Source organism: Anser brachyrhynchus (genome assembly GCF_964034855.1).
Source record: "Anser brachyrhynchus genome assembly, chromosome: 9".
Taxonomy (NCBI): domain Eukaryota; kingdom Metazoa; phylum Chordata; class Aves; order Anseriformes; family Anatidae; genus Anser; species Anser brachyrhynchus.
Genome location: NC_137703.1, coordinates 113,700 through 232,411, shown reverse-complemented (window position 1 = coordinate 232,411; position 118,712 = coordinate 113,700). Strand labels below are relative to the sequence as shown.

General features: G+C 39.5%; 6 protein-coding genes and 1 long non-coding RNA gene across 17 annotated transcripts; 3 read left to right on the top strand and 4 right to left on the bottom strand.

The window, feature by feature from the left end:
- Nucleotides 1-425: 425 nt before the first annotated feature.
- TM4SF1 (transmembrane 4 L six family member 1) lies at nt 426-25,654 on the top strand. 4 transcript variants are annotated; one of them, XM_080604280.1, is made up of 5 exons: nt 426-467; nt 22,215-22,304; nt 22,394-22,542; nt 23,708-23,888; nt 25,206-25,654. In XM_080604280.1, the coding sequence occupies exons 1-5, from the start codon at nt 441-443 to the stop codon at nt 25,251-25,253; spliced, it is 495 nt and encodes a 164-aa protein (XP_080460406.1). In that variant the 5' UTR covers nt 426-440; the 3' UTR covers nt 25,254-25,654. The 4 variants fall into 4 exon arrangements, with proteins under 4 accessions (XP_080460406.1, XP_080460405.1, XP_080460403.1 ...); XM_080604279.1 differs by lacking the exon at nt 426-467 and adding an exon at nt 10,031-10,366 and having other exon boundaries at nt 25,206-25,652; XM_080604277.1 differs by lacking the exon at nt 426-467 and adding an exon at nt 19,980-20,381 and having other exon boundaries at nt 25,206-25,585.
- A 3,440-nt stretch (nt 25,655-29,094) lies between these two features.
- On the top strand, nt 29,095-35,980 carry TM4SF18 (transmembrane 4 L six family member 18). The gene is made up of 5 exons (XM_080604282.1): nt 29,095-29,514; nt 31,336-31,425; nt 32,090-32,232; nt 34,160-34,340; nt 35,597-35,980. Exons 1-5 carry the CDS (start codon nt 29,338-29,340, stop codon nt 35,609-35,611), a joined length of 606 nt encoding a protein of 201 aa, XP_080460408.1. The 5' UTR covers nt 29,095-29,337; the 3' UTR covers nt 35,612-35,980.
- A 4,020-nt stretch (nt 35,981-40,000) lies between these two features.
- On the bottom strand, nt 40,001-41,797 carry LOC308199875. The gene is made up of 2 exons (XR_013955065.1): nt 40,904-41,797; nt 40,001-40,818 (listed from the first exon to the last, which is right to left on the bottom strand). It is a non-coding gene; the product is annotated as an uncharacterized lncRNA (long non-coding RNA).
- A 1,366-nt stretch (nt 41,798-43,163) lies between these two features.
- Nucleotides 43,164-62,896, top strand: CP (ceruloplasmin). Its single transcript, XM_080604636.1, has 19 exons — nt 43,164-43,430; nt 45,003-45,247; nt 46,726-46,938; nt 47,439-47,612; nt 48,182-48,436; nt 49,701-49,866; nt 50,823-50,962; nt 51,540-51,680; nt 51,806-52,017; nt 52,598-52,748; nt 53,703-53,915; nt 54,921-55,128; nt 56,426-56,565; nt 57,087-57,215; nt 57,830-57,936; nt 59,277-59,493; nt 60,098-60,237; nt 60,985-61,144; nt 61,718-62,896. The coding sequence occupies exons 1-19, from the start codon at nt 43,276-43,278 to the stop codon at nt 61,786-61,788; spliced, it is 3,237 nt and encodes a 1,078-aa protein (XP_080460762.1). The 5' UTR covers nt 43,164-43,275; the 3' UTR covers nt 61,789-62,896.
- A 7-nt stretch (nt 62,897-62,903) lies between these two features.
- HPS3 (HPS3 biogenesis of lysosomal organelles complex 2 subunit 1) lies at nt 62,904-81,712 on the bottom strand. 4 transcript variants are annotated; one of them, XM_080604637.1, is made up of 17 exons: nt 81,326-81,709; nt 80,039-80,530; nt 78,930-79,116; nt 77,501-77,586; nt 76,129-76,321; nt 75,816-75,897; nt 74,485-74,639; nt 73,223-73,331; nt 72,849-73,030; nt 72,331-72,508; nt 71,522-71,752; nt 69,504-69,689; nt 67,960-68,148; nt 67,260-67,367; nt 66,696-66,902; nt 65,375-65,465; nt 62,904-64,154 (listed from the first exon to the last, which is right to left on the bottom strand). In XM_080604637.1, the coding sequence occupies exons 1-17, from the start codon at nt 81,546-81,548 to the stop codon at nt 64,027-64,029; spliced, it is 3,027 nt and encodes a 1,008-aa protein (XP_080460763.1). In that variant the 5' UTR covers nt 81,549-81,709; the 3' UTR covers nt 62,904-64,026. The 4 variants fall into 4 exon arrangements, with proteins under 4 accessions (XP_080460763.1, XP_080460764.1, XP_080460765.1 ...); XM_080604638.1 differs by lacking the exon at nt 71,522-71,752 and having other exon boundaries at nt 81,326-81,712; XM_080604639.1 differs by lacking the exon at nt 80,039-80,530 and having other exon boundaries at nt 81,326-81,710.
- Nucleotides 81,713-82,750: 1,038 nt separating this feature from the next.
- LOC308199872 (tubulin alpha-3 chain) lies at nt 82,751-88,275 on the bottom strand. Of its 2 annotated transcripts, none has more exons than XM_080604641.1 (5): nt 87,876-88,275; nt 86,243-86,465; nt 85,572-85,720; nt 84,041-84,721; nt 82,751-83,147 (listed from the first exon to the last, which is right to left on the bottom strand). In XM_080604641.1, exons 1-5 carry the CDS (start codon nt 87,876-87,878, stop codon nt 82,842-82,844), a joined length of 1,362 nt encoding a protein of 453 aa, XP_080460767.1. In that variant the 5' UTR covers nt 87,879-88,275; the 3' UTR covers nt 82,751-82,841. The 2 variants fall into 2 exon arrangements, with proteins under 2 accessions (XP_080460767.1, XP_080460768.1); XM_080604642.1 differs by lacking the exon at nt 87,876-88,275 and adding an exon at nt 86,563-86,583.
- Nucleotides 88,276-94,470: 6,195 nt separating this feature from the next.
- On the bottom strand, nt 94,471-109,244 carry GYG1 (glycogenin 1). 4 transcript variants are annotated; one of them, XM_080604646.1, is made up of 8 exons: nt 108,817-109,244; nt 105,947-106,082; nt 103,962-104,136; nt 103,448-103,610; nt 99,527-99,653; nt 96,176-96,395; nt 95,471-95,521; nt 94,471-95,269 (listed from the first exon to the last, which is right to left on the bottom strand). In XM_080604646.1, the coding sequence occupies exons 1-8, from the start codon at nt 108,821-108,823 to the stop codon at nt 95,099-95,101; spliced, it is 1,050 nt and encodes a 349-aa protein (XP_080460772.1). In that variant the 5' UTR covers nt 108,824-109,244; the 3' UTR covers nt 94,471-95,098. The 4 variants fall into 4 exon arrangements, with proteins under 4 accessions (XP_080460772.1, XP_080460769.1, XP_080460770.1 ...); XM_080604643.1 differs by lacking the exon at nt 95,471-95,521 and adding an exon at nt 100,079-100,159 and having other exon boundaries at nt 108,817-109,238; XM_080604645.1 differs by lacking the exons at nt 94,471-95,269; nt 95,471-95,521 and adding exons at nt 95,270-95,409; nt 100,079-100,159 and having other exon boundaries at nt 108,817-109,242.
- Between the last annotated feature and the right edge of the window lie 9,468 nt (nt 109,245-118,712).

The following is a 118,712-nucleotide window of genomic DNA, read 5'->3' as shown; positions in this document are numbered from 1 at the left end:
TGCTCCTGTTTCTGCTTCAAATTTGATGTTAGCTACTATGTAATTAGAAGGCCCAGAGAGACACTGTTTATTTCAGAGGTATATCATGTGTGGGCTGAAGGTTTTTCTTGCGTTGTTTTGTTTTGTTTTCCAAAGGCATGGAAGTAACCCAGTTTGAATGCAAATGACTTGATTGCTTCAAATAACTGGAAGAATTGAAAGCTTAGATTTGGATACAAAACATTTTGTTTCAAACCATAAAATATAAATTCTGATTTTTTTCACATATGCCTTTCTTTTCTCTCCTTTTTTTTTTTTTTTCTTCCCCAAATGGTTAAAATTATTTCAGGAAAGAGTTGACTCACTTTAAGTAAATCAGTTATCGCTTGTGTTAATATTTAACGATATGGTACCAGGCTGTGCCCGGTTACCTTCAGAATACTCCCACATTGTTCTGAGAGATGATGCACCTCCTGCTGCAATACCAGGTATCTAGGATAGACTGTGCTGTGTGGTCCTTAAAGGCATGGTGCTTCTGTTGCATTCACCTTTGTGTAAAGTCTGTGATGAATCCTAATGTTGAAAACATTAAGATTCAGAGAGCCCAATTCTGGTCTTGCTGGTAATGATTAGGGAAAAAAAAAAAAAAAAGTGATAGATCAGGAAAAAAAATAAAAGAAATAAATTAGAAATAATTCTAGTTAATTATCTGTATCTCATTGTGAAAAATATCCTGACCCTTTTGAAGCCAGACAGAGGTGAAGAGACTGTAGCAGTCCTTAGATCTCATACTTTGCTTTTTTCCTGTCTCTCACACCATCTTTTGCCTGCATTTCCTTCTATCACCAGTGCCTGAGATCTGCTGCATCCTGCACTCCCTTTGCTGCTGCTTTCCCATCCCCAGGCATTGGTTTGTTCCACAAGCTGTTCCCCTGGCTGTCACCATTGCCCATGCTTGTCCTGTCTCCACTGGTGGTGATGCAGACCTGTCCAGGTTGGACTTCACCTGTCACTGGCTTCCTCCTCAAATCCTCTGCTGGCTGCTCTTTGGTTAAAGAAGGAGAATTGGGAACAGTGGGCTTGGAGTTCCTGCTCATACTGGTTTGCTGCGGACCTGACCACTTAGCCTGTCAGACAGAGGCTGCAGCAGGTCTTGCCACTTTTAATCTGCTAAAATGGCTCCAGAACAGGCAAGTCCAAACAGTTGGGAGGAACAAAGTTTGTAGAGCTGCTCACCCCCTTTTCTGCACTTTTCTGAACAGGGACAAAGCTGTGGGATGATGGTCTTGATGTAAACCTACTAGGATTTGATTCCTGATGAACTGATCTGCTCACTCATCTGTTTTTGCAATTAAAGAAACAGCTTGCTTCTGTGTAGTCCCTGCCCTTGGTGTCTCGAAGTAGAAGGACCTAGATTCTGTACAAGGTAAGGGAGGGCAATCCTCCATAATCTTTGTGTGAGCAAAAGAACTTGATGAGAGAAATGTTTCTGAAGGCAACTTTGCATTGTGGAAACAGGAAAAAACAAGAACAAAAACAAAACAAACAAACAAAAAACTCACAGTGACTTGTAGACAATTATTCTCCTTCCAGTTAATTAAACTTTATTTCCCTTTCTGCCTTTGCTATGTTTTTAATACTTTAAGCATGAAAACATATTCACTGTAAAGGGGAGAGCAATGGAGTCTTTACTTTTTAGTGACTAACAACAGTTCTGAAAATATCTGCCTGCACGTCATTACAGATACCACCAAAATGTAACGCCACCAAAGACGAATCATTTCCAGAGTCTATCAGCAGCATTAAAAAGATCCGTTGTTTCCAAGCTGAACAGGGGTGACAACCACTGAGTACAGACCATCAAGGCCTCCATCAGAGGAGGGCCACGAAGATGATCAAGGGGCTGGAGCACCCCTCCTATGAAGAAAGGCTGAGAGAGCTGGGGCTGTTCATCCTAAAAATAAGACTCTGGGGTGACCTTATGGCAACTTTTCAGTACTTAAAGGGGGCTTATAAAAAAAGATGGAGAGCAACTCTTTGCTCAATCAGGTAGTGACAGGACAAGGGGAAATGTTTTTAAACTAAAAGAGAGGAGATTTAGATTAGAGGTTAGGAGGAAATTCTTCACTCAGAGGGTGGCGAGGCACTGGAACAGGTTGCCCAGAGAGGTTGTGGATGCCCTATCCCTGGAGGTGTCCAAGACCAGGTTAGATGAGGCCCTGGGCAACCTGATCTAGTGGGTGGCATCCCTGTCTATGGCAGGCGGGTTAGAACTAGATGATCTTTAAAGTCCATTCCAACCCAAGCTGTTCTGTGATTCTTTGATCACTTAAGTCAACTGTTAGATTACACCTTGACACTGTGAAGCTAGCTGTTGTATTATTGGGCCTCTCCATGACATAACATTAGTCAGTAATCAGTAATTTGTCAGTAATCAGTAATATTAAAATTTTATAGATGGATGCATTCATTAATACAATATACAAAGGCTTTTTTGATTGTATTTACTTTGTGTGACTACAGTCTCTGAGTTTAAGATAAAACAAGACAATATTGGCTGCAGCTTGTTCTGCACAAAAGGTGTGAACCTGGTCTAGTTAACAAGAAGCATAGTCAGGAGGATGTTGCTGACTTTGGTGGAACTCAGTTCCTTTAAAATCATAGAACCATACACTGGTTTGGGTTGGAAGGGACTTTAAAGGTCATTTAATTCTAAAAGTTGCCATAAGGTCACCCCAGAGTCTTATTTTTAGGATGAACAGCCCCAGCTCTCTCAGCCTTTCTTCATAGGAGGGGTGCTCCAGCCCCTTGATCATCTTCGTGGCCCTCCTCTGATGGAGGCCTTGATGGTCTGTACTCAGTGGTTGTCACCCCTGTTCAGCTTGGAAACAACGGATCTTTTTAATGCTGCTGATAGACCCTGGAAATGATTCTTCTTTGGTGGCGTTACATTTTGGTGGTATCTGTAATGACGTGCAGGCAGATGTTTTCAGAACTGTTGTTAATCATTAAAAAGTAAAAAAAAAACATGGAAAATTTAAGACAAGGCCTTTTTTTGTGATCTCTATTTTCTTGATTGTCCCATTAATTATCCCTGACAGCATGCCTCTGTCACATGTACAGCAATTGTTACAATATAGTAACGCTAACTGGGGGAAAAAAAGTTGTTTGTTTAGTTCTGCATAATGTTCTAGAATTTATTAGACAAAAGGGTTGCTTCTAAAGTATTTCTCAGTTGGAGTGCTTTTACTCAAAAAGTATAGATAAGAAAATGTGTATAGATGTACCTTATAAGTAGTATGCATAGAAAAAAAGTTACAGTTACAGTTTTAATTTCTTGCTGGTCAGATGGTTAAGGTTTTTCGAGTTATACTTTCTAATATAGTTCACACTTCCTAAAACTTGTGTAGTTCCATTTTATACTGGGGCTATCTAATAAAATGGTAGTTGGGTTGTAAAACTGGGGGGGAAGAGAGAAGGAGGTTTTTATTCTTACCATAGAAGAAGTTACCACTTGCATTATCTCAACAGATAGGTCAGCATAATCTGCACACCCACTTATTAGACATGGTATACTGTAGTTTCATAATGCTTCTCCCTGCCAAGAGTAAGCATTCCTTTTAATCCAGGGCTTGCAGCAAAAACTTATTAGTCATTCAGTATCACGCCCATTGCCTATTGAGAAATGTTTTTAGAAAGGAGCAGATGTCTACAGCATGGCTCACAGAGACTAACAGAGACTAATTTGAAATACGTGGCTAAGTGCACACCCATTCCTGTAGCCTTTACTCAAGAAAACTTTTTAATGACATCAATGGGAGTTGCATCCAACACAAAGGAACTTAGGATAGACTCCTCAGACTAATCAGCTACCTGTTGGACTAGTGAATTTCCTGTTTTGAAAGTGGGAAAATCTGTGTACAGAGTAATATTGAAACCAAAACATCCAGATGCGTAGCAGCTTTGGAAGCAGACATTAAAACTTTACAAGATTTTTTGTAGGTTTAGCAAGGTAATTTGGGTCAGTTCAATGTTCGAAGGAGGTGTTTGCTTTAATGCTCGTCAGGTATGTGTGTGGCATCTGATACACTAGATATATGTGTACGCATGTTCTGCTGAGCCAGATGACGGGTGCTGGAAGAGCCATGGAAAGTGCTTGATCTGTCTTGACATGGTTTACTGCAAAGGGGCTTCAAAACTAACACTATCTTACTGATAGGTTTTGCAACACCTGCTTTGGACACTGGTTGGGTGATAGAAGTTGGGGGAGAAGGAGTGGGTGATAGAGGTTGGGGGAGAAGGAGTGCTTTCCACAGGGAGTATGCTGTTGGCCAGGATGAGGAGTGAATCATGCACTGATACCATCAAAGAGAAGAAAGAGAATTTAGGAGGTTGTAGCAAAGCAGTGTTCAGAGCTTCATTTTAAAAAAGGAGCAAAGATCACTCCTTTTGGAGCCCAGCTGCAAAAGAATGTGGGATGTTCAATACTAATTTACTTTTGAAAAGTAGATTACTAGAATGCCTCCCCAGCATGACAAAAGTTACAGGCATTCCTCAGCCTGAGGACATTTTAAACCACATCTCTTACTCCATGTGAAGATCCTTATCAGTAGGTAGTGGAACGATCTTTCTGAGAGAGCCTTCCTGTTGTCTTGCATGCAGCCTCAAGGAGCAAAAGGATTCAAGACATGGTAGACTGCAGAGGAGGAGCAGTTGCTCCAGGCAGCTGCATCCTGGTGTTCGGGACTCTGCTAATGGTTGTCCAACAAAGCAGAAGTTTGGAAGCATACATATTTGACAGGATTTACAGGGCATCTTTCTTCTTCTGATGTCCCCTTACGGGCAAGTAGTCTTGTGGCTTAGGCTTTTATTCTTAGACAGCTACAGATCCCACTGAAGACAAAGGAGTGCTTTTAAAGTTTTTATATGCTTCTCAGAAACCTTTTTGACAGGCACATTTCTGCTGCGGGCAGGTTCTGAGCTTACTTGGCCCTTGGAAATACTAGGGAAAAACAAAGGCCACAATGTGGTCATAAATGTGCAAAGAATTAAGTACCCTTCAAGTGCATGATGTAAAATTTGTATCTAATTAATCTGCAGTTGAAATCTAGTTTGTGTGAAAGCTGAAAATGTCACTTCATGTAGTGATAATAATAGTATTGGCAGTTTTCTACATTGGCCTGATGACTGTGCATTTGGGTTACTGTTGCAGAATAGTGTCTTAATTTATAATGGTTTTATCTTCTGGAAGATGGAGTTGGAGAAGTGGGGGAAGGTGTTACCTTATTGTTTGGAGGGGTTTGGAGGGGTTGTTGTGTATGATGAAGAAATACCTTGCTTCTCTGTTGTTTTTAATATAGACTTATAATAATGAACTTTTTCCTGATGCTTAGGTCAGAGGAGAAAAGAGTTTTTTCTTCATGAAGTGTGTGAATGTTTGGGAAACACCTCCAGATAGAGAAGGAATTACAGCTTCGATGACCCTAAACATTATGGAGAATTGTAATGTTAAAGATATGGATTTTATATCTAGTAAGAATTCTGATAGGCATGTGTTTGGTTTTTCAAATCTGGCCAACTTTAAAAGTACAATTCAGGAACAGAGAAATTAATCTGAAAAAGTTTTCAGCTCTTTGCAGTTCAAAGAAAATCTTTACTGATGCCCTGTCAGAAGTCATGACTTTAACTGCACAGCGAATAGTTTTCTACTAGTAAATATAATACAGAGTAAAATGGAATTTTATTGCAGAGAGTTTTTTAGTATGAAATACTTCTCAATTTTATGTTGAAAATATTGTTTTGCAAGTTACAGTGTACTTCAAAGAAAATCTCCAGTATGATTTAACTGATTTTTGTCAAGAGATTTATACCATTTCAAAATTCCTAGTTGCTAACTACAGTGCAATGCTATGAACAATATGATTAAATTAATACCTTAACTTAAATAAGTCATGTGAATAATGCCTGGGTACACAGTGCTTTATAATGCAGTAACACTGGAGGTTTTAAAATGTGTGGTAAATCTAATGCAACTGTATGTTTGTTGTTGTTGTCAGGCATGGGTTATAATAATACAACTGAGTTATAATAATACAACTGACTACTACTACACATGCAGACTGGAACCATGAAAATCAGCTTCAGTGATGCATTCTCAATCTTTGCTGACCCTGACCAAGTTCTTGTACCTACCAGAAAAATAGTCTGTCCAAAACCTAAGCTAAGGAGTAAGTTCTCAAGTAATTAAACTACAAAGATATTTTCTCTTCCTTTGCTTGCATGGAAGTACACTCTGTAGCACAAGGAAGAACTCTGTTACTAGAAATCTTCAACTGTCTCTTTACATCTGATGATCATGTGACTTCTTTCAGAATTATTTAGTTTGAAGTATCTGTCTGTTAAATAACTTGGCTCAAAAAATATTATTTGTCGTTATATCATTAGTCCATATATATCATTGTATTATATAAAAGATGAAAAGCAGTAGAAAAAGAGCAAATAGCAATTGATAAACTGTGGTAAAGTTTTGTTATAAATAATTATAATTGTTTAAGCTCAGAAATGTAGAAATGGAAGAGGTGCACTTATGTTTTAATCTAGCTTTAAATGAAATGCTTTAATATATTCAATTTCAAAAATAATGAACTACATCATATTTCCTTCTTGCCTAAGAATAAAACTAAAAATTTTGCTTGGACAATCATGAAAAAGAAAAAAAAAAAAAAAGAGATAGAGAAAAATGCCTCCAACTTCATATCTCAATCAGTGTGATCAAAAAACTCTATGGAGGCTACAGCACAACCCCAAAATTATTAAATCTTTGTATACCTGTAGGTGTTTGTGCTGCTTTCAACAGTAGATTTTTTAGAGTACTGGTTTATATCACACAGAGGCAGATAAATGCTATATTAGAAGTATCTTCCCCTAGACAAAGGGGAGAGGAGGGGATATACCTTCTGTCAGAGACTACAGCACTCTTAAGAGCTCTATAGCTCTCCACAACAAACTTTAAGGCCTTGAATTTCTGCCTCCAACCGAGAGTTCAGTGTGGCAGGAAATAATACTCATCTGTTTACATGTGAAGGGTGAATCTGGGAACAGATGAACACTGCAGTAAAGCCCTCCTGAGATGCTCTGTGTGGATCTGCCTCCCTTCCAGTCAGCCTCCAACACTATTCCTTATATTTAATGATTCTGCTTCATTAGTGTGTTTGAAGGGCAAAAATGAATTATTGTAGGCTGATGGGGTTTGCAGTCTCATTAAACACAGTTAGGTCCAAACTTAGCAAGATTTTGTAGTTAAAAGTCATTTTAATGTGTTGTGCAATGCTGGTTTTACTGAAGGAAAATTAAGAAAGTCCTCCGAGCACAGTGATTACTCATACACATGCAGGAATTCCCATGTGTGTAAGTACCAGCCTGTGTTAGTCTGGTTTTATGTACTCTAGATAGGTGTGTTTACTTTAATTTATTGGCAGGATTGTGCTTGAACTTAACCAAATATTAGTTATAAAGTTGAAATGCCTTATTGATATAGGCATTACGTGGCTATAAGTGGACTTTGGATCCATCTATTATTTTATCTTTCATATGATAACATCTGTCATTTCAAAGTATCTATCTGAAGCTTGTTGCATCATGTTTATTTCAGGTTATGCTTTATATTACCACTTTGGAGTTAGTTACTCTTCTTAAATTTTCTCTAGTTTTGTGCTAGTGTAAGGAGTCTTGGCTAATTCGGCCCCTAGATTTCATAAAAACAAATATGGATTAGGATTAGGATGATATTTTTGTCATTTTCCTGTATGAATATCTCCTCTGGTTTCAGTAGGATGGTTCACAAGAGGGCGTGAGTTATGTCTTGCAGGTGTACAATGGTTTATTTTTAACTGAACCAGAATTTTGATGTTTGCTAATCTTGATTATTTTTTGCTTTTCAGAGGAGTAAAAAAATCTAGTTCTGAAAATGTCTTGCCTTTGAAGTAACACAGCATACTTCACTGTGGTGGATCCTCAAGACAATGCCTGCTCTTTCATGCATAGTAACTACACGGAATTTGTCACAGGAGTTTTTACAGATGGCTATGGATTTACTCTATGAGTGAGAAGATATTTCCCAGTATAACAAGTTCTGATATGTATGAAGAATATTTGGCAAGATGATCAGTATGATGATCAAACTGTACTATTATTTCAGGATAGGATAGCGAGTTTTTTCTTTGCTTTGCTTTTCTTTGCTTTTCTTTGCTTTTCTTTGCTTAGCTTTGCTTTGCTTTTCTTTGCTTTTCTTTGCTTTGCTTTTCTTTGCTTTTCTTTGCTTCGCTTCTCTTCGCTTCTCTTCTCTTTTTTACTGTTCATTTTAAGTTCTATCTGACTAAGTGATCTCATTTTTGTTTCACACAAAGCCTTCGTTGTGCAACAAGAGAATAGGGGTGGTGTTGCAGCCCCTTCTGCCTGTTTTCTCACTCTTCATAGCAGATGTGAGGTTCTGGGAGAGAGGACTAACTGACATCATGTGTTGGCTGAGTCCAGTAAGCAAGCTTGTCATACCCCTTCATTAGCCTCAGGAGGTCAGCCTGGTGTCTATGCAGGTGCAGAACTATGCAAATGAAGTGCTGGTGAAATTATGTTTGAGGTGCAATGTCCAAAGTTGAGTCTTTTTACTTTGAGGCAAGTAAAGATAGAAATGTTTCCCACAGCTTTGAAGATATCTAAAAATGATTTCTTCAGCAATGCAAGATTATATAACCATGAGCACTGTGCACCTTGTAACCCTTATATGTAGAACTTTCTTATACGTAACCAGTGGTGATAACTCTTTGCTCTTCATAAACATAATTTAAAATGTTAAAGGGGTTCTTTCTAAATTCTTTGCAAGATGTGTTTGCAAATTCTAGTTCTTCATTTTATTTTGAGGGGGAAAAATGGAAATATCTTATTTTTCCTGGATTACTTTTTATAGTCTTTGCACCCGTTAACCACCCATATGGGAATAGAATTTGCTCTGTTGCTTGTTGTTCAGAGTGGGCATTATGTTGATATTTATATATATTTTCCCTCCTTTTCTTTCCTTGTTTTCTACCCTTCTGCACAGCTAAAAGGGTGGTCTGAAAACTTTAGGCATAGTAGGTTGTATGGTTCTTTTTTCATCAATTATAATTAAATGTGAGATTTAATTTTAAATCTGAAATGCAGAAGAAATTGCATCCAACCACTCATTGTCCAAGATCAATAGCAATATAGGTTTGGCATAGACAGCAAGTTCTCAAACTTTGTACTTGAGAGGAAAAAATAATCTAAATTATCAGATTGCCTTGGCAACATTCATTCATTCACTCACGATCCTGAAATATCAAGACTGAGTTACTAATGATAACATTTCATAGCATTTTATTGTCTATGTTATTTAGCAGTGTACTATCCAGATGCTTTTGTTTGCATCAATGTAATTTTTATAACTGAATTGATCGGTCAATCTGTGAAGGAATTCGGCCTTTTTTGTAGAGAAAATGACTTTGTGTCAAGAGGAAAATGACTATCTGCATTTCTCTATATTTGTCTATTAGCTAGTTAATTTCTGCTGCTACTTGTAAAAGCCATCGTGGCTTGTGGACAATACAGTTATACTTATTTCACAAAGAATTTCTGTACAGTTTTAATGAAAATGCATAAGTAATATACAAACTTCACAGTCATCCGTATTTGGGAGACAATACTGTTTTAAGCAGGTCAACAACTTTTTAAAACTATTTGTAGAGTTAAACGGTATAAATAATACTAAATAATTTTCAATTTAAAAAAATCTCTTTCACCACTCAATAAATCAGTTGATAATACAACTGACATCATTATGTAAGAGAGAGCATAAAGGAGAGCAATCCACAAGAATGTTTGTATGAAAACCTACTATCCAGTTGCATTATATTTCATTATAGTGTCATGTTGAGTGTAACATTCATGTTGTGTAACTTTGAGAAGGACTAAAAAGTGTCAGCATTTAAGTCTCTGTAAAAAATTTATCTTGTTTTAGCCAAAGAGATCAGAGGTGCTACATACTTGAACGTTATAATATATTGAATGATGAAGAAAAACTGATGCAGTTCAAATTTCATTTGGCAGTTTGAAAGCCAGTTTCTACGAAGGTGTTTATGCTGATAGCCTATGGCAGGCCAAAAAAAAAAAAAAGATAGGAAGACTAAAAGTAACAACTGGAAAGAATTCCTCTGTGCTTATTGGATTGCTAGAGTTATAGCTTCCTCATCAGACCAAAATAAATATTTAAGAAATGCCCTGACTACTGCAGTAAAGCTGAGCAACATAGACACTAGTGTGCACAGTGTTGTTTGGCATAGATCTGGTTATGTGCATGCAGCGACCATACTTGCTGGTAAGTTATTTTTCTGTCTGTATGTCTGAGCTCTGGTGGCAACTGGGAGAAATAAACTCGTGAATACACATTTCAGTAATGGCAGGTTTAGCTGCAAGCAGCAGACTTTGAAGAGCAGCATGCAGATACACTGATGGGATGGTGCTTTCTTGGATATGCGCTGTGCTGAGCAGATAGGATGGCCGAACATCCTGTAGGTGTTAAAATGCAATATATATCTCACAGAAATCCCTTGGTGGGGCTACCACGTGCTTTTCTTTTTTTCCTCTTCCATTTTCAGTTGCACATGCATGTTACTGTTATAAGGACAAAAATGACAACATATTAAATGAAGTTTAGATGCTTTAACATCAGTTACTTTGTGTGTTTGCTATATCTGTATTTTACATTGGTGTGTGCTCCCTGTGTAGCTTTGCAGAAAGCATCTAATTCCAAAAATATTGCAAGTGCGATTTTATTTACTGGGATTTTTTCCCCTCCTGCTTTTAAACGAGGCACACAGCTAAAAATGTACTCTTTAAGGGGCACAAGTGGCCACAATTAGTCATGGGCCTGTCTGTATTCATAGCTCCCTTATAACCGTTGGTATCTACCTGTGTGTATGCTGAGCTTTGCATCCTCCTGTGAACATTTCACAGGCTTCCTTCAATCCTGCCCAGTTCTCAGCACAGTCAGGGATGAACCATCTCAGTTGTTATTATCACCAATTAGCTGATCAGATCAGTTTTGGTGGCTGTCATGCACAATTACCGTAAACTACTTGTTCTTTCAACCAGATGGATTGTATCTAACCATCTCACCACTTTAATTATATATGGTATATTATGTTTTTTTCAGAGATGAAGAATTAAATTCTCCCTCTCTAGTAGTCACTAAGAATACCTTGCACCAAGGAAACATCCATACCACACTATCCTTCCTGCCCTAGTGACTGCTGCAGACAGTGAGAAACCTCTGTGCTCCTTTAACATGGTGGGAGGATTCAGGCAGCCCCAAGGTAACACTTGTGTTTTCGGTAATCTGATAGATGGATAGTTTTACTTCTTTAGCTACAGAGAGTTGTTTGCCTTTCCAGGCAGCCAGTAGAAACCTGCAGTCACACTGAGTCCTCCTACTTTGATCCTTGTGTATTTTCACTTAGCCAACTGACCTCTGTTTTCTGGTGTATTTACTTATTTTCTGGAGTTAAAAATGAGCCTCCAAATCTCCTAATTGTCAAACACTACATAGAGGGTGCAGACTACTTGTGAAAATAAATTTTACATTCATAGCTTTAAGATTTATGCTTTTCCAAAGGGAAACTTGAGGAGGAAAGTAATTTCTAGTGATCTGTAGGTATTTTTATTCTGTTTAGTTACTGCTGTGTAATCTGCTAGTGATGCACAGAAAGTGTAAATGCGAGGATGATGAGCTGGAGCTGTCAGAAGTGTATTCCTTCATCAGTTAGATTGTTGGATGGAGTCTGTAACCACTTTTGTCACTGTTTTTGTGCTCTTCTCAGATGTAGAACATCTTTATTTTTAGTTTAGTATGCCTACTGATAATTTTTGGTTGATGAAAGATGGGAGGTAACACAGGCCTGCGAATAGTTTTTAAAAATATGTAGCCAAAGCAGATATGGTGAAGAGTTGGATTAAGCTTAGTCTGCTTTTTATACATCTGTTTTATTCAACAACAGTTATCCTGTTCCTGTTTCCTTACCTTTGCAATGCTCTGAGGGGCTGCAGGAAAACCCTTTTTCTCCTACATCTCCTGTTATACATGAATGAGCACATGCCTTGCCTATAGACTCTAGAGATGTGTTTCATTAGAGCATAGCAACTCAAGGATAGGATAATGTATGTATAATGTAGGACATGCAAGCAAAATTCTGTTGCTTCAGCCTCCGTTTCTAGATGTTGATAAGTCCTTGACCTTGCTAACATCCAGGTTTCTGCATTAAACTTCCACAAGGAAAAATAGCCAGGCCTCTAATGATGAATTTAAAATAATTTTCACAAAAACAGCTTACATGCAAATCAGGGGTCTTCCCATGAAGTGTGAGAATATTTTTCATTAGATTTGCTGCATTATATACATTCTGTCTCATTGTACATCTTTGCTTTTTTTTTCTTTTTCTTTTTTTTTCTTTTTTTTTTTTATAATACTATTAAATATGCTGGAGTTTGTGATGAATCTTCAGCAAGCCTTAGATGTATTTGGGCTTTGCTTGAACTTGTTGAAGAGATGTCTGTTCTTAAAATAATGCTTGAAAAGTAAGTGGTTAGGCCAAGAGTTTCCTATCATAGCACAGGTACAATAGCAAAAGTGACTGTGACCACTGTACAACCAGAAGTCCTCAGTGTAAGTGTAGGTAGTAGGGAGCTAGGGGTGTTGTACTGTAGTACTTACCAACAGGCCTTCAAAGAACAGGTAAAGGTGTATTTTGCTTCCTTAGACCATAATCTGAAATAATAATCTGAAATTTTGGCATAGAATCTCATTCCTGTTGCCTTCTTATATTCATTGTCCATTAAATATATGCTGGATTAATCAGCAACCCACTTCCAAAGTCTGTATGTGAAAAACTGCGTGATGACTTTATAATTGTAATGGTTCTAAAGACATATTTTAATTTTCCTTCAGCCTTTTGTATGACACTGAGTAGCTCTCAGTTAGGACAGTAGTAAGCCCTATGACTTCACCTGGGTGGAGTGTAATTGATTAAAACCTTGGGAGTTAGTGGAAAGTCTTTTTATGGATGTCCTTCGTTGGATGTCTGTTTTATGTGCATTGTTAAACATGGTTGGGGATGGCATCACAAAATCGGCATACTTCAAGCCTGAAAATAGTCTGTTCTTCGTGTTGTGCTATGCAGAGATATGTATACTAATCTGAACCCAGTTTTTCTTGGAGAATAGAAGGCTCCAGGGAGACCTCATTGCAGCCTTCCACTACTTGAAGGGAGCATATAAACAGGAGGGGGAACACCTGTTTACATGTGTTGATAGTGATAGGGCAAGGTGGAATGGTTTTAAACTAAGGCAGGGGAGATTTAGGTTAGATATTAGGAGGAAGTTTTTCACTCAGAGGGTGGTGAGGCACTGGAACAGGTTGCCCAGAGAGGTTGTGGATGCCCTATCCCTGGAGGCATTCAAGGCCAGGCTGGATGCGGCTCTGGGCAGCCTGCTCTAGTGGTTGGCAACCCTGCCCAGAGCAGGGGGGTTGAAACTAGATGATCCTTAAGGTCCTTTTCAACCCAGGCCATTCTATGATTCTAATCTGTACAGCTATTATATACACGCAGTACGGAACAGTGTATAATTACAATACAGTGATGATAATGCTTCATGGTTGTGTACCTTTTGAAAAACAGAACAAATTTAGGGATAGAATAGGAAGAAAGACAGCAAGCCTGTATAAATACCACAGTGCAAGGGAAACAAACTTCTGTTGGTCATGTTGCATAGCCAAGGTTTCACCCCCAGGCTGTGACAGAAATAGGAATATAACTTGTTTGTCTTATATCCTAATTTTATCATAATAACATGGTTGCAAGTAGTAATGAATGATGGATACATTATGGTTTTTATACGCCAACAGAAAACATTTTTTGAAGTGGTTTATTTGATTGCAAAGTGAGGTTGCAATAACATCACAAGTCTTGGGTTAATAATAGTTATTGTTAAGTAAGGATTGTGAGCTCTTCTCTAGACAGAGGAACTTCTATAGACTCATTTAGTGGTAGCTGCACTCTGTGAAGTTTCAATTCTCTGAGCTTGTTCATTAAGTGTCAAAGCTACTTCTGTTGCATCACTGCTGACTGTTTCTTAGGTCAGCATTATTACTAACAAATCTCTGTGTCAATGTGGTAGTTCTAGGTGTTGTTGCATTAAATGTAAGCATTTGTTTCAAGCTGACTTCTACAGTTCAGAGCAGCTTTCTGTCTCAAACTGATGGCAGAGACAGCAAGCAAGAATGTGCATATATTACAGCTGTGTGAGGATTGCTTTTATGTTCAGTGACTTGTTTCATGGCAGCAGGTGGTTGCATCCTTCTCAGAAGTAGCTCATTAGTTCATCCAAGTTGATGTTGTGTAATTAATAAAGGTAATCTGGCAACTTTCTTCAGGCTGTGGCCAGGAGACCACAGGCACAAAGGACTTAAGGGGAGCAGTTTCCTATTGTGACTCTCTAGGTGGAGTGTGCTGATTGACATGCACCTCTGAGGTGGCATGCCTGGGGACAATTGCAGCTACAGAATAGTGCTTTTGCAGATAATGGCTGGAAAGCATGAGCAATGAATCATTTGGACATTGAGAAATAGATGGTAGTGTAGATGGGTGTTTCTCCATTTAATTAAAGGGAAGCTGTGGGTGTTCCTAGGGTCACTGTGAGCTCTGTCTGAACAGCTGGCCAAGAGGCTTCACTTGGAGCTTAGCTAACAGGTGACTGCATATTCATTATACATTCCTAGCAGTTGTCTGAGCTAGTATTTGTCCCTGTGAGCAATAAGCTACAAAACAGTAAGGGAGGAATGAATAGAATAGCTTCCAAGGAAATACAAGCGCGAATTCTTAACCTGCATTGGTACACATGCGTTGTGTTGCCCAGTCTTTCCAAATGCATCTGTGCAGTCCATGTTATTGTATCCCAGGCCATGTCTCATCCACTGGTGTCATACAATTTCTGCACCCTGCCCATACCTACACAAGAGGTACTGCACTCCCTGATGGTGGGTGGGACCAGAAGTTGAGCAAGAAAAATTATAATGAGAAGCTCTCTGGTAGAAGTTATAGAATAGGGTGTCCAAATGGCAATGATATTTGCAAAGCCAGTTGATTCACATCTGAGTGATTTTTAAATGTAAGAGATTTTTATTTGCTTCAAGATTTTTTTTAAAATTTTTTATTATTATTTATTTTATTTTATTTTATTTTATTTTATTTTATTTTATTTTATTTTATTTTATTTTATTTTATTTTATTTTATTTTATTTTATTTTGTTTTAATTTGAACGGTTTTCAAGGTAATTGGAAGTGATTTGTCATATGTCTGTTTCAGATGTGTCTCTTGACCTCTATTGTGTCGTTTAGAAAATCCAGTGTAGGGGTGGCTAGATGGCTATGTAGGTATGTAAGGTATGTAAGACAGACAATTTGCAGTGTCTGAAGAAACTGTTGTGAAGAAGCAAATCATATTTTTCCGTAAAGAGTGTAATCTTCTTTTCCCATTGTACTGGAATCTTTAATTTAATCTAGGAGATTGCTTATATTGGCTCAGAAAACACGGATGGCAGAAGCAACTATTACCTGTTTTTTAACCTTTGTCTAGTTATAAGGAACAAGAACCTCTTTGGGAGGGATGGTGCTAACATTATTTAAATAAATAAATAAATAGATAAATAAATAAATAAATAAAAGAGCAACATTCAGTTTAGGGAAGATTAGCAGAATTAACACTGAGTAACTGGGCCATAAAAATCTCCGTTCCATGAAGGGAATAGCAGCCAGACTGTATCCTGACCACATGCCAGAGAGCTAGGGAAAGAAGTTTATGAGACATCCTGAGAGCACAGAAGCCTTACAGCATACACATGCAACAAGTTCCAACATGGTAGCATGTGGTAGCACACCTCGTGTCCAGTCAGGGAAACTGAGCCCAGACTGTGTGCCCTGTTCTTGATGGCATACTCGCTCTGACATGATGTTTATTTATCTGTTAGATTTCCTCTTCCCAATCCACACACACATACACACATACTTGATTTCCCTTCTAGTAGGGTATATGAGTGTTTCCAGTATTACGGTGGGTATAAATATATATTAGTGAAGTCCAGAGATCTTTTTTGTGAAGTACTTTTCTTTACTGTCACAACTCTGTTTCTTCTGTTGGTTATGATGGATCACCCTGGGAATCTGGTTTAAGGCAAAGGTGTGAGATGTAATTGCAGTTGACGTAATTTTCTTTCGTAGGACAAATGTGGTACTTCATGGTTTTCTTTTTCTTTTTCTTGAAATTCTAATTCTGTGGCATTTTTTTAAATGTTTTTTAACTTTCTCTGCAAGTATTTTTTGTTGTGGTAGCTTTGACAATCATCAATACACTGCTTCTCTTTGCATTAGCTAAACTTAGGACTTGTCTGAATATATAGCAAGGATTTCCAATACATAACGGAGCTGGAGAAAGTAATTTCTTTTACTCCTGTCATCCTGGTTGAGGAACAGCTACAGAAAGATGGAGAATGGTCAGGTTTTCAAAGCTGGAATGTAAAAAGAACTATTCTAATAGTTATGAGATATCCCACTTTTTGGCATTAAGAAAACTAGTCGCTTTCTAACATCTTTATTTTGTGAAAGATGCATGCTTCTGTCCTCTTCTTGCAATAGAAAAGCTATTGAGGTTAATTTTTTTTGTTTTGGTTTTATATAGCAGCTGCTGGATCCTTTGATCCCAGGTGGGATTAGGCTTCTTTTTAGATATCACAGAAACTGGACAAGGCACCTGTGATGCTACTTTTAGCTACTTCTCTGTATCCTGCCCTGTGTAGCACTGGTTTGCTGACAGGCTTTATCCTGCAGAAGTGATGATTCAGGGATACAATCTAAGTGCTGTAACTTTTTACAAACCAGTCCCATTCTCCCAGGAGAGGTTATGGACATCTTTCACAATAGTCCTACCTACTGGACCTTAGGATGTGCTATCAGGATTGCATTGCTGTCAAACAGACCAGGATTTGGAAGCCAGAGGGTGCTTTACTGCCCTCTTTGACTGTCCTGGTTCTTCTCAGACATAGCTGAGGATGAGACCTATAGTCTAAAGCTAAGTTTTAGCCTAGAACTAAACTTTTATTGTCTTTAATAATATTGGGGGATCAATTTCCTTTTCATATGTGTTCTTCGTCCAGGGCGGACATTCGAGCTACAGAAATATTCTTGTGAGAGAGAAATAGTGGAGCTTCCCATGGACTGTTGGGAAGCATCTGTGAGTGTGTGAGCAACTATCTTACCTCTGTAAGTGCAAACACGATGGTTCTTGAACAAAAGACTCAAAATCCAATTCTGAGTTTGTTTAAACTAGTGTAAACTCTGCTCATGGTGCTGGAGCAAGTCATGAGCTGCAGATAAGGCCCTGCTGTTCCTCAGGTTGATGAGAAGCTTGTGTTTGGCTCCTGCTCATGCACAAGTCAGTTTTATCTGGACACGCCCATGATAAATGCTAAAAATCCACTGTTGCTCACTTTGCAAGCAGTAGCAATAGGATTTATGGAGCAAACAGGCATGAGAAGTGAACAACCTCAAGATTTTATAACCTATACAATTACACAGGACAGATACTTGAACTACTACTATTTTTTTAATAATTATTTTTTAGTAACTGCAATGACTCACATGCTTGATAGTATATAGAATAAGGGAATATTTCTGTGTGCCACATCCACTAACAAAATTAACACAGGGAACACTTAGCTGTCCATCTAATCAAATACTTGACTTGATTGTTCCTGCAAAGAAAGAGTAGGGTTCTTTGTTTTTGACTAGCCTTTAAATGGTTTTACAGAATAGTATTTAAACTCCAGAACTCTTCATTTCATTGGGGCTTTTCAGGGGGATTAAATAAAATTAATCTTATTTACATTGTCTGGAAAAAAAAAATCAATCGATAAAATCAATTTTAAATATACGAATTCTCAATTATGTGAAATTTTATGTCAAATCAAGTGTGCTGGGTAGGGAAGGTTGTCGTGTTTTATTTGGGGGTGTGTGGGTTTTTTTTAGCATAACACAATGAAGGGAGTTTTCAGTTGAGAAATCATCTCCTTCTGCAGAGGAAACATGCAGGATGATGTTTGTGCTCATTTTAGTCATCAAAGCTGAAGTGCACAATAATGGTAAGCCTATGTTTCTACAATAAGAGGATATTTCTCATAATGAAGGAAGTCTCCAAGGTCAACAGCTACAATACCCGGAGAGGTTACATCACGGAACCACATCTGTGCAAGACTTCTCTCTCCTTTTTTTTTTTCCCTTCCTTTCTTTCTCTTTAAGCTTCAGTTTTGATCACAATACTTGCCAGAATAGTATGGATTTAAATTGGACTTTATTTACAGTGTGATTTAGGTATTAAATATATATATATATGTATCAAAAAATAAAAGAAAGATAACACAAATGAGTATTCTCCTCCCTGAGTAGCTGAAAGCCTTTTAATATCCTGTACATTCCCAAATTCAGTTTGTCTAGACTGTTTTTTGAAATGTGATTTATATTGTATTATGGTGATCTCAGCAGCGACGTCTCCTGAATCTAGTCTGGACCTCTTAGATATCATAGAATCATAGAATCATTAAGGTTGGAAAAGACCTCCAAGATCATCTGGCCCAACTATCCCCCTACCACTATCCAACCTTTCCTTAAACAACAGCTCTCTCAGTCTACCTTCATAGGAGAGGTGCTCCAGCCCTCTGGCTGCACTTCTGCAACCTGCTGGCTGCACTTCTGATGCAGCCAAACATACAGTTGGCTTTCTGGGTTGCAAGCACGCATTGCTGGCTCATGTTCATTTTTTTTGTCCACTAACTTTCCCAAGTGCTTCTCCTCAGAGTTGCTGCTCTCAATCCACTCATTTCCCAGCCTGTATTCACGTTTGGGATGGTCCCAACTCAGGTGCAGGACCTTGTGCTTGGCTTTGTTGAGCTTCATGAGATTTGCAGGGGCATATCTCTCAAGCCTGTCCAGGTCCCTCTGGTCGGCATCCCTTCCGTCCAGCGTGTCAACAGTACCACACAGCTTGATGTTATCAGTAGACTTGCTGAGGTTCTTGCTGAAATATCTTCTATCATGTGATAGTACAAGGCCTGGCAACACACACCTCTGTGTTGAGCTGTATATATGTGAACAAGGAAACTTTTGGCTATTTTGGCAACATTTGCAAGAGGGCAAAGAGAGTTAGATATATCTTATTTTTTCCAGATCACTTTGTATCTTGATTTACTATGCAAATTAATGTTACCAGTACACGTACCACAGTTTGGAACACTTGATGTAATATATTGCCCTCTGTTAGGGGCTTTTCTTTTTGTGTGTGTGTGTTTCTGTACTTGAATTTTCATTGCAAGAACTGCATTTTATGATCTGCTTTTTGATGCATTTTTTTTCAGCAATGTTCCTTGATTTGGCTTTAGGAAATCATTGTTAATCTAAATTCAGCTTGTCTTATAATGGCAAGAACAGGTACACACCTGCCTGCCCATTTTGTTTGTTTTTCAACAGGCAAGCAGAACTGATGAGGTCCACTCTTATTCCATTAACAGAATATCAAGGAAAGAGGCTGCTTTACATACTTGTCATTGATGTAGACTTTATTCTATTTGTACCCAAGACTCTGACTCAGTATTGTTGAAGTCAGCCAAATCTTTCCATGGCTTCAGGTTGTTCTGAAATAGTCTATAAACCTAAAAGCCAAAGCTGCTTCTCACAAAGAAAACAAAACCTTTTTCTTTCAATTTCTAAAAGAACTTATGTTGTGGTGGAGCCTGTTGTTCGTGTCTAATCATGTTCAATGGTGATCATTCCATGCATCATATATTAAAGTGAAGTTACCTAGCATACAGTATTTCCTTGATTGCATTTGGTTTGTCAACAATTATTTCATTTAAAATGGGTGGTGACATTCTACCATCCTTGTTTCCTCACTTGGCAATTGGGAATGATAGGTATGAAGACATTGTAAACGTCATCCAGGTAGCTAGAAAACCCTGAGTATTTAAGTAGGTGAGACTAAAGACTGATCTTCTTTTAGGTGTGGACAAATATGAGATAGGCTGGACTAAAGAAAGAAGGACTTGAAAAGCTGAGGACATGTGTTTTGGAAGGTGTACTAGGTGTATTGGTTTTAAGTTGCTCATCCTTGCCTTGCTCAGCATTGTGGCCAATATTTTACTTTATTTTCCCAATGGTGAAACAAGATTTGCTTCAGAGCATCATCTCAGCAAATATGTAGAGTGCCTTCATGGCATTCTAGGTGGAGGCCTTTTGGTAAGTAATAAGCTACTGCTTTCTTTGAAGTTTATTTTAAAGCTACTTGGTGTTACTGTTTCTTTACCAGTTACGTTAACTTATTCATTGAATATCTTGTCAGCAGGAGTCTCTGGAATTGTATCAAAATATATATATATATATATTTTGCACCATGGGTATTATTAGTTACTTTGGTTATCATATCTGCAACGTTATGTCACTTCAGAGCTGAGAATTAGGGCATAGGTTGCAGAACCCAAATGCAAAAATGGAACCAGGCCTTTCAGCAGGACATGATTTATGTAAAAGGCTAAATCTTACATTTTTATTCTATTAGTGAATTATTCTCCTTTTTAATGTCTGTAGATAACTAGTATTTATTTGAAATTCCTTAATGTATGCTATCTGAGATGTGGAAAGGTAGCTGTTATAGATCTGTTTAGCTCTTTTTTCAGAGGAATCAAATAACAGTTACCAAAGTTTTGAATTAGAGTAATAGCCAAAGATGAAGAATTGAGTGTATTCACTATAAAAGATTGTTAATCTGAAGCAATTATTTTTTAAATTTTCAATTTTGTGGACCACAGTTTAGCATATTTATGTTCCCTGACTCTAGGCTTCCTTTTTCATTCACTTTTAGCCTTCCTCTTAGAACTGCAAATCTCAAGCTGTCAGCAAATTACAGGGTGAAAAGCATTGCATAAGGCCCTCTGTCTTGTGAGAGGTTCTTACAGCAGTGTTACAGCCCCATTATAACCTAGACTGAGATTTGCAAAGCCAGCTTTACAGGCAGGCTAATCCAAATGAAACAAATGGAACTGCTCCTGAAACACATTCTTGTACAACCTCTTCTGGACCTGTAGCACTGGGGCTCAAAAAAGGTTTGAGTAAGGGCTGACTAGTATGTGACTCTGCTCAACTGTATAGTAAATCTGTGCTGTTCAGTGGTAACACTTTGCTCATTTATGTTTTTTTCCAAGCTAATCCTGGGTGTGGCGTCTTTGTATAAGTGCAAACTAGTATTAAGTCCTATTAGTGCTGGTGGGGAGTATACTCTATTTAATCAGCTCTCTGTTTGTTCCTCCTTCTTGATTTTATGCCAAAAGCTCTGGAGTATGGACAATTTTCTTACAGATAGTGTCCCCTCCATTGCTTTGCATTTCTGTCACTGGAAACTCTGTGGATGTGAAAACCTAGAAGAAGCTAGACGTCTGTAATGAGATGTTTGCATGAATTGGGTAGAATATTCACAGACTTTCTACTAGAGTCAGACTTGGTTTGTCACACAGACAGTGATAGCTACTCTTCAGTAATGAATATGGTGGTGTTTTTTTTTTAAATAAGAAAACAATTTTCAGAGACTTGCCTTGCAGTCCTCCTTTGACAGAAAGTGAATGCATTTTTTTTTTGGTGGTGGTGCCTTTTGTTTTTTGTTGTTTTGTGTGTGTGTGTTTTGTTTTGTTTTCCCAAAGCATTTTATTTGCAGGATACAGCCTTTGGGGGGAGGCGGGGAGGGGTAGGAACAAAAAAAAAAAAAAAAAACTTTTAAAGTTGAAGCATCTCAAATTGCAGTAATACCACAGCATGGCCTTTATCAATAGGCTTTTTAGGCACTTTGGTGCTCTGTATACACAACGTAGAAATAGAAATATACTTATGCTGTTGCTGCTGGTACTGCTATCAGTAGTGAAAAGCCTACTGTGTGGGAAGTAAAACTGAATAATCTATACAGGCGCCCCCAACACCGATAAGTTTTGTAAATGAATGCAATGTGAGGAGTGTGTTTTATCTGCCTTGTCTGCATAACAAAACAGAACAAAGAACGGTGTGGTTTGTTTTCCCCATACCCAGGTACTCATTCCAGCTGCAGTATTCATTGGGCTTCACAATGATGACTGCTGTGGGTGCTTTGGCCATGAGAACTGTGGGAAAAGCTGTGCGGTAAGTGATACTTCATGTCCCAGTCCCTGATAGTCCTCAGGAGAATTTCATGGCTGTGCTGAAAACTCGTATCTGTGTTTGCTGTGCAGATGCTCTCCTCAGTTCTGGCAGCCTTTGTTGGGATCCTTGGTTCTGGATACTGTATAATCATTTCAGCACTGGGCTTGTCTCATGGACCATATTGTTATACTCATGTAGAAAGAAACTGGATCTATCCTTTTACTGAATCTTCTGGAGGGTAAGTTGCCTTCATGTGTGTTCATGAGTACGTTACTTCTTTCTGCCTGTACAATGGGCTTTATTCCATAACCTTCCAGCAATATTCAGTAGCCACATACTCAGATCCATTCATAAGTTTATGCTCCTCACTCACTAAGAATTAAACAGATGGTATCAGAATTACCCCCACTTCTGCAGTTTAAAACCAAAGGAATTTAAATCCCCAGCTCTACAAAAAGTGATCTGAATATGCTAATCAGTTGCAACATGAAATATCAGATTCTGAAACAATTACAAAAAGGGTGTTCTTGATACATGCTGGTAAGGATGCTTGGAAGTAGTTCAGTAATGCTGCTAATAAATTACTATATTATCTGTAGTAACCTATGGAGGAGATAGTTATCTGTTCTGTCTCTCTCTCTAAATACATATAGGTAAATATTCTATATATCACATACTGTTCATGTCCCTGAACATCTCAAACATAAAGTATACAGTTTTAGGACTTGAGGGTACTTTGAACCACATCAAGATCCTTTGCAGCAGAGATTTTGAATTTTACATTTCAGTTGCTTCTCTCCCAGGAAGGGACATTCTTCCTCCCCTGCCCAACCACCAGCTATGACTTAATGTAGAAGAACTGAGTTAACTTTTGCTGAAGGCTTATCAGTGCTTATGTTCTGATGACACGGAAGAGGAGTAGCTGCTGGAATCTACTGCAGTACCCCTCTGAATTTATTCTGTGTGTGACTTGTCCAGAGTGGGCATGTGAGGGCCCGCAGACAGCAGCACAAGAAAGGAAGTGGCCTATTTGCTTCAAATCGGTAACTGCTGTCATCAGAGTAAAGGCCAAATCCTGGAAAGTTCTGTGTTTGTTTTGAGAAATAATTTTGCTCTTTCAACTGTCTTGAGCTTGTCTCTTGCTTTGATCAATAATAGAAGGTTCTGCCTTTCTAACTTAGATTTTTTTGAAGAAATTGAACCACACAAATTTTGTGAAGTCTTATAGCTGAAGATGTTCTCAAACAGAGCAGGATTTGAGTGGAGTAAACCACTACATTTTCTATTCCTACTTAGAGTGATAATCCTTGATGCAATTACAAGCCAGATATAATTTGGTTCTAGTGTGTGGTAAGTATCCCACTCTGACACAATTTTATTATACCTGCATTTGATGTGTACAGGTACCTGTTTGAGTATAACAAGTGGTCTAAATGTCAAGAACCTCAAAACATCGTTCAGTGGAATGTCACTCTCTTTTCCATTCTTCTTGTCGTGGGAGGAATAGAGTTCATCCTGTGCTTCATACAGATAATCAATGGCATTCTTGGAGGAGTATGTAGGCTGTGCTGCAGTCATGAGGAGGTAAGCCATTTTTTCAGCTAGTTATTACCATGCTTCCTGGAAAGCTTATATGAAACACTATTGTTACTGATGCTACCGTAGAAGCTTAGCAGCTATTTTTCAGACATTCTTAAGTAACAGCTAAGTATAAAACTTTTTAAAAAATTTATTATTTATATGGCCCTATTGCATTCTGCTTTTTCATATAGTATTTGATCACATGCTTTTAGCTGTTTGCTCAGCTGTCTGCAGTGAATTTAGCCCGCACATGAACTGGGAGGCCTTTTCTCCCACTGTGGCACATGCAGTCATCAGCACAATGTAGGTGTTACAATCGAAATACGTATCTCCTGCTGGTGGTAGTCTTTGCCATAGCATAAAGTATTGTTGCATGTTGTGGTGCGGTATTGTGGTAGGCTGCTTGGTCAAAATGCATAATTTTAGCCTCATATTTTGCTTACAGTAGCTGGTGGACTACTAAATATATGGGTGCCATATGTGTAAAAAAAAAAAAAAGATGCAGCAAAAACCTTGCTTAGTAAAGCAGGATAAGAGAAAGAATTAAATTGCACATAGGTAACAAAACTGGCAGAGAGATCTGAAGGAATTTTTGAGGGTTTGTTTTTGTTTTGCTTTTTATGAGTGAGGAAGGGGAATTTCCTGCAAATTTCTTTAGTCTTGTTATACTCTTTGAGCCAGTTTTTAAAATTACTACCACAGAGTTATTGTTGGAATTGCAATGCCTTAAAGTATGAAATTGGTATGATTTATTTCACACACATTATGGCTAAGAATGTTTCGCATTTTGAATTGATATAGTTGAATACTGTGGAACTTTGAAAGCTGTTGCTGTCTCCTACCTCCTGTCTTCTATGCTGTAACTGACGTACAGAAGAGTTGTGCTATGGCTGTCTAAATGTGGTCAGGTTAATTTTTCCTTCTACACTTAGATGTAATATTAGCATTAACATTCTTCCCCTTAATATGTGTTTCTTTCTTTTTGTTTCCCCACAGACGTTTGCTTGCTAGAAAACCTGAAAATGGGTTGATGTCAGTGCATATGCATCATGTATTCTGTTCTGTTTTTTATATCATTTGCATATTAAAATGCACATTGCTTGTTTTCAAACTATGCTGTCACCATCAATTTAAGTGACTTGGGGTCAGCCTTTGTTGTTGGAGTCATATGCAGTTTTTCCACTGACCTACCTGCATCTAAATACAAAATATATCCTGAACAGCTTTGGTTCATTTCATAGTAGTACAGGCAACTGCCTGACCTTGGGTCAATAAATATGCTTTTTTTTTTTTTCCTTTTTTTTTTTTCTGACACAACAGCTCTGTACTTCATGCTACTTTCCCAATAAAGTTGCACTGTTATTCTGATGTTGGAAAAAACAAACTGAATCTAGTCTGGCCTGGAAATGAATGAATACTCAGCTGGAACAAAAATAAAGCAACAGTAAATGTGAGTGACCAAGGACCGGAACATGTACTTCTTATTTTTTTAAAGCAAGAACTGTCAAAGAATTGAGATATAATAAAATGGAGGTTTTTCCAAGCTTCTCCTGTATTTCACAAATAAAGATTTGTATTAAAAATACCCAGGAGGTGTCAATGCTTCTTTCCCTGCCCATGATGAAACTGCTTTCCTGGTCTTAAAGGAAAAGACAGTGGTGGCATAAGAATATAGATATAAAACTGCCAGGTTATAACGTACTTCTTCCATTCATCAGACCCTGTCAGAGTGAGAACTGCTTCACTCTGTTTTAGATTATTTAGCTGAGCCAGGCAATTGTGCATCAACAAGGGTGTGGAAATTTAGTGAGATGCCTGTAACAATTGAAACTCTTCACCTTATGTGGAGAAGTAGTCCTAGGTCTGTGCTAGCAGCACTTTCCTGATGGCCATTCGAAGCACTGGAGGGAAGTTCCTGCACAGTTGGACCACTGCTCTCTGGCCCTCATGCTTTTTTCTCCCAAGGAGTGCTCACCTCCTTGGAGTCTTGAGACAGAAGAAAATGTGGGTCTGAATTCCTGTTTCTCAGCCTTGGTCAGCAGACCCCAGGCAAGGCAGCATTCCGATAGTGTAGTGCAAATTCAGGGCAGCAGTGACAGATTAATCTGAAATAACAGACCACCCGTAAGCAGCCTGGAGGCAGTATTTTCAAAGATTCTGTGGAAGACCTTCTGAAGTTTAGCTTGCAGCATACTGCAGTGAATGTTTTACCATAAGGCAAAGTAAACCTGAATGATATGCTGCCAACAGCATTGCTGGCAGGGTCATTGTGCTTCTGGCAATGGCATTTTTCAAAGGAAAAAATGCAACATGCCATTTGTCTCAACAAAATGAGGCTAGTTATCATTAGTGCTCAAATTTGGAATCTAGCAGTTAATGTCTTCTTTGAAAACATTTGAGTTAATTTCTGTTTGCAGGAAAAAGAATTTCCCACAGGTGTCAGTGCATACTCAGTAATACTTTTAACTAAGAGGGCAGCATTTAAAGCAACCCCAAACTCGAGGAGTTTCTCAGGCTAGAATGAAGTCCTCCCATCCAAGTCTGCCCTGTACAAATATGTCTCTGAAAAAAAAAAAGAAATCAGCTGTGAAAATCTGAAGTTGCATACATGGTTCCACAGCAGCAAAAGAACTCCCAGATGGGCAGAATTTGTATTTAGAAACTCAGGATAAGTACTTCTTGCGGTACCTTTTTTCATACATAAAGTACATAGAATTAGTTGAGGGCACTCTTTAGTACAGCTTCTGCTTGTTGTACTTATCCCTGTCTTGCCCTACTATGGGAATGAGGAGAACACATGCACTCATGCACACACAAACAATTCCTTGTTGCTGTGAGCTATGATGTCTTTGTATGTGAAAAAGCACTGTGAAAGAGGATCTGCATGGGGTGTGGAGTGAGGGGGAGAAAGAAGAGGAAAAAAAGGTCTTGATGGAACAAGGTATAATTCCCACAAAATTTCAAAGATGTTTGCCTTTACACTTTCACAATTGTTATTTGTCTTTCTGATTTGTGTAACTAATTAGAGAGCTGAAACAAGGTTAGGAATTCCAATGGGCAGAATTATTAGGCTAGAGTTTAGAATTAAAACTATAGCTCAGATCCATGTAACATGAAAGCACAGCGTTACTACTCACCCTTTATGCTGTTACTTTTTTTTTTAAAAAAAAAAAAAAGCCAGTTGGATTCCTTCAAGACCTAATGGATAAGACAGAGTCTGGGGAGTTTTATCAGTTACACTGGGGAGAAGCAGTTGTTTTACGTTAGGTTCATTTCAGTTAGCAGAGAAGTCATTCGTCCAAAGTAAACAAGGGTTTTCGGTAATGGGCTCAGCATCAACTCATGGATATTGACAGCAAGAGGAATCCAGTTCTTGCAACACTTAGTAAGATATTTGAGAAACTAATTACCAGGCTTGCTTAATACTTGGTATAAAATTGTGGTGTCCTGTTCTAGTGGTATAGTTTGCCAGCAACAAAATATACCATGGCTTGTCGTTTTTATTATTTGCACAGCTCAGTTTAAATACAGGGTAAGTCATGCCATTTGTTGGTATACCACAAAATGAATACTGTCTCAGGTATCATTTTATATGTTTCTTCTCATTAGAACATATTTCTGTAGGAAGCAGTAGCAAATTTATTTATAAACTAACCTGCTCAGTAGTAATTTTGGCCTTTGCTCTTAGAAAAAAAGATTTTGGCCTATTCAATGATCTATGAGATTTGTAATATAAATCAATCCTGGGATGTGATGTGCCTGCTGTTAATTCAACCATTTTCTCTGATCTGTAAGGAGAAGTGTTGATGCCATGCATGTGCGTCTGCCAGGTGAGGTTTATCACTGGTTTCAGATATAGGGAGACCTGAAAATATGCCCACAGTGATCAAGGAGTAAAACAGAAAATATGGGAAGATCCTCAGAATAAAGTCTGAGGACTTCAAAGTGAAACCTCTTAGAAAAAGAAGGGGAGAGGAAAATGAGGAAAGGGAGAGATACAGCGGATAATGAATAGAAAAAAAAATGGTTTGTTTGCATGAGTAACACCATGCCCATTTCCTTGGGTGACCTTATTCAAAGCAGTAGGAAGGAATTAGTTACAACATGCAACCCAAACAGCTTTTAAGAGATCATGAGAGAAGCCTAACACATGTAGGGCATAAAACAGCTCATGGGGAAAAAGAAGGAAAATATGTCATGACATCATTGCTTCTAAAATCAGCCTTTTCAGTTTTGATAGAGCCCCAACAATTTTGTTCTCTGACCTTGACATTCCTATTAAGTAAACCCTAAGTTTGATCTTGAATTACTTTTCTGATGACTTACCAGGGCAAGCAAAGAAGGTCTGGGTCCAAACAAGTCTGGGTCCAAACAAGTCATTCCAACAAGTCTGGCTCCATTATACTGGAAAGGATGCTTAGCTGCTTAGAGCTATCAGAATGATGACGCATGAAAATGGGGAAAGTGCCTGGGATTTGCTTTTCACAGTGCAAAGTCACAAGCGCATTTCAAAAAGCAGCCAGACCTTTTGTCACATACAAGAAATCACATGTACTTAGGTCAGATCTGTAGCCATATGTACTCACGTATAAGCATAGAATAAAAGAAGTAGAGAAGCGCAATTTACCTCACAAAAAAAAAAGTTCAGCTGCATCACATTGCTGAAAAGAATAATTAATAACATGTGAATATAACTCTGCCTGGCAATTTCTAGCCAGCCTTTTCTGAGCTTCTGTGCTCCCTGCAACATGATCAAGAATCTGGTTGGTGTTTCTGAGAGGATGCCTCATATCAACAGCCAGTGAGTGCTGGGTCCCACTGAAGTGCTTCAATGAAGTTGAAGAGTTGAAGGACCTATTTCCTTCTTCTAGACTGTGTTGCTACAATTTTCCAATAGCGATAGCTATTGTTCTTAGGACGATATCTTCCAAGCTTTATTATTTGGTATCTCTATGTAGTTTGAGACAATGTGTAGCCTTTCTGTGCAGAGGCTTGACATATTCATCAAACAGCCCCCTACTCCATTTAAGGTAGGAAAAAATGTGCTGTAGTACAGCTGAGCAATCTGCCTCATGTCACAGAATAGCTGCACAGTAATCCATGTTCTCAGGAGGAGTGTGTTTCTAAGCAGTCACTAGGAAATGAGATCTTTGATGTTCCTTCCTGAGTCTAACTTCTAGACATGGTTCATTAGGAAGATCACTAAGGCGGATCTTTGAGAAAGGAAACTGGTACTTAAAGACATATGCTCAAAAAGTTTAGACAGCAATATTTGTCTATTGTTCTGCTAACAGTTAAGCACTTCACTAGCACTGGAGTTATACCCATCACCAGGTCCTTGTGAACATGAAATGACTGAGTCAAACTAAGGAGGTCCAGAACGCTTTTCATAATCAAAACCTTGTATCATTTTGCTAGCTTTGAAGAGCAAAACTTTTAACATTCTTAAGAAATGGCTTTAGAGGCATGTGGAAGTTGTTTGAGTTGTCTGCTGATACCTCTTGCACTTTGGAGTATTGTTGTTAATGTCCTATTATACTTCCCTAATGGGAATGCTTCATATGCCGCCAGTTTCCAGCTTCCCAACTATGTGTGGTATTTCGAAGGGATCTGTTTCTCAGGTGTGATGGTAAGTGTTGATTTTATGGATTTTTTTAATGAATTGCAATTCAACTGCAAATAATCTTGGGTTACTGGGCAGCAAAGTAATTGTGTCTTTAAAGGGAAAATGGATTTCATTGTCAAAATACTGCAGGCAGAAAAAAATGATCAAACTGAAGAAATTATGACTATATTGAATCACATGCTACATATGCTATTTAATTTCATATATGTGATTTTGCAAGGCTGTTTTTTTTTTCCTGCTTGCTTTTTTTTTATATGTAATTTACACTTAAATTATTGAGTCAGGCACTATTTTGATATAATCCTCTATGCACTTTGAATTAAAGCTCTTTTAGCAAAACAAAGAAAAAAAATTAAAAAAAGCCTGTCATGACTGTTCAGATGTTTTTAAGAGCTGTATACAGTCCAGTATTTAGAAGACTGATTACAGCTCACAGTACATCAAGTTTTACTGTTGTTAGGCTAAATAGAGAAGATAGTCTCATTGTGCCTGGTGTAGTTGGATTTTCTCCATTATATTTGTAATGTGCTCATCTTCAGTAATAAATTAACATAGAGTTGCCTACTACTCATGCTGTTCGCTATGTTCATAAAGCACTGTAGCCTCAGGAACAGAAAGTAGTAATGTGATAAAAGTTTGTTCACACAATCAGTATTTTAAAGAGCTAATGTGCATGAATAAGGTGGTTTTATGAAGCTGCTGAACTGGGAGAGCTATTTAAACATGAGGTATTCATTTGAAAGTATGTATTCTTCCTAAAGCGGAAGAAAAAAGTAATCCTTTTCACTATAGGGGGAAAAAAAAAAACTATCAGGGAAAGAATTTGAATGCAAATGGATAGTTGAAAATTTAGCAAAAAGTTAACTGCAAAAGCTACATTCATATTTTGAAATATTTTTAGCCTCGGGATCATTACCAATTTATTAATGGTGTACATATTTTCCTGTTACAAACAGGGCAGCAGCATGTGAGAAGATAGTGTTGTGCTTTAATCAGCATGTTTTGCTAGAGCTCATCCCAATGATAAAAACTCTAATGTCAGCAAAGCTTCTGGTGGCTCATGGCATTTCCTATAGTTCCAAACGATGGGTTACTTTAAACACTGCTGTGGTTGATACCATTACATTTCTGAGTTAACTCTTAGCTCTTTCGTCTTGTGCTTTTCTCCTAACTTCCAGCCCTCTCAAGTGACAAATCTGGGGCCATCTCCTTTGTTTTCCCAAACTGTTTCAGAAACACTTCCTTTTCATATTTATCCATTCAAACCAGTGCCTTTCTGAGTAGCAACTTGTGGTTCCGGAGTCCAAATCTTATTTACTGTTTTTCTAGTATCAGGTTTAAATAATCAGGTTTAAATATTCTGAGAAAAACAGTATGCATACTTTACAAAGAAAGAAAAGGAAATTCCAGCTGAATCAAACTCAGGCTTGTACTACTGACTTCTAGCATAGCTGTGTTGGTAAGGGAAGTGATATCCTGATCCACCTGTCAGGAAGAAGTTGTTGAACTGATGTGGCTAGATAAATGAGATATCCTTCCTTTCATTGTTATCAAATCTTTCATTTTTGAGCCTGTTTTTTTGTTTGTTTGTTTGTTTCAGTTTCACTAGTATCGCTGTGTCCATGCTAGTAACACTTCACTGGGATGGGAGACACTGTATGCTTAAATCTAATGAACACAGACCAGGTCTGTGGTGCTTTCCTAGTGCAGATTTAAAATCTCAGCAGCGCATAACAGATACAGTTCTTATCTTGATGAGGGGAGAGAGAATTTGGCTCAATATATCTGCAGTCATTTCACTCACTGTATGATGTGCCCTTACAGATCCTTCTCTTGGCAGTAATTCTCATAGCTCTGGAGTGTAGTGTGTTCCATCAGTGCTGCCAGAGTGAGAGCTGTAATAAAACCTACAGGGTGAGTCTATCTTTTATTTTTTGTGCATCTATTCAACATTCGTTCTTGGTATCTTCCTGTTCCTGTGTTTCTAGTACATCCTTCTTAGCTCTCTTCTGCTCTGGTTCCATTTTCTTTCACAGAGAAGGATTCTAAGTCAGGTTGAAAGGCCACAGAATGTGCAGCTGATCCCACTGATGCATATGCAGGATGGAAGAAAAACAAAAATCCTTGTAAAATAAAATAAAAACATAAAACGCAGTAGAATTTTAATTGAATGTTCCTTCTAAATAGTTTCATCCCCTTGCTTGTATTATTTGGAAGTTTTTTTTTCAAGTAACAAGTCAATATACACTGTCTGCAATGCAAATATGTTTAATGCAGGCATGTATTCCTCTAGCGTTCTAAGATACAATTTTGCAAAAACATTGCAAAAACACAAGTTTAAAGAAGATCCCCAAACAAAATTTAACTGAGAGTTGTAAAACTGTCATAAATTCTGCCTTAAGCTTTCTTCTGCATATGTATGTTTACTCATCATTATTTGGTATTTTTCTCTCTGAATTTTGAAGAGTGGGGCAATCACATGTGAAATTCAACCTCAAGGAAGTAGCTGGTCAGGGAGAATGAATGTATGTTCTGTGGAGACTGCCCGTATAGTAATGTTTTTCTCTCTTTAATTTAGAGTTTTATTTCAATTGTGTTAGCCCTGCTTGGAGTAGCTTTCTCTGGATACAGTTGCATCATTTTTACCTTGGGGTTGATCCAAGGCCCATTCTGCAATTCATCAAACGGATGGGACTACATCTTCAAAAATACTGTTGGAGGGTAAGAAACATCAGTGTTAACTCCTGGAAGAAACTGTTCATCAAAAAAAATAGTCAGACAAATTCTCTCAGAACCTTACATAAAATGGCACAATCTCTTGAACACAGGACCTGTATTGTAAGAGTGAAGTTTTTCAAAGAAAGGTATTTGCTTCTTTATAACAAAAGCTTAAATGTAAGAATCTTTGTACTGATCAAACCTGGAGGTCCATCTAGCCAAGCATTCTTTATCTGGTGATGGTCACAACCATGTGTAGTAAAGAATGTAAGATTAGATTCAGTGTAGATGGATACTTCCTCAATGTTGTCTCGAATTCCTCAAGTTCTTGGTTCAAAGACTATAGACGGAATTTTTATGTTTAATAACTTAGTAGGTTTCTCTTTAACTCCAATAGACTCAAAAGTCTGCAGTCTGATCATTGGAAAGTTTTGCAGAGAACTGCTATGTCTCAAAAAAAAAACCACCTGAGGAAGGTAGAAAAAGTGTTGTCGGTGTCCCAGACTCCTAGAAGCATGAAAGGTTTTACTCAAATGTGTACTCTGGGGATGCTTCCACAAGATTTTACATTCTCCCTTTAAAAGATTAAGGTTGTATAGGACTTGAATTTTCAAGTCATATTTGCCAGGCTCTTCCAGCTGCATACGAATGCACTGAGGATTAAATTTATCAGAGGCTTTCAACTACAAATGGTTGGGAAAAAAACCAGCATCACTGAGCAAGTGATTCTAACAAAGCTTCTTGCAATTAAACCCCAGGCTATTGCATGTCTCACAGGTAAAAGGGCACAGCTAGCACATGTAAATCATGCACGTACAGGATCCTCAAGGATACAAAGTGTGGCTCTTAAACAACTGGAAGTTGCATGTGGTGACACGAGGTTGCATGCACTGATTAGAATGATGTAATTTGGGTGTTCAGCTGGACTTAACTTAGAGCTAAAATTAAATTAATAAAAGGAAAGTCATAGAATCATGGAATCATAGAAACACACGGTTGGAAAGGACCTACAAGATCATCTAGTCCAACCGTCTTCCTATCACCAATACTACCCACTAAGATATTATAGAATTATAGAATCATAGAATATCCCTAGTTGGAAGGGACCCATAAGGATCGAGTCCAACTCCTAGCACCACACAGGTCTACCCAAAATTTTAGACCATGCGACTAAGTGCACAGTCCAAATGCTTCTTGAGCTCCGAAAGGCTTGGTGCAGTGACTACTTCCCTGGGGAGTCTGTTCCAGTGTGCAACCACCCTCTCGGTGAAGAACCTCTTCCTGATGTCTAGCCTAAACCTCCCCTGCCTCAGCCTGACACCATTCCCACGGGTCCTATCACTGGTGATTAAGAATAGATCGGCGCCTTCCCCTCCACTCCCTCTCGTGAGGAAGCTGTAGACCACGATGAGGTCTCCCCTCAGCCTCCTCTTCTCCAGGCTGAACAGGCCAAGTGACCTCTGCCACTCCTCATAAGTCTTCCCCTCTAGTCCCTTCACCATCTTCGTCGCCCTCCTCTGGACACTCTCCAACAGTTTAATGTCCTTTTTGTACTGTGGTGCCCAGAACTGCACACAGTACTCTAAGGTGAGGCCGCACCAGCGCAGAGTAGAGCGGGACAATCACTTCCTTTGACCGACATCTGCCATTGGAAAAACAAAAATGCAGTGTCTTTCTAAGCACTTGGGTGTCTAACAGAGAAATTAATGAAACAGGTGTATGTGAGGTACATAAGTCTCTATTCAGCTTTGTTTGGCAAACCTATCCAGGATTTACACTGGTGTAATGAAAGACCAGAGTCTGGTTCCTAAAGCTTAAGCATATAAAGTCCAGTATGGGTTTTCTATATAGTAAAGCTAAAATAATGTGTATTTAAATATAATTGCATACACCATATTTAATTTGCTTCACATTGCTGTTTCTCTAACAGGTACCTCACAAATTACTCTGCTTGGTCTCAGTGCACTGAACCTGCTAATGCAGTGGAATGGAACATCATTTTACTCTCTATTCTGATAGCTCTTAGTGGACTGCAGTTGATCATCTGTTTTCTCAAAGTGGCTGCTGAGTTGAAACGGACACTCTGTGGGACCTATTCTGTTTTTGTTCAGGTAACAAAAGACCTGAGGTTGTCTTCTTTCTTCAGCATTTACAAGGTCAGTTTAGCTTCAGCAATTTCTCTCAATAGAGGACCTGCTCTTCTGGTTAATGCATTCTCTGTTCCACTGCATATTTATGAGCAGACAATATGTACTGACAGTAAATCTGCTGCATCCTTGTGGTATACAGAGATGACTGTCTGCTCACTCTAACCTTTGAGGCTGGGATTAAAAATAAAAATTAAAAAATGTCGCTGAGAATTTTACTCCCATGTCAGCAGAGGCTTCTGAGCATCTTTCTTCTAGCATTCAGTGTAAAGTCATTCTTATAAATGTGTGGACTTCACAGCAAGGAGAAGAAGATGCAAAAGGTAGTAAGTAGCATTTTCTACAGTCCAGGCATCAGTTTTTACTGTGTTTTCACTAGGTTATTGAAATGATAACTGAGAGGGCTCTGCTTTGGCACAAGAATTAGTTCAAATTCCAGGGTTCAAGTGACTGACGCACACCAGTTTTTAGTGATGTGTTCTACTGGCATTCACTTTCCCTGACTTTGGAGGTAAGGTGAAATGAGACATGCTTACTTCTCCCTGTCCATCTGCACTCGAATGAAAGAGCCTTCAGGATTTTTATGTAGCTAACAGTATCAGTGTTGACAGAACATTCAAGAAAGATTTCTGGGTCAAGGAAAGCAACAACGCCCTAAAAGCATGTATGTGCACCCACATGGACACATATATACATACACCTGCACACACACACACACACACACACACCCCTGACACCACACACAATAGGGGTATCTTTAACATGTAAGCTTTCTTGCAAATGCTTTGGGAAGCAGTGTGGGGAGGCCAGGACAGGTAGAATGGCAGTGCCTACACAGTGCAAGCATCCTTGAACGGTGCTGAGCAGCATGTTCAGGGAAGCTGTGAGTGCCATGGATGACCCTGGGCAAGCAGACAAGGAAGCGTTGCTTGTAGGACTTGACTGTAACAGCAGCCTATAATGAGGTCAAGGCCTGAGGCAGTTTCTCTCAAAAACATGTTTCTTGCCAGAGAAAGACAGCTCATTAACCTGAGAACCAACCTAGCTTTCAGTGAAGTCAAAAGGAATGTCTTCCCATGGGAGCAGAGCAGGGTCACCTCTTGTGCCCTGAGTGCATGTTAAAGTTAGGCTGGATGTGGATATTTAAGAGTCAAACAACTTCTATATTGAGTTGAAAAAAGCAAGCCTTCCACTTCATTCTTTTGTATGTTTGTTTTCAGGCTGGGATTCTCTGAAAATGGCAAGGAAATCTTCATTGCTTCTCCCACACACTCGCCAAAAAAAAAAAGAGAGAAATGGCTTCCCCAGCATTTAAGATGGCAGATTTGGTTGCTGCAAAGACAAGTGAAATCTTTGTCTTCAATCTTTCTTTCTAGAATGTCTGTATTGTGGAAGAAGGTATTTGAACTGTTTGATGGCTAAATGCTGGACGTCTGTAATTTCCTAAAGAAAAGCTGTTTTCTAACCTGTCCAGTTGTCCATGGCCATGACTTTTTACCTTCCAGCTTGTTCTGACAATAGGGAGGTTTGAATACCGTGGAACTACTTTTGTCCTAAGCCTGCCTTTTTTTTTTTTTTTTTTTTAATAAACTGCTGTAAAACTACCTTTATCGTCTCCTGTCTTTGTTTAGGACATGTGAGTATTTGTTGTTATGATAGGGCCTGATTTAAAGTCCACTGTGTCAGGAGGAATTCTACCTTGAGAATTAGTTTATTGGATGAAGCCATGGTTTCTAAATGGTTAAGTTTAGTTACAGACAGACCATAATGGTCATGAAAGGCAGTAGCCTATCCTACTCTGTTCTAAAAAGCTTATTAACTGCACAAATCAATCACTGAAAAATTTTAGCAAGTCTTGCTGAGGTAAGGCATTTAGAAAGACATCCAGGCCTGATTTAAAGATCAGATACACCACTCTGAAGTCATATATGCTAATTAGTAAGGCTTAATAGGTGCACTGGGCCTCTTCTTTTCTACCTGGAGGGAGAGTTTTTTTGTTTTGTTTTGATTTGTTTTTTCGGGGAGGGGGAGGGAGTCAAGCATTATGGGAATTGAGGCAATATAGGAAGGTACCCTGCACTGGGAGCACCCAGTGCTAGTTTGAATACCCTGACTTTGGCAACCATGTTAGCCTTCTCTTGCAGCAATAATAATTAGAGGAAAAAGAATCATCTTTTTAAAATTGGCAGCCAAAGAAGTATTGTTTCATTCCTCATGGAAATTCAGGGATTCACAATAAAGTGAACATATGGTTCACGTGCAGCTGCATGGGCAACATTTGGTCTTGCACTCTTATCTTCAAGAGAGCGAAAACACAGAAGAAGGCAAAAGACATGCTTCAGACCAGCAGTAATGCATGTAACCTTGTTACATAAGAACAAATGGAACTCAGGCATATGAAAATTGAATATTAAATTTGCACTCTTAGAAGTGTAAGCCATACTATAAGCAACGGTTCTGGATAAAATATTTAGGGAAAAACAAATAGAATATTTAAGTAATTTAATTATGTTTCAAGATAACTTTGAGATTTTGCCTTGATATTCCTCTGACAGATATTTTGAAAAGCTGATTTCTTCCTGTAGGATTTGAATAACGCAACTAAACTTAACTGTTTAGTTTCTATTAAGTTGAATGACGTAATAAAGAAATTACTGATGGTTAAGAATGGATCTAGTCTTTTGGGTGACAATTCAAGGTGTCATGGATGTTCAGAGACAAATGATAAAAAGGCTTAATGACAAAATAGGGACTCTGGAACTATACGTGTTTTTTTCCCTAGGTTTAAATATATGTCATATTATAAAAACAACTTAAATGATAATCCCACATTCTTACGGATTTATGGATATTTCTTGAGGACAGACAACAAACAAATAAACAAAAACTTAACAATCAATTCCTACGAAATATCTTGGAAAATCTTGCTGAGTTCATGCTTATAAGCCATGGAGCTGCTTATTTTGTTAAGGGTTGAAAAAAGATTTTGGTTATTTGGATAAAAACTAGTATGTGAGGGGTATACATTCAGAGCAGAAAAACACTAAAATTGCAAAATGTTCCTAAGGTGAAGAGCTCCGTTTCACCGAGGAAATCAAATAAATTAACTATTCTGTTCAGACTCCTTTTCAGTCATGGGGAAAATGCAGGCTTATTTTTAGTCAAACAGAATCTATTGAGGTAGAATTTAATATGCTAGATAAGAGCAATGAAATACCTGAAAGTTACACCTAGAAACACTTAACCCTTTTTCTTGCTCCTGTATCTGTCCTCTCCACTTTCCAATGATATCTGTCTCTCTGATAATGAAAAATATTGAGTGTAGCTGACAGAAGACACAAAGAACAGTATCTGGTTTCACAGCTTTTTCCATAGTAATCTTATTATTGGCTTTACCTAATCACTGACAAGGCTCAGTTGTCTTTACTTCATCTTTTGATTGTGATTGTGTCATATGAATCTACATTTCTGCTCTAACACAGGCTTGTGTCTCCTATTTCAGTGGCATAAATCAAAAGGAAAGATGTGTAATTTAGTTTTCATTGAACATATTGAATCTGCAGCCCTCTTTATCCATAATCCAGATATTGGCATCTTCATCGCCCTGGCCAAGACTATACCATAACTTGACAACACAGCTTTTAAATGGGCAGTTTATTCATTTGAAATTGACGGTGTGAGTACCAAAGGCTAATAGTGTTTTGTTTGTTTGTTTGTGTGGGTTTTTTTTAAGGGTTAAGGCAGAATTAAATTTGATCTGTTTAGTCAAATCAGTCAAACCTGATTCAGTTCTAAATATGCTGTCACTAACAAGTAATGCCTATTAGCTAAAAACAAACAAAAAACCTACAGGATTCCTGTAAGGAATATTAACTGATTTGAAATCCAGACATACCTGACTGTTTTGATGGTGATGTTTGAGACAACATAGCTGTCTGGCTCTCCATTTGCAGAATACAGACTTCACCCCAACCACAGAAGGAGGAAGCGAGCCATAGAGCCAGGATAAAGATCACACCACACTGGCAGATAGGTAACCCTTCTTTTGAAGGTTTCCTGTGCATGTGCTATCTGCTCAAATCTACACATAAAATACTCCATGGTGCACCCGGAAGTAAGCTGTGGATCTGAATTTATAAATGTCTGTCAGTGAGGAGTTAATGCTGAGACGTAGAGGTAGGAATGCCAGCATTATTCATTACAGCCCATGCGTTTTGCCAGAATATTAAGATGCTGTGTCTGGAGTAGGAATATAATTTGTTTAACCCATTGCAACTGGAAATCGCTCTAGACTCATTTTTGACCACAAATAATTGTGGGCAAACATCTGCAGTAAAAGACAGTGGAGTGCACCCACCTTTGCATTTTGGGGAGTAGTATTCCTCATGTAGGTAAAAGTGAGTCTCACTGAAGTACGATTTGCTAATGCACCTCCCTATTCTTCAGATGTTGGATGGCAGCTTTAATCCACATTGGAAAAGACTAGATGGCAGAGGAAAAATGAAGATCCACCAAACTTTAAAGGGTATTTACCTGCAAAGGTTTTAAAAGTCAGAATAGCAGCATGATTAGAGCACTAAACACATCACTTATATTAGGGAAATATCATGAAATTTTGAAGTTTCAGTTCAATCTCCCTATGAGCCTTAATTGAGACTTCTTTTCAGAAAACTCCTTTTTTTTTCATAATATTAATTTTTTGAATTTCCATTTTTAGGAAATGTTTGAAGTAAAAAATCAATTTTATATTTTCAATGCAATTTTGAGGACTTTGTGAACAGTCATAAGTTTTCAGCACCTTTAGTATGAGAAATGAGGTATTGTGGTTTAAAACAAGATAATATTCATGACAGCAAACTGTAGCTTTGTTACCTAAGCAATTAAGATAGGTACTCAGTTTTTTTAGGCCCTGTCTACCAGAGGAGAGAGGCTTCTGTTCTTCAAACACTCTCTGAAGATACTAATGCAGATGCGGAAGACTCAGTCACATCAATTTATTTATTTATTTATTTATTTATTTTTGAGATTCTTAGGAGAAAGATGATAGGCGTATGCTCAGGCACATGCATATATTAAATGTTCAGGTGAGGCTTGATAAAAAGGTGTAACTGAAAAATTGTGCATGTCAAAACTTTCTGGTTTGTCTTTCAATAAAAGCAACATGCTCTTCTTTTGCAAATCAAGAAACGGTAATTTACAGTTGTCAAGGGACTAAGGCAAAGAACTGTTCATATTTTTTACTCTCAAGTAAATAAGAGGATTTCAAGGATACCGATTATGCGCTTTTTCTCCTCCTCTGTCCAATGGTTATTTGAACACATATAAACCAAATAGTCTACGTATGCGTGAATAACTGTTAGCTGAGTATTAAGAAATTACTTTGAATTTCAGTAGTATAAGAGGATGTAAATATTTTATTATACTTTTTAACCTCAGTTAATTTACAAATGAGGCATACGCAACCTCAACAAAACAGTCTTTCCACTGAACACTGACTTTCCTCTGTGGAAAAGGAAAGAAAAAAAAATCCTTACAGAAGTTGTTCTGAGCATGTGATGCCAATCTGGGAAACTCATAAATTTCATCATAGATTCGGTCATGTTATAAATGAAGATACAACTCAATCTGAATTTAGTAATATTTATAAAAGGCAAGTAAACAGCGCTGGGTGCGCGGGGAGTCTACGCTCTACCAACACGCACACACAACCGTCGAACTTTCTAAATATATAGAATATTGCTTTTACATATTCATAAGAAACCCGAGTACTCCTATACATATGTACAACCAGAAAAGGTATCAATTGAAACATAAACATGGCAAAGTTTTCCGAATTCTGGCAAGTGTTTAACAAACAATTCTTTAAGTTTATTACTATTAATGTCCATGACTGGGGGAGCATAGCTGGAGATGGTAATCCTGGTTGAAGTGCTCCCATATCTTCCATGACTTCATTAATTTTTCTCAGATCATGTAACAGTCTCCATTTTCCATTCCTTTTCTTGATTACAAACACCGGAGAATTCCAGGGCTAGTCGTGGGAACAGTATGTCTCGCTTTAAGTTGTTAAGCAACTCGGTCTTCGGGCCTTACGTATCCTATTTCTCCCGGATGGAAGGGAAACAGATCCGGCTCCTTTTCAGGGCCTACAGGGCCTGGATCAAAAGAACGTCCAGGTCACCAGGGGGCGTAACAGCAAAGGCCTGCGATGGGAGTAGCGGCGGGGGGCCGATGGTGTAGCAGAAGGATCGGTGGACGAGCCCGCAGCTCCCTCACTATCTGGCAAACCACACGTTTCTGATTGTGGTCGCACATAGCTCTTTAAGGCCTCAGAGATTGTTCGCCAGGTGCCGAGCAATCCCGCCGCAACCTTGTCGTTATTAGTAGCAGAGTACCACACCTTGACCTCAATTTGGTCCCATGTTTCAGGATCATAAACTGTCTGATAAAGGGAATAAGCTGTAAGGTTACCAGGACAGTCTTTGTTTCTAAGGACGTATGATTCCCCACAATGCGCAACTGCTTACCCTCGGCCAGCGACGGGCAGTTGTGTGCACGGGTCCGCTTCTCTCAGCTTGAGCTTCCTTCCAGCTCCGGTGCGCCTATTTCCAGCGACTTTCTATACGAGCTTCTTTGAGCTGTTTGCTGAGTTTGGCCGAACCTACCTTCATTAGGCGATCAATGTCCCTGTTCCTGTCCTGGACCCTGTTCTGTTAGCCTGTCCCTGTTCCTGTTGTTCATGTCCCTGTTTTTCTTCACGTCCCTGTTTGTTTTCTTCAGGTCCCTGTTCGGGTGCCATTTGTGGCGTAACGACCACACGGACACCAGGGTTCTTTTAGGATCAGTAACTGCTACTACTTTATTGGTGACAGAACTTCATCCTATCGTGTTGCAACCCATATTGAGGACAGGCTCCCTTCTTACACCATTCGCCCCACAGCAGTCCTTTTCCACTAACAATTCATTGGTCAAACAACTTTGCCCAGCAACCAGCAAACCTCCAGCAACTTCCATGCCTTAACGGCTGGAGAACAAGCAACCCAAGACGGCATAGCGTCTCCCGAATCACCCTTCTTTGTTACCTCTAAACTCTTTACATTCCTGATGGCCTCATCGTTAAGAGACCGATGTTATCACCAACCATGGGGCTTGTCGACCCCCATGGCCACACTCCCACATCTCCCCCTTCTTTATTAACATCAACCATCTTCTTGACACGAATTATTACTCCATATATCACAGTCATATTTTAAAAACTTGGCTTTAGTTCAAGTCTTTTGGACAGAAACAGAATTATCCATTTAATGCAGCTATTTAGAAAGTTTCAAAAGTTGATATTATGAACTTCAATTTTCTGTCAGCAACTGAACTTTTGTGTATGAATAATGATTACAATTGGTAATCTATCTGTATAGCACAATCATGGTAAATAAAGTTTAGTTTTGTATGTTGTTAAAGGAAACCTGTTCCACTTTAGTTATCTTCTGAATCTTCTATCTTCTGGATAGAAGTCTTTTATCCAAAATACTCATAATTTTTTCTGAGCAATAAGAAAATAGCTTCAAAGAATATTGTAGTTATTACAGATATTTTAAGCTGTACAATGAAAAGTATAATTTTGAATGAGTGTACTCAGAGTGCAAGAAAAGAAAGCCCAAGTGACTGACAATTGTTTTTTTAATAGAAGTCTTTACAATTTGCAAGTTTACAGTTTGCCTGGTATTCCTAAAGCTTCAGACATAACCATAATATAACGGATGCATGCTTGAAAAAATGCTATTGCAAATTTCAGTTAGGTGCTTTTAAAAAGTCGTAGGTTTAAGGTCCAATTTTGTTGCTTTTATTCAATTAAACTAGCTGATACAAAAGATCTGCAGAATTTGAATAAAACAGAAGTATAGCCTTCTGCACTGAGTAGTCAGTTTAAATAATGGTAACAGTTAAGATTATCTTGAGCTTTGAATATCTATTATGCTTTTAATCATTGAAGAATGTGTCTTATCCTGCTCAGTGATAGGGCAGGAGTAAGATAACATAAAAAGTTCATTCTGTGGAATTTCTGTGCCTCATTTCCATTCGAGTAGTACTGAAATTGCTTGGGAATGAAAAGTAAACATTCTTCCCCGCCACCACCCCACGGTTCCAATCCTTGAAGACCAGTCCTTGAAATCCTGGAAGACCATTTTATCTGTACCTGTATTTTCCATTCTTTGTGCTAAAATTATATTTACAAGGGAACTGTGGCGGGTTAGAAGAGCTTATCCAAGTATGCATCAGTGTGCAAATGCTGCCGTGATAGCAGGAACCTCAGTCCTCCTTCTCACCAGTTTAGTGAATGCTGTACAAAGGGAAAACAAAGAGATCTGTAGATTCAGAAAGAACGAGCTTAACAAGCAACAGAAAGTCTGCATTTGAAGGGCCTGCCTTGCTTTTAGTTATGTCAACAAGGAGCAGACACACCAGGGGCAGCTGTTGCCATTTAGAGCTTTTAACAGTGCACTTAAAAAGTTGCATTCTTCAGACAGACTTAACAGAAATTATTTTCTCAGTAGTATACAAACTATAGAGACTGTGATAAAGACAACGAAGAATGTAATTAAACTTAGTTGTCATCAATTCAGCTGCAAGATTTACAATCTGATAACAGTCTAAGCAGCAATTTGTGTTACAGTAGTTTGGCAGAAACTGAAAAAATTCCTTTGAAGATTACGTGAACTAACGAGGTTACCAGAATGTTTTGTTTACTCTTCACACAGAGAGACATTGTGCAACTTTTTATTGTATTCACCAAAGCAAACGGGGAGAGTAAGAAGGGTGGGGGATGGGAAAGACAGAACATATAAAGGGAAATTGCATGTGCCCATCATTTCACATTTTCCACAAGGTTCATGAATGAAAAATGAAGCTATTCTTCCTAAATTTCATGCTGTTTTCTTGCTGTTGCCAAACTGGGGCAGTGACCAGGGAATACTACATTGGGATTATAGAGACAACATGGAACTACGCACCCGGCAATACAAATATCATCTCTGGACAGCTTTTTGCAGAAGAAGAGTAAGTAACACAGTTTATGTTGATCAAGTTTTATTTTACCGCACTGCCTGCTTTGGATACTAGGACAAAGTTCTTTTGTGAATCCTTTGAAATTAAATGCTTACTAAGTAAGTAGAGACAAGGAAATGGCTATAAATGTCTAGTGATGTTTACTCTGAATTAGCAAAGTATCAGTGTTGATGGTCAGGCCTTTTTTTTTTTTTTTTTGCTTTTAAACTCAGAAGTTTGGCACATTTAAAACTTTCCTATTGGGCACAAGTTTCCTTTTTAGTTGTCCATTGTTGGCAATGGTCATTTTCACTTGTTGGAGGTGCAGCAGCATAGATATGGTGTTTCTTGTGAGGCAAGGAAGGTAGTGAGAAAGAGAAACCGAGGGTAAGTATGGTGAAGAGGAGGGAAACACTTGGAAGACATGGATGATCAATAAAGAAGACTCAGATATAAAGGGCAACAAAGAAAAGTTTGAGATAGGAAAAAAATGTTTCTTTTTCTAATTTTTTCAGTGCCTTTAAAATGAAGTAGGGCTGTACTAAAATAAAAACAATGAAGAAATAGATCTGAAATTAAAAAAAAAATCTCAAAAATACAGTTCTTATTTAGTTTGTAGGTGAGGGATTAGATTTCCTGTGGTTTGTTTACTCTAGTGAGAGCCAACATCATCTTAGCCATAATTTGCCACTTCATCATGTATGAGGCAAGGCAGTCAGCGCTGCTTTTTTTTTTTTTTTTTTTTACCCAGATGGAGAGATATGTGATACAATGCCAGTGATTCAATAGATTAGTAATTCTGATAGATGATGGAATCAAGGCATCTTGTCTAAAAAGTGCAGAGCAGTGTTTTCATATGGTAAGCCTCCACTGTTCACTGCTTTTCTGTGCTCTGTGACAACCTGCAATGTACCAAACATATTAAGTTTTTCAGTGGTTGTATGCCTACAGTGGAGCTGGCCCCTTTTACCCTAATGTTCAGATTCTCTGATTCTGGCTCTTCTGAACCCTTCAACTATGAGGCTGTGCTTGCATGGAAGATGTTATTTATAGAGGCAGGGAAAGGTAAAATGGACAAGTACAGTGTAGCTTCTGGAAGGTACACTATAATTAAATGGTAATTGATTAAATTGTCCAAGAAGGGCCATAATATATTCCTTTGATTTAAGTTGTGGCTGGAAATCTTGGTGCACCTAGACTTCAGTAACTTAGCCTTTGCAAATAAGTTTATGCTCTCCAAGTTTCACAGAGCTCTGCACTGATTTTATTTTTTTAAATTACACTTCAGATCTGTGTTTGTGTATGTACAAATAATGCATCCCCATGGGCTCAAGAGGGGCAAGTGTTCCCTTGTGGGGAACACTTTGCATTTTGGGGCACTATTAACTTGTTTCACAATATGACTGCTGGGAACATGAAATCACATTGAGTTTAGGATAAGAAACGTATTTGCTCCTAGAGACAGATGTAGTTGTGCACAGTCCTATAGAGGCCTTGTTGTGTTTGACACCCTATTAATTAACACCATTTAAATATAAAATTAATATCTGACACTACAGATGTGTCTGTGTATTTTCTTTACAGGCAGGCTGAAGTCTTTCTCAAAAAAGGACCGCATAGGATAGGAAGCATTTATAAGAAGGCTGTCTACACTCAGTACACAAATAATTTATATGATGTAATAGTTGAGAAACCTTCCTGGCTGGGTTTGTTAGGCCCTGTCATTAAGGGAGAAGTTGGAGACTCTATTATTATTCACTTGAAAAACTTTGCTTCCAGAAGCTACACACTGCATCCACATGGTGTAAGGTACACAAAGGAAAATGAAGGTAAGCTTGAGTCCATTTTGTGTCAGAATTTATCAAAAGTTAACCATTCCTCTGAGTGTGATAGTCTATCATCAAAGAGAAAAGCGCTTAATTAAAATTTTGAAACAAAACACACTCAATTTAAAATAGGAGCTGATTAAGAATTTTGGTATTTTTTCAAGAGTGAAATACAAAGCCAAAAGTGGAATTCATAAAGAAGGCAATTTTAAATCAACATTTCACCTGAACTAAGGATAATATAGGGCCACAGGTATTAAGGATGTCTGAAGGAAAAACTAATGATGTTATGAAGAAAATGCTGTTACAGGTGATAATTTATGGTTCAAAATTCTTAATGCTTTTTGTATAAATTGTATACAAGATACACCTGAATTCCTTAAAACAGAGAAACAGCTACAGCTGTACAGTGGTATACAGCTGTGCAATTCATGATATAGAAGACTAATGTGCTTTAAGATGGTGATTTGTTGTTGGCAGTAGTGGGGAACTTTCAGGCTGTGGAACGTTGCTCTAGTTTCACTGAAATCAGTAGATTCCTTGGAGATCTGTAGGCAGAAAAGTCACAGCATTCTCTTCTGTTCAATTCTAACAGTGTTTCTGCAGCATCTTTTATACATACAGCAAACCGTGAGTACAAATGTCATCTGTCAGAGACAGCAACTTGTCCATCCTGTGGAAATACTATGATGATTCTAGTTTCCTCTTTCAAAACTACTAGATGCAGTGTGATTACATCTTGCAGCTAGGCTGCAGCCTGACGACTAACTCTGCACCCCACTGAGAGTTTTATTTATTTCAATACTATTAACCGCAAACAAGAACGCACCAGAATGTAGCCACTGGAAGCTTGTTAATAGGCCTTAAAAACAGGGTGTGAATTATTGAGAATATGATGTCATGCCAAAAGTAGTTTTTGAAAATTTTCCAGTAGGAAAAAAATATGAAATATCAGCCTAACTTCTAATATTTTTTGAAGTTTTTCATTAGATCTAATATGTGACTTGATACGGACGCATTTTGTTAGCAGAACAGCGTGTTATGTAGTGGTATGTGCAATTTGTGGAACAATGTTCAAAAATTTTTTTTCTGTTGCTGTTATTTCAGCAACACCTGAATTCCTTAGGTCCATGTGCAATGTTTTAGAACAGATTCCAAGATTAATATTTAACAAGTGTTTTTACAAATATTTGAACTGTTGTCCTTTTAGCAGAAGTACATGGTGCCCTCCTAATAAATTAAGGACTAATTTAAAGTTCCATTAGTCAAAGCACACCCATGGAATTCAAAGGCAAATAAGGGAACCCTTAAACCGAATGAAAAGCTCTACTCATTTGATTTTAAGGATTTATTTTACCTGTATTCAGACGTTCAATCCATGTTATTACAACATGCAGTTAACTTTAAAGCATGAAAGGTGCTGTTCTTATGTCAAAGCATGAAATGTATTCTATTAATGTTGGCTGTGTGGCATTCCTCAGGTGCTTTTTATCCTGACAACACCAAAGATTTTGAAAAAAGAGATGATGCTGTGAAGCCTGGAAGCCAGTACACTTACATATGGGATGTAACCGAAGATCAAGGTCCAGCTGAGGGAGATACAGACTGCATAACCAGGGTTTACCACTCTCACATAGATGCTCCAAGAGATGTTGCCTCGGGGCTTGTTGGGCCTTTAATCATTTGTAGGAAAGGTAAGACACAAATAAATAAATACATATGAAAGGTGATTGATAATAGCTATTGATAAATATAAATGAAATTAATTTACTGGAAGAGGAGAAGATTAAAGTTAATTTTGAAAGAGCAGTTTTTTGTCTTCACCATTAACTGTCTTTTAATACTACAGGATGTGATTCGATTTTGTGTGTAATGGTAAACATAATTTGCAGAATATTTTGTCCACAAATGTACATGAGTGAAATGTGTTCACAATACTAATGCAAAAGGATCATACCGACTGAAAGAATAAATGTTTTGTAATCTTATCATATACAATATTTATTCTTAATAAAGTTCTTTTATGGCATCTACCAAAACCAGTTTTTATTTTCTGAACATGTCTGTAAGTTTATGTGTACACTCAAGATAAGTGACAAAATATCAAGTAAACAGTAACCAGCCTTACTGATACTACACTTAAAACTGAAAAGATAATGTCAGTTGCCAAAGAATATACTGCTTTCTTTTTCAGGTACAATGAATGAGGGCAGTGATAGACACATTGATGCTGAGTTTATCCTTATGTTCTCTGTGATGGATGAAAATCTCAGTTGGTATCTAGAGGATAATATCAAGACATACTGTTCTGAGCCTTCCAAAGTTCATAAAGATGATGAGGACTTCCAGGAAAGCAATAAAATGCACTGTGAGATAACTTTATATTAATGTCACTTGTCATTGATATGAAGAAGTATTGTTTTTTATGGGTTGTCTCTCTTAAAGGTTTTTTTTTAAGCAGAACAATTCTTTCTTGGAGAATTAAGCTTCTTTCAAATTAAAAAAAAAAAAGTGATGTCAGGTATTTTACTATCAAGCCTTTGGAACTGTGATACAAAATTCATAGATACTAAAAATTTTGCCAGTACTTTTTTGGCAGTATAATTTCCCAGGCATTCTAAACAGTTATATGATTTTTTTTCTAAGTCCAAAACTCTATGCTATATAATGTTGCAGTTTAGAAAAACAGTTTTTACTGTTAGTTTCAACAAAGAAAATATCTTTGGCTCTGGCATGGATTCCAGAATCACAGCTAGAACTGCAGGTAGATGTGAAGATAAAGTGTGTCTGATGCGTGTAACTTTCAAAGGTTCGATGTTTTGTTTTGAGCCTCTTTCTATCCTGAGGAGCAGAGTAGTGATTGTATGACACCCATTTTTGAACTAAAGATTCTTAGCTCTGTGAATAAGTAACTTTGTTTGTTCATTTGTTTTCAAGCCATCAATGGGTATGTGTATGGATACCTCCCAGATCTTACAATGTGTGTGGAAGATAAGGTAAAATGGCATCTTTTTGGCATGGGTAATGAAGCTGATATCCATTCAGCCTACTTTCATGGGCAGACCTTAATAGAAAGGCATCATCGAGTTGACACCATCAACCTCTTCCCAGCCACGTTTATTGATGCTGTCATGATACCAAGGAGTCCTGGGGAATGGCTGCTGAGTTGCCAAGTGAATGACCATATCGAAGGTACAGAATAAGTTACAGGGTTATTTTTCTTTTCCCTTCCTTTCTTTCTTTTTTTTTTTTTTTTTTTTTTTTCCAGCTTGAGCTACCAATTGAATGAGTCTTTCTAGCATGACTCCTGACATGGTTATATGCCAAATAATATTCTCTAGGTAACAAAGCTCTTATAACACTTGAAATGCCTAAAAGTGTATTAGATACTTTTGCAAACTTCAGCTTTAGACAAACAATATCATGATGTTTGCCTCTTACTGAAAGTAACTGATCACAATTTTCTGTTTGCCAGCAAAAAAAGTTGTCGCTAATCCCATATTTGGGCAAGGGCATAGTTCAGACAGGTTAACTTACCTGCTGACAAAGACATGTTCTGGAAAGTACATTGGCTAATTATCAGAGATGATCTGCATTTGTCTTCCTTGTATCTTCTTGTATTTCCAGTGTTTATTAAATTATGAAATACTTAGAATCTAATTCCATGCTTTCATATGATATCTATGTATAATCTATATCCCTCTAAATGAGTAACAGAAGTCTTTGCCACAAAAGTGGAAATAAACACTGAACTCAAAATCATGCTCCAAGATCTGAAAATTCTGATATAGAAAGGAGTATGTTTAACCTACAATTTCAGCTACAGGGGATATAAGTTTGGAGTTAACTATCACGCGAAGCAGTATCCTGAAGTGGTTGAAACTTCATGGGCAATACTTAAATCTCAATCCCAAAAGATAGCTCAATATATAGCTGTAAAAAGCCTTTTTTTTTTGTATCATTTGTACCTTAAATTATTATTTTTTTTTATTATTTGTAAAGGACATTTGTTAATGGATCTTTCTCCGAGAGTGCAGAGACCCAGGAGTTTCCCAAATAAACCATTGATTAGAGTTAGAGGAAACATGGTTCATCTTGTAGTACCTAGCCTTGGCTGCACTGCCATCTAACAGTACACTGTTTTCACTCCAACCTGATCTTTTCTGTAACTTTTTTAAAATCTTTTCTGTACCACGTTAGTTGTATCTTTACAAGCAGAATTCCCTTTACCACACCTGTCTGCTTACCATAAACACTATGGTCATATCTCTATACCCTTGCTCAGCTGGTCTACATGCTTTTATATCATTCATCTTTTCTTTATTTGTGATTTGTGTATCCATCAATGGTATGGGAATCCTCCAGGGAAAAGTAGGAACTATTAGAAGCATGGGAAGAAAAATAAAGTGTAGTTTCTTCTCCTTAGTTTTCTCTAACTCATTATTTTTTTTTCCAGGTGGTATGCAGGCCCTTTTTACAGTAAAAGATTGTAGGAAATCCACAACAGATCAGAATGAGAGTGCAAAGATAAGACAGTACTTCATTGCTGCTGAAGAGATTATCTGGAATTATGGCCCATCTGCAATGAATCATTTTACAGGACAAGAATTAATTTCTGACAGGTAAATGTCTATAATGAAGAAGTTTAACTTTCAAGCAGAATTGATAGAGCATGCTAAATAAGGTAAGCCTTATGCTAGAATTTACTTTTAACCAGAATTTCTCATTGTCCTCTGCTCTGCTTAATTATTAATGCCGAGATAAATATCCAAACAAATCAAGACCATTCTTTCCCTTGCAATCTTAATATAAATTTTGCTGTAATGTTAGTAATTGCACTGAGATAAAGATTAATTGTAATGCCATATGTAGACGATCACCTTTGACATTTCAAGTTGGTTGATTACTCTGAGTTAGGGAGCTGGAGTTCATGGTCAGCACCTTACCTGATGAAAAACCATGATAACTTCATCTCAACCAGCAAATCATTTGTACAAGGTTGCTTTGCCATTTGCTCTCTGTCTGTATGTTTAATATCTGGATGGAGCCACTGAATATATTGATTCCTCTGATTTTTATTCACTGAAATTAGTTAAATAATACTTATCTGCTCCACACCTGACCTGCTTGTAAGACATTGAAAGGTCCTTTTTTTTTTGAAGAGTGAAAGTGTACACTAAATCTCCATAATTTCTGCTTAGATGTTATATATTCTGCGTGTTTGTATCTACTGTTGGTAAATTATGTATAACCGTTAATAAAAAGAACTTTTGGAAGAGTAGAGCTAACGTTACAAATTGTCAGTTAGAAATCTTTGTTGATTACTCTCATGCTGGCTTTATAAGGGCAACGTAGCAGAATGTCTTTCCCTTAAAGAAAAATTGGTGAAGAATAATTGATTCCTGCACATCCTTATATGGAACTGTGTATAAGTGCATGGTGAGATCACTGACTGGAGACTCAGAAGACAATCTCAGTATGTGATATGTTAGAGAATAGGATTGAGGTCCTGACTGCCTTTATAAAGCTGAGCATTATGACTTAACTGTTTGCATCTATTACAATTTCTTTCACACAGTGAATCTCAGATTTTTTTTGAACAAAGTGAGACAAGAATTGGTGGCTCTTACAAAAAAGCCATTTACAAGGAATACACAGATGGTACTTTCACGGAACAGAAAAAGAGGATCCCAGAGGAAGTACACCTTGGACTCTTAGGTAAGACATTTAGAATGATTTCATATCAAGAGTTTATCAGAGTAAAGTATCACTTCCAATGGCTGGCCAACAGTGCCCCTCCACCTTCTCCCTCCTTGGCATTCCCTTCCTCCTGTGGACACTGGTGCCTGTGGCTTCCTCCAACAGACATCTCAGGGTGTAAGAAAAGCTCTTGAGGACAATGCTGAGGTGGCCCCATGTCTGTGGGAATATGCCACGGTCACCAAAGGTCAGGTATGCATTTCAAGGCAAGGTTATGGAGATCTAGCCCTATTTATAACCTGCCTGATTCTGACAGGGCTTTGGGATGAGTTTGAGGTTGGTACTAATGTCTGTAGATCCCTTTAGAAAGGGATGAACTGGCCTGTGTTGCATCGGGCCTTCATGAGAAACTGGGAGGTGAGCATTCCAGTTGCAGCTGGGGTGCCGTGAGATTTGGGCCATATGGCAGGAACCTGGTCTGTCGTCACATAAGCCCAGGGGCAGTTCCTTGTGACAGGAAAAGCAGACAGCCATTCCTATGAGCTTGTGGTAATCACTACATCACTTGATACAAAAACCATGTGCTCTTTTCTAGGACCCGTTATCAAGGCAGAAGTGGGTGAAAGCATCAGGGTGACTTTCCGAAACAATGCCAGCCGCCCATTTAGCATCCAGCCCCATGGTGTGAGTTACCGCAAGAACAACGAGGGGGCATTGTACCATGCTGCCTCCAGAGGTGCGCCTGTGGACAGGGACATTGCAAGCACCAGAGAACAAGTTGGCATATATGTTAATGCATTAAGGGTGGCAAAATAAACAAGTTTTATTGGGCTTAAATCCTAATACTGATTTCTATAACAGATAGTGAATCTCCAGCCTCCCATGTTAGTCCTGGTACTACATATACATATGAGTGGAACATACCAGAAGATGTGGGTCCCACAGACCAAGATCCTGACTGTTTAACCTGGCTCTATTACTCAGCTGTGGATGCAGTCAGAGACACCAATTCTGGCCTTGTGGGTCCGCTTTTGGTGTGCAGGAAAGGAGCTCTACTTCCTTCTGGGAAACAGGTCAGTCAAAGAGGAAAAAAAATGAAATCATTTGCATCATCATAACTGAATCTGCTTTCTCTTCCTGAACTGGGCCCACGGGGCCTGCCACATTAATGACTAACGACCACCTCCCTCCACATCACTATCTCACTCATTTGCTGAGGGGAATACATAAAATGAAAAGAAGTGGGTTTTGTTTAAAAAAAAAAAAAAAAAAAGGAAAATTAATTTGTTCCCAGATAAGCAGACACTGTACTGTGAAACCATCATCGCAGTGAATAATCACCAGCTTTCAAGTCTTAACTAGGAAGAGGATGACTGGAAAAGTTTAGAGGCTTTCAAGGCCAAAATATGAATTCAATTCTGGAGGTTGTTCCTGCTGGTAGAAAGAGCATTAGCAGAAGATACCTACCCACCAGATACAGCAATTAGATAGCTTTGAGGTTGTCTGAATGAAGAATCAATATATGCATCTACTGCAGTTTTTGAATTATTCTCAAATTGTTATACACGTTGATTTTTTTTTCACAGATTTTTTTTTTCTTACATGGTCTGTTCACTCATTTCTATTTTCCTTTGTGCTGTTTCTTCTCAACAGAAAAATGTAAACAGGGAGTTTTTTCTACTTGTCACAGTATTTGATGAGAATCTAAGCTGGTACTTGGATGACAATATTTTGATGTTTACGTTAAATCCTAGTAAAATTGACAAAGATGATGAGCACTTCCAGGAGTCTAACAAAATGCACTGTAAGAAAATTATTTATTACAATTAGCTAGTCAAATGCTTCTTTTCTACAGTTTTGTGTTTTAGTTTTGTGATTTCATAGTGGAGATTGGGAGACTGTATATCGGCAGAGACGTTTCATTCCTGTCCATTGGAATAAGCCTGTATTTGAATGCAATTCAATTTTAGCTCAGTGTGGTCATCAATTCAAAAACATAATGCCAGCTGTTCAGTGTCTTGCATAGCAGTCATATTTAGCACTGTTATGTAACACTTTTAGCAGCCCATGTGCAATCCCTACAAATGCAGCCCCCTAACAAGAGGAAAACTGATCTCTGCCCTACAGATGATGTGGCTGAAAGGAGGATTTTGTGTCTGTGGCTGATTCTGGATTCCTTTACCAGCACTGCAGATACCTTACAATGAAAATCTTTACTGCTTTAATAGGGCAGAGCCACGCTTCACAGTGAAAGTATTTTGATACTGCAGCAAATTATTTGAAGTTTCACATTTGCCCGTGAACTTTCTAAAATTTCCCTCTGGCATTTCTGCTATTTACAGAGCCTTGGTACTGAGAATTCAGTGGTACCTGTGAGGCCCAGGCTTTGAAAGGTTTGCATAGGTGAGACTAGTAAGAATTAAACAACAATTTGGATTATCTCCACTGTGTGGCTGTAGCACATTTACGGGGTATAAAGCAGTGGAAGTTGCAGGTGGGCAAGTCAGCTCGCTGTGCTTTAGACGATGAAAGTGAGAACAGTTTGATTGTTTTTAAAAGTTGTTTTGCTTGATTTGATTCTCTAGTTTTGTTGTTGTGATAAAGTATTTTACTATTGATATTTTGTGAGTCTAAGGCATCACATTACATGTTAGGTGTTATTTATTTTTAAGTATTATATTTAAGTGTTATTTAATTTGTATTGCAGAATTAAGTTGTGTTAATGAAAGTGGGTTTTGCTTCCTCAAATCTTCTACAGCTATTAATGGCTATATGTATGGTAATCAGCCTGGTCTTGAGATGTGCAAAGGAAATGTGGTTTCCTGGCATTTGATGGGCTTGGGGTCAGAAGTCGATGTTCATGGGATATACTTTTCAGAAAACACATTCCTAACAAAAGGAACAAGAAGGGATACAGCAAATCTGTTTCCACATACGTTTCTCACAGCTATTATGAAGCCTGATTCCAAAGGTAAATGTCTAGTTGTTTTTATTTGTTTGTTTTTAGTCTGTATCCCAGACACAGAAGTATTATGTTGCTACAGAAGTTCATTGCAGCACTTCCTCCGATTGGCCTAAAATTTGCTGGAGGCCACTGCCTCGCAGAGGTTCTCTTGCCACAATTCACAGCTCATTTGCAACAGGCAAACATCCCCAATGAGGCCCAGAAGAGCCCTTTTAGGGCACCTGCTCTTTACCCTAAGCACTTTGACGTGCTTGCATAGCTCTGCTGCCAAATGGGCAGGATCATGTTTTCCCATTGAACCTTGCCAGACTTTGGGAGCAGTCACTCTTCCAGCTCCGGTGTGCCATGCCTACCTGCAGGAAGGTGTCTGCAGGTCCTCCGTATGTGCCAAAGGTTGCAGAATGGTGGACAGGAAACAATTTAAAGCAGGCTTTTATTTCATCCATTTTTGCTTTCACATGTTGGTGACAGTCCGGTCTATGTACATAAAACTATATGACTAACAAAAAAACAAAAAAGGTTTGTTTGCCCCCATGGTACTGTGAAGTGTATGGAACTATTTTATGATATTTTAAATTTTGAACAAAATGATTGAAAGGAGTAAAAATGTACATATTTATCTTTTTGTATGAGCAGGATTGATCTACTATACAAGAATTTTAATGTTTTAGTGCTTAAAAGATCCCATTTCTTCTTTAGAAACTACTTTCTTATGAGCATTTTATGCTTAAATAGAAACTCTAAGTAGGAGGTATTTTGATCCTTGGACTACAGCATAGTGTGTAAACTGTATGTAAGCTTCTAATGCTAAAGCCTTGATTTTCCTAGCTTCTGTGTCTGTGTTGAATCATATTACTACAAGTAATCGTGTTAGGTAAAGAATCTCAGTGTTCCATGATCAGTAGCCTGTGTTTCGGTCTCTAAAATCTAAATCAAAACAGATAATGCAGTTTCAAGAGCTACAATAACAGATTTTTGTCTTCAAGTCTTTGTTTCTCGTACAATCTCTAGGAGTTTTTGAAGTGTCATGCCTGACAACAGATCACTACACAGGGGGCATGAAACAGAAATATGAAGTGAAACAATGCCATTGGTGGAATGTGGATCCATCCCTATATTTGCATGAAAAGACTTACTATATTGCTGCAGTGGAAGTTGAATGGGACTATTCTCCTAACAGGACATGGGAATTTGAGCGGCACCAGTATCATGAGGAAAGGTACATTGGAATGTACACAAGGGGAAAAAGATGGAAAAAAGCAAACAAACAACTTATCCTCTGAACAATTTCCTCCTTGCAATCCAAGCATTTCTATACACATTTTCTTCGCATATACATTTTTAGGGCTCACTTGAATTTGTAGTCCTTCCAGTAATGTTGTCATATAACTGAGAGGCAAACATCATAATATTCATGAAATGGTCCAGCACAAATATTATGTGTGGCAGCTGCAGGATTTATTGGATCCTGGATATTGCATGTGTGTTTATTATTTACTGATGTTGATACAGTCCTTGCTGTGGAATGCTTAAATTATTCAGTAAGTTGTAAATAAGATGACAGCTTTGTCCTGATGATTAATTATAGGATATAATGGTTCTTTGTCTCATGTTTATCTGAACTCTGAATAAGGTTTCTTTTCACTCCCCTCATTTCTTTAGCTTACGCAAGATGAGATGTTAAGTCCGTGACAGAATCTACTTACGGTGAAGCTTGTCACCTTGTTGTTTTACTCCCAGTATTTGAATCTTGCTGAGAGTGAAACGTTAGGATCTAATAATTCATGCCAATTAGCAGAAGAGGATAAATAATTACCTGATGAATTTGTGTGTGACCTTTCTGCCTATATAGCTTCAATTGAGCATGAAGTAGATTCTGTCTATATTTGTTTATTGACTTAGTTGTGTGTGTCTATGTGTGTATATATATGTCCAGCCTGATAGCAGATTTCCTTGTCCTGCATGCCATAGAGAACTCTTTCATAGTCCTAAGCATTAGTATGGACTATGCTGTTACTTGGCTTTTATTTATTTATTTTTTGTTCTTTCTCCAACCCCATGATCTCAGCAGAGAATCAATCCCTCATGTTTCAATTCAGCAAGGCACGTAAGCTTTGCAAGTTTTAGGCCTCATTTCAGATCAATAAAAGTTGCTGAGGACTTTATTATTCAGTATGCTTGTTGGATGACCTTGTCATTTAAGGTATCTCCTAGGCCAAGCACTCAGCATTCTCTCAAACACTGTAGAGTCAGTCTATCTATAGTGTGTTTATTCTGTTGTGGGTTAAGTGACCTCCCAGCCTAACAGAGTGTTTTCATGTTGAAGACACCAGTGGCCTGTGAGATCCTGTGAGAGTACTGTTCCACTGAGCTAGATTTTTGTTTGATGGTTAATTAAACAACCTGCAAAAGAAGGTATAAAATACATGAAGAAATGTCAGATATATTCTCGTCTATTTTCTGTGTTTTGTTTTGTTTTGTTAATTATTATTATTTTGGTTTGGTTTGTTTTGCAGCCCTGGCAATACATTTTTAAATAAAGAAGACAAGTTCATTGGCTCAAAGTATAAAAAGGTAGTATATCGCGAGTACACTGATCAGACATTCAGTACTCCTAAAAACAGAGCAGAGGAAGAGCAGCACCTGGAAATTCAAGGTATAGTCATCATGAAGTTCAGTTTCAGAATTGGGAAGAAATGCAGTGGAACAAAACAAGCAGACACAACTTGAACAATACTGAGTATGGTCCTAGCCACACAAAGTGCCTAAAGCTACATGGAATTGCTACTTACATAGTACAATGCTTCTCCTGCAAGATAACATTGCTTGCTTTACAAGAGAATAAATAAATAAATATATAAATCTGGTTTGCTGCCTGATCACAGACCACTGTTTTCAAAGTTGACATTTTGGGCACCAACATCCAAGCTGACTTCAAATACATAGTATTTGTGAAAGTGCTCAGAGTTTCTAAGATGCAGGCCTCTATTTAGATGCCTAACTTCAACTACTCAAATTATCGTATCATAATGAATGCACATTATCCATGTCTAGTTTTTAGCTGAATTATGATTATATCTCAAGGTCGTTGTGTATTTCAACACCCTAAACTGTCTCTCTCTCTCTCTGGTCTGATCATTTGTAAAACCAGCTTAATCGTTCTTTTCAATACAACAGGGCCACTGCTTATGTCCAATATTGGAGATAGAATTACAATAGTTTTTAAGAACCTGGCATCAAGACCTTATTCTATACATGCCCATGGAGTGAAAACAGACGGTTCTGTTGTTGCTGTAACCAACCCAGGTATCAAAGCACCCTTGTTTATTTCTAACAGGTAACATCAAGCCTTCTCATAAGGTTTAGCAAGCTTTTCTTTCAGGACAGCAGGAAATACCTCGGAGTTCTTGTTTTCTTGGTTTTATTTTTTGTTTTTTGTTTGGTTTTGTTTTTACCTCAGATTCTTACATTTTGAAGCTGATACATCTGCAATCAAAATGCCCCTCATAACTATTGCTATATATCCTATTCCTTGACAAATCAGTAATTTTTTGACACAACTTTGTACCTTTTAAGACAGCAAACAGATTTGTCTACAGAGGGAGAGCATGGCTTATGCTAGCTGTTATTTTAAAAGTTGTTGTGATATTTACAAAAGATACATTTTTTTTTTTTTATTATTCAGTATGGTAAACTGGACAGTGCAGCCACACAAAAGAATATTGGCAAGAAATGTCAGTGATCTGCAGAAGAGAAATAACAATAAGAAGCTAGGCAGTGCAGTAACTGGGGAGAGGAAGATCAAGACCAATATAAACTGTAAATGGAGATAATACCTGATAATACCTGTTTCAGGACTTTTTACAGATCAACACACAGAAAAATTCTAAAATTCATCAATATTTATTTATTTAATTCAGGTGAAACAAAAATGTATGTCTGGAAAATACCAGCGAGATCTGGTTCTGAGAGAGGTGATCCACAATGTATTGCATGGGCATACCATTCAACGGTGGACATCATTAAGGTATATTACTAGTATCAGTCTAAAATATTTTCTTCATGACTTCAGCATTCATATACTTACAGCGAAAGGGAGACAAGTCTGACACTTCTGCTTTCTCTGTGAAGTTGTTCCCTTATTATGATACCTTTGAATTTAAAGGCCTCTTGAATAATGCAGGAAAGTCAGGGCAGAATTTGAAAGTCACAGTCCCTGATGTTCTTGCTCTCTGTTTCTTTCCTGCTACTCATACAGATCACCTCATGAATATTTTATTTTTAAAGATATCACTTTATAGCTCCCTCAATATCTCAGCAGTCGTGTGGGAAAACTAACACGGAACTGTGGAACATAAATCTGCCTTTTTCACACAAGCGTCCATTAACTTAATATGACGAATCATTTTTAATAGAAAGTATTATTTCCTGCATGTCTGTCCTGGTTTTGATTGGGATACAGTCAGCTTTCTTCAGAGTAGCTTCCGTGGTGTTGTTCTGGATTAATGATGGAAAATAGTGTTGGTAACACTCTGATGTTTTAGCTTTTGCTGAGAACTGCCTACAGAGGTGTTTGTTTCTCACACTGCCTTGCCAGCCAGGAGGCTGGGGTTGCACAAAAGGCTGGGAGGGACACAACCAGGACAGCTGGCCTCAGCTGACCAAAAGGAGATTCCCTATTAGATGAGGCTGTGCTCTGTAAGAAAAGCTGTGGAGGGGGAGGTGGGATGCTCGGAGTGGTGGTGCCTGTCTTCCCCAGTAACTGTTACGAACGAGCCCTGCTGCCCTGGCAGTATCGGCCTGCCAATGGGAAGTAGTGAATGTACTGCTCATTTTGCTTTGCGTGCATATGCAGTTTTTGCTTTACCTAGTAAACTGTCTTTATATCAACACACTTTTATCTTTCCAATTCTCTCCCCCATCCCGTGGTTAGAATGAGTGAGCAGCTGCATGGGGCTCAGCTGAAAGCCAGGGTTAACTCACAATGGTGTCTCAATAAACATGAATGCAAAAGTGCCAAGTTATTTAATATCAACAGTGTGAAATGTTTTTAACGGAAAACAGCTGCAAAATCCTAAAGCGTAAAAAGAATTAAAAAAGAGAGAGAGAGAGAGAGAGAAAAAATAAAATGGAATAAATGTTTATTTCTAGCAAGAAATTAAAACATTTTTCTCCATAGTCCATTGTACTTAACCCATGTGTAACACTGATTAAATAACCTTATTTGTCTGGCACTGACTACCTTTATTGTCAGATACCAACAGCTGTAAAAATAACAACAGGGTTCATGTCTGTCATTAAAAAAAAAAAGAAGTTTCTGCTTTTATTAGTCTTAAAATTATTTGATTTTCTTATTTTTAATTTCAGGACACTTACAGTGGATTAATAGGCACTCTTGTTGTGTGTCATAGACATTATTTGCCATCATTTCATACTAAGAAGAAAGTTCAGTTTGCTCTTCTGTTTATGATTTTTGATGAAAATGAGTCATGGTACCTGGATGAAAACATTAAAACCTATTCTCCCAACCCGCACCGTGTTGACAAAGAGGATGAGGAATTTCTTGAAAGCAACAAAATGCATGGTATGTTTCCCAATTTAGTTGGCGTAACTCTGGAAACACCATAAAATTATGTGTTTGAAAGTACTGCATATAAATTTGACTTTCTTACCTCCCTGAATTTCCAGTTACAGGGTGGAGGGCCTGAAAAAATTCACTCACACTATTTGAAAATATTGTTGCTGCCACTGAATGACTTTTTTTTAATCTATGAAAAAAATGGACAAAAAGAGTAAAAAGTAAATTTGAAATTTAATGCCAGCAAATAATCGGAATAGGTTGGTAATATGCGTCCTGAAAGCATGTCCTCATAATGCTTACCCTTTTTGAGAGCCATAGGAAATGCAGACCTTTCAGAACTGTAGCGCAAGTATTGGTGTAAAGTAAAGCATTTTACTTTTAACTACCTCTTGCTTTCTAGTTATGTGTGGAAGGTACAAACAGACCCGTTCATAATATGCTGTCTCTTTTGGTAAGATAACAATGCATTAATTCATTTAAAAAAAAAATGTATACACCATTCAAAGCAGCCACTTTTGCCTGGCAGTAGCTTTCAACTCTCATGTTCTCTTAAAGCCTAGAGAATAACAAGAAACAAAATCTTTTTTATCGTTCTCTTTCTTTTTAGCCATTAATGGAAAAGTGTTTGGAAATTTACATGGTCTTACTATGCACGTTGGAGATAAAGTAAGCTGGTATTTGATGGGAATGGGCAATGAAATAGATATTCACACAGCACACTTCCATGGCCACAGCTTTGACTATAAGGTAACTGGTTCTTTCCATTCATTTCTGGTCATGTTAAGAATAAGAGGTAGAGCAAATACCAGGAAGCGTCACCGTTTTTGAAAAGTCAGATGTTATAGTATTAAGCAGCAGACTTGTAATTTGACCTTCAAGTCTTTTTATGCCCATAACTTGTATTTGATCAAGACACAAAAGACAGATCCATCTGCCAGTAGCGTTTTTTGGCTGGTGACTTCACAAGTTGCTTTGACAAAGTAGCTGTGAATTTCAGAACCATAGACTGGTTTGGGTTGGAAGGGAACTTAAAGCCCACCCAGTCAAATGCCCTGCTGGGGGCAGGGACCCCTCCCCCCCAGCCCAGCCTACCCAAATCCCATCCAGCCTGGCCTTGGGCAAAACCAGCGATGGGGCAGCCCCAGCTGCTCTGGGCAGCCTGGGCCAGGGCCTCACCGCTCTCATGGTGAAGAATTTCTCTCTTTTATCTCACCTAATTCTACACTCTAGATTAAACAGGAAATTTAATATTTTCGTGACTGTGGTATGAGAACCACTGCACTTTTTTTCCTTCATTTCCACTTTTTTCCACTATTTTATTCATATTTTAAGCACAAAGTATAGAAAAATTCTTCTATAGAAATGACATACAGTAGATATCTTTTTACTCAGGTGTGATTAAAAAGTTTGAGGGAGTATGAGTAAAGTGTAGTTTGTTTTACTGCCATCTGGTTATGCCACACTGTTTAACGATTGCTGGTTCTCATCCTGAAGCAAACAGGAGTTTACCGGGCAGATGTCTTTGATTTGTTCCCGGGGACATTTCAGACCGTGGAAATGATCCCACAGAACCCTGGAATATGGCTATTGCACTGCCATGTTACCGATCACATCTATGCAGGCATGGAAGCAACCTACACAGTGCTTCCAAAAGGTCAGTTAATCTACCTCAGTAATATTAACTATGAATCTGAATCGAAAAGAATTCTGAACGTTCTTGTTCTTGTATCTACAAAGTTAATACTATTCAAAAGCAACTTTCATGTACTAAAAAGACAGAGCACAAGGTATGAGTTATGCTAATTGACAGAAAGAGAGCAGTACTACAAAATGCGTATGTCTCTGTATATATATGCAACTATATAATGCATGATTATACTAATACATGTAAATTAGGTTGTTAAACACCATCTAGTTATATTATACCTAATTTGAAGAATACATTTTGTCAAACTTGCGCAGATAATAAAAAACTGACTCAGACTACACAGAAAGAGATGTATAAAAAGACTTCTACGTCTAGAAGCACTATGTCATTATCAGCTAAGTATAGTCCGGTGCATTAAAACGTACACATCGGTGCATTTTAAAGCTGTTTTTAAATCTAACTCAGGATGTGTAAAAGGTTCAGAGATCCATTGCTCCCATCTTCGACTCCGTTATCTATATGCAAAGGCTCTTCTTTTGATGGAACAGGTATAACAAAAGCTATTTTTCCTCCTCACAGACAAACAGTCTTTGTTGCCAAAATTATTCAGTCAGCTCAAGCGTAAAGGTACGACAGACATGCAAGACTGAAGAAAACATTTTACCACACTGATTCTCCAAGGTCTGCCTTCAGTGAAGAACTGCTTGGGAAGTCTGGACAATTCATCTCATCTATTGGTGTTTTAGAAGACTTCATTTGGTGGCCCACAGTTACCAGAAGGACCATAGACCCAAGATAGATGAAAGGATACAATAGCTTATATTTTTCCTTAAATAAAAATAATATCTTGCAAGCTAACCATGTTCTAGGTGATGCCTAATGCATGTTGTTTAAGTGCTGAGAAACATGAAGAGCCAAATGAAAGATACTTTCCATGTTATGTTTATTATTTTTTAATTAGTAAATAACTGTGTAACAGCAAAATTCATTTTAGGTGTTTTTCCTAGCTTTGATGTCACATTTTACTAGTCAGACATCTCAGTAGCTATTCCAAGGAAAACTGGAATTCAATTATCCAATTATTCACTTTATCCATAGGTTCTTGAATTATTTTATAATTTTATTTCAAGATAGTGAATTTAAGAGATGCAATGTCTGACTTATCACAGTTGCACACAGTTCATAACTGTTTGTGGTTTTATGTTATGAAAATAATTAACAAAAGAGACACAGTTATGCTGACATAAGCCTGATAAAATTAAGACAGTGAAGGGTAAAATATGGTGACTAGTATACCTAAGAGCTTTGCCCCAAATCCTGAATAGCTACGTTTTGCTTCTATTGTTGTAGTGCATAGCTAGACAAATTAAGCACTTCTCGACAGCTAGAAGCAACAGTACTACTGCTTGACTGATTCTTGGTCAAAAATGTAAGCAGCTAGAGCAGGTATCTTTGTACCATCCAGTTGTGTTTTAATAACCTGACTGCCCAAGTTAGAGCAGAGCTCTCCCTTTGGCTCATCCAATCCCTCACTTGTAACATATAACAGGTAAGAATGTATTATACAGACAGGCAAAGCAAAATACCTGGGTTTACAGCTTACCAGCGTAAAGGACATTTCTTCTCTGTACAAGTCTAAACTGCTTTGGCTTTTTTTTGAAAAACAGGAACATTCTGTTGAAATCAGACGACTCCCTACTAGTAAATTAGATCACTGATTTTGGCTGTATCAGACTTGCCACATAAAGAAATTAAAACTACTCTCTTTTGTTTTGTCTTGGATGTTTTTATTTAGAATGTAGATGATCTCTTCTAATTGCCCTTTACCAGTTTAAGTAACGTTACAGGTTTAGTGAAATTGGAGTTGAGAGCCTATGTCAACTAATTAGGTCTTTAGCTGTTTACAGGATCAGAGAATCATTGTTTTATTTGTAGTAGACTCTCAAAGAACATTATTTATAAGACAGTCATAAACATTGTGATAGTTTACTAGGAATAAATTTGAGCTGAAAGAGCAGAAGGATGCCATCTGCCCAAAAGGAAGACAAATCAGTACATAAATGCACGCATACGAGACACTTATCAGAAGACCTGGAAGAAACATATTTCAGCTACATCTGTGACCTAGTGATACTTCAAATACTTGCAAGTACTATTCAAGTACAACAGAAGAAAGCATACAAAAACAGCAAGCAAGCAGTAGTATGTATCTTCCATTCCCCTTAAGAACATTTTTGTATCTTTAATTTACAGCCTTTTCCTGTAAATTGCTAAATGAAAACAGTTTCACTGTAACACTTGCAGGGGTATGTATATAAGATGACAGAGCAGCGGACTGGACTTTCCAGATGGAATTCAAGGGAATGTCTATTTTGCAAAATCCAATTCCACTTACAAGAGTAAAGTACTTACTTACTTTTACTTACACAATTAAATACATGACTAAGCGTAAATTCCTCTCTAGGTCAGTGATCCAAGTAGCTAGCATATAATTAAAACTAACTCCCTGTTTTACTTTCAGTGACTATTGTATGTACAATTGTACTGCACAGTCCATATTTTTCAGCTGCTTTGGCCATAAGTTCATCCTTATTTACAGGATGAGTGACACCTATGCCTAGTAGTTTAATAGCTATGTTTTTAACCTGGCGACCAATTACTCAGTTCTGGTTTACTGACAAAGTGCAATAGTGTTAACTTCAAAGGAGATGCTCTGCCTCAAATAAGTTGTCATTCAATAACTGTCATAAGGTTTTAGCTCAGAAATAAGGTGATTTATATGTAGGGGGACTCACAGTGGTTTTTATGTATTTCTCTTTTTAATTTTTTTTTGTTATTCCAGCACATTCATCCATGGTATTTGAATGAATAGTAGACATTCATTGTGTCTAGGTCAGCAGTTTCCTCTGGCTGCAGTGAAGAAGATGTGGCAGGAAAAATGCTGCAGTTCCATCCTCTGGTAGAAGACTAAGGAAATCCCTTAGTTCCAATTCCATTGCAACAACTGATAAAGTTTCTGCCCAAAGCAGAGGAGAAAATCATGTTTAGGGTATTTTGGTTAGAACAAAGAAACAAAAAAATATTAACAAGGTCATTACTAATTGAGGTCATCAAGTGACGTAAATATTGTAACTGAAATAAAAATCGGAGACACACCCATTAGAGAGCAAATACAGCTACGGGAAAATGATGTCTTAGATTAAAACCAAACCTTTATCTTAATTCATCAGGTCTACATGTGGCAGTAATGTTTACGGAAGTCTAATGTAGTACTCCACATGTTTCATAGCAAATGAAAAAGCAGCCCTGGAACTCTACCAGTACTCTAATACAGCACTATATGTTAAAACGGATGTTTTTCAATGAGCCTCTAAGAAGAGGCTGTTAAACACGTTCTGAAGTGCTTATTATAGCACAGTTATCACATGAAAACAAGTACAAAAAAAACCACAAACAAACATGCTAGCTCTTCAAACTAGAACTTTATAATGCAGCACGGCAACCAGTGCTGCACCACACAACTCAGTGATGCTGTTGTTCTGGCCCCAGGGAGCACATTGTTTTGTTTTAATACATTTATTTTATTCAGTCTTCTTATTCTGTCAAAAACAAACGCACGTTGCTTAGCTATGCAGTATTATTGGCTTCCTACAAACATATAACAACAGGACTACATCAGCTACTAGCGTTGGTTTCTTTACTTCTTTATTTCCACTAACCAAAGCGTTGTAACCCTACCACCACTCTGCCAAATGTTTCCTTCTGCTTAATGTGACCAACTATCAGTAACACATTGTAGTTTTTACAGTCTGTAACCTAATCATGAGTATACACTTAAATGCCCACTGGGTTATCAACAGTAGCCTGTTAGCTGTCATTGCTTAGAACCATATAGTCACTTAGCCCAGAAAAAAAGCAAACAATCCCTATCTTTTAGGGAAACTGAGTTCTTTAAATGGTATCTATTCTTGACCAATACAGAAGCAATGATTCCAACAATGCAATTGTTTTCAATATAAAATGAATGCCATCCTTTTTATATGAGGCAACACTGTATGTTGCAGAATGCTGCTCTGATTACGAGAAAGCCTGCTGAGTTTTCTTAGCTTTAAACATAGAAACTTATTCCCCTTTCTTTGAAAATATCACATCAGTATTCTCTAAGGCTGAACAATATTTAGAATGTCAGATGCTATACAAAGGCTTCTGTAGTTAGGTTATAATCAATTGATTTACCTTTTAGTGATGAAATAAGAACAGGATAGTCATTTTCAGTAAGTCTGGTTCTCTTGCAAAGTTCTGGAAGCAGTTTGTTCCACCATACAGCCTAATTCATAAAAACCCACAGCAAAAGTGTAAATTAACAATGACTGCAGTTAAGAGTATGAAAGACCTGCTAAAAATACACTGAACTAAGATCAGATGTATATGCAGATAGGTTACGATGGAATCAGTAATTAATTTATATAATGATTTGAAATGCAATGTTTTTGCTGATGTATTTCAAATTTTGTGTGACCTTTTCATACTTGACAGAGTTAAACAGTGCCCCCTAGTGTCTGTACAGATAAAGTGTTTGTAAGAAGACTTTTTCCCATCCAAACAGCTCCATGCAAAGTGGTGGATAAAATTATTGTAAGAACACTGCTGTGTCCTGACCTAATCTGCTTCCAACAGCTAAAGTAGCGAGCTATTTACTGTCATTTTGTCAATAAGAGTGAAAAGAGGGGGAAGAGATTTCTTTCTTTCCTTTTTTAAACATGGTAACCCTTTTCTACCACTTGTGTTCCGATTCATTATTGTACCCTCACAACTCTATAACCAACATGAAAATTATCAAAGAAACCATTTTTAGATCTGAACATAAAGCACAAATTTGGTCCTGAATGCAGCAATAGTATTTCCATCTGGTAGATAATCACCTTTGCTGAGTTTGGCCAACAAAAATGCAGACAATTAAGTAGCTGTGATAGGCAATGGAAGTAAAATCCTGTACTCCCCAAACACTGGAATAGAATCAGTTACATCAGTTAAAACTGCATGGAGGCCTATGTGAAAAATGGGACAAAGAATGTGAAATTTTTCACTACTGTACCAGTACCATTTTGATGTAAGGTGTCACTAAAAACACAAGAACATACTTAAACGTGATACTATTTGAAGGATCTTCTCCTAGCTTATTACTAAAATATGACACGTTATACAATAATACCAAACAAATTAGAACACGGATTAGTGAGAAACTAGACAGTTTTCCACTTATAATGGAAAAAAATTACTCTGTTTTCTGAGGTCCTCTGCCCTCTGAAAAGATTATACTTTAAACTTACTAGAATGAGTACAGGGAGTCACAGAAGAAACAGGGGAAAACATTTCATTAAAATTAGTGGGTCTGAGTTATGGAATTTAAAGGCCAGGCATGTGGTTCAAAGCAAGCTAAGCAATTTACTTTGTCTGAAATATTGGCTATTTGATCCATCCAGAGTCCATCCGTATACAATAACATTTTAGTTAGAGGGAAAAAAGAATCTGAATGAGTTTAACCAAAGTAGCTCACCCGACTATCATCCTTCAGCTCGTGCTGAGCATATAACACAGCTGCAGCAGGACACCTTTTGAGAAGCTGGTCAATGGAATCCTCATACTTGCCCAGATGGGTACTGCAGAGAACATGGATGGTGAGGCCGACATTGCCAGCCTCTATCAGAGGTTCCAAGATAGGCAGAGCTGCAGTTATATTGATCGACTGACTACATAAAAGAGACTAGAGACAGAAAGAAAACGTTTTGTTTGAATTTAAATCAAACTTTGCAAAGCAATGCTAACCATAAGCTTAGAACAAAAGGCCTGTACTTATCATAGTACATTTGAAATTATTTTATTAAATGTTACTGAAAACTGATTAAGTTTAGAGTTAACTAAAAAGCAAGTATCACAGTTACTGATGTGTCATTTTGGTATTTTTTTCTTCAATGATCTCAGTGGGTCTTTTAGTTCAACTTGGATAATTCGGGGATTGGGCAGGGAAGGAGGAGAGGAGGCTGCTAGAGAAAGCTCTACAGGCATGAACATTTGCAGAATGGATCTAAGTTGCAAACAGCAAAGTTTAAGGGTTTCATACCTGTAGCTTTGAAATATCTTCAGGGTAATCTTTATCAGGTGGAGATCCCGTTGACATTATGAAAGTAACCCATGGGAAAATGAACCCAAAACGATTACAGGAGTTTATCTGAGAGAGAGAGAGAGAGAGAGAACAAGAGAGATGGAGAGCAAGCGAGATAGAGAGACAGAAATTGTAGTAAAAGAAGTATTTCTGTTAGTGACAGTTCCTTGTGAACATACCCACACCACACCCCCCTCACAAGTGAAGAAAATTTTGTTCTTAAATAGTATATTTGGAATAGCAACTGTTCTTTCTTCTGGTTCATATAATTGAGTAACAAATAAACTGGAAACTTCTATTCAATTCTGTATTTTAGACTCCCTGTTCAGAATACTTTACAATCCATCATTCCTATGTTTTCTCATTTAGTCAGCTTTGTAAATTTTTCATTAAGGGAAAAAAATAATAAAACACTCCACCTGACAAACTCTCATTGTTTCATTTTAGCCCTTATTTCTGCCCAGAGCTGAGATTCCTGCTGATCGTATTTGCAAATGCTCCTAAAGAATAGCATTCCCCAGAACCATCTGCCTGGTAAGTGCACACTACATCATTTACTTTCAGTCTTGCTTCTTTTAAGTGATAAACTGTCCAGAATTAAAATACGAAATAATTGGATAGACAATACAGACATAAAACTTCTGAGTAGTACGCTTACCAGATCCTCTGTTGTTTTCAATGGCTTAGTCTCAGGAAGTTGCTTCTTTGATATTCTCCAAACATACTGAGAAGTAACCCTCAGTAAGAGCTCCTGAAGTACATCTTCCTGAGAGCATACTACAAGGAGAGCTTCCCAGAAATCTACCAAGAGCTGAGGAACAGCGTTTTCACTGTTATTACACAATATCTAAGAACAAAAACATTAGAAGACAGCAAGTTAGTATAGAATGTGGCAATTATTAGTAGCAGAAGTTAGAACAAACAAAAGGAACGTTTTTTCACTTCTACTAGTGGCAGGATGTTGGTTCTCTTTTTGTCTTGAGGTGATAGATGCGATTCTACATAATACAGTGCTTGGCAAAGTATAAAGTTCATGGAATGATTTTAAAGTAACCAATTCTAACATATAGATTTGATTACTTCTTGAAGATTTATTCCACTGCCAGAAATGTCAGCGCATTGTCAGCAAGGATTTACTGACTGTTACTTTGGAGGCTTTTATATACACCAACAGCCTAACAGACGTCTTCTAAAAAAGAATCTTAATGTAATCAAAGGCCAATGATAACAAAATGCCGTGCAGCTCAGTTGGGTATAATGGTAGGTCCCACAAGGGAGATGTTTCTGGGCTTTAAGGCCTGGAGTGTCGAGCAGGGAAAAGAATTGTTACTCAGTTTACACGTGACTTTGAAGCAACTTATTTGTTCTATTTCAAGTTTCATGATTTGGTATTTCTGATACAGGTCTTTCACAGTAACAGATGCAAGACCACGACATACCAATATTGAAGTATATGTGGTTTTAATCCAAACGACATTACTGATTGTAGAAAAAAAAAACTTTTGTCTATTCCCAGCCCAAACAAAGAAAACGTCAGTGACTAGAAAAACAATTCAATGTATTGAATTGAACCAACTGATCGAATCGAGGTTGGATGGAGCCCTTGGCACCCTGATCTAGTTAGTGACACCCCTGCCCACAGCAGGGGGGTTGGAACTAGATTATCATTAAAGTCCCTTCCAACCCCAGCCATTCTATAATTCTATTTTTCTTTCCATAAACTGCAGAGACCTACTCTTCTTTCAGAAATGTATACAGATGATCAGAGCATTATATACCTTCATATTTAAAGCATTTAATATATAATGTGTATTTAATATTCTCATTCTTTAGAAATATGTCTCATCAAAAGGAGCCTATGGAAGTGATTTATCCAAATTCTGTTAAGTTTCAATAGTCTTAGGAAGCCAAACTATTAGGAAGCCTCTGAAAGATCCCTCAGACTGGGGTATTTTCCATTCAAGTGTTAATGGATTTTTTTTTTTACTTGATTTGACCAGTATTTCTTTCCAGAAATTCCAGATTCTGATTCTGTAGTCATCTATCAAAACTGGAACATATCCAACATTCATCTCTCTCTTTCAAAAAAAAACAATGCTGAAATATGACTGAAGTAGCAACTGAGACCACTTTGCTTACTCATAACATCAGTACATGAAGAAAAAAAAAGAAAAAAAAAGGAAAAAATTATCACAGGCCAACCTTGAAAAACACATCTGCTTCTTCCAGTTCAATTTTACTGTTCTCATGTAAAGCCACAATGGCAGCCACCAATAATCCAGGCTGCATCTCCTTCAGGTGAACAGCAAATTCAGTTGGAATAACGATTCCTTCTTTATACTGTCTCAGGAGTTTTGGTTGCTCAGTGAAGCCAGAGGCCAGTACCGTCTACAAACATAGTCAGATATAAATCAGGTAAAGAACTCAACTCATGTACAATTCAACTCTGCAAACTCAGTATTTTCTCAGGTAGTCAAGTTTATATAGATGAAATAAAGAAAAGTAAGGGGAAGGAAATAAAAGCTTTCGACAGTTTATAGAGTAGCTCTCCAGAGATCCAGGTCCAAACTGTGTGCTGGATCGGTACTCCTGAGCACCATGACAATTGCCTGAACACTGGAAAAAATGTGCTGTTGAAATCTGGAATTACTGTACATATAAGAAAGATTTTACTATGGAATCACAGTCACTAAACACACGGGGTGTTCTGAAAAATCACTGGCTGAAATTTCAATTAACTACTTTGCTGAAATATGATTTTTATATTGAAAATACCCCTGAAACAATGACCAAAACATGCTGCACAATATGCAACTCTAAGTAGTTTCTGGGCATTTCAGTGCTTTTGAAGGTAATATAACAAAATATTATTTCCATTTTAAAAACACCTGGGAACTGATGCCTGAGCATATTAAATGAATTACACAAGAAATATAAGGCAGACCTAAGAAGAAAGTTTACATTTCTCAACCCCTATGTGTAGAAACTATTTTTCCTTTATCTTTCTAGAAGCATTATTTTTAAGACTTTGCACTGAAATACTTTTTAAAGGTGAGATGCAGTAAAGCATTTTTGTAATAGATCAATTAAAAATAGGAGGGAAAAAAAACCCACACACAATCAAATCCCTAACCTCTAAATGACTTATATGCAATGGACTGGTGGTGGTGAATATTTGGACCAGATGATCTCCAGAGGTTCCTTCTGACCTCTACCATTCTGTGATTCTGTGAATGTGTATTTCTTAGCTTGTTTGTAATATCACAGTTTCACCTGATCTTGTTGCAAATGGTTAGAAAGCAGGTGGTCCTAAATACCATAATTGAAACAGCTACCCACAGTTCCCAACTTGCAATTCAAAACCTGGTAACTCTTGAAAGCTCTCCAAAGACTTTTCATGCTGAAGCTTGGTATCAAAGTTTGGACTATCTATCAGTTTGTTTTAAAAACCTTTTAGACCTCCAACAGCTCACACTCAGAAAGATTTCAGATTTCAAGCTCCGTAATCTTCGAACATTCCTTTTTCAACACTCCTGAAGAATCTTAACAAGAAGTAATTTACAGACTGGTCTCAGTCTAAATCCACATGTGAACACCTATGGCAGAGAATGATCAGATAACATTTTTTTGCCACTGACGTGGAATTCTTATTCTGAACAGCACTGAAGTAGGTTCTGATCTAGTCTTAGTAAGGGTTAAGTAGTTTGATTCTACAGAAGATGGCAAATCGTATAAGGAGATTGTATACAGAAACTTTGGCTTGTATGCACCATGGACATTCTGCTACAAAAGCAATTTTATAAGGGCTGTTTATATACAGATGGTTAAGTTTTCATGGGCACGCTGCATGTTAATCATGTATTAATTACAGGTGGAGAGTTGGAGAGGTGGAAAAATGCTACTATGCAACCCTGCCATATTGGTGAAGAGCACAGGCTCTGTAGAGCCTGTTACGCACCAGTAAACTGCATTTACTTTAAAATAAAATAAAGCCTTTAAAACATTTGTTTATTGATAAGGCTTTGCAAAGACAGAACATCCCAGCATACACTAGTCCTGGATCTTACTGTTATTGCAGACATTCAGTGGAGCCTATAAAGCATACCAGGAGGAAGAGGAGCAACTGAAAGGATGTTTTACTGTAGAACAGAACCACTAGCCAAACTTACTGACTTGAGCTTTGCAAAAAGTGAACAGTTCATGCTTTCAGCATACTTTACCTCCTTATGGGAGCCCATCTCATGCTCATACATCATCAGGTCTCCCATTTTCAGAGCCATGAAAGCCTTAGTAAGTGTGAGGACCACTGACGGCATATTGTTTTCTACTTTATGAAGATACTTCACAGCTGTCAAAGGACATACATTTCTCATGCAGGGACTGCAGAGGATATGAGGCAGCTGCATGGGATCAGCAACACTGAATATCTGAAGAACTTTATTTGCTGATTCCTATTAAAATAAAACCCATTTGACAGTTTTAACATTTCCAGATACGTAATCTTTTCTGGCATAAGAAGCACTTCTTTTCTTCTTTTGAATAGACAAGTACAGCTTAGCTACCAAATCCCTACTAGTGAAAGTAAAGGTACTCTAACCAGGAATGATTCAGCACATATTCTGAAAAGCTAAGAGAACTCTCTACCACACTGAATCAGTTTTACCAATCTGTGCAATATGGCAAGGTTCAAAAACCGGTTTGCATTGTTGCAGAAACGGAAAATGAAAGAGATCTAAGACAGAACTTTTCTAGCACAAAAGGATCTCTGTGCGCAAGTGGGAACCATCATTATCCATACGCCTTGTGACAACCAAATCCATAAGTTGCCTGAAAGCAGCCCAAAGCATCGCAGCTGTTATATGCATGCTCTTTTGTCAAAAATGGGTAAATAAAAAAAGTATGAAGAAGAATATTTGTAAAACTAAATAAACAGTTCAGCATTTCAAAAGAAATTTTAATTAATATGTGATGCACAGTTCTTAAAATTGTAATTAAATCATCAGATTAAGTAAAAAATACTTGTTTCTACCTTGCTTAATTCTTCATTTATGTCTTCATTAAGAGAGTGAGTTAAATAAAATATAAAACCTCTTTCATATGTCTGTATTTCATCACCTTCTGAAACTAGTCGCTCTAAAACTTCAGTCATGGATAAACCCGCCATTCTATAGTATGGCAAAGCAAGGTGGTAATCCTTTGTGTCAAACCTGAAAGCAACAAAATGGGAAGGAAAACGAACAATTAAAAGCAACACATTTGACACCACTGTTTCTAAGAACTAAAATAACACATCCAGGTTGCAAACACACCACTATCTGCAAATACATAGCTAAGACTCAAGGTAACGTTGTATTTTGTGTTAAACTGACAACCAAAACAACCAGGCACTTATCAGAGGACCAGATTAAGCTGTTCTGGTAGAATGTAAGTATTTGAAATATACATGCCATGCCAAAGTAAAATAGCAAGGAATAATGGATTTTCATTTTAAGGTTACATTATTGGAAACAAAAGCACATCTGTACCACTTTGACATCTAAAACATACCTGCTGTAGCAGTCTCCTAAAAAGGCACAACTTTCTCTGAACGCTCTTAGAAGTTCTTCTTTATCATCTGATTTAAGGAAACCAGGGTCCATTATAGCTGCTCTGACTAGTAAGTGAGCCTCACTTAGAAGGTGGATGCAACTCTCAGTTTTTGCATTTTCGTAAGTTCTACTATAATCTACCTAGAACAGATACACGATACACTTCGGATGCTGGTAAAAATAAAGAATATACAGAAACAATTCTAGAGAAAGCAGCAGGTATTTGAAATAGAATTATGAGCTATTCATAAGAAACATATTACAGTATATTCAGCACCAGAGATTAACAGTACCTATTTTTAGTCAATAAACAAAAGCAGGAGTTGGAAATACCATTTCTCTGTACAGCTGGATGGTTGAAACAGTGTTTATAATATATAAATTCCAACCAGGCGCTGACTCGGAATCTGTTCTGGATTTGATGCTATTAGCCTTTCTGGAACTAGAGAAAAGGAAAAGAGTTAAGTTGCCAATGTCCAAATAAACATTCTGTAGCCAAAAACAAACAAACAAAAACCTTACAGTTTAAATGCATAAACAGGTATGTTTGCAGACTAGTAGACGTTTGAGAGTTAAGTTGTGAATTTAAGTTGTAATGGCTAGTAATAGATAGGCATGCTCATACACCAGAAACATCATTGTTAGAAACCATCAACTACATCTTCTCCTGGATTTAACACCAGGAAGTATCATGTACATACATGAAGGTGAGTAATTCAAATTAGTTAAGATGTTCAGTTACTTTCCATAAAGATTTACTGCACTTTTACCCCTGCAGCTCAATTCACACATTTGTCAAGACAAGGTGTAAAAAAAGTACTTGAACACTTTCACTTTTAATATATTGGCTAGGTCTTCAATTCCCTAACATTAAAACACTGTAGGAAAAGTGTCTTCCTGTTCCATTTCTTTACTAATCATAGAATATCTGAGATGGATCCCACTAGGATCATCGAGTCCAACTCCTGGGTCCCCAAAGGACCACACAAAAAATCAGACCAAGTGTCTAAGAGCATTGTCCAAATGTTTCTTGAACTCTGATAGGCTTGGTGCCATGACCCTCTGAGAGGCCTGTTCCAGCACCTGACCATGCTCTTGGTGAAAAACTTTGACTACATACATACAACAACACTATCTCGGGCCAAAGTCCAGTGCTTCTTTTGTCATTAATATAGCAATGTTCACAACTGTCTTGCATTTAGTTAAAGGTTCTAAGAATTTTTCATTTTTTGCTACAACACATTTTGTTAGCCTGCAGGTCCATAACTCCTACATATTTTTTGCCAGGGTAAGTATTTTTTTCCTCTCAGTAGCAGATACGTTCTTCATAATGTTATTTTAACATTACATACGACAGTTGGCTTTGACAATCTCGGGTAACTTATTTTGTAAAAGTTCAACTTTCCATTTCTTCCATGTCATTTAATAGAGTAGAATTCAAAAATCAATGCTTGATTTCTGTTCTCATCGATCAGCTAGGGAATTATGTCCTAACAATCTTTCCACAGAGGATCCTCTCCGACTCCAACACCTGAAAATTCAGCACTGTACACAGAGCTCTAAATCCCATCTCCCCAAAAGATGCAAATTCTTACAGCATCCTTCTTGTAGGCTTTCGTCTTCCAGTAATATCTTCTGTGTTAGCCTTAGTCAGAAGAATTATATGGTTTTTGAAATGACAGATAGCTCTTGGTCCTATAAAAAGCTGCATTCGTAATGTGCAGACATCCAGAGCAACAGGTGGACAAGCCTATAAAGAAAAGCAAGTGTGTTTTGTAATTTCAGTTAGTGTGTGCTTTGAGTGAGTCTTTAAATCAAAAAGGAAACATGTTACCTAACGTGGAAAAGATAATCCCAAATAGTTTTAATTTGGCTGAGATGTAAGACTGCCTGATGTGTTTGCAAAAGTCCTGATTTCAGTTGCTTACGTTTTATAAAAAAAATACAGATAGAAATATTATATTTGCTTGCAATATTTATTGTTATGTTGCCTATCCAGTATTACATCCTTGATTTGTTCAACATGCATCTTTCAGCCAAAACACACCATTTTCTCTAGGCTGGACTAAAAATGGAAAAATGCAACCTCATTTGCCCAGAAACATTCTACCCTTGTAACTCTAAGAAGATAAAATACCACATTTACAAATTAGTATACACAATGAAGCAAGGCAACACAGCATCATGTATTATGTGTGCCCTACTTTTTGAAGAAACCTCAATCTTTGGTAAGGAGGCAGAGGGCTGCAGTGATGACCTGGAGGCTATGAACTGCCCTGGGCCTGTCATAACCAGAACCAGCCACCTCTGAAATTGATGTCAGAAATGGCAGGAAAAACAAGTACATGTCAAACTCCACAAAGGAGAAGGAACTCCACTAAAGGACTGCAGCTTGTGGGAAACCCACACCAGGGAGAGGCACCCCTGCACAACTGCGGTCCATCGGTGACCCACACTAGAGTAGGGGCGCCCTTAAGGGACGGTGGCCTATGGGAGGACAGGCTGCAATATGGACACACACGAGTGTCTGCAGCTTACTATTACATGCACACCTCACAAACAAAGAACCAAAGTTTAGGTTTCAAGACAGTTAAGCTTTACAAGCACCATCAGCTGTAATATGGGAAAACTGCGCCCTCCGTTCAGAATAGCATGGAATTTAGGTGAAAACTTGTGATATCATAGTTTTTGATGTTTTTGAAAACATTCTATTAATTATCTAGAATCTTAAACAACAATAATAGATTGTGTCAGTGATACATGTGCAGACTTCCAGAATATGACATAGATTGAAATAAAATATTAATTTTTGATTCTTTTTTTGGTCACAGCCAATAGAAACTAACATGATTTCAGAAGGAAACACAGGGGAACAAAGTGTCACACTGCTACTCCAATTCTTTTAGCAAAATAATGAGATGTGCACCTTTGCAGTCGTATCAATGTATGGATCCTCATCGCGAGCTGCTGCTGCACTGCACCGCACTGTGAAACACTGCAGGTTCTCACTAGAGGGAAAGAAGACACAACACTGATGACAAAGAAAATGAAGACCTGCAATAATCCAAAAGCCAAGACTAAAGAGAATCAGATCTTTCTCCCTGTGCAGAAATGGGCTTTGAGGCCTAGGCAGGAGGACATTCTGCACCATAAGATAAGCTTGCCCAGAATGCTTCAGGAAAAAATAAAGCACAAAGAGAAAGGTAGTAATACAATCAGCAAAATCATAAATATAGTACCTTGTAATGACGTGCAGGAATTGTGGAGAGAGAACTGCCTGCTCTGACTTCTCTGAATACTGGTAAGTAGAAATCAGTTCTACTAACTTCCCAACAGAGTAGAGATATCCAACATGAGGCAAAGAGAAAAAGCAAAAGAGACTGAGTAGTTCTCTCTTGGTCTCAGTTTCCTCATGGGCTGTCACAGAACTTCCTAGATGTAACAACAAGAAAGGCATTTTATACACATCTCGTAAATCAAAACCTTGCAATTCCTTTGTAAGCCCGATGCCTAAAAGCTACTCTCAGACCTGAGCAAGTTCCAACTGATTTTGTTAGCAGCCACTGAAGAGAAAGAGAACTACATGAAGAACAGCATACCGGTTGGTAACACATCAATTTGTATGCCACGTTCACATTTCAAGGCATTTCTAACAAAAGCGTGGATGAATCACCAAGCGAAGAATTTCCACAGACCCAACAGTATGTGGGAGTCCTGGCAGATTCATCACAACTAAACACACATAGCTCGAATGATCAGTCTGGTCTTAGACAACTCCTTGTGACCTGGAATGAATGCTCATCGAGAGCTGCAGACGAACTGCACCAAAATGCAGATCCTCACTTAAATGAAAGACAGTCAGAGAATGGCAGAATTATTTATAAAGCCACTTTGGCAGGTAAAGGGTGTGTTCAGATTCTACAGACCCGCCTGTCAAGGTCTGTAAACCGCAAGAGAAAATAAGTTAGATGGAATTGAACAGCAAGTAGCTCGTTCTCTTGAGTCAGCTGCGACTTAAATGAGACTTAGCTAATGAACAGAACAGACAACCACAAACTGGGTGAGCAGTCAGTAAAGGTGACATAACAAAGGATTAATTTTTCCCCTGGTTACGTTGAAGCTTGAGCTAGTGTTTATTGGTGAATCCCTGAAATTTGCTTTCATCCCTTGTCATTTTAAATAAAGTCTGGCATAAAGGTAACCTGTACCTTAATATTATTAAGGTTTACTACTCTGATTTCCAGTGTTGACTCTCAGAGACAGACTAGAATGTTACAGTGACACTGAAGACAATTTTATTTATGCAACGTAAAAAGTGACTGTTTTGTGATGTAAAGTTTGTCAATAGAGAACTGATAAGAGCTGTCTTTGAACAGACTTACTCTTATGGTGCTGTGAATTGGTATTTTCGTTCAAAGTTTACACAGAACTTAGAGAAAGACATTTCTGTTAAACGAAGCTCAGTTTAAATCACTAAAAAGGGAGGAAATACCCTAATTTTAATACAAATCATACAGGAACAGTGTACAGAAGAGATTATACTGAGACGTTCCTTCCTTTCCCAGGGCTCCTGTGACATACAACATAATGCATCCACGCATATGCATCTACCTTTCTGGTATATAGGAAGCAGCTGAACAGAGTGCAACTTCATCTCTTCACAAAACCCAAAAGGCGACTGGTCAGGTGCAAAATGCCTAGAGGAAATATCCAAACCAACATGGGACATCAGTGAGAAACTATTACCATTCACCTCGGGCAAGGAAAGAGCAATAGTTCTAACAGCCATAGTTGGTGTTTTAATACTCAACTATTTTGCCTTCATACTACTAATGCGATTAGCTTAGCAATGCTAAGAAGAACGTAGCACAGCTAGAAACAACAAGTTCCTGCAACCAAAAATTCTTTCTTTGCTTGTCTACAAGTCACGTGCCAAAGTCTGGGATCACTGAAGACGTGCTGCAATTGATTTGAACCTTGATTTAATCTTTCTTTCTTCCTTTTTATTTAACTGAACAAAATTCATCCTCAATCCTACTTTTCTTTCTTTTTATGAGTCATCCTTTTTCTTGCCTTGCTTCAAAATTCACAGCTGGACTGAGATATCAGTTCTTACTCAGTTTTAGATAGAAGTGTAATGGTTTTGATTACTAAAAAAATAAAAGGTGTAGCTTCTTAGTGCTTAAGATACTTGGTAAACTCCCCTTTGCCAGCGGCACAAAGGGAGATTTTATATATATATACATATATATGTAAATATTAAAGGTATTGAAGCATCACTGTAGCTGGAGTTGATGAAACCTGCAAAATAGACGCACAGAAGGCAGTACCTTGATCAAGGTCACACAGCCAGGACTGATGATTAGTCTTGTGAGCTATACTTTATAGTAGGCTTCTCTAAACCATAACAGAGTTTGACACAAGCTGCTTCAGAATGAGACGTGTAAAACTTACTTTGGCCAGTTCAGAATGAAAGTACAAAAACCTGAGCGGTCAGACACCGTAACAGGCTGCCCAGAGAGGTTGTGGAGTCTCCCCCATCTCAGGAGCTACTCAAAACCTAACTAGACTAGGTCCTGGAAAAGCTACTCCAGCTGATTCTGGTTGGGAGTAGGATGCTGGACTGGATGACCTCAGGAGATCCTTTTCAACCTAAATGCTACTGTATGCTTAGAAAAAAACATCTCTTCTGATACATCACAAGAGAAGCTCTGATGCATGTCTTCACAGCATACAAGGCTGTATGATGAAAGCAGACATTACACATCACCAGTACTGCAGAACCATCAAAGATAAATTCCATTTTAATTGTAATAACTAGCCACATTCTCAAAGTTAAATAAAGCTTAGGATTCACAAGGCCAAAAATGGCATCTTTGGCATCACAGTGTTCTCGGTCTGCTGAGGAAACAGTGTATAAGAAGCTCAGAAGTCAAAATACCAGGGTATTTTTTTTTCATCAAGATACGAGCTTATATTTGCTTCTTGGAATTATTAACGTAACAGTTAACCCACACAGGGGAAAATGCATTTGTAATACCTGAAAAGGAGATACCGCACTTGAAAGTGCTTTGTGTCTTCTGTAGCTAACTCTGTGGATTCCAGTGTGATGGGTATCTCACATAGCTTACTTTCTTCCCCAAGCAGTTCCACTGGTTTCTGACATATGATGAACTCATCTAATTCAAGCTGCAAAGCATGTGTTGAAAGGTCTTCACCTTTTACACCTTAACAACGGAAATGCATTAATTATTCAAACCATTCCATTTAGTAACAACAAAATGCTGGCACAATATCAACTAAACATTCCAACTACGGCTACCTAATTAGCAATGGCTTCTTCAAACCACGAGATTTTTAGAAGAGCTCTGCTAGGAGACAAAAAAGATCTTTCATCTAGGCCTCACCTGTCTCATTCCTTCAGAGTCAATATTTCTGAAAGAACTGGCAATGAAAGAGCTGGCAGTGTGTGCTTGCAGCCCGAAAAGCCAACTGTATGCAGGGCTGCATCAGAAGTGCAGCCAGCAGGTCGAGAGAGGTGATTCTCCCCCTCGTTGAGCCCCCACCTGGAGCACCACGTTCAGCTCTGCGGCCCGCAGCGCAACAACCACACGGAACTGTTGTAGCAGGTCCCAAGGATTTGGACAACGCTCTCAGACACAAGGTCTGATTTTCAGGTAGTCCTGTGCAGATCCAGGAGTTGGGACTCAGTGATCCCTGTGGGTCCCTTCCAACTCGAGACATTCTATCATTTCGAGGTTCATGAGATGATTCTTTCCTTCAGCCTCTTCCTTGTCCCTTAGAAGAGACCTGCTTATCTGGGCAGTGACGCTGATGGAAGAATTTTTCTGAACACAACACACTGACTTTCTACCACTTTGATTTGGCCAGTGGTGGTACCCCTAAACAGATACCTAATTCTGTGGCTGCACCATCCTGAAAGTGTCCACAGAACAACAGCATATTTAAGTGTTACCTCCAACTACACATAGCAGAACTTTTCATGCACTATAACTTTCAACTGACGGCCCAAAAATTATCCTAAAATACTTTCTGAAGGGCAATTACCTTGTTAGAACCTCCTTTAAGAGTAATAGCAATCACTTAACAGATTCTCAGAGGCAGAAAAAAATAAATATCTCTACTTACTTCCATTTCCAGGCTCTTCTAGTGTACTAACTCGATGTGCATATTGCTCTGTACTGTCTGCACTTTGGATCAGTTCCAGTTTCAGGATCAGAACATCCAATTCTGTTGTTATGGCTATGTGTCTGGCACAGAATGCAACTTCAGTAGGAATGAAGTCATCAATGTGTAAAATTAAGGTGCGTTCGAAGTCTAATACAGTCAAATTCTGGTTTATGACCAGGTATTTCAAACAGAACATGACTAGTTTATTTTTGCAGCCCACAAGAAGATCTCCATTTACAGGACAACATGAAACACACAGCGGAGGATCTGAAAGTGGCATTTCCACAACTGACATCTGTTCTTTTAAGGTTTCACTGTATGACTCTTCCATCTTGTGACCAACCATCCGGACACAAACACGAGAACTCCCTGCAGACATGCATCTCCAGTTCATATATGCTCTTAGGAAAGTTGCTTTGCTTTTCTCCTCAATTGTCAACAAATAGTCTCCTTAAAATAAAGCAGCAGTACTAAAATTCAATACAGAATAGATGACGGTTTTCGAGCTGTTTACCTGCTATTCCAACAAAGTACATTTCAAAGAATATCTTAAATTCTCAACTCTCACACAAAATTTGAAAGGAGTTTTCACCAATGTTTCTTTAACGAAATCCAGAGTGCAAGTTTCTTTGGTAGGTGAAGCACACTTCACATACCATTAAAGAAAGTGAACTAACATACAGGTCTAGGGCCAGATACGGCTCAAAAATGAACCCACTTTAAGGGCAGCGCTCGCAGACAAGGTATTTTCACCCCCAAATACCCATTAACAAAAAGTCAAAGGCTCATTAACATCTGTGGAATCGGCTGGGGAGAAGAGACGCAAACCCCCACCCCGCGCTCTGAAATCACAGTGGCCAAGGGCGGGAGCGCAGAGTCCCGCCAGAGCGGAGGAAGACGACAAAAAGGCGCCGTACGGCTGCACGGTGCCGCCGTCACTCTCGCTTCTCTGCCCCTCCGCGCCTCAGCCGCCGCTTCGCGAGCTCGCCCGCGGCAGCCGCCCGGCTCCGCCGAGAGGCGCCTGAACCCGCCACCAGCGGCCGCGCCGGGCGGGCAGGAACCGCCACGCTGCCCTGCCGCGGGGCCACGACACGCTCCCGCACCCGGCACAGGCCGCCCGCCCCGGCGGAGCCCCACGGCCTCCGCTCGCCGCTCACCCCAGCCCAGCAGTGCCCGTTTGCACCGCCCCGCGCCCGGCCCGCACACGCCTCAGCCTCCCCGGGCCCAGCGGCGGCCGGCACCGACCTGCTCGGCTGTGCGCCATGTGCAGCACGGATCCCAGCGTGGCGAAGGAGCCTAGGGGTTCGCAGCGGCCCTCGTGGCGCACGGCGAACACCTCCACCCTGCAGCTGGCCGCCGCACCGGCCACGAACAGCACATCGGGCCCGCAGCAGAAGTGCGCCGGCTCCTGCCCGCAGGGCACTACTCGCTGCGACCCGAACGGGTGCAGGTTGTAAAGCTGCACCATTGTCCCCCGAGCTGCCCCCCGCTACAGCAGCGGCCACAGCTCCCGGCGCCCCGCGGCTTCCGCCTCCGCCCCCGGTTCCGCAGCGGGCGCGGGGCGGGGCGGCGGGGGGGGATTCCCGCGCGCCAGTCATAGAATCACAAAGCTTGGAATAGACCTGGGCACGTTTCCGCCGTTACGCGTTGCTCGGTTCGAATATAAGTTGCCGCGGAGCGCCGAGCAATCAGCGGTGAGCCAGCGCTGAGTTGGAGCAGGTGCCGCTAGCAGTAGCGTGCCTAGCGAGTTGGGCTGCTGGGATCTGGGACCTTCCAGCGTCCTAGATGCAAAAACACCTTTGGTTTTAAATACAGCAGTTCTTTCTTTAGAACTTCTTAACTTGTGCATCCATGGTATGCTCTAGATACAAGTACTTCCACAAACTTAATCCCGGGTATCTTTAGCACATGTAGAAAATCTTTTCTTCCTCGTGGTTTTATAGAAAACAAAACAACAAAAAACGTTTTTTCTCCTTTACAGAACTCAAGATTGAATAATTTTAAGCAAGTAGGTCAGCAGTTTTTACCTGTGTCCCATGATTTAGCAATTTCTCAAGTGTCTATAAAGCTGTATTAATTTGAAAGTACCACTAAAGAACATATTTTTAATAGGTTAATGGAGGAATTTAAAATAGGAGTATTTTTAGATTTTCCTTTTATCTAAAGGGAATTGAATGCAGGGAGGCACGCTTGTCAGAAAATTTTACGTTTTGTCTGCATAGTCTCTCCATTTTCATGTTTTTATTTTTCAAGGTATCAAGTTCTGTCCTGCTAGCAAGTATACTGGTACGAAGTGCTGGTTCAAATCAAAACTGTAATGGCACGTGCCATAACTACAGTTAGATAAATTACATGAATACAACAACTTATTTTTTGTGTCTTCTGTGAAGCTAGCTTCAAAGGGATGATATCCTTAATATCAGGTTTCTGTCTATTATATAGAGACAGGCTTGGAATAACACCCATTAATCCTTTAACGAAAAGAAGTTTCCTGCCTGTGCAAAACCAAAAATAAAAGTTTGTCACAAAACGCTTCAGGATCACAGGAAATTATATAGAATTTCCTGATTTTATCTTTAGTTTGCACATGACTAGATGCTACCAAAATTGCAGTTTCATGTGGTCCTTAAATAGTGACTACATATATAAATAGTAATGAAGAAAAAGGAAGAACCTTTAAAACTTTATTTGAAAACAATCAAACAAGTGAACAGGGTTCTGCAATTTGTTGTTGTTTTTGCTGAATATAGTTTTCCAGATTTCAGTTTTCTAAATATTCATCTCCTTCTTCAGCCTCTGCCTCTACTGAGTCTACCCCAACTTCTTCATAATCTTTCTCAAGCGCAGCCAAATCTTCACGGGCTTCAGAAAATTCTCCTTCCTCCATTCCTTCCCCAACATACCAATGTACGAAGGCACGTTTCGCATACATGAGATCAAATTTGTGGTCAAGGCGAGCCCATGCTTCAGCAATAGCAGTTGTATTACTCAGCATACACACAGCCCGCTGCACCTTTGCAAGGTCACCACCTGGCACCACAGTTGGAGGCTGATAGTTAATGCCCACCTTCAAGGAAACAGATGAAAACTTTGAGTGGGAAGAGTTAAAGACATTTCTGTTAATAATGGACATCATGGTTATGAACAAATAGCTTCGAATTATTTTGCATTTCCTGAGCATATTTAACTAAATCCTAATTCAGGATCTGATCAAATTAAAATTGGGACAATATTAGGTTGGACTACGGAATTTTTTCACCAGATTATAATGCATAAGTCACACAAATGATTGTGGAAGGGCCCTAGAAGAAATAATTGATAGTAAGAGCTTACTGGACTCTTAAGTAGAACATACGAATCTGGTCAAGTCCTGAATGTACTGACAGTAGCTAGAAGGATTGATCGTTTATCTGCAAGGTGACGTTGTCAGCCATCTTGACATTGTTAACAAGAACAACACAGAAGATTTGCCCTAGTGATAGAAGCCAGGTGCCATAGAACTTCTGTCATCACAGTACAGACCCCCAAATCGACAGCTTCTCTCATTTTAAGGTATCTCAAAAACGTTGTTGGGAAGTTACTAAACTGAACTACTATGTGATAACTTACTATGGTGTTTCTACAGTTGCTTGAGGTTTACCTATACTTTCTCTATACAGAATTACCTAGGTTTTTGAAGACTTGCAGAAAAATCTGACATTCTTTTTTTGTACCCGTTTTTAAATTGCTTTCAGATACTCAATATTGCCTGTTGCTATAAAAACTGATAGCTAATCTATAACTTGGTACAGAATTTTCATCTGTGCTGCAGTATCTTGGATTTATACTTAAGAATATAGTCTGAAATGTAAGCAGTTCGCTAACAGGGACATTACAACATTGTAAAATGACCATCACATCTAAATACTATGCAATTCCTAGTATTTTAAACATCAAGCACTTCCTAAGTTATTTATGTACCTTGAATCCAGTTGGGCACCAATCCACAAACTGAATGGTACGTTTAGTCTTGATAGTAGCAATAGCTGCATTAACATCCTTAGGCACGACGTCACCTCTATATAACATACAGCAGGCCATATATTTGCCATGGCGAGGGTCACATTTTACCATCTGATTAGCTGGTTCAAAACAAGCATTGGTAATTTCAGCCACAGATAACTGCTCATGGTACGCTTTTTCAGCAGAGATGACAGGAGCATATGTAACCAGGGGGAAATGGATTCGTGGGTATGGAACAAGGTTAGTTTGAAATTCAGTGAGATCTACGTTGAGGGCTCCATCAAAACGCAGTGAAGCGGTGATGGATGAAACAATTTGCCCAATTAGTCGGTTTAAATTGGTATAAGTAGGACGTTCTATGTCAAGGTTGCGACGACATATATCGTAAATGGCTTCATTATCTACCATAAATGCACAGTCCGAATGCTCCAGTGTTGTGTGGGTAGTTAAAATTGAATTGTAAGGTTCCACTACAGCAGTGGAAACCTGAGGCGCTGGATAAATTGCAAACTCTAGTTTAGATTTCTTTCCATAGTCAACAGAGAGCCTTTCCATGAGCAGAGATGCAAACCCTGAACCAGTGCCTCCTCCAAAACTGTGAAAGATAAGGAAACCTTGCAGTCCTGTGCACAGATCAGCCTATAATGGGGCAGAAAAAAGTGGGAGAGAAAGAAAAGTTATTGATGATTCTGGAGAGGGTAATATTAAAATAAGCATACCAAATCAATTATTTCCTAATTCTTTTAGTTTTAAAAGGTGAACTTTTTTCTTTGCTTATCTTTTACTCAGAACTACCAGTGACACTGCATACCTTATTCTGAATAGAGTATTTTCACATTTAAAAGTAGCAACGTTGACTTTGATGTCATTTTAACACTACTGTAAGCAAGAGCAGCTGTACACCACTGTGAAAAGTTATTATAAATCACAGCTGGGTTACAGTTTTGGGAACAGATTCTACTCTACGTGGCAGCAAGTAGCAATTAGGTATTGAAAACCAGTATTTTATAATTTTAGATAGACAATCGCTATTTCACTTTGAATCATGCTGTACTATGTGAGTTTCTCACAATACATCAGGATATTAAAAAACTAGAAAAATACTTGAAATTTCTGAGCTTTCAACCAAAACCTGAGGTTCAGGTACTGGAAATATTTTGCTTGACACATAAGGATGCAATTCAAGTTGAAAATAACAAAGCAAATAAGTACAACAATATGACCATGCTTGTTTAATGATTTTATGTTTCTGAGGTATCCTTAGAATGCCTTCAAGTAATGATGTTTCAGATACTAAGAAGCTTTAAGTTTTATTGACCAAATTTTTATTTAACTCAAAAGGGGGAGGCGGGAAGACTTTTTTTAAAATTTTTTTATTTTTAATGGATAAGTGATTAAAAAAAACAAGTGGCAAATCACAGTTATAGATAGCTATAAAGGTGTATCAGTTATTTTAAATAACTGCATGACTTGCAGCATGAACTCTTACCAGTTTGCGAATGCGGTCTAGCACTAGATCAACAATCTCTTTTCCAATGGTATAGTGGCCTCTAGCATAATTATTAGCTGCATCTTCTTTCCCAGTAATGAGCTGCTCAGGATGAAATAACTGCCTATATGTACCTGTACGTACTTCATCTACAAATAAACATAATATGCCAACATGAAATCTAACTGTTCAGTTCTATGCATGCTGCCTAGCAGTGAAATACTAAGTAAATGCACATATCAAAAGAGTGTAGACAGCATCTGTGACTACATGCAGCTTGTCTGACTAGTGTAAGAAGTTGGCATAACTTCAGCCCCTTTGTGTAGAGGAAAACAGCAGGCACTCAGAGCATTATGTGCATCTGGGAACACGGAGGTAACTCAGAGAACTATATCACAGGCATGGACATATTCTAGATAGCAATTAAACGAAACTCAGCTCTGGATGTCATGTAGCAGTTTGGGAAGATTATCCACAGACTGCAAAAAAGTTCAAATGTCTCCCAAATGTTCCCCGTATATCATTATTTCATTTCTTTCAAATAACAGTAATTTAAAACATCAAAGCAGCATCCAAGTATACATCTTTTAGAATCTGTAGTGTTCTGAATATACAGAAATGTCTGCAGGGAAAGGAGTGGTTTCACAATGACGCACATGTTGGGTACATACCAACTACAGTTGGTTCTAGGTCCACAAACACTGCTCTGGGAACATGTTTACCAGCTCCTGTCTCACTGAAGAAAGTATTAAATGAATCATCTCCACCTCCAATAGTTTTATCGCTGGGCATTTGACCATCAGGCTGGATCCCATGTTCAAGACAATACAATTCCCAGCACGCATTGCCAATCTGAACACCAGCCTGACCAACGTGGATAGATATGCATTCACGCTGAAAATTAAAAATAGAACAATGATAATGAAATATGGATCTACCCATCTTCTAGATTTCACTCTCCCAATAACCAGTAATCTGTGGGTTATGTTACCATGATCCTTCTCTGCTGCAGTATTCCCCAGTTGCTCTCAAGTGACAATCGCACTGATCAAGTTGTCTCCTGCTGACAAGATTCTACTCGCCTCAGTTGATCTGGACTATGATATCGAGAATGTTGTAGAACCTTAGAGACTACATAGTCTCTATGAACACATAGGATGAATGCAATATTATCATCCCTTACCATGCTGCACGTATATTTTATCTTTAATATCGTCTAGTCTCTTTTCCACCTTTCCTTGGTTTTGAAAGACTTTTTTTATATAATAACCCCAAATTTCCTTGATTTATTGCCAACGATGTACTGGGCAATGTTGCAAGAATCTTTCCCACATCAAACCTTTTAGTATGTTTTCCTTTGCAATAAAGTTATCTAGTGCCTGGAAATCCATACGTCTTTGAGCTCCCCTGCTAAATCACCTGTGTAAGCATGCCACACGTTTAATCTCTCAAAAATCTCAATTTTGTCTTACATCTGAGACTGAGATAAACTGTTACCCTAGCGTAGTATTACAGTGTATCTAGGAAAAAGCAGAGATGGAAAATAAATGGTAGGGTGCCTACACTCCTCTTTTCTTCACAGCTTCATCAAAGCTTGTATCCTTGACTCCACGTTTGTATTCTCACTCAGGGAGTTCTGGCATTAACCCGTTGCCAGCGAGGCTGACTCCGCACTTATTTCCGCTTCATTCGGTTAGCACCAAGTTTCTGAAGGCTTTGTGCTGCTCGTCTCCAGCTCCCTAGCACGTTTGCACCACGCGCCTCAGAGCGGGAGCAGCAGGCGCCAGGCACCACCCCGCAGCCCGGCCCCTGCGCAGGCAGCCGTGCCACATGGCTGGCTGCGGGCCAACCCCCTCTCCTCCGAGTGGCTGCCTGCGACCCTCGGAAGCTCTGAAGCTCGCAGCCACGAAACGGCAGAACGAAATGCTTGGCTGTTGTCTTGCGCTTTCCCGCCGCCTCTCACCTCAGGCGGGTGTAGTCTACCCCTCAGCTGCCACCTTCTCCCCACCGCGCCGACAGCGAGGCGGCCGCTATAAACAGCCTTTCGTTACATTTCCACGCGGCTTGTCCCGTTAGCCACCGGCCAGTTCCTGCACATCGCCTGCCTTGACCTGTTAACTTACAGCCACCTCCCTCCTCCCCGCCCCCAGCCCTCCCGCCTTACTGCTACTGTGGGGACTCCACAGGGCGGCTCTCTGCAAGCCCCGCCATGGTAGGCGTAATCCTAAGCTCCCCAGACCCGCCGCAGCAGAAGCGCTCCCAAATTCCCTGCCTCCTCCCAGCCGCGAGCGTCTCGCTCCCCACCATGTTGCCTGGCCAAGCTCAGGAGCCTCGACTGCACAAGACCGCGTCCACCACCTCCCGCCGATCACCGCCAACTGCCGCCGAGTAACCGCCGAGTAACCGCCTCGATCCCCTCGGCTTCGCGCGCTGGCTTCCCATTGGCTGTTACCCGCGCGCTCCAAAGGCGAATGGAGACCGCTGATTAGCCGAGTGTGCTGATATGCCCACGTGGGGCGATGACTGCCACGTGCTCGCTTGAGAGCGCGAGTCGGGGTGGTTGCAGGGGGCGGGCTTGAGCTCTGCTGAACGGGGACGTGGGCGTGTCGGCGCGGGCCGAGGCGCTGCGTGCAGCGCAGGCTGAGGGCTCGAGGAGTCGCCTCAGGGCGGGCTCGGGCTGCCGCCTGCGCTGAGGCAGCAGCGGAGGTCCTAGCGCGGGCTCGCCGCGCGCGCCTACGCTCGCAGCAGTCTGGAGGCTGCCGGGGCGAATGGCCGGAAGTGGGGCCGGCTGCGGAGCGCGGGCGTCGCTGGAGCACGCTTCTGCGGCGGCCGTTTGGAGGCGGCAGGAGGGCCGGTGCCTCTCAGCAGGGCGGCGCGCAGCCACGAACCGGGCGGAGAAATCCCTCTCAGCAGAAAAGGCAGGTACCTGGGCATCCAGCTTCGCGTATCCAGCTTGAAATGTGTACGTTCAGTTGTGCTCTGGAGGGTCTGCCTTGCTACCCCTGTTGTTGTTTTCTTTCCTTCTTTTTTAACAGTCAAAAGTTTGATCCCCCTGTATTAACAAAATCACAGGAAGGCAGGGGCACCTCCCATCAGACCAGGCTGCCCAGTCTCCTCCGGACTGGCTTTGAACAGTGCCAGGGATGGGGCATCCACAGCTTCTCTGGGCAATCTGTTCAGTGCTTCGCAACCCTCACAGTGAGGAATTTCTTCCTTATATCTCATCTAAATCTCTTTCAGTTATAAACCACTGCCCCTTGTCCTGTCACTACACTCTGATAGAGAGTCCCTCCCCCATCTTCCCTCTAAGTACTGGAAGACTGCTATCAGGTCTCCCCAGAGCCTTCTCTTCTCCAGGCTGAACCGCCCCCAGCTCTCTCAGCCGGCCTTCATAGGAGAGGCGCTCCAGAACTCTGATCGTCCTCGTGGCCCTCCTTGGGACCTGCTACAACAGTTCCGTGTGGTTGTTGCGCTGCGGGCCCCAGAGCTGAATGTGGTGCTCCAGGTGGGGGCTCAACGAGAGGGGGAGAATCACCTCTCTCGACCTGCTGGCTGCGCTTTTTCAATAATGTTAGTTCTAACTAATAGGACAAGGGAATCGTAGAATCATAGTATCGTTAAGGTTGGAAAAGACCTTCAAGATCATGTGGCCCAACCACCCCCGTACCACCAATGTCACCCACTAAACCATGTCCCCATGCTCCGTGTCTGACCTTTCCTTGAACACCCCCAGGGACAGTGACTCCAGCACCTCCCTGGGCAACCCGTCCCAATGTCTGACTGCTCTTTCTAAGAAGAAACGTCTCCCAATTTCTAACCTGAACCTCCCCTGGCACAACTTGAGGCCATTCCCCCTAGTCCTATCACTAGTTACCTGAGGGAAGAGGCTGACCTCCACCTCCCCACAACTTCCTTTCAGGTAGTTGTAGAGAGCGATAATGTGTCCCCTGAGCCTCCTTGTCTCCAGACTAAATCAGCTGCTCCTCATAGGACTTGTGTTCCAGGCCCTGCACCAGCTTCGTAGCCCTTCTCTAGACATGCTCCAGGGCCTCGATGTCCTTCTTGTGCTGAGGGGCCCAAAACTGAACACAGTACTTGAGGTGTGACCTCACTAGAGCAGAATACAAGGGGACAATCACCTCCCTGGTCCTGCTGGCTACACTATTCCTGATAACAAGCCAGGATGCCATTGACCTTCTTGGCCAGCTGGGCATACTGCCAGCTCATGTTCAGGTGAGCATTAATCAGCACCCCGAGATCCTTTTCCTCTGCACAGCTTTCCAGCCACTCTCCCCCAAGCCTATAGAGCTACATGGGGTTGTTGGGGCCAACGGGCAGGACCTTGCACTTAGCCATGTTGAACCTCATCCCATTGGCCTCCGCCCATCAACCCATCTTGTCCAGGTTCCTCTTCAGGCCCTCCCTACCCTCTGGCAGACTGACACTTCCCCCCAGCTTGGTGTCATCTGCAAACTTACTGAGGGTGCACTCAATTCCCTCATCCAAATCATCAATAAAGATGTTAAAAAGGATGGGCCCCAACACTGGGGAACACCACTCGTGACTGGTCGCCAGCTGGATTTAATTCCATCTACCACTACTCTCTGGGCCTGGCCATCCAGCTATTTTTAACTGAGCAAAGCATGTACCTGTCGAAGCCATGGGCGGCCAGCTTCTCCAGGAGAATACTATGGGAGACCACGTCAAAGACCTTGGTGAAGTCTAGGTAGACTATGTCAACAGACTTTATCTCATCCACCAGGCAGGTCACCCGGTCATAGGAGATGATACTGATCAGGCAGGACTTGCTTTTCATGAACCCATGCTGACTGGGCCTGATCCCCTGGTTGTCCTGCATATGCTGCGTGATTGCATTCAAGATGACGTGTTCCATCACCTTTCCTGCACCGGGGTCAGGCTGACAGTCCTGTAGTTCCCTGGGTCCTCCGTACAACCCTTCTTATAGATGGGTGTCACATTAGCAAGTCTCCAGTTGTCCGGGATCTCTCCAGATGACCAAGACCGCTGACAGATGATGGAAAGCAGCCCAGCAATCACATCCGCCAACTCCCTTAGCGTTCTCGGGTGAATCCCATCTGGCCCCATGGACTTGTGGCAGTCCAGGTGGAGCGGCAGGTCTCTGTTTCCATCTGAACTGTGGGAGGGCTCTTCCGCTCTTCATCCCAGACTTCCAGGTCAGGAGGATGAGTACCCTGAGGATAAGTGGTCTGGCTAGTAAAGACGTGCAAAGAAGTCGTGAAGAACCTCAGCCTTTTTCTTATTCTCTGTAGTCATGTTCCCCCCTGCATCCGGTAAAGAAGAGAGATTCTCTTTGGCCCTCCTCTTGCCATTAATATATTTATAAAAAACATTTTTTATTATCCCTGACCATAGTGGCCAGGTTGAGCTCATAGTGGGGTTTGGCCTTCCTGTTTTTTTCTCTGCATATGCTGGCAACTTCCATGTACTCTCTCTGAGTTGTCTGCCCCTTCTTCCACTGGACATAAACTCTCTTTTTCTTCCAGAGACTCAGCAAAAGTCCCCTATTCAGCCACATCAGTCTTCTTGCCTCCCAGTTCATCTTACAGCACACGGGGACAGCCTGCTCCTGTGCCTTGAAGACTTACTTCTTGAGGAGCATCCAGCCTTCCTGGATCCCTCTGCCCTTGAGGACTGACTCCCAAGGGACCCTCCCTACCAGGGTCCTGAACAGTTCAAAGTCAGCCCTCTGGAAGTCCAAGGTAGCAGTTTTACTGACCCCTGCTCCTGACTTCACCAAGAATAGAGAACTCTACCATGTCATGGTCACTCTGCCCAAGACAGCTCCCAACCACCACATCTCCCACCAGTCCTTCTCTGGGTACAGCAAGTCTAGCAGGGCACCCCCTGATACGCTCAGTAACCATCTGAGTCAGGAAGATGTCTTACATGTACTCCAGGAACCTCCTAGACTGCTTCTTCAGGGCTGTATTGTATTTCCAGCATATGTCTGGGAAGTTAAAGTCTCCCATGAGGACAAGCGCTGGCAATTGAGTGACTACCACCAGCTGCTTATAGAATGCCTCAGCCATCTCTTCATCCTGGTTTGGCGGTCTTTAACAGACCCCCACCAGGATGTCTGCCTTGTTGGCCAACCCTCTGATCCTTATCCACAAGAACTCTACCTTTTCATTTCCAACCCTGAGCTCAACAGCATCAAAACACTCTAATATAGAGAGCCACACCACTGCCCCTCCTTACTTGCCAAATACAGCCAGAAGTCCTCCTTTATTTCAATGTACTTTCAGTCAAGATTGGACAGGAAGGCATTGGAATCAAAATAACCATTTTTTTCCCTCTCAAGCTTTTTTTTTTGTTAAACTCGGGCATAATTTATTAAGTCTTGTACAATAGATCATTATCCAGATTATCATCATTGTGGCAGAGGGAACAAAAGATGGAGAAAAAACTGTCTTCGAGGAGCTGCCTGAAAGTTGAAATGGAGAAGAAAATCTATGTGTTAATAGAAATGGCAACCTATTCACATTGTTACTGTAAATTGTATTCTTGCTCTGTATTTAAAAAATGCTGTACTGAGCAAACACATTCTCTGTTCCAGGAGTCTGCCAGTAAGGCTTTATTTCAAGTTATTGAGGGTAGTCAAGTTCTGTTTATCTGCAAAATACAAGCTGTGGTTACAGTAGAAAATAAAAGTTTTCAAAAGGAATTACAAAACTGTGTAGTTTTGTTTTTGTTTATTTTGCTTTTAAGTTTGAAGCTACAGTATTTTCCTGAGTTTTCAGTTGTTCCAATGCAAGTTATATAAAACTTTTACATGTAGTTTTCTATGATTTGCAGTCAGTTACATTTAAAAGCTACATCTGAGGCAGCAAATTGAGGTTAATGCCTGGTTCCTGCTGCTGGTTTCTTTTTTTTTTTTTTTTAAACACAGCTTTCCAGAAAAAGTCATTCATACCTGCAAGCTAGTGCAGAAACAGTAATTTTCGTACTAAACAGACTTTTCCCAGTTGTACTCAAGACCCTCGCAATAGGATTTTTACAATTTTAAATTTGCTAGAATGGAATTTGTAGTGTTATGGAATATTTACCTAAAAGACATCCATGACAAGATTTGCTTTCAGTTGCACGCGATTATTTAAATTTATGTATTTCTGTATCTGTGGTTAAGCTGTGGATTAGACTGGCTTATTGATCAGCTCTTTAATACGTAGAGGACTAGGACTAGAAGTGAGAATTGAACAGAATAGTTCAGTTGGAAGGGGCCTACGAAGTTCATCAAGTCCAACTGCCTGACCGCTTCTGGGCTAACCAAGAGGTAAAGCATATGACTGAGAGCATTGGTCAAACGCCTTGTGAACACTGACAGGCATGGGGCATCAACCACCTTGCTAGGTAGCCTGGTCCAGTGCTTGACCACCCTCACAGTAAATTAATTGTTCCTAGTGTCCAGTCTGACCATCCCCCGGCACAGCTCTGTGCTGCTCCCATGCGTCCTGCCATTGAGCAGGGACCACGCGTCCCCTGGGAGCAGAGACCAGCACCTCCCTCCCCATTTCATCTCCTCAGGGAGTTGCAGAGAGCAGCAAGGTCACCTCTCAGCCTCCTTTTGTCCAGATCAGACAACCAAGTGTCCTCAGCCTCTCTGCAGGATGGATTCGACTCCTGCATCCTGGGGTAAAGACTGCCAGGCCCCATGGATGTAAAAAAGTTCAACTAATACAACTGGACTGGGGTCCCTTACAGTTTTGGTGACCACAAATGGAAAGTCACTGTTCCCCCAGTCATGGTCGTCCAACTCCGAGAATCTTGTAGCTCAAGATCTACCATTAATAATAAAAACTGAGGCAAAATAACCCCCATTAAGTGCCTCCACCAAATAAAGAAAACTAAGAGTGTACAGCTGTCTTCAAGAGTATTTCCAGTCTTCGACAGCATATTTTGTGAGCATGCAGAACCTCAATATTTGTACTTGCTAGATATATCTACTTTTGCTACAGACTGAAACTATTAATCCCACTAAATTTCTCTGTAAACAAACAAAAAAACAACAGGAAAAGGCTAGTTACAGCTGGGAGTTCAAATATATTTACTTTTAAATCGCTATAGCTGACTTTGGTTTGAACTTCATCTTCTGTTTTTGCTAAAAAGCGATGGAGGAATCTTAAAGCAATTAAATAGTTAAAACAAATGAGACTACATCATCTGCTTTACCAGCAAGGAGTAAGAGCTTGTTAATTGGGTATATCTAAGTTAAAAGTTGAACAGCCTCACTAGCTTCCTGCCAAACCCATCCTTTATTAGGAAATAATAATAAAACATAACGCTATTATGTGCTTTTGGACTAGTACAGAGTATAGGTGTCAGAACTAAGTAATTCCTAGCTAAAGGATGAATCTGAGCTTAACACAGGAAGTAGTAATACAGACTTCAGAACACTCGTTACTATGGTATTCATACTACTTTTGTGTCTTAGAATACAATGTGTGGCATTCTTTTACTCTGCACACAGTGAAGGAATTGTTTTCCTAATCAGGGTAGGTGCAGTTACTCAAGCAGCTACTTGATTTTTACTTGCCCAAATAGTATCACCCTTGTGTTTAAAAGCAATTTTATGTTCTACAGGGCTTACATTAGAGTTTATTCCATAGTAATCAAAATAAAAATTCCCTTTTCCCAAGCTCCATTCTGCTTCTGTGAAAAGCTTCAGCGGGTATTTCCTCTAGCAGCTCCCGGGCAAGTGATTATATATACTCTGAAAATAATTGCAGAACTAGAAGCTGGATATTTGCTAATGGTAGCTAGAATGGAGTTAAGAAAGTTTAGGGTTATAGCTGTTGAATATTTTAAATTATACTTCAAAGCTCCCCCCCCCCTTTTTTTTTTAAGAATTGCTCAAGAGTTTGAGGAAGCCAGAAACATAACTTTTTATTTTTGCATCAAATGCAAATAACAGATCAAGCTCAGTTTACGAGGCCTGCAGAATATCGAACTGAACAAATGCATTCTGCCATGCTGTATGCACTGTGTAAGAAAACCTGGTCAAAACTTCAGTGCAATTGTGACTAGAAGAGCAAAGCAGTGCTATTACTGTTACATATTTATGTATCCTTATGTCATCAATACATTTATGGTAAAGCAGAATAGCGATCACTCTAGTGTATAAGCACTCCCATCAATCAGATTTTACACCTAAAACAGAAAGCAAAGGAATCGGTGCTAACCACCTTTATGTGGTGAAGTACAAACCCAGTGTCAAGGAATATTTTGAGCCATTTGATCGCAACAGAAGAAAATGTGAGCTGCAATTCCTTTATCTAGTAGAGAGAACTGGATATTGGACAATTACATCTGGCCCAAGGAATTCTGCTTCCTAGCGTTTGCTCAGTCTTCATCTGTAGCACTGCACTGGCCTTCAGCCAACAGTTTTTTCAAACTACTAGCAAGCTTAACTGACCACCATCTACAACCTTTCTAGCTGTTAGTTCTGGAACAAGTCCTTGTATTGCCAGTGCTTGAAACTGACATTTCTACTGAAGGTAGGAGTCCAGTTTCTTCTTGATATTATCAAAGGAATCCATTCCCATGTAGTCAGCTTGACCTTGTTCCCACCGTTCCTTGCGTTCTTCTGAAGATATGGTTGGTAATACTGGTGATGGTGTTGATACTGACATGTGGGACACTGCCTCTGTAACCTCTGCCTAAAATGAAAGGCAGAGTAAAAATACAGAAATACCTTGCATATTTAAGACAAGCAGCAGGCCATAGAACAGGACAACTAAATGGATGTTCTCATGCACAGCAACAAGCATTGCCGGTAAGCAGGGATCATGCAGCTTTCCTGGTAAAATAACAGAGTAACAGAAGTCACTTGGGGGGAGGGGAGTTTAAGTTCTTCATACCTCTCTACAGAAGCCACAAGAGAAAGCCAGAGTATAGACCAAGCCTGATAGCTGCAAATAGTTCGTTAGAAAGATGTAAGATTAAAGAGAACATATCTTAGAGATCAGTAACTTTAGGCTTAGAAAGGTTTAGAACTTAAACTGGCCCATGTACTAAGCTGAGACTGTAAAGTCTGCAGCCACCTGCTACTAAACTGTGCTTAACTAAGCTGTGCTTAAGAACTACAGTTAGAAGCATTATTTTGGCTTTACAAATATCAAGATTCATCACTGCAAGTCTACTTAAGTAACCTATTCTCTATTTATTGTAGGCCTACCCAGATTTGTTGTACCATGCAAGATCTGCATGTGAATATTGCATGCTCAGCTGAGGTTCTTCTGTTTGAGAATGTTACTAGCTGCAGCACATTAAGGATTAGGGCCCTTCTCTTTATTTACTGAAGTTACTACAGTATCATTTCCGGTGCACCATTATGCTCTTAAGTAGTTCTAGGCAAGCAGACAGCTATGTTCAAGACCACTATAGCATACTTCCCATCTGTGTTATCCTTTATTCCAAGCTTAAAAGAACAAAGCCAAAAAACTCTGCACCCCACCAGTTAAACTACACCCAGGCTTTGAAGTAGACAGAAGGAAATTAGTGAGATAGCACAAAATCTGTTGCGTATACTTAGGTAGTTTCTATAAGAACATTAAAACACATACCACGTTTACACCTGTGGTAGGTTCTTTAGCAATTCCATGCTGCTCTAATAATGGTAGAATATTAGTCATATAGGTATCCCACCACATGTTGAGGAATTCTGGGTGAACTACTTTAGGGTCATCCATATTGCCTTTTATGCTTTTTGTTTTGGAGTCATATGTATAGTTCCATGGCTTTGTGCTTCCCAGGAAATGCACCACTTTAGTATTTGCACCAAACCTGTTGAAAAGAAAACATCAAAACTCCCCAGTTTCTGCAGGTGTCTAGGAAACAAGAGTTTTGGCTGTCAAACAAATTTTTAACCTGCAGTCTTTGTAGGTGTCCAGAAAACAAATACGAATATATTTAGAAAACTAAACACTAAATAATAAAACTGCCAATGCCTACCGGGACTGAAAGCATCACTATGTAACGGGAAAAAATGCAGACAATTCTATGTTACACTAGTCAGAATACAGCCAAAACCTAACGGACTGAGCTATTTAAGTACTTACAGTCAAGTCTTTAGGTAGAGTGATGTCCATAGCTTGGGAGAGAGCAGTCTCAAGAAGCCACTGCAATTGGAACTAGTTGTAAAAGTGAAAAAGATTCTACTCCACAGTCAGTAATCCTGATAACGATGCATTACAAGCATTATGTAAAGAAGGGTCAGTAATAGAGTTACCCTTATGGACTACAGCCCTGTATAAAGGAACATCAGAAGGCCCTGCTGCAAGACTACCTCTGCAAAATAAAGCTTCTAACCTATATACGTATATATAATCAAAATAAAGACTATAATCTAGACTTTTCAGAGGACGTCTGACCTTGCTACAGGATCTTGCTAGACAGCCAATCGTTATTTTTCTAAATAATCTTACTTTGTTTTTAAAAACATTTTTTCAACACTTTTAACTCCCTTTTCAATGTGGACTTGAAGCTTTTGTCCTGTTACTGCTATGGTCTTTTGTAAAAGAAGTGTAGATAATATCCATCCCTTTTGTAGTAAAGAACTTACACTAAAAGAGACAGCATTCATTTAATTCCTCTATGATTCCAGAAATAGCATTCAGCTTGAGTCAGTTTGGAGAACAAGCAATACTACTCTCTCTAGTAATAGCGACTGTCTCATCTAGCTCATTTTGTGTCGCGTTAGGATTTCTCAAAACACTAATGAAATGGATAATAATGCCAAACTGGTTTATCTAACAGCTTTCTTTATTTGAGCATACCCTGATCATTTGGACCAGGATTTGGTTGAGTTATGCTACATACAGAGACTGTACAGGTATGTTTCAAAGACCATACAATATTCAAAACAATTTAGGTGGGGATTTTGTGCTATCGTGGTATTTGACTATTTCCATACACTATTTTGACCGTTATTGACCTTACTGCCAAATGAAAACCCACGCATGGGTGAAACAAGGTCAAGAATTCCAGTAATTGCAATTTAAAAAAAAAATATGAATACACGCTGGGGGGGGGAGGAGTGTCAGTTTCTGGGCTCTAACTTCAAAACCCATATGTCAAGATTTGGCTTAGTAGGGCTACCTTAGCTTTGTTAACTGTGACAGCACTATTTAGCAGCCTGAGTTGTCTTCATCATAGGCTGCTGTTGCTCTCAAGAAACTTGTCATTGTTTAAAAATCAAGGCTACCTAAAACTTCTTATACAATCTCTAGTTTATTTTGTTACACTGCTTCTGCAAATGGAGAAGTGTATTCTTAGTATTCTGCCCACTAAAGACCTGTACAACAATTGACAGATGCCAGGCTTCTACTATGCCCTCAGTATCTGCTTTCTAGATAAGATGCAGTACTTTATTCTGATGTTTAAGCTGAACTGTTAAAAAGCTTTATGTCCACATTTGCTACAGCAACTGATCTGTCTTTCCCCATCTCCCAAAATTCAATGTTTTGAAGTTAGAGACCATTTATCATTACTTGGCATTTTCTTTACCAAGACTGCTGTGAAGGTTAGCCTTGCTGTACAAAGCTACAAAGAGCTTTGTTATCAATGCCAGTAGGTTTAAATTTCAGTTTATTCCAACTGCTGTTTACTGTGAGTAGCTGATCTAACCAAAGGAAGTTGTTCCACCTATCGAACAGAACATTCTACTTAAAAGCTGCACTTCCAGCATTACACTGTTTGAAGGTCTGCTGAGTTCAGTTAGGCAATCAATTCAATCACTTATATGGAATTTTCTTCATCAGGAGTCCCCAGTCCAAGTAGTCTTTCCTAGCAACAAGGTCATTTGTGAATTTAAGGTCATGTGGATAACCACCAACCAGTCATGGAAAACAGACATACTTTACAATACACGTTAGCTTATCAAATGTTGTCCAACTACTTAGTCATTCTCAGGCTTGCATAGATTTCTTTAAATAAGTATTCCACTTTTAGCATGACAGTATTTCAGATGGTGTTTTGATCACAAGACACAGTCTGACCTTGAGCCAGCACAGTCCTGCTTGTGCTAGCTGCTGCTTTAGACACTAGTAACTCGATGTCATTCAAAGATCAGATTGTTTTTTTGCAATTGGTACTTTCCTCCCTCCCCCAGCTGTCATAGCTCTTAATGAATATGGGTTTCAGTGTAACATTTCAGCTTTTATAGCTGCCCCCTTTTCTGCTGTTTAACACTTTTGAGTGACCTTGCCACTGACAGAGGGTTTACTCACAAACCAAATTTAATACTGCTAGGGAAGAGACTTTTTTTCCTTACACTGTAAGTGTGCAACAACATGGTGCCTGGCTATAGTGTTCCATCTTGCTATTACTTAAGGAACAGTCTTAGATCTAGAAAGACTGTTGGGAAAGAATTCTACCTCTATGCAAGTCCTTGTTTATTATGTTTATTTGAATAGTGGATAGGCTGATTGCAGCTACCAGTTGTTAAATGCCAAAAGTAATTTAAGTGATGAGAGTGCAAGTTATTTGGACAGGAACAATACCATCAGTGACATGCTGAAGTTCAGCTCAAGAAGATTCAAGAGCTATTGCCTTTGGCTAGAGCTCTAACTGACAGTATCCTATACTGGTGTTGCGATTCTCTCTTTTGCATGTAAGCTGTCGAGTGATGTTGATTTACAGAAAGCACATTACCACCAGGAATAAGTGGTTTAAACTACCAATAGTTTTCAAAGCTTATCATCAGGAGAGTATTAATTTAATTAACTATTAATGTTTTTACTTTAAAGTAAAACTTCAAAGTAAACTTTATTTTAAAGAGTAGAAATTTATACGGTCACACTTAAAGTTTCTTTTTTTAAATGGCGACCATTAAGTTCACATTGTACTTGTTCACTATGTTACAATACATTAGTTTATATACGCTCTTGAAGGTCTTCCTAGAATTCTGAACTTACGCTTTAAATGCTGGAAGGTAAGAGTACACAGAACTGCTGCTCAAGTTATAAATAAATGGTAGATGTTTGTTCATGTCTGTTGTTGCCCAGCTGCTGAAGAAGGTGTTTAATAACCCCTGGTCTGCACCTGAAAGATAAAGGATTTATAAGCTACAAGCATACAGCTATTTTAGAGTCTTTCAGTCACTCTACCAGGCCTTCCTAATTAAGAGTTGGTAATGCAGTTTGTCATGTCCAGTAGGAGTTTGGCACTGATCCCTACAGTTCTATTTGTAAACAATCCTATAAACCTTGCAGTCTTTGAAAATCCAAAAAAAACACAAACAAAACAACAAACAGAATGAAAGTAGTAGTATGTGCAAGGTTACTTTTGGTTTTTAAGAGACAGCAGGCTACTCTCAATCCCTGCCATTCAGTTTATTTTACAGTGTTATCTTCAGGCAGTACAAGACAGCAGAAAAGACTTGACAATTGGGTACTAAACAGTTGCTTCAGCAAAACTGTAGCTCACATGACCAAGTGCTAACGATCAGTTTTATTATTTATGCTTACAGATACATGACCATGGTCTTGAAGCTGGAGTCAGTGGTCTTTGAAACCTGCAGCCCAAGATGCATCTACCTATAATGGGATCTAATAAGGAAAGCACATTCGGTCTTAGACACAGCACTAAAACAGAACCTTAATCAAATCCGTTAACAGGCAATGGAAGTTCCTAGTTCTGTACTATAAAGCTGCTGACTAACCCCTTAGTGAGGATAACCACCTAAATCATGGCTAGAGCTACAGTTTTGGGAGGGGTCAGTTTGCAAGTAGAAGTTGTAATGAGGTCAAATGAGCCTAAAGTTGTCTGGTATGTCAGTAGTAGAGTAGCTAAAAAAAATAAGCACCTGGCCCAAAGCAGACTAGTTTACAAGCAACTACTGAGAATTAAAAGCTACTTACATACCCTCTCATTCATTATTGCAGTCAATATACTTAGACTAAAGTGTATGCAATGTATTCAAGAACTGTAATTAGTTCCTCCTATGAAGGAGATTGAAGAGAGTCCCTCAACTTGCATTTGCTGTCTTCCCTCCACCTGTAACTGCATTCACAACTAGCATTGCAAAACAGGAGATAGATAGTTAAGAGACAGTATGTTTTATTTTAATCTTTAATTTTCTGAAGCACTCAGTTGCTGCTGATTCGGGAAAAAGGTTTGCTTGCTTTTCTTTGAATGACCTATAGTTAAAGTCAGGACAGTAGAAAGGTTACACCCTCGATGCAATTTGAGCAGAATTTGCTTTTTGTAACTGAAGTGCCAACACCGACACTTTGCAATTAAACTTACAGGACATACACTGACAAATACGAGTTCTAAATATCCCACTACAGCTGTGAGCATACATGCAGATTGCAGAGCAGGACACCGCAGACAGATTCAGTCCAGTAATTTCAGCCCCCTGACTTGCCTCTCTGCCCCTACGGATGAAAAGCACTTTTGAACAAGTTGCCTGTCACAAGAGATCAGAGTCAAAGAAAGCAGACAAGACCTCTGGTCTTTACTCAGTTATGAGTAACATCTCAAATTCTAACTTAAAACAGCGTTATGAATGTTTATGCTAAAAGTAAAATAATCTAGAAGATAAAGTCTTGGAGACCTCAGAACAGGTAGCTCATAATTAAAGGGGTAGCAGTGTGTTTAACTTACTCTACGTGACTTTATCATTCAGACCTGTTCCACATACTCTTTTTTTCCAGATTGCATGCATTTGTGCCAAAGCAGCCACTGAAAGCAAAGTTTAGCTGTCCTAGTTCAGACTTCAACAGTAGTCTTGTACAGATTGGCCCTTAAACATAAAATCAGGCAGTAGTTAATTAGCTACATGTCTACAGATAGAGGTCTGCTGCATTATGTCTTTAAAAGTAAAAGCAACTGTTTTAGATACCAGGGTAAAAAGCCAGAGGATTGTTTAAGTCTTATCAACAGCTCTTACGGTATCAATACTACCTGAGTTCTTTCAAAAAAAAAGAACAGACTTTTTTCCTCCTCTAGTTCCCTATTGTCTATTTGAACTTCACCTTTCTACATAAAGTAGTTGTCACTATATAAGTAGCTGTCATTGTACCATTTCTGCACAACAGCATTACATAGGAGCTATCCCTCTGCTCTAGTTTATCATCAGGAAATGCCCTGGAAGGTCTTGCATTTCCTAGTTAGTACTACTGTAGATGTGGTGCTTTGAGCTTGATTTCAGCATAACTTGGTAGATTACAGAGTTTGCATCCCTGTACCCTATTAAGGGCAGTAACCCTCCACAGATGTTTCTTAGGAAGTTTCCTAGGAACTTTTATTACTGTCTGAATCAATTTAAGTTTAAATCCACTCTCTCCAAGTTCATAAGCTCAATAACAGCATATACAGGTAGAAACAGGTAAGTCTCCACTGCCTCATTATTTAGATCAATACTACCATTTAGTAAAAGCTAAGTAAGTTTATAGCTGAAGTTAAAATTACAGTTCTAAAAATTTGGTACTTAAACCATTAACCCACCATTTTTGTTGTTAACAGCTGCAACGATGGCTACATGTTGACAACATCAAGGAAGTTTCACCATTTTGTGGCTTTAGCTCTGGAGTCAGAAAGAACACTGAGGAAGCCGTTCTATTTTTTTTAAAAGAACAGGGGCCTTAGGCTTAGAAGATGGACTTGCTAGGAGTCAAGCTTAAAGCTCAAAGGAGACAAGTCTCAGATATAACTGGAGCTACTCAGTGAGTTCCCATAAAGTTTTTCTTTTTTTTATTCCAACAGTTCAGTGCCATCCTGCAGCTTTTGTAGTATCTAGAGGATCAATTTACCTCCAACATTTGAGAGCACTCCTAGAGCTACCAACCACTGCCTCTTTAGTCATGAGGTATAGACAGACCCTTCATTTCAGTACCTATTTTCACTCATTTACCTGGTAATATTAAGCATCCAACTGAGACTTATGTTCTATAATAGGCCACACATAGGAGCCCATAAAGTTACAGGGATGATTCTACAAACTAAGACCGGCATCTAGAATTTTTACCATTTACAGAGTACTGGAAGGTAAGTCAACAAGCTGACTAATTGCCTTCAAGTAAGAGTAAAATCTAATGGTCTTATTACAGAGTTTTCTGCAGCTTTTTTGGTAAGACTTGGTTTTGTGCCACAGTAGCTACATAATGAAATTTAGTGACTGAAACAGAGAGCTCGTCATTTAGAAGCCTTCAACTACAGCAGATTTCAAGCAACGTGTGTTCACTGCAATGGTAATAGATTGCAAAGACTAACAGGACAGCAGAAGTTGGCTTCTCAAACTTAAGTCTGGCACAGTGACCAATCCTAAGTGACCTACAGTGGGTAGCAGTCAATGCTGCACACACTTGATATTGGGAAAAAGATGGTCACCATCCTATAATGATAGGAAGCTATCACACAATATCAAGAGACTGTTTTATCTTCAAATAATTTAGTTTCTTTGAAGGTGCACTCAAGTTGCTTGTACTACTCTTCCTTCCTCACAGTAACTTGAGTTAACATAGAACACCTGGCCTTGAGTGTTGAAGAGCTGAATTTATTTAGCCATGCATGAAGCATAGCACTACAGTTTCAATTTGCTCATGCATTCACTGCACTTGCTGTATCCCAAGACTCCTTGTTACGTGATTTTGCTTTGCTAATGCTTACAGCTGCCGGTTTAGAGGCCGAACTCTTATGTTATTCCAGGAAACCTGATGAAAGTAGTTGTTTTACATATTGGAATAATATCTTCTATTGCGATAAGATAGTGTAGTTACACTGGAGTTCAGAATTCCATCAGAGTCCCCATGATACATATCTAGTTACTGAGCCATCCCAACCACCGTTACCATTGTGGTCTAACTTACATTGGAATACAAATGAATACATACCATCAAAGCTGCCTTTCTCTGTGGCAAACTGTAACAGCTGATTGTATGTTTCAATGGAAGGTCGGTAAACAAAAACTCCAGAATTAAAACAATCAGGCCAGCCTGGATCTGGTGCTGCAGACAGCTCTTCTCTCTCAAAAAGCTCATCGATATTTGACAAAACCTAGTTGTAGGGGGGCAAAAAATTGCTTTCTGGTTTCTAGGGTAGGAATTGGGGTATCTTGTTTTAATGGATTTTGACATCCATCTTAAGACATGAAATAAAATTCTCATATTGATGCTCTTGTCTTATGGAAGACGATATGGAGATAGCGCCCACACACTACATGTTACAAGGAATTACTTAGAAATAAGTGCACATACATTTTTAGAGAGTTACCAGTCCAAACAGCAAGACCACCTCTGTCATCCCTCCTTCCCCTCAAAAATAAAACAAATCAAACACCACAAAAAAATCCAACCAACAACCCTCATACCAGGTCATGAAGAGGTACCATGAGACATGACCACTTACCATTGTGTCTGCATCCATGAAAACACACTTTGAAAACTGTGTCAGTTCCCAGCAGTGAAGCTTTGTTAACGTGACACCCAGCTCAGGTCTCTTCATTAATGCTAAGTGTGCTGAATCCCCACTATCCAGGATGTTTACCAAAATCACTTCATGAAATACTTTTTCTAGCACTTCCCTGTGGAAAGAGTTCGCGGCCAAAATTTAGTTCTATTGTTCCAGTACTGAACCACTTAACAATTCCATGAACAAAAGTGCAGTAACAGAGAACCTGGCAATATTTCTTGTGCCAGCAGTAAGAGTTGAGTACATTCGGTGGGATGCATAAATATACCTGTCAACCTCAAGGTTTCTGGTTTGTAGCGGGCACCTTTTAGGGAGCAAAGAATTACTACCTTCCCCACTCCCCCAGGGCTTTAATTGGTATTACTACCAGGTACATGGTTACATAGTAAAAGCTTTCCACATGGCTTTTTTTCCCCAGGGTCAAACTAATTTTTGGTGAGTGAACAGTCTACTTTCAACAGGCAGTTAAGAAATGGGAAGTTGTTAGAGTACCTTGAGCAGGACACCAGCTGAATACTAAACAGCTGAAAGGGAAGTTTATACAGTAATCATGACAACATCATTCCGGATTTGTGACTACTAGGGCCATGTGACCTGACCCAGTTACTGAAACTTTCTTTATCCTAAAAATCTGTAAGGGCTCACTTAATTGTCGTTCTGGGTACAGCAGCATTTTGACTCAATATTATTTTCACCTTGAAGGTGACTTAAGTTTTCAGACAGCATAGTACCTTTTTGTGGTAGATATCCAACCTTTGCTTTACCATAACTGTTTAGTTCAAGAGACATTCATGCAGCTTAAAACATGAAGTATCTGTAAAGTCTCACTATTCTATAGAGTATTTTGTACCAATAACTCCAGACCATTCGATTTGAGCCACAGAGCTTGTAAACGTGTTTTAGAACGCTGTTTTGCAAGGCTGTCTTTACACCAACAGTTTGGTACAGACAGTTGCTTCTGAATTTAAGGCATATGTTGCTTGTGGACACAAAGTATGAAGTTCCATTTAACTACCTATCGAGTAGCGTATCTATTGGTTTTCTTGCTATAGCTGTTTTAAGGGCATGGTACTAACTGCATTGGTCTATCACAGTAAGCACGTCTGTGTGATTCATCTTGAAGGCGCACAGTCACTTAATATGTTAGATGTACCTATGTGAACCATCTTTATAGCGATAAGACTGTTCAGCTCCCACAGAACTCCAGAGAGATTGATTTGTTACTGAACCACTACCATCCCTGTACGTTATCTTTTCAGAACTTCTCACGTAGAAAGTCTTGACCTGTAATCTGTAGTTCATATAGCAAGTGAGTTATTCCCCACCAACAACCCTTAGATGTGGAAAAAGCAACTTGTCAGTTCCATGCTGAGACTAGTTCTAGAGAGGCTGTAGAAAGCAGCTGTCTCAATTTGTGGTAATACTCAAATGCCTTCATGCTGCTGATTTAACATACGTGATTGCTACATTAGTTCTACTCATTTTCTTCTCCATGATAAAATCTGATTTGAAGCATCTACTAAATTTCAATAGTTTGGGTTACAATAACTCAATCCAGAATGCTTCAGATGTAAATACCAATCCCCTACTTCCATCTCCATATGCATACATACGCAGCTAATGAAGGCATGGGCAACTTTGCATTGTCAGACAGTTTTAAGTAGGGCTACAAAAGAGCAAAGATCTAGTTGAAATATGCCGTAGCTTAGTGCTCTAACTAGAGAGTATTTTTTAAATTTATCATATGGAAAAAAAATGTTTTATGTCTGAAGCTCTTACAGAATTCCAGATAGTTTAAGTTAATTCTGCTAAGCTTAGTTCAGTTTCCAGAGTTTTGGAAGGTTACCAGCAAGAAATTTAACTTTTTTCAACCTTCACAACAGCAGCAGCTGTGGCAGTTTAATGTATTTAAGTGACCTTACCTCATAGAATCTGAGACCTGAGGAGTTATAAGTGCAGTCAACTTCCTTGTTGTTCTGTGCTGTTGCAAGGATGAACCAAGTACGAGTGCTCCTTTCACATAGGAATCATTTGTGGCTAGAGTCACAAAGGACTGGTCTGGAAGAAATTAACTTGGTCAAAGTTAGCACAATCTGCTACTTTAAGACTAAAGACCTCTAACATGCACTAACTCAGCATTGCGCCTACCTATGTGGCAGAACAAAGCATATTAGCATTGCGTAGCTATACTTGCTATTAATAGTTTGACACATGGCAAAATGCAGTACAAAAAACGGTTGCAAGAGAAAACCAGTTGCAGTTTTCCCCACGGGTTAAATATGTCATGCCAGATGTTACAGATGATCAAAAAGGTCTAGAGATGTATTTTAGCCAATTATGTACTATTTTTAAGCTAAAACTATTAGAGGCAGTAAGCTTGCATTTTTTCTTTTTTTAAAGTTAGTAGCAGCAGAGCTTTATAAAGCTACACTGGGCTCAGCTTTGAACCCTGAAGCTAGGGCACAATAAAACTTATGTTTTGTTTTCAAATGAAAGTACGCATTGAATTAGATCTTGGACAACAGTACTAAGTCTTAGTAGCTCAGGATTTTGCAGATGAGTTGTTTAGAAAGACATGGTTGCAGCTGTGTAACAAGAATGCAAGATTTAAATGGGAAGTATCAAGTAATATGATAAGCAATTCAAGACTTGTAGCAATAGTTTTTGCTCTTTAATGCTCTCTAGAGAGGTAAGGCTGGATTGTTACTATAATTCTCTGCTCTAGCAGTACCTTAAAAATAGAAGATGCATCACTTTGCTATATACTACTTATCGAGGCCATATAATACAAGCTTTTGCCAGGGTGGGACTGACATAGGCAAAAAAGCGACCTTTAAATTTCCTTAGTTCATTGTTAGCTGTCATTACATAGCCCTTTCCAAGCTACAAGGCTTTATAAAGAAGCATGCTTTTTTCCTAACAAACTATTTTAACACTATGAGCAAAACGGTTTCTTCCCAACAATTTCAATAGTAGATTTTTACAGTAGAATTTATTTTTGAAACATTTATTTTCTTTACAGAAGTTAACTAGTTTAGATCAGGATGGGGAATGAGGGTTCTGGGCACTTAGAGACTTAAGATCAAGCATAGTAGTAAGATTAAAATACCAACTACTCTATTTTCAGGTAGTATTGTTTGGGACAACTATTCAACCCATGAAAGTCACATTTTCGCCATTTTTTTTTTTGGGGGGGGGGGGGGGGGGGTAATGCCATCTAAACAGTTGACAAACTCATGTACCATAATGGTCTATAAGCTCAGCAAACCTGGTTTGCAAGCTCTAGAGCGTTTTATAGCTAGTTTGTACTTCACCTAGCAGCAAAACCAGCTCATCCCCAGAAACATTGATTCTAGTGGTCAAATGCAAAATTCAAAAATGCTTCTATAATGCCAGAAATTAAGTATTTTTCAATTCACTTTCAAGTGCATTCAGGTTCTGTGTTGCCATGTTTGCTGGTTAGGTAGCTTGCATGACACACACAGGGGTTTTACAGAAAATACTGTCAATTTACAAATGGAGTAAGGGTTAAGAAGTCCCTATTACATCTCAACTGCAATAGGATTCACTATGACTGCTTGATGGGATGAAGGTATAAGCAACTTGTACAGCATCAAAATTAGTACAGCTTTCCAAAGTTTTGAATAGAGCATATTCTCTTTTGCACATTCTCTCAACTACAGTCATAGCAGAAGTACATTCACACGCTATAAATGAATCCATACTATGGTTTAGGCAAGACCAATTACTGCTCTATATGGAAGTAAAATCTGCAAGAGATAACGTGGGAGCGATATCTGCACAGCATTCTAATTGAGCTCTCAGCCAGAAGCATGCCCAGGGACATGCTTGTCTGTCCAGCCCACAGGCTGTAGCAGCTGTATGGCACAGTCTTTGCAGGGGCCCCTAACAGAGAAGAGCAGCATTCCAGAAGCCTGAGCTAGGAGCAGTCATTAGGCAGTGTGCAGGACAGTACTAGAACGTTTGCCCCAGCTGTTTTATATTTGACCCAGGAACATTTAACTTGTTTTAGATGTGCCAGCGTACAGATCCAGAGTTCTCACAGTTGTTTGTCTACTCCCCTGCTCTCCGAGTTAGGTACTGGTACCTCTCAGTCCTGAGTACAGGATTCCTAGAGACAGGAGTAACTAAGCAAAGCATGCACTGGGAGAGGCAGAGCAGATGATTTCCTGCAGCCTTCCAGATCTGAAAGTGAAACCGGCGTCGCTGACAGCTTCACCAGAAGCAACAAGGGGGGAAAAGGGAAGAAAAAGAGGCCAGGCATACTTGGAAAGGCGGCAAGGAACTGCAGAGCACCGAGACGCCCGGAAACTACGAGCCCTCTTCCGTGTCTCAGGAGAGGGTGAGGGTTTCCTCCTGCGAGCCGCTGCAGCCCTACGAGCTCCCCGCGCCCTCCCGCCTCCCTCACGGCGGGGAACGGGGCCCGGCGCGGAGCCGGGCTGAAGCGGGAGCGTCCTCTTAACCCGCACGGAGGTGCCGGCGGGCCGTCCCCACGGCCCCCCGCGGGCAACCCCGGCCCCTACCGGCCGCGGCGTCAGCTCGCCGCGTCCTCGCATCGCGGGCCGCAGTCAGCAGCCCGCCCCGAGAGCTCGCCGCTGGCAAGGGCTGCTGCCTAAAAATAGGGGCCGCCGCGGCCCGCCCTGCCCCTGCGCCGCGGCCAGGACGCGGCCAGGGACGGCGTGCCAGCCCCGCTCGTCCAGCCCGCGCCGCCAGCAGCGCTCACGAGCCGCAGCACGGGGGCCGGGTGGCCGCGAGGAGGTGCGGCACTGACCTGCCATGGTACCGGCTCCGCGGGACGGCCGCAGCAGACGCGGCGACCGCGCTCCGAGCTCTGCGCTGCGGCCTCTCCTTATATAGGGGCGGGGCCGCGCGCCAGCTGTCTTTGGCCGGCAGGCGGAGGCCCCACCCCTCGGCGGCCGGGGGACCGCCTAGGGCGGGGCCTCCGCCATGATGGCCAGCGGCGGCGGCACGTCACTCGTCTTGGGGCTGCGGGCAGGGTCGGGCGGCGCGCGAGGTTCCTGGGCAGGGGGCGAAGGGGCCGCGTGGGACCGCGGCGTGAGGGCCGTGTGTCTCCCCTGGTGCCTCCTAGGCCGCCATGGCCTGGAAAATACTCCGCTGTGCGGAGGAAAGGTCGGAGCCACGGCTCGGGCTGGCAGCGCCGCTGGCCCGGGAGAGTGCTGCTGCTGCGGCCGCCCTAGGGAAGGGGTGGGGAGGAGCTTTCACTTTAGGGTTAACGCCCTCGTGGCTCAGTTAGGAGACTGTAACTGCTATCGTTGGTGGTGCTTGGCACCTCAAGGGAGTGCGTGTCGTTAGGTAAGATCACAGGATGGTTTGGGTTGCAAGGGACTAGACCTTAAAGACCATCTCATTCCAGCTCCCTACTCCCACCCCACGCCCCCGGCATGGGCAGGGACACCTCCCACCAGACCAGGTTTCTCCAAGCCCCATCCAGCCTGGCCTTAAACACTTCCAGGGATGGGACATCCACAACTTCTCTGGGCAACCTGCTCCAGTGCCTCACCACCCTCACAGTAAAGAATTTATTCTTCTAATCTAAATCTGCGCTCTTTTAGTTTAAAGCCATTACTGCTTGTCCTGTCGTTGCACTCCTGACAGTCCCTCACCAGCTTTCCTGCAGGCCCTCCTCAGGTACTGGAGGGCCGCCCTAAGGTCTCCCTGGAGCCTTCTTTGCTCCAGCCTGAACAACCCCAACTGCCTCAGCCTGCCTTCATATGAAAGGTGCTCCAACCCACTTGTCATCCTTGTGGCCCTCTGGACTCTCATGAGAATGGAGTAGAGAGGGAAAGTCGGAGGAGGGGGGGAGAGGATGAGGAGATACACCTATAATTGATTCATGCCTCAAGTTTGGTCCTTGCAGAAATGTAAGCTGTACCTTTTCAGGAAGGTAGGAAGGGTGCTAATAACTTCGTAAGCTCTCCTTTAGCAACCTTGCTAGCGTTATAAATATTAAGACTTTAGTGCAGCTCCTTCATTAGTCACGTGGCTCTCTACGTAATAATCAAAACTGAGCAATTAAACGTGATGACGAATCGTGAAAGGCATAGACACACAAGATACTGTAACCAATTATGTGGGTTAGTACAAATAATAATGGAATTACAGATGGGATGGGCTGAGGTGGGAAGGGACCTCTGGAGGTCATCGGGTCCAGATCTCTGCTCAACAGGGTCACCTAGAGCCAGTTTCCCAAGACCAAGTCTAGATGACTGGCATAATTCTGTGGTTTGTGAGGTACTTTGTGTCCATTAAAAGTGCTCAACCCTTACTTTCCTTCAAAAACTAAAAGCCGACCCACAGAGATTAAGATCAGTCGGTTTAAAAGGTGTTACTGAACACTGTTTTTTCACTTGACGGGAAGCACCTGTAGGAGTGGAGTCTAACCAAGTCAGAATCAGGCTGCTTAAGTCTCCATTTGATTTCAGGTAAATGCTCTGATGCGTGCTTTGATATAACTACGGAGGGATAATCCAACTGCAAAGCGTCAGGTTGTTTCTCAGTTCACAACTTTCCCGTCACTGATAGAAAATCCCTTGAAATAAGTAGAGCTACTGTCATTTTTAATAAAGACGTGCTCATAAGGTGTTTTGGAAGGGTCTCTCAAGGAATACAGTATGCTTTTGATTTTTATAACTTTTGAAAAGCCACAGATCTTACTATTCTTGACGTATAATTTGTTAAAGGCAGAAGTTCAAATATGTGTTTCAGAGCAGAGGTCAGGATAAAATATGTATTTCCTGTTGTCACAGAAAATGGGTTGTTAAATTGAACATTCTTCAGAGAATCTGGGTTTGCCTTTACTTGTTTGGATGGGTCCATGCCACAGAAGAAAAGAGTAGAAGCAATTCAGTGTTTCCAGAGCAGCCAAGCAGGATTCCCAACCATAATGCTTTTGGTTTTGAAAGCAGGTGGAGTTGGATTAAATGTGATGGTACCTTCACAAGTGTTTTTAATGGATCTTGGGAGTAATGGGTTGTTTGTAATGATCTGGCTTAATCTAGGTGAAGCTCCTTTGGTCTTTTCCTAAGAGGTGGAAGAAAAGCCCCTTTGAGGAAGAATGACTCTGGTGCATATCTGTTAAAGGGCAAATATGACTTTTCTTTCTTTTCCCTGCATTTGTTTGCTTTAAGACAGTGTTTTGGTGCTGTCCAGTGCTGTGTAATCCTTCATGATTTCACTTTTGAATGTTTAGTGCAGAGTGAGATGTGGTCACGTTTTTCCTGTGAATGCATGTCTAACAAGCACTGCTTGAAGTGCATTAGAAGGAAGATTAGGATTCAAGAAGCAGAAATACCTCTGGCGCCAGTGGAGCAACCAGTTTTTCTACTCCAAATTCTACAAATTTGTTCTAGAACTGTAGCTTAGAGGTCTACATTATTTTCTCTGAGAGATGGTTTTGTACTGCCAGTGCAAGGGAGAAACAGTCATCCAACCGTAGAATACTTGTTTTCCTTCTTTTGATTGCTTGTTTAGGTACAAGCATATCTGCCAAATTTTCATCTTTAGTAAGAAATACAAACCTTTTGTGACCTTTCTCTGGTCTCTCTACAGTAGCTCCACGTCTCTCCTGTACTGAGGAGCACAGGACTTTACGTAATACTCCAGGTGCGGCCTCATCAGCACTAAGGGGAGAAGTGCACATCCCTTGACCTGCTGGCAATACTTCACCTTATACAGCCCAGGATACAATAAGCCTTCTTCGCACAAGGGTACAGTGCTGGCTTACATTCAGCTGCGTGTCCACCAGGACCCCCAGGTTCTTTCCTGCAGTCCATTATCTTCCTCAAGGCAATGGCCTGCATCTGCTTTCTACCACAATAAACTGAGAAAAGTCTATCAGTCAGGAAGGGGGCTCCTTTCTAGCCTGAAGTGGCAAATGGGTTTGTTATAAAAGGATTTAAAAACTAAACAAATCCTCAAATGCGAACTGATGGACAAAAAAACCCACCTTCTACAAATTTCCTGTATATGGGTAATTATGTTTGAGCTGAGACAGTTTTCATAGACTTTTCCTAAAAACAAATTGCTTACTTTTAAAATACTAAAATCACGGAAATGCTCCCTAGCACCAACAACCAAAAAAAAGCTTTTTGAGCCTAACAGTAATTCATAAAACACCACATACAGAAAAATGTGTGAATCATAATTCTAGGCAATGCTGGTAATGTTGTGTATAAGTAGGGAGTATTAACATTTGCCAGTATGTGGTCCTTTTTCAGGTGTATACAGTTTTGACAGACATGCTGTGATGGTGTTAGGCATAGTTTGTATCTACCTCAGATAATAATTTTGAGAAGTTCTTAGTTAGCACATTTCAGCTTCGTCCAGTTTTTGCTTTGCAGAGGTGTTTCTTTTTTTTTTCTCTGAGAAATTAACAGAAAAGCCACTATTGGTGATTAGTTCCTCCCCACAAACACCTCCCAGTGCCCCTTTTTATTGTGTTAAAGTGGAGCAAAAGAGAGTCATTCCTTCTGGTTTCCGTGTTATAAAAAATAATAATCAGCCTAGCTCTGTCAGTGTTAAGCTTGAAAATGTGATGGAGAAATGCTCCCTCCCTCCCCCTGCCTAGCACGTACCCCATTGTGCTCATGGTACCTGAGATTTTTTAGATGTTTGAGGTTGAACAAGATGAAAGGTCTATGGTTCACTTGTGTGACTGGTTCACACAGGCATCCATGCCCCCACACAGACTGGTTACACTTCTTTTCGCACAATCCAGACGTGCAAACTCACTGGAAGAACATAGTCGAGAATTAGCTGTCCCATAGGCTTCTAGATCAAATGGAAAAGAAGATTTATCTTTGTGAAACAAATATAAAAGGGAAAGAGGTGGAAAAAAATAAATACTTGGGACAAGTTCTCATGAGATGAGGGCTAAGATGGGTGTTTAGGAATTTTTATTGTACGCTCTGAGGTGAATTAAACACTTTGTGCATAAATACATATAAAAAAAAAGTTTCACGAACAATCAATGTATTGGACAGTTGTACTGTCCTAAGTGGATATACAGGGAGTCTGCAGAGATGTGTCACGAGCTGCTTCCTTATATACACTTGTCCCAGCATCAGTCATGTGAACGTCCACATCAGGTGCCTTAGCTCAGTGTTTGGTTCATCTACCAGTTCTGCAGCCCAAAGGTGGCCCCTGTATGCGCTCATTCCATGATTGCTACAAGACAAAGTCACAGATAATTCTTATCACTAAGGAAAACTTTGCTCCCTTGGATGGAGTCGTTCTGTCTGGCATTTCTGCTCCCAGCCAGTTTTTAACCTGTTATTCAGTCAGGCCTTCTTGCCCTCCATGTCAAATCATTCCTCAGTCACAAATTACCATTGTTGATCAGTTACAATTTGAATTTCCTCTTTATGGGAAAGTACCTAAGCCTAGGACAAGCTGATTAAAAACAAACAAACAAACAAAACCAACCAACCGAACAGAAACAAACGAAACCCTTGGCCTCAGTTTTGACGAAGGAGGATAAATTTAGGAGTAGGTGAAAGATAAGTATACAGGGCTGGGAATTAGTCAGGTAAAGTGTGTTACTTTTCAGCGTACTGCAGGATTTGGATAATTTGGGAGTAAGAGGAAATGTATTTTGCTGGATGAAGAGACAGCATTTGGAAGGAATGGGCAGAGTGCTGCCTAGCATATCAGTAGGTGAACGGTGGCACACTGAATGAGGTCTTGTGATGAACGAGCCTGTAGTCATGCAATTAGAAAATTACACCATAATGTACGTTACAAAAATCAAATTACTGTTGCAATTATAGAACTTCCTATTTTTAACAACTGAATAATATTTTAGTAAGTGTATAACGTAAGTAAAAAGACATTTGGAAATCACTACGTGCATGGTTTCAAAACACCAAATATTAAGATGTAGGTTTGAAATAGGATTTACATAGCAGTAACCAAAACTGCTGCCTCTATAACCAGACTGTGTTAAGTGTAAGCTTCTAAAGCACTTAAGAGATTTACATCCTAACTTTATCATTTTGCGAGTGGGCCTGTTCAGTCCAGGTTTAAAGTGGTGGAATTTAGTTTTTATAACAATACAACTGAAATGAGAATCTAAACGGTTGTGAAAGAGACTTTTGTGGTTTGAAATGAAGTGGTACTAAAAAATAGTAATGATGAGATCTCTGACTGCTTTCTTAATGAAACTTAGTGAGAATGTTAATTGGAGAACACAGAAACATGTACAAATGATTTCACAAGCTTGGTTTCAGTATTCACATAAGACAAACAAGGCATACGTACATGTATTTTTTTCTCTAACCTGTCTTCCACTCCATCTCTGCCTGTTCCCCTTTGCTAGTAACTATCCTGGGGAGAAGGCCACAAGACCTGATGAGGACATGTGGCCTAGAGCAGAAAGGGGTGTTTTGTTGCTGGTTCCACCCCTCATTTGCCATGAAGCTAAGGGTAGGCAATGAAGCTTTATTTCTCCCTTTTTTTTTTTTCCTTTTTTCCACTTGGGTAAAAATAAAAACTTTGTTTCTTGCTCTTTATTTGTATGGGGGAGTCCTAGTCATGTATACAAGCTGTAGGTACTACTTCCTCAGTAGATAATGGTCAGTCGTGCAGTTTCTTACTTGCACAGACAGATGTACTGAGCAGAATCTTGAAGTCTCCCAGAATGTAACACTTTCAGTACCTCATCTTAAAATACACTTAATTCCTTACTACAGGAAGTGATAAAGCTCTAAGACTTGAAGCAAATGAACTATTACATAATAAAATTCCTGGATATGTAAAGCTCCCAAAATGTGGAGATTCTACCAGAGATTTGGGAAGAAGCAGAGGTAATACTTCCACTGTTTTTGTTTTGTTTTGTTTTGTTTTCCAAGGCTTAGAACACTCCTCTAGTTCCATGCTGGAGCCATGCTAAATTTCCAGTTAGTACTTCCTCCAGTTTAGGCTGTGTAATTTTCTCTAGGCTCATGTAGAAATTAAAGATGAATTTGGATGATATGCTGGGAATTAAATTTCTGGTTAATATTAACTGAATTCATTCATTCAATTTTGGAAAAACCTTGCTAATATTAAATTCAGATGCTTTGACACCTTTCATACTGAAGAAATACTACCAGAGAAGTGATACATTACGAATAATGCTCCGTAATTATAGTTGTCAAAGGCCTATATAAGTATTAATCCCACATCTCTGAGCGTTTAACATTTACAACATCCTTTTTTACTGTAGATCATAGGGCTCATTTAATTTAAATGAGAAGAGAGTTTACAGTATATGCTAGTGTAAAGCAGCAGCGGTGTTGGTTGGAAGGTCGTTTCAATCAACCTCTAAGGAATTGTTTAAGCGTAACACAACCAGTTCAGGCAACACTGATATTTCTCATGTGACTGTCAGACTGTGTAAAACATCAGCTATATGGATATCTGGTGTAACTGCTTTCATATCTGACCTTACTGACAAGGTCTTTTGCTCATCATATAACAGAGCAGAATGACGGGGTCTGTTCCTGGGTTCTTGACTTTAGCATGATGGTGTGCTTGTCAAGGGCTAATTAGTGGACTTTCATTACTGGAGGACTTTCAGTGGAGTTCTACCTTAGGATGTTCAGGTTTGCACAAGAAAAATGTTAAAAGATTTTGATCAGATGTCTCTGTTATAAACTGCATCGCTGTGCAAAGTGGTCTGTGTGTGCTAAACACCACCTCCCTGCTAAAATCAGTGTTATATATGATGAAGCACACAGGTCTTTTCACACTGTGGAAAAATACTTAGGCTGGACATGAAAAGAAATATATCGGGTGAGAAGTTAAAGGAGTCAGCCTTATGAATTCCTTCTTCACGCTGACTGACATGTTCTGTAGTGCTGTAAATTCTATTTAGGCGATGGATAATTGTATTTCTGTTGAAAGTCTGCAGAAAACAAATTATTGCTGTGTCATATTTACAGCATCCTTGCTGGATGTGCGGGGTAAGTTTGCCATCTCTGGTGTATCATTCCAAGTCGATGTCTCTGTGTTAAAAGGTTGATCCTTAAATTTACAGTCCGTCATGGGTACAATAGCTGTCAAATGTAGCTACCTTGCAGTACATGCCATATGAAGTTGGTTTCTGAAAACTATTTTGGCATTATATTATGAAGCTGGGCATAGTTAATGTGACAATGACTTCTTTTGTGAATTGATCTCTATATATTAGTCATGGTTCAATGGTGTTTTTCTAGCTTCATAGTTCATTCAATCTATCGCATTATTTGTAGCGTGCAAATGTTGAAACAACATCTCATGCTTTTCTCACTGTATAGTCTGTGGGTTTGTTTTTTTTTCTATCGTCTTTTATTGGGATATTTGGTGTTGCCTCACAGCTTCCAGAGTGTTCACAATGCAGATGCAGCACTTCTGTTCCCTGGACTGGGCAACAGCAATCACGTTACCCAGGCCCCACACTCTTTTACATTAGTTGTTGATAGGAAGGCAAATTTAATTATAGCTAGTACTAGTTAGGGGGAGAGAGTGGGATGGACACTTGTTTGTTTGAAAAGCCACAATTGGCATAATAAGAAGACCTGGGCTCGCTTTGTTTTTGTTTTTTTTTTTTTTTTTTTTTCTGTTGCTATTGCCAGTGACTATATTTTGATGCAGAGTCTTGCCTATGAAGGTCGGTTTGTTGCAGCAGTTGATGCTGATATAGCTGTTGTGGCTGGCACTTAAGATCTGAAGCGAGTTTGAGTATGCGTTGAATCTTAGATAGTTTTTCTGTACTGCTTTTGTGACTGTATTTTTATTTGCCGTAAAAATGTGAAAAACTTGAAAGCCCTGCAATGCTTCTGACTTTATAACAGTTCATGAAGTGAACTCCACTGCATAATTTTAACGTTATGTCAGTGCTAAGTATAGGCTAGGTATAGTACAGATCCTTCCCATTCTGTGTTCCCCACTATCTCCTGGAGAAGACCTAATTAACATGACACTCCTCAAGTTTCAGGAAAGGTTTAAGGTGCATTTTTTGTTATTTGAGGTTGTTCTGTTATTGAGGGTACTATATGTTCTTCCAGTACCTGTAATTTACAAGGGATGTTCTGAGTATTTTAGATCAAATAGGGATGACTGCTACAAAGTTTCTGGGTATTATTGCTGTGTTCTCTGCTACAAGAGGCATAAAAAATTCATAGATAGGAATTCACAGCCTTTTTTTTTTCTTAGTCGAAATGTATGTTTTATAGCTCTTACAAAAACTATAGTATAGAACGATTTGTGCCATGATCTTGCTAAAAAAAAAACCACGCTGCATTTGTACATAAGTTGAACATTAATTTATTTATATGTTTAGTGGTTATAATGGTCCACTTAAGAGATACAGCCTATAGTATTAAGCGGTTAACTTTGGTATGGCTTATGTTCAAGAAGGCCATTTGGATAAAGCACAGTATCACTTATGTGAATACGTATTGAGGAAATGTGTTTCACTTAGGAAAAAGTACAGCAGAGAGTACAGCTCTGTTTATGAAGCCATTTACAATTATGGCAAGATACAGTAGAAAACAGTTTGTTTCCAGTCTTCTTTCCAGAGGCCTGGCACGTTTAATGTCCGTAGCTTCACTTAAAGGAATGTGTTTTTTTCCTTCTAGCACTTTAGATATATTTAAAGCCACTAGTAGGCTCCAAATATTATATGATAGTCTTTAACGAGACTCTTTTCTCGTGTATTAGAGAGGACCCCTGTTGTGGTTTAACCCGGCTGGCAGCTAAACACCACACAGCCGTTCGCTCACCCTCCCCCCTCCCTCTCTGGGATGGGGGAGAGAAACGGGAAAGTGAAGCCTGTGAGTTGAGATAAAGACAGTTTATTAAGACAGGAAAATAATAACAACAATAATAATAATAATAGTGATAATGGTAATAGTATTAACAATAATAATGTGTAAGAAAACAAGTGATGCACAATGCAATTGCTCACCACCCGCTGACCGATGCCCAGCCTATCCCCGAGCAGCCGGCCCCCCACCCCGGCCAGCCACCCCTATATATTGTTTAGCATGACGTCAGATGGTATGGAATACCCCTTTGGCCAGTTTGGGTCAGCTGTCCTGGGTCTGTCCCCTCCCAGCTCCTGCTGCACCCCCAGCCTGCTCGCTGGCAGGACAGAGCAAGAAGCCGAAAAGTCCTTGGCCTGGTGTAAACACTGCTCTGCAACAATTAAAACATCAGCATGTTATCAGCGCTCTTCTCATCCTAATCCAAAACATAGCACCCTACCAGCTACTATGAGCTACTTAACTCTGTCCTAACTGGAACCAGGACAGATATCCACCCCTTATTCCATACCATTTATGTCATGCTCAGGTTACACTCTGTCCAATACATTTTAATTAATCACCATTTTCATCTATGATATATAGCAATCATGGTAGTGATGACATACATTATTATATAATAATTAACATACTACAATTCAACTCATGGGCTATTCTCACCCAGTATCAAATCCCCTTGAGGTACACACCGGACCTCCCCATTCTTTTGCATTACCCACCAAGTGCATCCAGGTCCCTGAGCAAAAGCAATTCCACGAATGGGTTTGCCTTTTCCTGAGGCAGGAGTAGCCCAGACTGTTTTACCCAGCATGTTTCTTACGTGCACTACAGGAACTTTATCCCCTTCTACAGTGCGTAACAG

What these genes read in the sequence shown, in the direction of transcription:
- TM4SF1 (XM_080604277.1), top strand. Translation starts at nt 20,205, where the DNA reads ATGTGTTTTGGAAGGTGTACTAGGTGTATTGGTTTTAAGTTGCTCATC. An exon ending in TTCTAGGTGGAGGCCTTTTG is followed by an intron (nt 20,382 to 22,214) that starts GTAAGTAATAAG and finishes CCCCATACCCAG; the next exon opens with GTACTCATTCCAGCTGCAGT. An exon ending in TGTGCTGCAGTCATGAGGAG is followed by an intron (nt 23,889 to 25,205) that starts GTAAGCCATTTT and finishes CTGACACAACAG; the next exon opens with CTCTGTACTTCATGCTACTT.
- TM4SF18 (XM_080604282.1), top strand. Translation starts at nt 29,338, where the DNA reads ATGGCTTTAGAGGCATGTGGAAGTTGTTTGAGTTGTCTGCTGATACCT. An exon ending in GCTGTAATAAAACCTACAGG is followed by an intron (nt 31,426 to 32,089) that starts GTGAGTCTATCT and finishes TCTTTAATTTAG; the next exon opens with AGTTTTATTTCAATTGTGTT. An exon ending in TTCAAAAATACTGTTGGAGG is followed by an intron (nt 32,233 to 34,159) that starts GTAAGAAACATC and finishes TTTCTCTAACAG; the next exon opens with GTACCTCACAAATTACTCTG.
- CP (XM_080604636.1), top strand. Translation starts at nt 43,276, where the DNA reads ATGAAGCTATTCTTCCTAAATTTCATGCTGTTTTCTTGCTGTTGCCAA. An exon ending in AGTGAATGACCATATCGAAG is followed by an intron (nt 48,437 to 49,700) that starts GTACAGAATAAG and finishes TTTTTTTTCCAG; the next exon opens with GTGGTATGCAGGCCCTTTTT. An exon ending in TACTTCCTTCTGGGAAACAG is followed by an intron (nt 52,018 to 52,597) that starts GTCAGTCAAAGA and finishes TCTTCTCAACAG; the next exon opens with AAAAATGTAAACAGGGAGTT.
- HPS3 (XM_080604637.1), bottom strand. Translation starts at nt 81,548, where the DNA reads ATGGTGCAGCTTTACAACCTGCACCCGTTCGGGTCGCAGCGAGTAGTG. An exon ending in TCCAGCTGTACAGAGAAATG is followed by an intron (nt 73,031 to 73,222) that starts GTATTTCCAACT and finishes TATCTGTTCTAG; the next exon opens with GTAGATTATAGTAGAACTTA. An exon ending in TAAATGAAGAATTAAGCAAG is followed by an intron (nt 71,753 to 72,330) that starts GTAGAAACAAGT and finishes TTATTTTAATAG; the next exon opens with GAATCAGCAAATAAAGTTCT.
- LOC308199872 (XM_080604641.1), bottom strand. An exon ending in CCTAGAACCAACTGTAGTTG is followed by an intron (nt 85,721 to 86,242) that starts GTATGTACCCAA and finishes GTTTATTTGTAG; the next exon opens with ATGAAGTACGTACAGGTACA. An exon ending in TAGACCGCATTCGCAAACTG is followed by an intron (nt 84,722 to 85,571) that starts GTAAGAGTTCAT and finishes GCCCCATTATAG; the next exon opens with GCTGATCTGTGCACAGGACT.
- GYG1 (XM_080604643.1), bottom strand. An exon ending in TCATGGATGCAGACACAATG is followed by an intron (nt 103,611 to 103,961) that starts GTAAGTGGTCAT and finishes CCCTACAACTAG; the next exon opens with GTTTTGTCAAATATCGATGA. An exon ending in TACCTTCCAGCATTTAAAGC is followed by an intron (nt 96,396 to 99,526) that starts GTAAGTTCAGAA and finishes TCTTTTCAACAG; the next exon opens with GTTTGGTGCAAATACTAAAG.